The sequence below is a fragment of the Chiloscyllium plagiosum genome, unplaced genomic scaffold (genome assembly GCF_037043375.1).
Source record: "Chiloscyllium plagiosum isolate Xiang-an unplaced genomic scaffold, Cpla_swu_hap1 HiC_scaffold_13, whole genome shotgun sequence".
NCBI lineage: Eukaryota > Metazoa > Chordata > Chondrichthyes > Orectolobiformes > Hemiscylliidae > Chiloscyllium > Chiloscyllium plagiosum.
This window is the reverse complement of record NW_028270151.1, coordinates 26573850-26685142: the sequence shown is the minus strand read 5'-3', so window position 1 is coordinate 26685142 and position 111293 is coordinate 26573850. Positions and strand designations below refer to the sequence as shown.

At 41.0% G+C, this 111293-nt stretch overlaps 1 protein-coding gene across 1 annotated transcript; it reads left to right on the top strand.

Annotated features, from left to right (window-relative positions):
• Positions 1 to 22797: 22797 nt before the first annotated feature.
• LOC148148279 (scavenger receptor cysteine-rich type 1 protein M130-like) lies at positions 22798 to 72641 on the top strand. The gene is made up of 16 exons (XM_087993949.1): positions 22798 to 22886; positions 24428 to 24483; positions 27754 to 27816; positions 31403 to 31714; positions 34719 to 35036; positions 47234 to 47548; positions 48523 to 48837; positions 50494 to 50805; positions 55100 to 55414; positions 55772 to 56086; positions 56908 to 56952; positions 57336 to 57641; positions 59388 to 59519; positions 68395 to 68481; positions 68568 to 68651; positions 69461 to 72641. The coding sequence occupies exons 1-16, from the start codon at positions 22798 to 22800 to the stop codon at positions 69514 to 69516; spliced, it is 3120 nt and encodes a 1039-aa protein (XP_087850075.1). The 3' UTR covers positions 69517 to 72641.
• The last annotated feature ends 38652 nt before the right edge of the window (positions 72642 to 111293 follow it).

The following is a 111293-nucleotide window of genomic DNA, read 5'->3' as shown; positions in this document are numbered from 1 at the left end:
AAGGACAGATTCTTATTCATTATTCATTCCTGAAAGAAATATGTATCTTAAACATATGGGAGCTTTATTCCTTTATGGTATTTTGGGGCAAAACAAGGTTTAGTAAGGGAAATACATCAACGTCAACATGTACAATTGCAGATCATGAAGATGCAATTTAATAATTATTACGAAATGACTGAGTGAATGACAAACAAAATAAAAATTGTACTTTTACAACTGCAATTCCATCAAACAAGTGTGAGAGAACAAATTAAAGATGCAGCATACAGAGTTTGTTCAGTCAATGAACCATGGTTACTGATTTTTTAAAATATCAATGAAGTTATTACGCATGAAACTACGTTTTATCATTTTTACAGTTGTATCAATGAAAACTGTTGCATAGAAAGAGAAGGTCTTTCGAGAAAGATATAAACCTGTCCATTATAGTTTGCATCTACATTCATACTGGAATATAACAATGCAAATATATATATTTTTTTCAATTGCTCAACCAATTCAGCAATAGTAATTTAGTTGTAAGTATTCATTTTAGATTTCTGTTTCAGTTTTACCATTATGTATTGCATGCAAATTAAATAAATGATGTTTGTAGAAAATTTGGGATCCATATTAATTTGTCCATATTTTTAAATCTAATTTTTACATGTGTTATGACATACCTTTGCAACAAGTGGAACTTCAACCTTGACCTTTCTCTGACAGGAGAAGATCACAAATAATCTGCTTCTCATTGAACTGGTAGATGGATATGACCTGGCCAAATCATCATAACCCATCATAAACTTCTCACAATGTAAACAAATTCACAATATCACTCACGGAACTCTCTGTCTCTGTCACTGTCTCTCTTTGTCTCTGTCTCTTGCTGTTTTAAAACAATCATGGCTCCAGAAAAACTGAACAGTTAGTAACTAAACCCATTCACACACACAGATCAAAAGTTACACACTAATCATTCAATATGCAACCTCTAAATTTAATTCTGAGAATGTATAGTTTATTTGGGTCATCACAATTGTTATTGACATATCTGTCAAGGGAAGGAATTCCTTCTACCGATTATCATATGGGTCCATATAAGTTGATGGATATTAACCAATTTCGGAGTGGAGAAGAAATCCTGGCCTTGCACAAGATTCACATCTTATGAAAATAGAGTTATACAGGTGTACAGCATGGAAACAGACCATTCGGTCCAACTCGTCCATGCAAACCAGATATCACAACCCAATCTAGTCCCACCTGCCAGCACCTGGCCCACATCCCTCCAAACCCTTCCTGTTCATATACCCAACCAGATGCCTTTTAAATGCTCTAATTGTACCAGCGTCCACCACTTCCTTTGCACCATACATGCACCATGCTCAGCGTGAAAAGGTTGCCCCTTAGGTCTCTTTTATATATTTCCCCTCTCATCCTCAACCTATGCCCTCTAGTTCTGGACTCCCCCACCCTAGGGAAGAGACTTTGTCCATTTAGCCTATCCATGACCCTAATGATTTTATAAAGCTCTATAATGTCACCCCCAGCCTACTCAAACTATCTCTATAGCTCAAATCCTCCAACCCTGGCAACATCCTTGTAAATCTTTTTTTAACCCTTTCAAGTTTCACAACATCCTTCCAAGAGGAAGGAGACCAGAATTGCATGCAATATCCCAAAAGTGGCCTAACCAATGTCCTGTAGAGCCGCAATATGACCTCCCAACTCCTGTACTCAATACTCTGACCAACAAAGGAAAGCATACCAAACGCCTTCTTCACTATCCAATCTCCCTGCCACGCTACTTTTGAGGAGCTATGAACCTACATTCCAAGGTCTCTTTGTTCAGCAACACTCCCTTGGACCTTACCATTAAGTGTTAAAGTCCTGCTAAGATTTGCTTTCCCAAAAGTAGTGGACCCAGCACAGATCCGTGTGGCACTCCTCTGGTCGCAGGTCTCCAGTCTGAAAAGCAACCCTCCACCACCACTCTCTGTCTTCTACCTTTGAGCCAGTTCTGTATCCAAATAGTTATATCTCCCTGTATTCCATGAGATCTAAACTGGTTCACCATTCTCCCATGGGGAACCTTGTCAAACGCCTTACTGAAGTCCATATAGATAACGTCTACCACTCTGCCCTCATCAATCCTCTTTGTTACTTCTTCAAAAAACTCAATCAAGTCTTTGAGACATGATTTCCCATCCACAAAGCCCTCATCATGATTATCCCTCATCAGTCCTTGTCTTTTCAAATACATGTACATCTTGTCCCTCAGGATTGCCCACCAGTCACATCCAGCTCACCGGTCTATGGTTCCCTGGCTTGTCCTTATCACCTTTCTTAAATAGTGGCACCGCGTTAGCCAACCTGCAGTCTTCTGGCACCTCACCTGTGACTATTGATGCTACAAATATCTCAGCAAGAGGCCCAGCAATCACTTCCCTAGCTTTCCACGGAGTTCTCGGGTACACCTGAACAGGTCCTGGTAATTTATCCACTTTTAAGCATTTCAAGACATTCAGCACTTCTTCCTTTGTAATATGGACATTTTCAAGACGTCACCATCTATTTCCCCCATGCTATAACTTCCATGTCCTTTTTCACAGAACCATTCATGCAACATATTTATTTAGTATCTCACCCAACGTACGGCTCCACATAAAGAATGCCTTGCTGATTCTTGAAGGGACCTATTCTCTTCCCAGTTACCCTTTTGTCCTTCATGTATTTGTAAAAACCTTTTGGATTCTCCTTAACTCTGTTTACCAAAACTATCCAGTGAATTTCACTGTTTGTTAATTTTCCCAGATGCAATACATGAATTCAAACAGCAAAGGCAGTAACTGCACAGGTTCACTGCTGTGTCAGGGAGCAGTGTGGGTTTCTTTCTTTCTCTCTCTCTCTCTCTCTCTCCTGCACTGCCTGACCATGTGCTGCCTTTGTCTGTTTCTCTCCATTTTAGAAGTGCTGTGTTTTTTCAACAAAGTTCCAAAATAATGCAACAGCATATAGAACAGTAATTGCTGCTCCTGGAATTCCAGGAAATCACCTCCAATATCTAAAATACCTCAAAAAAGGAGCAGCCTGTTATAACCAGAAATTTTCCTGTCCACCATCTTGGATTTCATCACCTCAAGATGAACAAAAGATGGTTATGGTTTCTATGAAATATTGTTGACTTTCTATTTAATCAGCCTTAGATTTTCTTTAACCATCATGACTTACTTCTGTCTTATTGCATATGAAAGCCTTGGTTATGACCATCAGCAGTAACAGTAACTGGAAATGATAATGTTAAAAATCACACAACACCAGGTTATAGTCCAACAGGTTTAACTGGAAGCATGAGCTTTCGCAGCACTGCACCTTCATCAGGTTTTTTTTTACTTTTCAGAACTCAATTTATTTTAGTAATAACAAAGATTTTATTAGCTGTAATGTGTTTTATGAATAGCAGTTAATTTTATTTCATCGATGGAGTGAACAATTCCTCTTTATTTTGACTGAGAATTTTTAAAAAATGAATGGAACATCAATTCAAGAAAGGATAAAAGAACAGGTAGGATGGGTGACACACTGTTCTTTTATCTTAGTGCTGTCTAATTTAGTCCTTGGTCAAAGACTGGAGGGTGTGACTATGAGTGAGATGAGGAAGTGGATTCAGAATGTAGTCATGGAGGACTTACAACCTTTATGATGAGAGAGCTAGCTATAGTAAAAATAACCGAGATAGAAATTTAGAGAGACATCTTATAACTCTCAGCAGATTGTTTCCAGTTAGACATAATACCTCTTTGGAAGTGGATGCATCATGCATAGCTGTGAAAGGAATATAAGGATAGGACTGAGTTTAGTACTCAACAATTAGTTACAGTTTAGTTGCATGTAAATCAATTAAGTGAGCCAAGTATTAATAACATATTTTGCTTAAGTGTGGTTAATTCAAGAATCTGGTGTGGTTTCTTCGCATTTTCTGCGTTCTATGTTGTTAGGTAAGATGTATCATCCGATCCCAGGTTGACATAAATTTCGTTGGGAAGAAAGCCTTGTATTGTTCTATTAACAGCAAATCAAATATGAAGATGCTTTGAAATTAAAGTTTAGTTTGAAGGCACATAATTTTGTATTTTAATTGGTTTAACTTATAACTTCTGGAGCTTTGAGAAGAGGTAATAATTTAAAGCATGTAACATGCATTTATACATAAGTTTGGAATTGTGTTGTCACTCACTATAGTGATTAGTTTTAATGCTTGGAATTTGACCTCAAGATCTCAAGAGAAAAAAAAATTGTCAATATATTCATTTCTTCCAGTCATGAGCAGTTGTTGTGTTGTCAAATATTAACAAATGTTTATTTTAACTGGAATATATTGATATGTCTTTGAATAGTGCAAAACACATAGGTATATCAAAGAGACATTATCAGACAGAGAGATTAAATGTGGATCATAATTATCATGGGAGGGGGCTATAACTTCAATAAACTGATGGGGAAAAGCTGGAATCAAAAATGGATATTATCATAAGTGACTGACACCTTTGGGAGTCAGTCAGAAAATAGCAGGATATCACTATCAGATTTTGGAAGCCAACTAGTAATTGGGTATATAAGGCCTGGAAAATCTGAGAAATTGATCATGTCCTATTTATGTGTTGACAAGCCAATCAAAGCTTAGAGAAGCCATTGATCATGAACAAGGTTAGAACAAGCAGAAGTTAACATACAGTGACCCATATAAGCAGACATGCAATTAAACTTAAAGATAATTTATTTTTCATTTATCTGTACTTTTCTGAACTAAAATGGGAAAAGAGGTGCTTAAAAAAAATGCCAGGTTGCAGGATAGTTTGCTGCGATTTTTAACAGCAAGTTGCCAACATTCATTGTTAGTTCTGTTGACATCAGAGAGACCAAACATAAACTAAGTGAATGTTTAGCCAATCATCTCAGCCAGCCCATAAGGGTCACTGCCCATTTCAACTCCCCTTCCCACTCCCTCTTCATCATGTTCATCCACGGCCTCCTCCATTGCCCCAGTGTATGAGACTGCAAATTGGAGGAATGACACTTTATCATCAGCCTGGACAGCCATCAGCCCAGAGGACTCAACAGTGAGTTCTCCTATTTCAAATAATCTTGCCACCCATCGCTCGACTTCCTCTCCAGACCCACCTCCTTTCCATTCCTCCTACCGATCCTTCATTCCAACTACCAACGAGATTCATTCCTCCCAAACAGGTTGTACCTACCACCTGTATTCACCTGTCATTACCTCACCACTCTGACACCATCTGCACCCATAACCCTCCCCACTATTTATTTGCAGCTCCTCCTACACCCACCTCCATTCCTGAAGGAGGGTTATACCTGAAACTTTGACTTCTCTAGCTCCTGATGCTGGCTGGCTTGCTGTGTTCTTCCAGCCTCTTGCTTGTTTACTTTGGATTCAAGCATCTGCAGTTTCTTTATCTCTAACTTAGTATCACAGAAGCCCTACATTGTGGAAGCAGGCAATTCGGTCCATTGAGTCCACACTGCCTTTCCGAAGAGCATCTCATCTCAGTGTACCTCCTACCCTATCTTTGTAATCTTCCATTTCCCATGGCTTCTCGACCGAGCCAACGTATCCCTGGACACTATGGGCAATTTAGCATTGCCAATCCATCTAAACTGCATATCTTGCACTTTTGCTCTTGTTGCTCTCGTCCCAACTCAATTTCTGATTCTAGGAAATGATTCACATTAAACAATAACACCACGGTTTGTAATTTGGGGCAAGGCAAATAAAATAAAATATATTAATTATTGTGAATTTTAAGTTCAACTACCTCCATTTCTTGCATTAAATCTCATTCTGTTGTCGTGAGTCTGATTTCATGATTCAACAACTGCTCCGGAAGAGTTGAAATATTCTTCAGTGGGAGATATGGAATGGTTTGCACTGATTCCTGAGATAGGCAGGTGCTGCTGTCATTGAGAGGCAATTAAACTGTGGTGGCTCAGTATGGTTTCTGAAGAAGATACTATTCTTACCACAGAAATAGCACAATTTAGTAAGCAAGGGTAAATGGAGTAGGAGTAAATTATTCCTGTCAATTAGCAGCAGGAGTAAACAGGCAGGAGGCTGGAAGAACACTGCAAGCCTGGCAGCAACAGGAGGTGCAGAAGTCGATATTTTGGGTGTAACGCTTCTTCAGGACTGGCGCTGGTGTGGGGGGGGGAGCTGTGGATAAAGGGGAGGTGGGGGCTGGATGGTGAAGTGGGGATATGTGAAGATAGGTATAGGGTATGACCCTGGTTGGTCAATAGTATTTGGATATGTGTTTCATACCTCGTACTCTGCACAATATATATCAAGAGCTGGAAAATGGAATGAAGCTCATAACTGGTTTTCAGTTGACAAAAGACATAACAGAGCAAACTGCCCCCTTATGGTCATAAAATTTATTTAATTTCTATGATGATATTTTAAGAATAGGCTGTGAATTTTCAGAAAGCCTAAAGTAGGCAGAAAAATAATTTGTGATTTCTTTTGCAGGGTAATTATTTAAGTAAATCAAACTCTTTCCTTTGAAAATCAAAGAGACAATGCAGGTTGTTAATTCAAAAATAAAGCAAAGTGCTGCAGATGATGAAAATCTGAAGTAAAAACAGAAAGCGTTGATAAACTGGACAGGTCGGATAGCATTTGAGGAGAGAGAAACAGGTTACAGTTTTGATCCAGTATGAATCTCAAAGAATAATCAAATGGGATTGGAAGCATTAACTCTGTTCTTCTGTTCACAGCTGCTGCCATATGTGCAGAGTTTCTCTCAGAGACTGTAATTATTATTGGGTGATCATTTGTTGGATGTGAACATCGCGAGAGGTCTTAGCATTTATTGTCATTTTTTTTATTACCGTGGAGGTGGTGGTGGCAAGCTGCTTTCTTGAATCACTACAATCTGTGGAAGAGAATACACCAACAGTGACCTTTGGAATGTAATTCCAAGACTTTAACGCAGAATTAGTTTGGGAAAGGTGATATAGTTTCAGTTCAGAAAGATGTATGGTTTGAACTGGAACTTTCAAGTAGTCCTGTGCTCATGCAAGTGCTGCCCTTGTCTTTCTAGGAGGCATGATGCTGTCAAAGAGTCTTGGCTTGTTGTTGCAGTGCATCTTGTCCATGGTACTGCACTGTGTGTATGGTATTGGAAGTGAATGCTGGTGAATGAGTGAAGGGAGGTAGTAGATGTGGTATCACTAAAACAGGCTGCTTTCTCCTGGCATTGAGAAACTTGAGTGTTTTAGAGCTTCAGCGCTAATGGAAATTTGGGATTATTGGATCATGCTCTTCACTGATTTCTCAGTTGACTCTCAATTCTCTGTAACATCAAAAGGGTGATTTATTTTCTCTTAGAGAATGCAAAGTGCTAAGTTCACATGGTTTGCATGGAAAAGGGATGAAGATTCTCAATGTCAGATCCACCAGTCAAGCCTTTGCCTTGGTGCTTTGAGAGCATTATTGTGAGACCTAGATCTGTGCTAGCAATAGGCTTTTGCTAAATTTTAATAAGGCTTAGTTGCTTTGTAATTCCCAAAGTAAAACCATGGACTTTGTAACAGCCATGCATCTGATTGCAAAGATGATTCCATATTGACATAAAGACACAAAGAATTCTTGAGGGTGTCATGCCCTTCAGGGATGTGGGAATTGAAATTAAGAGAATAAATAGCAGGCACAGTGTTTAACACATTTGCTTCAGATTAGATTACATTACAGTGTGGAAACAGGCCCTTCGGTCCAACAAGTCCACACCGACCCGCCGAAGTGAAACCCACCTACATTTACCCCTTACCTAACACCACAGGCAATTTAGTATGGCCAATTCACCTGACCCTGCACATCTTTGGACTGTGGGAGGAAACCGGAGCACCCGGAGGAAACCCATGCAGACACGGGGAGAACGTGCAAACTCCACACAGTCAGTCGTCTGAGGCAGAAATTGAACCCAGGTCTCAGGCGCTGTGAGGCAGCAGTGCTAACCACTGTGCCACCGTGCCGCCCACAATGCAGGGGTCTGGACTCGATTCCAGACTCAGGGAATTGCCTGTATGGAGATTGCACATTTTCTGCGTGTCTGTGTGAGTTACCTCTGGGTGCTCTGTGCAAAGGTTAGATGCAATGCCCATGTTAAATTGCCCACAGTGTTGTCAAATGAGCAGAATAGGTCAGTTAGCCATGGGAAATGCAAGTTTATAGGGATAGGGTAGGGGAATGAGTCAAGGTGGGATTGTCTTTGGAGGATCATTGTCGACTTGGTGGGCCAAATGGACTGCATCCACAATGTATGGATTCTATTATACAACCATAACAAATAGGTGAGGAATGGATCATTTGGCTCCTAAATATTGCTGTGTCATTCAAAGAGATCATAGCTGATTTGGTGATCATGTCTGATAGGCAAAAATGAGGACTGCAGATGCTGGAAACCAGAGTTTAGATGAGAGTGCTGCTGGAAAAGCACAGCAGGTCAGGCAGCATCTGAGGAGCAGGAAAACCGATGTTTCGGGCAAAAGCCCTTCATCAGGAAGGTGTTTCTCCTGCCCTTTCCTCAAAACCATTGCTTATTTTTACTGATGAAGAATCTACCTATCTCAGCCTTAAACATACACAAGGTCTCTGCCTCCATGGCTGTCTGTCTCAAGGGGTTCCGAAGACTCATAATCTTCTGAGAGAATAAATTCCTCCTCATCTTCGTCATAAATTGACACTGCTTTTTCTAAGGCTATGTCCACTGGTCCAAAACACTCCCATGAAATAAGACACACTCTCAGCATTTACTCTATCAAGGCTGTCAGGATCCTATATGTTTCAATGAGATTACTTCTACTTTTTTGTAAATTCCAATAACTAGGGCCCAACCTCGTAAGACAATCCCTTCATACGAGGGATCATACTGGTGAATCTTCTCTGAATTTCCACCAATGAAATAATAGTTTGCCTTAAAAAGGAGACCAAAATTGTGCACAGAAGTCCATATGTGGACTCATCAGCCCTTTGTATGTTGGCAGGCAGAGTTCACTATTCTTATACTTGAAACCCCTTGAAATAAAAGCCAACATTCCATTCGTCATCACCATTATCTGATGCAACAAAAAACTGATATTTGCCAGAAAACAATAAAGGGCGATGGAAAGCAAAAAACTGGATATTAGAGGTTTAAAATAAGGTAAAGATAACATTGTCATAGTCCAAAATGACTGCACTCTCATCAGAAAAAGAAGATAACTGATGGTGGGTTAACCTGAGTGTCACCATACCCAAGGTGAGGGGTGAAGTTCAGAAGATGGGGCCTTTATGGATAGCTCAGATAGTACAGGGCCACATTGTTGATATTTTTCTGCATTCAAAACCACCTGTCCATGCCAAATGAGCTAACTGACCCCAATTTAGACACACAGAGACAGAGATGTACAGCATGGAAATAGGCCCTTCAGTCCAACTTGTCCATGCTGACCAGATATCCTAAATTAATCTCGTCCCATTTGTCAGCACTTGACCCATATCCCTCCAACCCTTCCTACTGATATACTCATTCAAATGCCTTTGAAATGCCAATTGTACCAGGCTCCACCACTTACCCTGACAGATCACTCCAAGCATGCACGAGCCCTTGTGTGAAAACATTGCCCCTTCAGCCCTTTTTAAGCCTCTCCTCTCTCACCTTAAAGCTATGCCCTCTAGTTCTGGAGTCCCCCACCCCAGGGAAATTACCTTGTTTATTTACACTATCCATGCCCCCCATGATTTTAAAAACCTCCATAAGGTCACCCCTCACCCTTCGATACTCTAGGGAAAACAGCCCCAGACTATTCAGACTTTCCCAATAGCTCAAACCCTCCACCCCTGGTAAGATCCTTGGAAATCTTTTCTGAATCCTTTCAAGTTTCACAGCATCCTTCCTACAAAAGAGAGACCAGAATTGCACACCATATTCCAGTAGAGATGCATGTAACCTTATAGATATTACAGCAAACTTAAACAGGTGATGTTTGATCACTGAATTTCTTGGCAATGTTTGTGAAGAGATTAAGATTGATGATGCAGATGCTGATACAGACTCAGATAATTACCTTTAGGATCATACAGTAGAATCATAGAATCCCGACAGTGCAGATGCAGGCCATTTTTTCCATCGAGCCTACAATCTTTGAAAGGCAACCTTCACATTCAAATAACAGATGCATTTTAAGGTTACTCTAATTTTATTGTTGTTTAAAGTCTAACAGTCTGCTGCATAATTATACAGAGTGAGTGTCAATGAAAAAAAGATATTTGTAAGCAAGATAGGCCAATTTGAATTCCTACCACATTCCCATCCCTCCTCAGCCCATGAATTCCTTCATAGCCAAGTCATGATATTCACAATATAACTTGTTTTGTTTTTATTGTGGAGTCATATAATCAATACAAACACTATGCAAAATTTGAAATTCAACTGTTGCTGAATATTCCAACTTAATCAGGCCAACAGCAAAGTTCCAGGGACATCATACACTTTAACTGTGGCCCTGTGCTGATACCAAAACAATTTTACTTTCACACCTGTTCTTACTGTGACGGAAGACTTATATGATCTGCTGCTAGATAATGGATAATTGGTTATCCTTGGATGTAATAAACATTATGTTGAAGTTTATGTATATAACAGAATGTGCTAACATCAGGTCAGCATTTGATGAGTTATAAAGAGTTGTGTTCACCTTTTGCAGAGTGGTTATATTTACCAAATTACTCCAGAATAAAACCACTGTATTGTCAATATCATAGCCTCCACAGATCTGGACTCAATAGGAGTCAGGGAGAACTTGCCATTGGTTTGAGTTATAACTTGCACAAAGCCACATGGTTGTGGTTATTGGAGGTTAGTCATCCCAGCTCCAGAATGTCACTGCAGAAGTTCCTTAGGGGAGTATCTTAGGCTTACATGTCTTTAGCTGCTTCATCAATGATTTTATCATCAGAATAGGATTAGAAACTGGGGTGTTTGCTAAAGGTTGAACAACATTCAGCACCAATTGAAAATACTCAGTTAGGGAGATATCTAATGTAATTGTCCCTGCAATTATTTCATAGCCTTATATCTTGATCTATGCATCTAGGTCATCTACCTCGATGCAAATGCTATATGCATTTAGGTAGAGTGCCCTAGGATAGAATCTAACCACTGTCACTTGATATTCAGTGGCATTACCATTGCTGGATTTTCCCAATATTAACACCCTGGAGGCTAGCAGTGATCAGAAACAGAACTGGACTAGTTGTACACATATTGCGGCCACCAGAGCAGATTAGACACTAGTGTTCCAGCAGTGATTAGCTTACGTCCTGACTCCCCAATTCCTGTTCACAAAGCATAAGTCAGGACTGTGATAGAATACTCTCCAGTCGTCTGGGTGAATACAGCTCCAATGGCATTGAAAAAGCTGGAAACCATCCAGGATAAAACAGCCACTTAATTGTCACAATATCCACAAACATCAATGATCTGCACCATTGATATTCAGTCGCAATAGTATGTAACAGAACTACAGAAACTCATCAAAGCTTCTTCAATAAAACCTTCCAAATCCAAGACCATGGGCATCTGGAAGGACAAGGACAGAAAATACTTGTGGACACCACCATCTGAAATTTCCTCTCCAAGCTTGTTACCATCCTGAATTGGAACTATACCACCATTGCTTCAGTATGATTTTGTTAAAATTTTGGAACTCCCTCTCAACCAGTTTTGTGGTGTCCATAAATTGATAGCAGTGGTTTGACAAGGAAGTGCACCAGCACATGCTCAAGGACAATGAAAGGTAAGCAATAAATGCTGGTTCAGGCAGCAAATCATACATCTTGAGTGGAAAAGAAATTTATACCGGATGTGGTATCACTGCCAGAGCTTGTGTATGATCCTGCAATTGTGGGGTTGCTTAATCATGTGTATTGCATTCTGCCTCTGCTGCTTGGTATACAAATGTGTTGTAGCTTCATTATATTAAAACATTTTTAGGTAAACTTGCCGCTGCTCCTGAAGTATCCTCCTGAACTCCTTATTAAATCAGTATGATTCTCTGCTTAAACGATAATGATCAAGTGAGAGCTGTGCTGGGCCACGTGGTTACAAATTATGGCTGAATACAATTCTGCTGCCGGTGCTGCCCCCAACTTCTTCTGGGTGCCCAGTTTTAAATTGATTGTTTTGTTCATAAATCTTTTATTTTAACAGGGTTCTGGAACAACTAAACATGGTGGAGAATATTCTCAACATCACAAGGGATCGGCAAATATGATGCTTACCATTATCTCTGCAGGGGTGTGCTGGGGTCACTCTCAGTAATGCTGTCCTGGACAGCTGCACGCATGACAGGTGGATTGGGGAGGATCTGGTCAAGTGAGTTTTCCCTCTGATTGTTTCCCTCACTACGGAACATTGACGTATCCTCATAGTTGCAATCTTCAGGACTGAAAGAGCTTTGTAGTCCAACTTCACTGTGGTTTAATTTGAGCCCAAGTGTTCCTTCCTAATTCTCTTTATATTGCACACTGTCAATTATTTTGAAAATGGTCTGATGCACCTTTGGATCTTTTAATACATTAGGGACGCTATATCCTTGGAAATTTATGTGAAAGCAGGGTCATGGTTTGATGCATGAGAGGAGACAGAGTTCGATAATGTTTAGGTTGTTAAAGTCTGAGACCACTTGTGGATGTCTGAGGAAATTATAAGTTCATTTTTAAAAAGTATACTGCTATTGAAATACCTGGCCTAAATCAGATAACATTTGACACTGTATGTCAACCCACTGCTCTCCAGCCTGCTTCTGCTAACTAGAGCTGGTATTGATGCTGCAAGCAGCACTTCATAAAGATCTCGGTGTCTGATTGTGCGTCAGGCTGCAGCTATAGATATTCGGATAAGCAGTTGCTGATGGCAACAGTTAGACAAACAGCTCATATGATCTGTTGGTAAAGGTTGATAACGCTATTCATAGACAACTGGTAATTTCCAAGCTGACAGCTGGGTTAAGAACCACATCTTCGATAAAAGAACTGAGAGTAGAGCAAGAAATTTTAAACGTGCAAATCAGTGTAATTTAATAGTCTGTAATAAATGGACAGCTGAGATCTGTTCCCTGGAGCTATTGCGTGTTGTAAAATCTCCAGATCCCTCTGTTCTCCTGGAAAAAAAAGTGTGGAAAGTGTTTCCATCTGCTCAAATTAAACCTCAGACTTTCTGAGTTTGAGATTTCGGAAGGATCTTAATTGCACGATCCTTCATGATGTTAGGAAGGGACAAGATTGCAGGACTCCCTTGCAGTCTGAACATCAATGATGCTGGCGAATCCTACCAGAATGTAGCTTGAAACACATTCACGGCTCAGAGAGGAGAATAAAGTTTAGCAATGCAGTTTATTTTAAAATTATTATTTTCATGGCATGCAGCCATCATTGTTTCTCCTTGAAGTGAATGATCGTTCAGGACTTCAAAAACCAGTTAAGCATCAAACACCATTGTCTGTGCCTCGTGCAACAAGCTAAGAGATCAGGAAAGCTGATTTTTTTTTAACTTAAAGGGCATGAATGCGTGAAAGTTCTTTTACAGCAGTTGTTGACTTTCCTGGGCTTCTCCATAACTAGTCCAGTGACATTGCTAGTATACCACCATCTTCCCCAAACATTGCCATTCGGAAAATTATCCGCAGCGGACAGGCAGGGGTTTCCTCAAACATGTAGTTTGATGAGGTGCTGCTCACGATCGACAAGATGAAGGAAATCCCAAAGCAACTGGTTCCTAATACGAAGTGTCATATGGAGACGAAAAGACTGGAGTTGTAAAATACCACTTCAGTAAGTGAAAAGGATTGTCTGTGCCCCAAAGTTCAGACTGATTTTATTTCTAAAGAAAAGGAGTTTACAGAATCTTACATGGATTCATGCACTTTTTGAGCAAAATAAAATATAATTCTGCAAGTACAAATTTACCTCAGAAGCTTCTGTGGTGTGTGTGTGTGTGTGTGTGTGTGCGTTTGTGCGTGCATTTGCGTGCGTGTGTGTAGATTGCAGTGGGGTCACCTGAAGTGTGGCATGAACCCAAAGATGAATGGACACCGCACAACGATCATCAGACAAGAGTGTTCCCTCCCAGTAGAACACTTCAGCTGTCCTCTACATTTGAGTTTGGACTTTCGGTCACCATTCTCCAAGGCAAACTTCGGGATAGGCAACAATGCAAAGTGACTGAGCAGAGGCTGATATCCAAGTTCCGTACCCATGGGGATGGCCTCAATCGTGACTTTGGGTTCATATCACACTGCAGGTGACCCCACTGCACACACACACGCACAGACATACACGTATAAGTTTGTGGGGTGAATTTGCACTTGCAGAATTACATTTTATTTTGCTCAGAAAGTGCATGAATCCATGTAAGATTCTTTAAATACCTTTTTTTAGAAATAGAATAAGTCTGAACATTGGGGCGCAGACAGCTTTACACAGGACACCTCACACCTTCAATGCATTATCTGGGCTGACATGGCACCTATTGTTAAAGTTCCCTTGAGAATGTAACTTTAAAAAGTTCTGGAATTTACATATGAAAAACTGAAACCACATGGCCATTCTAAAAGATGAGAGACTTAACAAAACATCCAGGTCTTTTCCAATATATAATTTCAGTTGCATCATACTGTAAGCCTTTGCTATAAATTGTGTGTCTTATGATCTTATACCCTGACGAAAGAGCAGTGCTCTGAAAGCTAGTACTTCCAAATAAACCAGTTGGACTATAACCTGGTGTTGAGTGATTTTAACTTTGTACACACCAGTCCTACACTGGCACCTCCAAAACATGAAAGCTTGTTATTGTTTTGAGTTCTCTGACTCGGCTTGTTACCGTGCTCCAGCAAAGCTCAGCGCAATCTGGATAAACAGCAGCTCACTTTTCCACTTGGGAACTCTGCAGCCTTCTGGACTTCATTTTGCATTCAACAATTCTCGGGCTTTTGTGTCTTTCCCTATGTTTTCCCTCATCTCCACACACTAAGCCTTGTCATTACATGGGCTGTTCCCACACAGAACCCATTGTCAGTGAATAATCATCCAGATTAGCAACTAGTCATTCTCCTAGGCTCGTCTTTATCCACTCCTTTGTCTGTCCAACTGTTTTTCATTCTCTTTGGGCTGTATCTCCTTCTATCACTTACTTCTAGTCCCTCCCCACTTATCCACCCCATCTTCGGTCTAAAAACCATATTTTAACCTTTTACCATCAGTTTTGCAGAAGGATCACTTGACCTGAATTGATAACTTTGATTTCTCTCCACAGATGCTGTCAGACCTGCTGAGATTTTCCAATAATTGCTATTTTTGTTTCCCATTTTCACCCTCCATCGTTCTTTCAGTTTTTTGTCTTATGTGGAGTTTAGAGGTTCTCACCAAGGATAAGAAATGACAACAAAACTCAGTCAACTCAGTATATAGAGATTAAAATGGCCCAGAATAAAATGAAGGATAGGTTTTGATTGAAAGTTCAAGTTCTCAATTGAAGTAAGGCAAAGATTTATGGTATGAGACAGAGCTTTTCAGTAGTTGATTGGAGAAGACTGTTCGCAAGTAAAGGGATGAATGGCAAGAGGGAGGCTTTCAAATTGAGATAACAAGAGTTCAGAGGCATTATGTTCCTGATGGAGTGAAGGGTAACTCTGATAAGAGTAGGGAACAATGGATGAATTAAGATATTGAGGCTTTGGTCAAGAGGAAGAAGGAATCATAACTTTGGTATAGACAATTGGGATCAAGTGAATCTCTTTAACAGTTTAATGGATGTACTGGCATTCTTAGTAGGGACCTCAGGAAGACAAAAAGGAATTATGAGATCACCTTAGCAGATAAAGTAAAGGATAATCCAAAGAGATTCTGCAAGTACATTAAGAGCAAAAGAACAATGAAGGAGAGAATAGGGCAGCTTTAAGAATAACAAGGTAGACTATATGTGGAATCTCAGGAGATGGGAGAGACGCTAAATGAATATTTTGCATCGGTTTTTTTACTGTGGAGAAAGAAATGGAGGCTAGGACCTTGTGGAAATTGGAGACAACCAGAGGATGGCTAAAGTTGTGCTTTTATTTAAGATAGGCTGTAAGGAGAAGCCTAGCAACAAGATACCTTTGAGTTTGACATCAGCGGTGGGTAAAGTGTTGGAGGGACTGCTAAGAGATAAGTTTACATGCATTTTGGGAGACAAGGACAGATTCAGGATAGTCAGCATGGCTTTGCTCATGGGAGATCATGTCTCACAAACTTGATTGATTTGTTTTTGAAGACGTAACCAAAAGAAATGATGAGGGCAGAGCAGTAAATATCTTTTCCATGAACTTTAATAAAGCCTTTGATCTTAAAGTGGCCCTATTCTCTCCTTAGTTGCTATTTTGTTCTTAATATAATTGTAGAATCTTTTTCTTGAATAACGGCACAACTTTAGCCATCCTCCAGTCCTCTGCAACTTCCTCAAATTCCTGAAACTCCATTTCTTTCTCCACAGTAAAAACTGATGCAAAATATTCATTTAATACCTCTCCCATCTCTTGTGGTTCCACAGGAATCAGTGTTGGGTCTATAGTTTTTGTAATTTATATAAATGATTTGGATGACAAGCTTAGTTAGTAAGCTTGTGGATGACACCAAAACTGGTGTTATAGTCACCAATGAAGAAGGTTATCTAAGATGACAAGGGGATCTTGATCAAGTGGGCCAATGGCCTGAATAGTGGCAGATTGAATTTAGTTTGGATAAATGTGAGACTACATTATTTTGGGAAACTTAGTCGTCATGGAGGAGTTGGACTGAAGGATCTGCTTCTGTGCCATATGACTTGGTGATTCTATAAGCCAATGGAAAAACTCAGCCGAGCAGGACAGTAAAGAAATAAGTTAAATATAGAAACTGCATAGAAGACTGAAAACTGTAAAAAGAATAATAAAGAGTGAAAATGAAAATTTTCATTTTTGATAGACAAAGAACAGGTATTAGGCCTCAATATTATCTAGTTATAGCATTGATAACCATCACACCAGGAAATGCCATGTCAACAGTGAAGCCACAGTGCTGAGGTTAACTCAAATCAGTTGTAAATTTTCCAATTATGTCCATTTTGTGCAGACACAGTTAACTCCCTGCAGGCAAATTAATGGCCAGTGAACCCATTATAATGGTCAGCATTTTGATAGAATGTCTTCCTGGTAAAGCTTTAAATTGGTGCTTATTCATCAATAACTAAATCGTAAAGCCCTACTAAGCTCCTGTCAAATTATTCGGCTACATACTTTGCAATCTTAGTCTAAATATGGTGAAAAAATTGAATTACAGGAATGAGAACAGAGTGACTGTCCTTCACATCAGCTCACCAAGACACTTTCTACAGTTCTTCTAAAGACACAAATTTGACCACCGAGGAGAACAGGATTGTCGGTGCAATTTCCCCTATCCCCACATCACATACAATTTGGCTTGTAAATATATCTCTGTTCTTTTACTGTCACTGGAAACCTATTCCCTAACAGTTTCACCACTGGGTCTTCCACTTGGAATAAGGAGATTGAAGACCATTGTATTTGCCAGTGATGCTCTTTAATAAATCAAAAGAAAACACTTTTTAAAATGCTTTAACACATATATATATCTCAATGGCATTATAGGCCATTGTTATGAATGTTGCTTTTTGCTCAATTACAATGACTTTCAGCTTAGAGAGGATAACATTCGAAAATTTGTTGATGGTACCAATCCTGCATTGTGAGAATGCAATATATCACTTGCCAAATGACATAGATTGACTAACAGGTTGATTGAATTTAATAAACAGGAATATAAGATGATTCACTTTTTTTGAGAATGTATTTTGGAGAGTGTATGGGAGCCAATGAATGTGGATTACTTGGATCTTCAGAAGGCTTTTGATAAGATCACACATAAGAGATTAGCATGTAAAATTAAAATACATTGGCTTGGTAGTCATGCACTGAAATGAATTGAGGACTGATTGACAGACAGGAAAAGGGGTGGAATAAATTTTCTGAATGGCAGGCGATGTTCACAGTATATATTAATGATTTACTTGTGGAAACTACAATCCAAATCTCCAATTTTCCAGAGGATAAAGGCAGAGTTGGACAGTGTGGTGTGAGGAGACAGCTAATATTCAGTGCATTTTGAACAACTTAAGCAATTGGGTGAATAAATGGCAGATGTGGTATATTGTGGATAAATGTGAAGTCATCCACTTTGGTAGCTTAAACAGACAGGCAGATTATTATTTAGAATGCAATAGATTGGAAATGGGGAGACAAAATGAAACCCTGGTGTACTTTTACAGCTGTGCTGAAAGTAAGCATCTAGGTGCAGCAGATGGTGAAGAAGGCTAAATGTATGCTGGTCTTCATAGCGAGTGGATTTGAGTGCAACAGCAGGGATGCTTGCTGCAACTGTACAGAGCACTGTTAAAACCACGCCTGCAGTAATGTGTGTTGTTGTAGTTTCCTTATCTGAGGAACGTTGATCTGGCTATTGAGGGAGTGCAAAGAAGGTTTAGCAGACAGATTCCTGGAATGGCAAAACTGACATACATAGAACATAGAACACAGAACAGTACAACACAGTTCAGGCCCATCAGCCCTCGATGTTGTGTCAGCCTTTTATCTGACTCTAAAATCAGACTAACTCACATACCCCTCATTGTACTAACTTTCATGTGCTTATCCAAGAGTTGTTTAAATGTCCTGAATATATCTGACTCCAATACCACTGCTGGCAGTACATTCCATACACCAAGCACTCTGTGAGTAAAGATCCTACCTCTGATAAGGATCTGATAAACCTTCTTCCAATTACCTTAAAATTCTGCTCCCTCCGCCATGAGAAAAAGTCTCTGGCTATCTACTCTATCTATGCCTCTCAATGTCTTGCACACCTCTATCAAGTCACCTCTCATCGTTCCTCACTCCAATGAGAAAAGCCTTAGCTCTCTCAAACTTTCTTCATAAAACATGTCCTCCAGTCCAGGCGGCATCCTAGCAAATCTCCTCTGTACCCTCTCTAAGGTTTCCTCTAATGAGGCAAACAGAACTGAACACAATATTGCCAGTGTGGTCTAACCAGGACTCTATAGAACTACAACATAACTCCGTGGCTCTTAAACTCAATTCCCCAGCTAATGAAAACCAACAAGCCATAAGCCTTCTTAACAAACCTATTAACCTCGGTTGCAATTTGAGGGATCTATTGACATGGACCCCATGTTCCCTCTGTTCCTCCACACTGTCAAGAATTCTACCTTTAACCCTGTGTTTTGCATTGAAGTCAGACCTCCCCAAATGCATGACTTCACACTTTTCCAGGTTGAACTCCATCTAACATTTTCAGCCCAGTTCTGCATCCTGTCAATGACTCATTGTAGCCTATAACAGATCTCCACACTGTCCACAACTCCACCAACCTTCATGTTATCACCAAATTTACTAACCCATACTTCCACTTGCTCATTGAAATCATTTATAAAACTCACAAACAGCAGAAGTCCCAGAACCGATCCCTGTGGAACACCACTGGTCACCGAGCACCAGGCTGAATACTTGCTATCTATCATTATCCTTTGTCTTCTATGGGGTGGCCAATTCCGTATCCAGACAGACAGATTTCCCTGTCTCCCATGCCTCCTTACTTTCTGAATGAGCCCACCATGGGAAACCTGTCAAATGCCTTGCTAAAATCCATTTACACCCCATCCACTGCACTAGCTTCATGTGTTTTGTCACATCCTCAAAGAATTCAATCAGGTTTGTGAGACATGACCTGCCCCCTCAAAAAGCCATGTTGACTATATCTAGTCAAACTATGGTTTTCCAAGTAATCATAAATCCTGTCTCCCAGAATCCTCACCAATACTTTGCTCACCACTGATGTAAGATTGACTGGTCTATAATTCCCAGGATTACATGGACAGGTTTTATCAGTTAGGACCATATTCACTGGAGTTTAGAAGAATGAGGGTGTATCTCATAGAAACTGATACAATTTGAACAGGATTATACAGGGCAGATACAAGAAGGATGTTTGCAGTCATCAGGGAGTCCACAACGATGGGATACATTTTCAGGATAAGTGGAAGGCCGTTTAGGACTTAGATTAGAAGAAATTTCTTCACCTCATGTGTGGTGAGCTTCTGGAACTCTCTTCTACAGCAAACTGTTGAGACCAAAATATTGAAGACTTTCAAGAAAGATGTCGATAAAGTCCTTCGGAATAAACAGATCAAAGGATATGGAGAGAAGATGGCAACATGACACAAAATTTGATGATTAGCCAGACTCAAAGGGATGAATGACCCACTCCTGCTCCTATTTCCTAGGTTTTGAAGGGGTGGGATGATGATAGAGAATTAATGATACAATGTTAACAGTGTGCAGGGGATTCTAGTGCAAAAGCTGTTGAAAAATTGGTTTAAAATGCCCATTGGATCCAGGACCTCATAACTAGTTGGTTCGAATACAAAAGGAGGGCAATTATGCTGCCAGAAACTAAATGGAAAATGCAGAAGAAACTCAGAAGATCTGGCAGCATCTATTATGGTGCACCTTTTCAAAACCGATCATGACCAATGGTCACCACACGTTTCAAAAGATGTAGAGTCCTTAGGTGCATGCAAAGCAGGTCAACCAGACTGGTCCCAGACACAAGGGTTTTAAATTAGCAGCTTGGGCTGGCAAGGCTCACATTATAACACTTGGTCAAAAGGGCATTGAGGGGAGATTATATAACAGGCAATCAAACTATGACATATCTGATAGTACAAGAACAAGGTGACATAGATTAAACATTTTGGGCATGACATGCAGGTGGAGTGTGGAAAAGAACTGCTTTAGGCAGCCAGTGTTTGATTTAAATGGAGGGGTTTTCTTATGAGGATAGTTGGACCTGTGGTCATTGGAGTTGAGAGGAATGAGAGGTGATCTTAGTGAAATGTACAAGTTTCTTAGTGGGCTCAGCAAGATAGATGTGAGAGAGTATAAGTTCAAAGAATGTAGTCTCAGTGTAAGAGTTTGTATATTTAAAACAGAGATGAGGAGGACTTTCTATTCTCAGATCTCAGAGCACAGTGAATCCGTGGGATGCTTTTCAGTAGAGTGCTGTCAAGGGTGGATCATTAAATACATTCAAGATTGAGATAGTCTTTTTTTAAGTCATTATAGGAATGAGAGTGACGGGGAAATGTCAGGAAAATAGACTCTCAGATCAGCCATAATCTCAGTGAATGGAGGAACCGACTGGACGGGCTAAACGGCCTACTTCTTGTGCCACCTCTTACGGTCTCTACTTAGACCTCACTGAACATGAAGGTGGTGGAAGCGTAAAGAATGATTTTGAAAGTGAGAGGGTGGGGATTTGAAAAAAAAGCTACAAGAATTTAGAAGGGAACTGCAACTCAATGATTTGCTCCGGGAGCAGCCAGTGAGGAGTAAAATGATGGAATAGCCCCCTTCTGTGTCGTAAGTGATCCTACGAAAAACCAGGATTCTTTAGTTTTCCTAGATGACCTAGAAAGATACAGGTTTGAAATAGTCACAACATGTCAATGTGAGATTGCTGCCAGATCACAGAAAGACCGCATATGTTCTCAAATTGCGAGGAGGATAAGACTTGCAATTGGAGTCGAGTCAGCCTTACATCGGCGGTGGGGAAACCTTTAGATGAAATGAGCATGAAGACATGTTTGTCTTTCAGAACATTTTAGTCGAAGAAACGAACTTCAACAAAAGCAAATCTTTGGTGATTAATTTGAACTATTTGCTCAGACCAGAGCAATTCAGGAAAGACTAATAAGCATTGAGAACAGCAACAGACTTCATCAGACATCGATGGGTTGGGAAAATGTAGAGACACAACCTCATGGTTACATTGCGGTTGGAAGAATGCGGCTTTGCGATTTGAACCAAATGGCGTAATTGCAAAATGACCGCAAGCATAGAGAGACCTGCGGAGGTATTGCATAAATCTTTGTCACAGGAGAAGATGAGGAGAGGCATTTTAGATCGGTTGGCATCATAAACAGAGAAACGCATTTAAAGGAAACCAAGAATGTATGCTCCAGCAGCTTAGAGCCGTGGCTCAGCCTCGGCGGCATTATTACGTTTATTATGCCAAACCTATGGCGAGTTTACACATGAAAGGGCGTCGGATTTTAATAATGCGGCGACTCTGGGTGATATCATTGTGCAGAGACATTGATAAGGGTGTAAGGCGTCATTGCTGAGTTTGGTAGAGTTCATAAGGAGAACATCTTTCCCGTGACAGAAAACGCCATGGCGACAGAATAGTAACGATTTGCGAAGAATCAGATGCAAAACGTGCAATACGTTTTTGTAGAGATTTATTAGTAATGCCGAACTGCCTACCTGAAAAGTCATTCACTGGTATTACTCAAAATAAGTCTGTTAATTCCTTTAATGAAATAAATGCAGGGCGGCGAGAAAGTGTTTGAGAATGGAATTAACTGTATTTTTCCATTTCCACACAAAAAGAAATCAGCCCGGAAAGAATGAGCTGAATGCTATTAATAAAATATATCCTTCTGCGCTTTGCTGATTCGAAATTACTGGCCATGCCTCCGTGGAATTTAACTTCTATAAGATGACTTCTTTCACAGGCAACTAGCAAATAAACCACATTGCTGAGGAAAGTGTCCCAGGAAAGCACAAAATCCGAACAAAAATACAATGACTCAATATGAGAGGCAGGTCGAAGCGGACAGCAAGTCCAATGAGGCAGAAATTGGGCGACAAATCGGCTCTGGAATTAAAGATCGGTTAGAACGATATCAACACAGGTGGAAACAAACAGAAAATTCTGATAGACGCAGAAATTCGGCTGGTCAGATCTTTCTTTCTTTCTTTCGCTCTCTCTTTCTCGCTTTCTCGCTTTCTATCTCTCTCTAACTAAAGAAGATGTCATGATTTATTGTACCTTACAGAACTGTAGATTAAAACGGATTATGGATCCTCGCCGCTATAATTCTCTTTCTCGCTCACTGGGCACGAAGTTCTGACATTGACGGGAGGCTGCTGGTCACATGCCCCGAAGTATTCTTTACCTGCGGGGCATTGTCTTTTCTGTTATATGTAATTCTATATAAAGGCAGGGAAAGTTCAATAGGCGTTAATGAAATTAAATATTATTAACTCCCCTTCATAGCTGATAAATTTGAATTCTAATCAGAAACCTGTCGGGCAACTTCGAGGTCACAGAACCCCGCCCCCTCTCACGCTTTTAACTTTAGTTTTGCCTAAATTGGTAATAACATCGGTTATTGGTTCGTCGATTCCAGTCGTCTGTGCCGTTGAAAACAAACATTGCCAGGCCCAAATTTAACAACGTCTTTCTGCTGAACAAATAGATCCGCTGGTTAATGAACCCCACATCATCTTTTGACTGAATTTAGGTGCAGTTTTGCACAGATCACTGATCAGGTTCTCCTGCCTATCTCTGTAATACATTGGCGGAAATGCAGCGCTTGGGGATGTCTTTGCTGATTCTATACATTTCAGTGGGTAAGTTGGTCGCAATCGCGCTTTCCTGAAATCTGGAGATGTACTTTATCTCGGAGTGGTTTATTATTTTCCAGACATTCGCTATTTACTGGAGGATGTCCTTTTTAATAATTCTTTTTCTCATTTTACACAGCTCCCCAATGTTATTGTTGATTGTTTCACAAATTCCTATTCCGCAAAGACCAGAAAGAGACAAAAGTATAGGAAAGTAAATTCCCATTTGCTGATAAATGTTTCTTGAGTAGGTGTCGTTTTCTATTTCCTGTTCTGTGCACTGATTATGGAATACAGGTTTCTGGATTTGCTTGCTACCATGGAATTAGTCTCAATCCTTGTCTTATTTAAACACAAGATGCGGCGAGTGAATATTTTGCTGCGTGAGCTGGTGGACATTTAAATGTATTTATTAATTATATAATGTGACATGATAAAACACAATGTATTAGGTTAAATTAAATAAAATGATTTTAATAGGTAGCCGATACTGCTTCATCCACCGAATGAATTCCGAACTAAAACATCAAAACATTGTCATTCCCGGTTAGTGTGAATGTGGTTTTGATTTATGAGTTAATATTTCAAGCCACCTAAGGATAACATCGATTAAAATCCGTGAAATTATTTCTTTTGTGTGATTACAGTGAGTTTCCCGTTTTGATCTTGTCCACATTTGGAATAATGATTTAATTTCATTAATCCACGTCACTTCCCACAACGGGGACGTTTCTCAGTCTGATAAATTGGAACCCAGTGGCAAGCAGAGTGTAGACGATTTTCGACTTTTGTTATGCTCCTGCAGAAAGCAAGGTGTTAAACAAGACGACAAGAAGACGAATCAACAATTCCGGCGTTTCAGTAGCGAATAATTTATGGTTTCAGTTTGTGCAACACCATTGTTGTTCTACAGGTTATCAAATTATCCTAATATACCCGACAGAGACAAAAAAAAATCCACAAGAATGACATCTTCCCCCTTTCGCAAGAGTTCCTACGAGCACAATTTCAGCAAATGTACATTATTCTGAAAAAAAGGCACTGTAACATTTAACTTCTCAGGTGGATGTCTAAAGACTTGGTGAGAAACTCTCCTAATGTGCGCCAGATTGATGTTAACCAACTCTTTGTTTGTTCCTGTGTGCCGTGGGGTGATTGATGGCGGTGTTTAAAAAGTTCTGCAAAATAAAACACCAGAAAAATGCCAGATCCAGCCACACTCATTCTCACCCGAGCGAATTAACTGATCTTCTGATCATGTCCTATTATAACGATGGCTTGTGTGGCGGTTTCATTCCGTCCAGTTGTAACTTCTTTGATCAGATCCTCGACTTGATGAGAGTGGTGCTGGAAAAGCACAGCAGGTCAGGCAGCATCCCACGAGCAGGAAAATCGACGTTTCGGGCAAACGCCCTTCATCAGGAAGGACTGATGAAGGGCTTTTGACCGAAACGTCGATTTTCCTGCTCCTGGGATGCTGCCTGACCTGCTGTGCTTTTCCAGTACCACTCTCATCTTGACTCTAATCTCCAGCATCTGCAATACCCACTTTCACCTCGATCCGAGTGTTAATGAAAGGAAAGTCAGGCGCGTTTGTTTTTGCGGAGGCACACTGATGCCATTTTTATAATAAAGCAGGAAAACTCAGTAGTTTCAAACTTTGAAATGGATAAAGAAACAGGCGATATCAGAACTGCGCCACATTATCTCTCTCATCCTATAGAAAACAATATCCACACAATAAATAAAATGGGCTGCAAAATCGCTTTGATTTGAGCCCTCTATTAGAGTTAATCATTCCAGCACCATTTAAAAGAATACCGTGCTGGTTTGGGAAAGGACGTCACGAGTAAACTAAATTTCAGAAGCTCTGATATTCCACTTTGTAAACATAACGCTCTTTCGTTTTTTGAACACTCTTCCACGTACTACCACACTGTCTCGGGTTGGTGCCGTACGAAAATAATTCCTTTACTCTGCGTCAAATTCTACCTGGTTACGCTGCCGTGAAGCAAATTTCGGCATTTTATGACGTGATGCAATTGTTTTATTGTGACTGTTACAGAACTATTAACATTATTCACGGTGATCTAAAATGTCAGAATTGACACACGTGAAAATCTGAATTCTATTTTAACGTAACGAACAGACTGAGACAGAAACAGTCCCTTCCATCGAGTCTCACAACGAGCTGTTTTAGAGATCCCTTGTTCCTCACTGGGAGACAAGTTTAAATACCGAGCAGGTCAAAGCCTCGTTAGCGGCGGGCTCACAAATTCACAGCTAGAGCTGCTAGCAGATGCAATGGTGGAAGTGTTGTTCAGCGTGTAGATCGGTGAATGTAGCAGGAAGATTTATAACAATCCAAAACCTATACCAGCCGTTAGGTGGCTGAAAGAAATGGCTGTCGCTAAATGCTGGTTCATATGCGACACAGCAGAAAGATGTATCGCAATTGTCTCTTTAGTAAGGATTCTGCTCCTAGATACTTTTAATTAACCTGTTATTATTAATCAATTTATGATTCTAACCTGTTCAGAAGTGTCATGGTACTCCATTGAGACGGGTGGGACTTAACCTTCTACTCCAGGGGTCGGTATACTACTGTAGCACCACAAGAGCCCAGGATATTGTTCACAGATATTTTGTATCAAATCTGCTCAGCGGTGTTATTGCACACCTCTAGAGCAGTCGGAGACTAGTACAGGACCATTCTGGTCTCAGAGATAGGGACACTGTCACTGCATGAAAAGAGCCAAAGGGCTTTTATAAATTATGCGTAACTTTCATTTCTGTACGTAGGAAGGTGTAAAAATATTTAATCAGCCTGTGTAGGGATATTATGTGTCACCTCTGGAGTAGGTAAGACCTGGACCTGGGCTTTTCTGACCACTGTTGCTGTGGGTCAAGTTTCTGATAATTCCTTCCTTTCAGCATTGTGGTTATAGCTACACCACATGAATGGCAATCGTTCAAGAAAGCAGCCAAACAGTACTTTATCATGACCGAATAGTAATGGTTAATAAATATCAAGCCAAGCCATATCAGAATTGTTACAATGCAGAAAGAAACCATTCAGTCCTTCACATCTGTGAAAATATAAACATAGTTCAAATTCCCAATCTGTTTCTCATAACTTTGCAGATTGCATCTATTTCAATAGTCACCGAATGCCACCTTTAATGCCTCAATTTAACTTGCTCCTACCGCACTTTCAGGTAGTGCATTCCGGATACTAATACCCAGAGGGTAGGAAAATTGCTTCTCATTTTAAATTTGCTTCCTTTGCGAAGCAGTTGAAACTGAATCTTCTGATCCTCAATCAATTGAGGAGTGAGGAAGGGTTCTTTTAAGCCACTCTGTTCAGAGCCTTCATGATTTTCAAAACTTCTGCCAAATCATACAACATCCAGATAAAGTCTAAAGAATAATAACACATTTTCTTTGAAAAGCTTCCTTGGACTTTTGTTGTTAAATTTTAATGTGAAGCTGGAATAAACGAACTACTTGCAAGGTTTCCATTTATGCAAAACGGCCATAAACTGCACTGTTAGTAAAACTGGAAACCATGTTGAATTTATTCACAAATAGCATATCTGAATAAGTGCCAGGTATGATTAATGAAGCACAGAGAGTGTTATTTCTCTGACTAATGGTGTGATGGGATAAGTGATGTTAAATTGAGAATGTTTTTCTCATTGCTACATTGCTGAAATTCTGTGTACTTCCATGACTGGTGAGTCGACAGTAAATAGAATTTTTAGGATACATTTCAGTCATTCTTCTGTTTCTCATTATTACTGCTGATTTACATTGCGAGGTTACTCAACGATCAGTTTCAAATTTTGAGGGAAAATTGGGAAAGAGCTGAGGAGAAGATCTAACTAGATTTAACTTCAAAAGAGATAACCTGGCCTCAGTGGACAGAATAACATCCCAAATTGGTAAATTCTTTGCTTTTCTGATTCTAATCTTCTGACAGAACATGATGTCAGGCATTATGCAATAAATATAGAATGTTAAGAGGTAAGAATTGGATATGGGATTACTTAGGTTCAGTTCCATTAATGCTACTAAACAGTCTCTGTTCTTAAATTTTTGCTTCTTAGAATTCACCTTCTTATTTTTCAGTTTCAACAATTGGTTCCTCTGTGCAACCTTCCAGTGAAGATACTACAGTTGAACCAGGCAAAGGTAACTATTCTATCCAATTGGAGTTTAATATTTTGTAAAATATTAATTTTCATAATAAGATAATCTGGTGCGCTGATGTAATAACACTTGCTTGGAAGATAAGCGTCATGCATTTAGTTTTATGAACAAATACTTTATATGAATGATTTGGATGCAAATATTGGAGGTGTGGTAAGTACATTTGCAAAATAGGTGGTGTATTGGACAGTGAAGAAGATTATCTTAGAGTACAAAGGGACCTCAATCAGGTGGGCCAACAGGCCAAAATATGAGGTGTGAGGTGTTGCATTTTGGTAAGGCAAACCAGGGCAGTACTTATACAATAAAAGGTAGGGTTGTGGGGAGTGTTGCTGAACAAAAAGACCAAGAGGTGCAGGTGCGTGGTTCCTTGAAAGTGGAGTCACAGGCGGACCGAATAGTGAATAAGGCATTTGACACAATTGCCTTCATTGGTCTCAACATTGAGTATAGGAGCTGGGATGTCATGTTGCGGCTCTACAGGGTATTGGTGACGCCACTTTGGGAATACAATTGGTGTAAAATTCCGGTCCATTTTCTGCAGGAAGGACGTTGTTAAACGTGATAGGGTACAGAAGAGATTTGCAAGGATGTCGCCGGGAGTGGAAGGTTTGAGCGACAGGGAAAGGCTGAATAGATGGAACATTTCCCCCCAAGTACCAGAGATTGAAGGGTGACCTCAAAGAGGTTCATAAAATCATGAGGGTCATGGACAGGATGAATAGTTAAGGTCTTTTTCCTCGGGGGTGACAGGGGAGTCCAAAACTACAGGATATATGTTTAAGATGAAAGGAGAAAGAGAAAAATGGACCTGAGGGGTAACTTTGTCGCACCGAGAATAATGCATGTCTGCAATGAGCTGCCAGAGGAAGTAGTGGAGGTCAATGCAATTACAACATTTAAAGTGCATCTGGATGGGTATACAAATAGGAAGGGTTGAGCAGTCTCTGGGCAAGATACCAGCAAATGGGACTAGGTCAGATTTAGATGTCTGGTCAGCATGGATTAATTGGACCAAAGGGTTAGTTTCCATGCTGTATTACTCTCTGACCTTTTGGAAATATACTGGGACTCAGGGCCAGTAATCTGCTTTGCTCATTTGACAATGCTAAAAGGCATGCTCATAAGATGGTTTTGCTTGGATATGTGATTTCTTGTTTTAACAATAGTTAAATTCAATTAACCTAGCAGAATGATCCGAAGTTTGCTAAAATATATCCTGCCATCATGTTTTAGGTACTGCACTTTCTTTCAATATTTCCAATATTTCTATATTGTGTGGATATTGAAGGGAAGGACATGGTTTCATTTTTGAATTTTGAGAGTTGTTTTGAAATGCGTTTGCTTGTATTTAAATGCAGTTTCTTAAAAAAAAAACAAAAAGTCCTTGAGGTGAATAGTTCCAACTTCAGAAAGCAAAGCAGAGAAAAACATTGGGCTCTTGAGTCAGAAAAATGTTTCAGAATGATAGAAGGAGACAGAGGTATAAAACATTTGTTTTAGAAAGACGGCACCATCCATAATCCGGTGAGTATGGAGGATCCTACCAGGCACAGTTTGCAGGTTTCTCTCAGAGAGAACAGCTGTGTGACAGCAAAGGGATTGTGAGCTTAGCAGTCTCCAAATCAGTTTTGCTACAAAGCCCACATGCGTGGTTTATTATCAGTTTAGATAGAAGGCTAGAAACAGAAGATTCTGGAAGAAGAATTTTAGATGCCCATGAAATGGAATAAGTTAGCTGTGTTAGTTCATTTAAGAGTCTCACAAAGAGATGTCAATGAAAGCTAACGTTGAGTGAATCCAGAAGTTGGCAGGAAGAAATTGATTACAGTTATGCCAACTAAAGAAGGGATTTTAAAGTCAAAACAGGATTACGCTTCACTGAAGTTTGAGTGTCTAGAAGGTTGTTGAGGATAAAAAGGTTGAGTCATTATTTCTCATCTTTGTATTGTGACTATTTCCATGAATTCTTGTATTGTGCAAAATCGTATGTTTTGCTTTGTTTTCATGTGAGTAACATCGATGTTGTTTTAATGGTAAGTGGATTGTCAGCCTTTTGTCAATATGTTCAGTGACTGACCACTAAGATAAATAAATTACAAAAATAAACCTTATTATCTACCAATCCAGGGTTCACTCTGGGAAATACTTGTCCAGAATTATCATCAGCTGGAATGGGAACACTTGCAAGTGATAACCACTAGGTCATAGTCAAACTCAATAGTGATCCTAAAGAAATTAGAAAACGTTTTGCAGCAGAAAATAAACAGAAATTGTGAGAAACCTACATCCAGTTGTTGTGCTTTGTTTGTCCTGCAGTGTGACAACATTGCCTCACACAACGGACCTGAAAATCTCTTGCACAATTCCCTTGGAAGTTAAGACCTATAAGGTCTTATTAACTCCTTTGCATCTTGAATAATGCCTACAACTTTTACTTCTTCTACACGTTGTAAGCTCAAGTTGTGTCAATGGCCTCCAAATTACTAAGAGAACAAATAATTTCAAACACTACGCCAATACGTCAGTGATTGGAGCAAGGTCCCTTTACTAATTTCAGTACAAAAATGAAACAAAATCTGAAAATGTCACTTATTATAACTTATTTCCTCGCCTTATAACAAAAAAACTTAGAATGTTACTCAACATTTACCAGCGGCAGGTCCCATTGATTGTGATTAGAGACCAATCGAAAGCACAAAACACAAATATCACACCTTTTTTTGTCCATTCGTGGTATAAAGTTTCAAAGCTAAAAGTAATGCAACATGGAACAGTGAATCAATGCATACATATGCACTTGAATAGTAATTGGTGTACAGTAAATAGTGGTAGATTGAAATCCAACGAACTGAATTTTGCACAATTTGAATTTCTCGCCGATTAGTATTGAATTTAACATGCTGATAGATTTTCACTGATCTTAGTACTGCAATTTAGAACTATTTGGTCATGTAGGTAATACAATAAATAATTGCTAAAAATACGATTTTGCTTGTTTTTGCTCTGGATCGGTGGTACGTAATCTCAGTAATTGGCAATGCAGCCTTACAGCGGTTCAATTCCATCCTCGGGTGACTGCCCATGTGGAGTTTGCGTATTCTCCCCGTGTCTGCCATGGGTTACCTCCGGGTGCTCCGGTTTCGCACACAGTTTAAAGACGTGCTGGTTCGCTAGATTGGCCCGGGGTTTGGTGGGGGTTGGGTCTGTGCGCGATGCAGTTCGGAGGGCTCGATAGGCCTAAATGGCCTGCTTCCACACTCAAAGGATTCTATAATTCTGTGGACGTGTACAACACTGGCAGTATCTCGTATAATTTACGTTTCGTACCATCTCAGTTGACCTTGAATAATTCTGAATATATAATACATTGTTTCAAAGTCTGTAAGTTACATAAATAAAACATAAACGTGGATCAAAGGTAGCAAAAGAAAATTTCGACATGGATGCAAGTTAACTATCAAATAATTTTAAACCTTTAATTTAAAGTTAACGATTCCAGGATGACAATGTTACATCAGTCTGGGTGGTTTGCAATAATTAATGTCTCTGCTTGAATGTTTCACAGATTTGAGCGAATTGAGATTGGTGAGTCTGGAGGGGGCATGTGCTGGACAACTGCAGGTTCGTTACCGAGGTCAGTGGGGCTCCGTCTGTAGTAGCCTGTGGGATTCAACAGCTGGAGAAGTCGTCTGCAGACAGATTGGTTGCAACGCCTATCACACAGCAATGTTTCTACCCAACTCAGAAGAAACGGGACCTGTTTTGTTGGAGAAAGTTCAATGCAATGGAACTGAGTCATCACTGTCGGAATGCTCATTCAGTGCTTCAGACCAGCCGAGCTGTGAAACTGGGATGATTGTAGGCTTCTTATGTAAAGGTATTTGCGTCGTTGGCGTTTAATATTGGATACGCTTTTTTCACATACCTTGATTGTTTGCATGTAGCATGTCCAAGAAAATATATGGCATTCCCCAAAGTGATCGTACATTGGCTATGCAGACACTAGAAGACACCTGCAAGGGGGACACGGAAAAATTCTGTAGAACGACAAACTGGTTAAAATATACTTACTTATACTGATAATCTACGTGTTTCCTTCAAAGTGACATGTGCAGATGCGAAAACTAATTTCAACATTTAAAACTGGGACACCCAGTTTTCCCTCACTTGTCTCAACCTGGCTACTTTGCTCAAGTTATCAAACTATATATCCAGTGCCCTGGGCTGGATAGAGAGAGGTTTGAAGTCAAGGTCTTCCCCCCCCCTGCCACCAAATCCACTGTCCAGTTACAGTTCCAACTCTGCCCAGAAATTGACTAAGCCGAAGCCTGGACATTTCATATATAGCTCCAAACTGCCCACATAGTGGACTAATTTTAACTCTGTAACATCATCCAGAAGCGGTCTGTTTAGCTCCTATGGCTCCCAATTCAACTCCGCGGTCTTTTAAATACCTTGACTTCCATATCAGTAATTTCTTGGTTTTTAAACTCTTGATCCTGGCATTTAAGTCTCACCATTCCCTAGCCTCGCAACATATCTGCAAAAGTTCCAGGTCTACATTGTATTAAAGTCCCTATTTCCGACATATTATAACATGCTTGGGTAGGTGCGTCTTAAATCCCTATCACAAGGCACCACACTGCCACTGTACCATTTGAACCTTTACTCAAGTGCTGCAAGATAGATATTTTTTAATCAACCTGCTCTGGGATATCATCACAAATGTTTGAGGCAGGTGGCACTTGAACCCGGTCCTCTTGGTCTCAGGTAAGGAGACTACCACAAACACAAGAGCGCTTCAAATTATATGAGCTTTCCTCACTTCTTTATTTCTGGTCACCTGAGCAACAACACTTTTATCATTAATGGGGATGCCTACAGCTCCTTGGTCTCTGAACGTTGAAATTCCTTATCTAACTGGCTATGTCTCATTATCTTGCTTTACTCATTTCAGACACTCCTCAGTCCTAACTGATTATCTTCGTTAATTTTTCGCCATGTGGCAAGGTATCTTGCTTCTTTTATAGTACTTCTGTGAAGCAAGTTGTGACATTTTATACCCTTAAAAGCACGATGTTATTTTAAAATTGCATTGATTTATTGCCGGACCAAAACGTCTGAATGTACACCTAATCTGACATCATGGAGCTCAACATCTGGCATTGTTTATATATGGAGAAAGTGATGCTGGAGAGTCAGAGTTGAAAGGTGCAGTGCTGGAAAAGCACAGCAGGTCATGCAGCATCCGAAGAGCAGCAGAGTTGACGTTACGGGCGTAACTCTACTAAGAAAAGATGTTTTCTGTAGTTCCATTCCTGGATGTCCGTTGTCATTTGTGCCTCTGCTTCTCTGGTGATATCTTTCAGAATTCATAGTTTAAGAAAATCAATTGTGATAGTTGCAGTCAACCAAATTCAGCTGCTAACTACTAAACACTTTGTGTTCCTAACTAAAATTGTTCATACTTATTTCGAGCAAAGTCAAATGAGAATATTTGTTGCCTTCTATATCGCTAACATCTACTTTTCCAAAAAACTCTTTAACCATGTGTAGCTTTGACTAGTTAAGTTGTCCAATGGAAAAACATGATTGATCATAGCATGAGACATAATTTGCGGATACTTTGATGTCTTAGTCTCAATCAGTAAATAAGATACTAGGAAGATCAAAATGAATCTTGCTTATTCAGGCACATTGGTAGAATCCCTGCCTCTGGCCTATGATACCAAGTTTCAAGACCCACCTAACCCAACGGTGTGCAATAACAGGTGCAACCAGGTTGATTCAAGGTTCTTATAAAATTTGAAGCAATCCCAGACCACATCCTCTACCCCCCCCCCCCCCCCCCCCACTACTTCAAAAACAGAGGGTTAACACTTAGCTTGCTCTTTTTTTTGTGGGTGGGTGTTCACGATTGGCTAATGGATAAAGTTGCGTAACATACAAATGCACCCACCTCAACTTCATGACTGCCGCACTTTTTTTTATCCTCAAAGTTGCTCCTGTCCTCTACATTCAACCATGGCTGAGTTACATTGTCTCAAAACAGTGAGGTGCAACCAACCTTCTTTTATGGCAGGCTGTAATTTTTGAAAGAAAGTTGCGTAAAATTTGATGTTGAAAACTAACTTATGCCAAAGTGAACATTCAAACAGTAATGCCAAATTATCGGGTGATGGATATTGCGTAAGAGTGCTCAAAGAATGAGGTGAAGGCATTATTAGTTTGTGTTTTGGCTAGGAAACTCAAGTACGTTTAAGTAGTCTCATATCAGAAAACAAAATGCGCATAATCAACTGTCTCACATCAAGAGACACTTGAGACAAATGAATGAGATAATTAGTTTGGTTTTACCAGCTCGATGTTACTGGAATCAGGGAAAAATATGACATCGTTGTAATGTTAGTGGACCAGTTTTTAGCACTGATTGACGGTAGAATGGTCTATCAGTGTTGCAACTGCAGGATAATTCTGTTGCTTTTATAAACTAAAACAATAATCTCCACTCCAGCTGATTTCTAATCTTTGTACTTCCTTTTGCACTGTCCACAATTCCAAATTAGATTTTTATCCATTCTGTCTGTTTTTTTTTTATTCATAGTAATAATTACTAATGATCTATGACTTCTATTAAAACATCGCATGTTAAAAGATTGCTCTCTTGCTTCTATTGACCAACAGCTTTTATTTCTTCTTCTTCTCTGTAATGGTAAAGCTAACCTCTTGCTTGATAGACTTATATCAATTGAATGCTTTCAAATAGGAAGGATGGCCATAATATCTGTCGCGAGGTGATTTTAAACTGACGGCTTATTGCCTTTTGTTAAATTGGTGCATGAAAGCTAATGTGAATAATCTCAAATGTTCTTCCCTGACAGTCAGGCAAGTAGCTGCGCTGAAGGATGGAGGCAGCCCTTGTGCTGGAAGAGTTGAGGCTACTAGCTTTTCAGCAACTCGTATCCTCTGTGGCCGAATGTGGGATATGAATGAAGCTCATGCTTTCTGCAAATTCCTGAGCTGTGGTAACGCTGTATCTGCATCAGCAAATTCTCAGTTTGGGGCTGGTCATGCCCCGATGCTGAACATTGAACTTTACTGCAAAGGCACTGAGGATGATCCCTGGAAATGTGAGGTGAAACCTTTGACTCACAGAAACTGCTCGGCAGAGAAAGAAGCAGCTGGTGTTGTTTGTTCAGGTAACTTCTCTGCGTATATTATTTCAGATAATAAAATGCCATTGGCACTATTGTATTCCAAAACACTGACCAAATTGTGCAATCATGAAAAGTATGGCGTGTGTGCATTTATTGCCCATCCCAGTTGCCAAAGAGAGCTTGGTAGTGATTTGCTGTTGAACTACATACAATGTTGTTAAGTATCAATTTCCAGGATTTTCCCAGTGGCACTGAATGGATGGTAAATATTTCCAAGTCAAGATCATGAGTGGCGTGGAGATTAGTTTGCAGATGGCGGTATTCTCATGTACCTGCTGCCCTTGTCCTTCTACATGGTGGTGGTCATAGGGTTGAAAAGTGCTGTCCAACTTTGTGAATTTCTATAAGCCATCTTGTAAATGGTACACATTGCTGCTACTGAACATCAGTGACGGAGAGAGTGAATATGTTTGGTAACAAAGCAGTCAACTGTTTTGCTCTGGATTGTTCTGGGTGGTGACTGTGAGTGTTGTTGGAGCTGGATCATAAAGGAGATTATTCCATCACGTTTCTGATTCGTGCCTCTGACTCATAGACAAGACTCCGGAGAGTCAGGAGTTCAATTATGTGCTCCAGAATATTGTACTGCTGACCTGCCCTTGCAAGCAAAATACTTATATGACCTACAAGGATTGAACATGTTGCAAAGCTTTATACATTATGCAGTTCTTACTTTGGTAATCTCTTCTTGCAGTTGCTAATTTTTGGCGAGGATTAGAAATTACAGGGAAGCCTGTCTCTGGTTCGAACTAAAATGTTGCTTCAGCTGTGAAAAAGGTGCTGAGGGATAGATGGTATTAATTTACTCGCACGCTACAGCAGGCTGTCCAAATTGCAAGGAATAGAACTTGCTATAGGTTAGAGGGTGATAATAAAATGTAAGACACAGGAACATAAATAGACTATTTGTCTCATTAATACTGCTGCATCAAATTAGTTTATGACAAATTCATTTTTTATTTCACACATGGGATGTGGCATCATTTTCTCGGCCAGCATTTATTTCATTCCTTCATTGCTGTGGAACTGAATGGCTTGCTAGGTCATTTCAGAAAGTAGTTAAGAGTCAATCACAAAAAATGAAACTGCTGAAGAAGCTCAGCCGGTCTGACAGCGTCTGTGGAAAGAAAAGCAGGGTTAATTTTTCGAGTCCACAGAATCTTTGTAGGAATACTGCCATCAGTTTGAGATACACATGTAAACCAGAGCAGGTACAGATGACAGTTTCTTTCTGTAAAGGACATGAGTGATCCAAATGGATGTTTTATGACAATGGTTTAATGGTCATCATTAGAATCTTAATTCCAGCGTTTTATTGAATTTAATTTGCACCATCTGCTAGAGTGGGATTCGAATGTAGGGCCACAGAACATTACATGGGTATCTGAAATCCATTTGATAATCCGCAATTCCACTACCCCGCGTTTACCCACTATCACGTGACTTGTTCCTTTATAAAGAAATATTGCACCCTATATATTCTGAATGACATAACCTTGACAGCTTTCTGCTGTAAAGAACCCCACAGATTCACTATCCAACCATCTAAGAGAAGACATTTAAATTCATCTCTGTCTTGGAATGACAACACCTTATTCTGAAATAACTCCCGCTGGTCAAAGTCTCTCTATGCTAGCGAATACAGGAATAAGCAAATAGAAAAGATAAATGTGTGGCTGAAAAATTGGAACAGGAGAGAGCGCTTTAGGTTCCAGGACCAGAATCAAATTCATTTCAGGGCAAAGTTTGAGTAGTTCAAGTCTGACAGTTTGCACCGGAACTGAACATACTGAACATACAAGGGTGTTCGGTCGTAAAGGTGGTGGACATTTAAACTAATTTGCCTGGTGATAGAATACAGATTGGATGGACAGTAGAGGATCATCGACAGACAAATAGAGAAGAACCAAGTCCGTCTAGAAGACAGTTCAAATATAGTCAAGTTAATACACAAGGGATCTTGGCAAGTCTGAATGGCATTATTTTAATGCATGAAGTAACGCAGATGAATTAACAGTGTTGTTTACGCAAGAGAATGCATAAAATTGCTGTCATAGAGACATGATTGAGGGAGGGACAGAAGTGAAAGCTCAATATTCCAGAGTGCAGTCACTTTAGGCAAGGTAATGAGGTGTGTAGAAGAGGAGGTGGTATCACAGTGGAGAACAATTTGTCAAGTACTGCAGCAAGGAAGGATGACATCCTGGAAGGTTCCATGAATTAGACCATATGAATAGAACTCCAAAACAAAGTGAGGGCAGTCACTTTGCTGGGTGCACTATAAATACCCAAACAGTTAGAGGGAGGCAGCAAGATAGACATGTAGGCAACTTCGAAGTGAAAATCTAATAGGATAACGATATTAGGTGATTTAACTTTCCCAATATTAATTGGAAAATACAATGTGTGAAAGGCTGAGAGGGATGGAATTCTTAAAATGTTCCCAGGATAATTTATTAAGCCACATTGCAGAAACTCCTTCAAGAGAAGGGGTGCAGCTGGATTGAATTTAAGGGCACTAAGCCATGCAAATGGGATGATTTGGTAAACGTAGCTATGATTCAATAAGATTTAACGTTATAATGGATAAGGTTAAAGCTATTCTGGAAATAAAGTTTTTATATTGAATGAATGTCAATTTTACTGAGATAAAACAGGATCGGACTAAAGTGGACTTGCAGGAAAATCTACGTCAAAGCAGTCAGAGACATTCAAAAGGGTAATAAACAAAATGCAGAGCCGTAAAGGATTAAATATATGAAGCGCATGAGAATAACCAAGGAAAGAAGAAGACCAATTAGGAACCAAAGTGGCAATCTGTATGCAGAACACAAAGACATTGTTGAAGTTTTAAATGAGCACTTTGCAACCATATTAATTGCAGAGAAGGACAAGAAACCAGGGATAAGAATTTGACGTGCTTGAATGAATTAGCACTGAGATATTAGTATTAGCATTCATAGTTTTAGCAGGCTCAACAGTGGAAAAATCCCCCACGCCCAGAAGACATGTATCTCAACCTGCTGTGGAAGGCAAGATAGGAGATTCCATAGGCTTTAAAATTAATTTCAAATCTTCACTGGCCACTGGAGGGATGCCGGATGACTGGAGAAGAGGTAATGTGATATTATTATTCAAGAGTGACAGGGATAAGCAATGAAACTAACAAGGAACAGAATTAATCTGTCTACAGGAGTAGTGCCAGAAGATTGGAGGCTAGCAAATGTGGTTTCCTTGTTCAAGAAGGGGAGTAGGGATAACCCTAGTAACTATAGGCCGGTGAGTCTCACTTCTGTTGTGGGCAAAGTCTTAGAGAGAATTGTAAGGGATGGGATTTATGAACATCTGGATAGGAATAATGTGATCAAAGATAGTCAGCATGGTTTTGTGAAGGGCAGGTCGTGCCTCACAAACCTTATTGAATTCTTTGAGAAGGTGACTAAGGAGGTGGACGAGGGGAAAGCAGTAGATGTGGTGTATATGGATTTTAGTAAGGTGTTTGATAAGGTTCCCCATGGTAGACTACTGCAAAAAATATGGAGGTATGGCATTGAGGGTGAGTTGGAGGTTTGGATTAGGAGTTGGCTGGCTGGAAGAAGACAGAGGGTAGTAGTTGATGGCAAAGGTTCATCTTGGAGTGCCGTCACTAGCGGTGTTCCGCAAGGATCTGTTTTGGGACCATTGCTGTTTGTCATTTTTATAAATGACCTGGAGGAGGGGTTAGAAGGTTGGGTGAGCAAGTTTGTGGATGATACGAAAGTCGGAGGAGTTGTAGACAGTGAGGAAGGATGTGGCAGGTTACAGCGGGATATAGATAAGCTGCAGAGCTGGGCAGAAAGGTGGCAAATGGAGTTCAATGTAGGTGATTCAAAGTGTGAGGTGATTCACTTTGGTAAGAGTAACAAAAAGATGGGGTACTGGGCTAATGATCGGATACTTGGTAGTGTGGATGAGCAGAGGGATCTTGGTGTCCATGTACACAGATCTTTGAAAGTTGCCACCCAGGTAAATAGTGCGGTGAAGAAGGCATTATGGCATACTGGCTTTTATTGGTAGAGGAATTGAGTTCCGTAGTCCTGAGATCATGTTGCAGTTGTATAAGACTCTGGTGCGGCCACATCTGGAGTATTGTGTGCAGTTTTGGTTGCCATACTATAGGAAGGATGTGGAGGCACTGGAATGGGTGCAAAGGAGGTTTACCAGGATGTTGCCTGGTATGGTAGGAAGATCGTATGAGGAAAGGCTGAGGCACTTGGGGTTGTTTTCATTGGAGAAAAGAAGGTTTGGGGGTGACTTGATAGAGGTGTACAAGATGATTAGGGGTTTAGATAGGGTTGACAGTGAGAATCTTTTTCCACATATGGAGTCAGCTATTACAAGGGGGCATAGCTTTAAATTAAGGGGTGGTAGGTATAGGACAGATGTTAGGGGTAGGTTCTTTACTCAGCGAGTCGTGAGTTCATGGAATGCCCTGCCAGTAGCAGTGGTGGACTCTCCCTCATTATGGGCATTTAAGCGGGCATTGGATAGGCATATGGAGGATAGTGGGCTAGTGTAGGTTAGGTGGGCTTGGATCGGCGCAACATCGAGGGCCGAAGGGCCTGTACTGTGCTGTATTCTTCTATGTTCTATGTTCTATGGATTGACAGCGATTAATCAATGCTAGTCAACATGGCTTTGTAAGGGGAAATTATGTCTCAGAAAAATGTGTGAATTTTTCAAGATTTGGAGATGCCAGTGTTGGACTGGGGTGTACAAAGTTAAAAATCACACAACACCAGGTTGTAGTCCAACAGGTTTAATTGGAAGCACACTAGCTTTCAGAGCGACACTCCTTCATCAGGTGATAGTGGAGGGCTCGATCGTAACACAGAATTTATAGCAAAAATTTGCAGTGTCATGTAACTGAAATTATACATTGAAAAATTGATTGTCTATTAAGCCTTTCATCTGTTAGAATACAGTGATAGTTTCACTTCTTTGATGTGTAAATCACAAAATCTTTTTTTAAAAGTTGCATTCTCGGGTTAGCTGTTAACAATGGTGATAGCTAGACAATATGTTGAAGGTGTTAGCCCCCTGTGTTCTCTGAGGAGAAAGTGAGGTCTGCAGATGCTGGAGATCAGAGATGGAAATGTGTTGCTGGAAAAGCGCAGCAGGTCAGGCAGCATCTAGGGAACAGGAGAATCGACATTTCGGGCATTAGCCCTTCTTCAGGAACCTGTGTTCTCTATGACCTGATGTTTAGATTGATTCTAATCTAAAAAGTGAGATAACAGAGTTTTACATAAATTCATGCAGTTTTTGAGCTCAGAGTTCTTCATGAATGTATGCAGTTTTTGAGCAAAGTGTAATGTAACTCTGAAAGTACAAATTCACCCCACAAAATATATGTGTGCTTGTGGGTCTTTGTCTGTCTGTGTGTGTGTCTGTCTGGGGTGGGGGTTGTGAGTGTGAGAAAGTGTGTGTGTGTGTGTGTGTGTGTGTAGTGAGTGCAGAATGTCTTAAGTCTGTGAGGGGTGCATGTGCGAGTGTGGGAGTGTGTGTGTCTATAAGGGAGTGTGTGTGTGTCTGTGTGCGCATCTGTGTGTACCTGTGTCCGTGTGTATGTGAGAGTGTATATGTGTGTAGGAATATCTGTGTGTGTGTGTAGTGCAATGGTGATCACCTGTAATGTAACATGAACCCAAGGTCCCGGTTGAGGCCCTCCCTATGGGTACTGAACTTAGCTATCAGCCTCTGCTCGGCCACTTTCCTCTGCTGCCTGTCCGGAAGTCCACCATGGAGGATGGTTACCCCAAGGTCCAAGGCTGAATGTCCTGGACCACTGAAGTATTCCCCAACTGGGAGGGAACCCTCCTGTCTGTTTATTGTTGTGCAATGCCCATTCATCCGTTGTCGTAGCCTTTGCTCGGTTTCCCCAATGTACCATGCCTCTGCAATGTATAAGATAGACAACATTGGCTGAGTCACATGAGTACCTGCCATGTACAAGGTGGGAGGTGTTCCCATGCGTAATGGTAGTATCTATGCCCACAATCTGACACATCTTGCAGCGTCCACCGTGACAGGGTTGTATGGAGTTGTATGGTTGTATGGAGTCACCCCGGACAGACACACACACACACAGACAGACAAAGACCCACATGCACACATATAATTTGTGGGGTGAATTTGTACTTGCAGAGTTACATTACATTTTGCTCAAAAACTGCATACATTCATGTAGAACTCTGAGCTCAAAAACTGCATGAAATTATGTAAAACTCTGTTATCTCACTTTTTAGATTAGAATCAATCTAAACATCAGGTCATAGACAGAGAACACAGGGGGCTAACACCTTCAACATATTGTCTAGCTATCACCATTGTTAACAGCTAACCCGAGAATGCAACTTTTAAAAAAAGGTTTTTTGATTTACACATGAAAGAAGTGAAACTATCACTGTATTCTAACAGATGAAAGGCTTAACAGACAATCAATTTTTCAATGTATAATTTCAGTTACATGACACTGCAAATTTGTGTTACGATTGAGCCCTTCACTATCACCTGATGAAGGAGTGTCGCTCTGAAAGCAAGTGTGCTTCCAATTAAACCTGTTGGACTACAACCTGGTGTTGTGTGACTTTTGAATTTTTCAAGGAGGCGACAATGTGTATGGATGCTGCTAATGAGCTTGATATGGTTTACGTTGACTTCAGTAAGGCTTTTGACAAGGTCTCACTTCGCAGATGATACATTGAAATCTGGCAAATTAGTTTAGTCACAGGAAGCAAAGAGTGATGGTCAAACAATGCCATGTGCCTGTAAGCTTGAGTCCAGTGGTGTACCATAAGGTTCAATGTTGGCTGTTTTGTGTACATTAATGGCTGAGCATGAATGCAGGTAGTATGATCATAATTTTGCAGATGCCATTAACATTAGTGCCTGATAAATACAAAGAAGAATGTCGTAGACTACACATTGATGTAGCTAGATTTATCATATGGGCAGAACAGTTGCAAATGGAATACAAACCTGAAAAGAATGAGGTAATGATTTTCTGAGGGATTATCAAGGCAAGAGAGTACACATTGCATGGTAACAGCTTTGGAAGTACAGAGGATCTGAGGGATCTTGGTACCTATGTTCAAGACCCTGGAAGGTAACAGGGTGGAAAGATAAAATGGTTCAGAAGGCATAAGGAATATTTAAGGAGAAAGTGAGGACTGCAGATGCTGGAGATCAGAGCTGAAAATGTGTTGCTGGAAAAGCGCAGCAGGTCAGGCAGCATCCAAGGAACAGGAGAATCGACGTTTCGGGCATAAGCCCTTCTTCAGGATTCCTGTAAGTAATGTGCATTTCTGGTCATCACACTATGAGAAGCATGTGATTGTATTAGAGAAAGTGCAGAATAGCTTCATGAAGATGTTGCCTGGTCTGAAGTGATTCAGCTTTAAAGAGATTATATAGGCTGGGGCTGTTTTCCTGCAAACAGATAAGGCTGCAGAGTATCTGATTGAAGTGTGGAAAAACCCTTTGTTCCATCTGGCCCATGCCGACCAGAAATCTGAACCCAATCTAGTCCCACCTGCCCACACCTGGCCCACATCCCTGCAAACCCTTCCTAATCATATACCCCTCCAGATGCCTTTTAAATGTTGCAATTGTACTAACCTCCATCACTTCCTCTGGCAGCTCATTCCATACATGTACCACCCTCCACGACAAAGTTGCCCCTTACGTCTCTTTCATATCTTTCCCCTCTCACGCTCAACCAATGCCTCTGGTTATGGACTCCCTGACCCCAGGGAAGAGACTTTGTTCATTTATTCTATTCATGCCCCTCATGATTTTATAAACCTCTATAAGGTCACCCCTCAGCCTCTGGCACTCCAGGAAAAACAGCCATAACCTATTCAACCTCTCCCTATGGCTTTAATCCTCCAACCCTGGCAACATCTTTGTAAATCTTTTCTGAACTATCTCAAGTTTCACAACATCCTTCTGATAGGAAGGAGACCTGAATTGCATGCAATATTTCAAAAGTGGCCCGACCAATGTCCTCTACAGCTGCAACATGACCTCCCAATATCTGTACTCAATACTCTGACCAATAAAGGAAAGCATACAACCACCTTCTTCACTAGCCTATCTCCCTGCGACTCTACTTTCAAGGAGCTATGAAACTTGAACTATGACTCTAAGGCCTCTTTGTTCAGTAACACTAGGACCTAGATTTGCTTTCCCAAAATGCAGCACATCTCATTTATCTAAATTAAACTCCATCTGCCACTTCTCAGCCCATTAGCCCATTTGATCAAGATCCTGTTGTAATCTGAGGTAACCATCTTCGCTGTCCACTCCACCTCCAATTTTGGTGTCATCTGCAAACTTACTAACTATATCTCTTGCTCACATCCAAGTCATTTATATAAAAGTAGTGGACCCAGCACCAATCTTTGTGGCACTCCATTGGTCACAGGCCTCCAGTCTGCAAAGCTACCCTTCACCATCACCCTCTGTCTTCTACCTTTGAGTCAGTTCTGTATCAAAATGGCTAGTTCTCCCTATATTCCATGAGATCTAACCTTGCTAATCAGTCTCCCATGGGAAACCCTGTCGAATGTCTTACTGAAGACCATATAGACCACATCCACTGCTCTGCCTTCATCAATCCTCTATGTTACTTCTTCAAAAAACTCAATCAAGTATGTGAGACATGATTTCCCACACACAAAGCCATGCTGACTATCCATAATCAGTCCTTGCCTTTCCAAATACATTTACATCCTGCCCCTCAAGATTCCCTCCAATAACTTGCTCACCACCGATGTCAAGATCACTGGTCTATAGTTCCCTGGCTTGTCCTTACCAGGCTTCTTAAACAGTGGCACTACATTAGCCAACCTCCAGCCTTCCAGCACTTCACTTGTTACTCTCAATGATACAAATATCTCAGCAAGGAGCCCAGCAATCACTTCACAAGATTCCCAAAGAGTTCGAGGGTGCACCTGATCAGGTCCTGGCGATTTATCCACTTTTAAGCATTTTGAGACATCCAGCACTTCCTCCTCTATAATATGGACATTTTTTCAAGATGACACCAACTATTTCCCCACATTCTATATCTTCCATGTCCTTTTCCACAGCAAACACTGACGCAAAGCACTTTTTTATTATCTCTCCCATCTCTTGCGGTTCCACACAAAGGCTGCCTTGCTGATCTTTAAAGTGCCCTATTCTCTCCTTAGTTACCCTTTTGTCCTTAATGTATTTATAAAACCCCTTTGGATTCTCCTTAACTCTATTTGCTAAATCTATCTCATGTCTCCTTTTTGCCCTCTTGATTTCCCACTTAAGTATACTCCTACTGCCTTTATACTCTCCTAAAGTTTCACTTTGTCTTTCCCTGACATTTGCTTCCTTCTTTTTCTTAACCGAAGCCTCAATTTCTTTCGTCATCCAGCATTCCCTACACCTACCAGCCTTTCCTTTCACACTAACAGAAATATACCGTCTCTTGACTCTCGTTATCTCATTTCTGAAGGCTTACTATTTTCCAGCCGTCCATTTACCTGCGAACATCTGCCCCCAATCAGCCTTTGAGGGTTCTTGCCTAATACTGTCAAAATTAGCCTTCCTCCAATTTAGAATTTCAACATTTGGATCTAGTCTATCATTTTCCATTACTATCTTGAAACTAATATAATTATGGTCACTGGCCCCAAACTGCTCCCCCACTTACACCTCAGTCACCTGCCCTGCCTTATTTCCCAAGAGTAGGTCAGGTTTTCAGTTTCTCTAGCAGGTACATCCTCATATAGAATAAGAAAATTTTCTGGTACACACTTAACAAATTTGTCTCCATCTAAACCCTTAACACTATGACAGTCCCAGTCTATGTTTGGAAAGTTAAAATCTTTTACCATAACCACCCTATTTTTCTTACAGATAGCTGAGATCTCCTTACAAGCTTGTTTCTCAATTTCCCTCTGACTATTAGGGCATCTATAATACAATCCCAATCAGGTGATCATCCCTTTCTTATTTCTCAGTTCCACCCAAATAACCTTCCTGGAGGTATTTCCAGGAATACTCTCCCTCAGTACAGATGTAATGCTATCTCTTGTCAAAAACATCAATTCCTTCCTCTCTTGCCTCCCTTTCTGTCCTTCCTGTAGTATTTGTTTCCTAGAACATTAAGCTGCCAGTCCTGTCCAACCCTGTGCCACATTTCTGTAATTGCTAAGATATCCAGGTCCCATGTTCCTAATTATGACCTGAGTTCATCTGCCTTCCCTGTTAGGCCTCTTGCATTGAAATAATTGCTCTTTAATTTATCAGTCCTCCCTTTTTCTATGTTTTGTCTCTGCCTGCCCTGACTGTTTGACTCACTTCTTTCCTCAACTGTACCAGTCTCAGATTGATCTCTTTCCTCACTATCTCCCTGGGTCCCATCCCAACCTTACTAGTTTACATCCTTCCGAGCAGCTCCAGCAAATCTCCCTGCAAGTATATTAGTCCCCATCCAATTCAGGTGCAATCTATCCTTCTTGTACAGGTCACTTCTACCCCAGAAGAGATTCCATGTACCAGCTCCTCAGCCATGCATTCATCTGCGCTACCCTCCTATTCCTACCCTCACTAGTTCTCAGGGCCAGGAGTAATCCAAATATTACTACTCTCAAAGATCTCCAGAATCTCATTCTTTTTCCTTCCTATGTTGTTGGTTCCAATGTGTAAAATGACCTCCTGCTGGTACCTCGCCCCCTTAAGAACATTCTGCATCTTCTCTGAGACATCCTTGATCCTGGCACCAATGCATCATTCTGATTTTTCCTTGCTGGCCACAGAAACGTCTGTCTGTGCCTCGGACTAGAGTCACCCAAAACAGAATTGATCTCTTGGAACCCGATCTATCCCTTCTTGCATTAGAGCCAGTCTCCACACCAGAAACTTTACTCACATTAAGTGTGGGAAGTAAATTACAATTTCTGTGTTTCTCATAATACAGACTCCAGGTGTGACTAACTAGTGATGCATGGAATCATATCTTTTATTGCTATTTCATGATGCTGATATATGTGGTAATTCTTAAATGAAAAGAATGTTGGGTCATCATTCTTTTGGATACCAAATAACCTTGATAATAAAAATAATGTAGTTATGTACTTCATAAATAGCATTGCTAAGGTGAGGATTTATTTGATTGATTCCATCACCCGATTTAGATATGAGCTAGACTAACATTTACTGCCCGCCCTTAATTGCATACAGGAAAGTGGTGATCAGACATCTCTTCAACCCAAGAGTCCTTGTGGCATAGATAGAATCATAATGCCGTTAGGAAGGGATTTCTAGAATTTTACCACCTGGCAGAGGAATGGCAATATATTTTTAAGTCAGAATGATTATGATTTTGAAGGGAGCTTGCAAGTGTTGGTGTTTCATGTATTTGCTGCCTTTGATCTTCCTTTAGTGAGCAGTAGCAGTTGTGGAGAAGCCTTGCCAAGTTGCTGCTGCCCATATAGGAGAGGACACACAGTTGTCGCATTTCCTTTTTGTTCCCTCACAAAACAGTTAACATACTCAACTGTGTTAATTTCCACCTTTTTCATGTGGTAAGAACACTTGTAAAACCTTTTATAACTGTCAATAACAATTAATAATTGTGACATTTTGATGATAGAGAATTGTGGAATGGATAAAGATTTAGGAAAGCTATTTATTACCTATTACAGACGCATTTTACGACTTGATAACACTTTATTCCAAACGTATAGCTTGAAGGTTCAAATTGTAAAAATAAAATTCTGAGTTTGTATCAGTTGTGTGAACTATTTGAAATCCAACTTTGCATCGCAATGCTTTCAGGCCAATTCCTCATTTTATGTTTTTTTTTCACTGAGACTTAAAAATTAAAATGACAAGGTAAAATACAAATGAAAGCTCAAGTGTGATCCAGAAGCTCATGTTGAACTGTACCATGTGAGTCACTAAAAAATTGTAAAACAAAATATTATTTACTATTTGTAAGAAATAAAATGTGAGGAAAGGTCAATCAAATTTCATCATGAATTACCATTTCATCATTTGAACAATGCTAATCCCTGTTCGAAATAATGTTTTTGTTTTATGTTGTGGATTCAAGCTAATTATGTTGAAGATTTTATCCAATCTGTTTAAAACAACAGAACACAGAGAGCCAAGACTGGTTGGTGGAACGGATGGATGCTCTGGAAGATTGGAGATACAGAAAGGGAATACTTGGGGCACAGTGTGTGATTCACATTGGGATTCACAAGACGCTCGTGTGGTTTGTGCTTCCTTAAAATGTGGCGAAGTGATAGCAGTGCTCAGAGAGGCTCAGTTTGGAGAGGGCAGTGGTCCTGTGTGGCAGGATATCTATGAATGCCAGGGGAATGAGACCATTTTCTGGGACTGCCCGATGAGACCAAACAATCAAAAGAATTGCACACACAGACATGACGTCAGTATCATTTGCTCTGGTAAGCGTTTTGTAACTTCCTACTCCTAGATTCGAGTGGAATGCGAAGTTTAAAGTTCGTGCTATTTTCCTGTAGATTCGACATTTTTTTCAGCTTATGCGTCCGTCACTGATGTGAGAAACGTGGTTGATTTCAACATTTGGCCCAGATTGCTGTTCGCGTTTCAACGTGAGGATTCGAAGTGACGCTAGGGGATTCCTTTCAATGTTTACGATCAAATTGATTTAATCGCCGTTTTCAAGGAGAAAGTTCGTTTGTGGTTCAAATTGAGCTAAAGAATCTTGTCCCAAAAAAGCAGCAGACAATGAAAAGGTTGGGAAACAAAGCTCAGAAGCTAATACGAGAGCCGCTTCAACCCATGTTTCACAAAACCCCTCGGATTTCAATAGATTTTGTTCTCACCTGATAAACATGCAGTCAGAACAATAAATGCCCAATAGCTTCCACATGGTTCAGTCAATTTTATTCCGTGTTGCCACTTCGACATTTTATGAAATGGAAAGAATATCGTATCCGTTGCTTAGTTTCCACATTTTTTTGCACCAGAATCTCCAATAAATAAGCATCTTCCTGAACTATAATTCTATTTCGTTATTCTGTTTCACAATAATCTGGTGAATTTAACGTGAAAGCCTCCCTTCAGATGATTACTTCTGTTTGGCTTCCTTTCATTCACAGAATGTTGGTGTCACCCCTAATATTGAATTTCATCTTGACAATCAATATGTGTCCTACCTGTTGTATCTCCACAGCTCCTTCCACTTCATCTATCCGTTATTACAGCGACATTTTGCTGTTGTCAAAGCTTCTTTGTCTCATAAAATTGTGGCACTGCAGACTCAATCTTTACTGAAACATCGAGGTTTCCTTGCTCAAACAATCGCTTCTATATGCACTGTAGAGATGTACATTAGAGACATTTTTTCATTAGAATATGAATACAGCTTATGAACATGTATTGTTTCTGCACCAAGGTCAAAAGGGACCACGTTTAGTTGGTGGTAATGATACCTGCTCAGGACGACTGGAGATACTGCTGGGTGACACCTGGGGCACAGTCTGCGATACCGACTGGGATTTACAGGATGCAGCTGTTGTCTGCAATCAACTCGGTTGTGGAGCCGCAATAGCAGCACCAGGAGGTGCATATTTTGGAGAGGGAACTGGGCAGATATGGAACGATATCTACGAATGTATCGGCAATGAAATGCACTTGCGTGACTGCCCGGTTTCATCCTCGGGACACCAAAAGTGCTCACACGGCAATGGTGCTGGGGTCATCTGTTCTGGTAGATGTTTCATTCAGATTCACGTATTCGTTATTATCTAGCTGTATCTATTTTAATGTAAGATTTCTTGAGCGCATTGTATATCACGGTCCGTTGTCAGTGCGAAAGTCCGAATTCTTCTGCTTTGTAATAATTCCGCAAATTTGGATTGTGATAATTTCAGAGACGTGGGATGCAGCAGAGTGAGGGGTTCCTGAGAGCAGGATACCAGAGTTATTTACTTCCTAGCTTCAATGCATCTCCTTTGTCAGAAGAGATTGATATTAATCAGATTTTACACTTCCTATGAGGAATATGCGCAGCACTAAAATATATAACCACAGGATGCCGAAAATTGTAAACAAGAACAGAAATTCCTGGAGGAACTCCGCAAGTCAGGCAGCACCTGTGGAGAGAGAAAGAGTTAATGTTTCGAGTCGAGGTCTGAAGCAGGGTCAGTGGGCTCTAAACGGTAACTTTGCTTTCTATCCCTAGATCCTGGCAGATTTGCTGAGCTTCTCCTGCAATTTCTGTTTTAGTTATAAATTTTCACATTCTCTACAAGTGCACAATTATGACACTCAGTAGAAACTAAAACCCCAAAATCTGTTGGAAATTCTGTTCCAAATGAGAGATATAATTTGGCACTAATGTGAGTACGAGAGTGTGGTGCTGGAAAAGCACAGCATCCGAGAAGCGGGAGAATCGACGTCTCGTGCATAAGTCCTTCATCAAGAAGCATCTGCAGTCCTCACTTTCTCCATCAATGTGAGTACCTCAGTCTCAATATTGGCTTCCTAGTCTTTAGTGTAATTCTAACATTTATTTGGCACAAGAGGATCTCAGCAGTTCTGGCAGATATCCACAACTTAAGGATAGAGTTCTGAATAAATGTCACACTCAAAATGTTAACTCTGCTTCTTGCACTACATGCTACCAGACAAGTTGAGTTCCTCCAGAATTCTGTGTTCATTTTAACATGAGGATGGACCTGGTAGCTCAAAGGAGCACTATTGCAACTCACCAAAACTCTCTTCCAGCACATTTCATTCCCAAGAAATCTACTACCTCTGAAAGCAAAGGCATGAAGCATAGAGTAATGTCACCCGTTCCAAGGCACCCTTCAGTTCACAGGCCGCCATGACTTGGAAACATATTGCCATTTCATCATCATTCCTGAGGCAACATATTGTACCTCCGTCCCTCATCTGTGGCTGTAGGAACAGCATACAATCTGCTGTGGGATCAAAGGTAAACTCTGGCCTTTCCAACGCTATCGACATGTTCCGAAATACGAAAACAAAATGGCACTTCTATTTTTATTCATTCATGGAATGTGAGTATATTTTGGCGCACACAAACCGCACTTAAACTGAATGCTTTGGAAGGCCAGATGAAAAGGCGCTTCGGAGAAGACAATTGCTATGGGCTTGTGGCCACATCAGACGAAATGAGGAAATGCATTGTCCTTCTGATCAAAAATGTTCTGACTGAGGCTTCTCTTGAAACCTGAATCCCTTATCTAACTTGTTGATAACCTTTACAAAATGGATTTGTAATGCATGCCCCTTAAATTAATTGCATAATGGTAAACAGAATAACAATTTTTATAATTGATGTGCACATTTCAACTCTAAAATGCTCATTAACGTGGATTATCAAATTGCATTTGTACAGGTGAAGATTGGCAGATACGACTGGCCAATGGGGAGACCATTTGTGATGGCCGAGTCGAGGTTTATTATCGCGGCACTTGGGGGAGAGTGACTGACACTCAGTGGAATTTCAAGGATGCAGCTGTGGTTTGCAGACAACTGAATTGTGGCACTGCAATTAACATTTACAACCACTCGAAGTTTGGCAAAGGCACAGGTCCATCCTTGATCAACAATGTCAAATGCAATGGCAATGAACCCTTCCTATGGAATTGCAGTTTTACACAAATGAAACAGTTGTCTGTTGCTGATGACGTGGGTGTGGTTTGCACTGGTAAGCGCTTCTTTAATTATGTAGGTTAAACTGTGCATAATTTTGCATAAAAATGAATATAAGCAGTCCGGGATAGTTTTTTTGAGCTTGTATTAGTTGAGCTTGACCATTTCATGCAGCTTTTACGTTACGTTCACCGAAGTAAGTTAACAAAGTCAAAATGCCATTTTGTACGAATATAGAAGTCAAAGAAGCTAAGAAGCTGTTAGTTTAAAAAAAAATGCACAGCTATGTATCCCAAAGAACTTATTCAAAAATTAATTGGTGTTTGGTCTAAACCTCAATTAAGTTTACTTGAAGAAAAATAAATGAATCCAGTAGTTACCATGACTGGGCTTCATCGATTATGCATTGACAATTAAAATTACACTGCAAGTAATCAAAAATTTTAACTACATTGCTAATGGCATTTTGGAGAAGGAAATACTTAGTCACCTATATATAATCTTCCAACCCCTTGGCCAACTACAGCAGTGTCTATAACGAACAGAAGACTGTTGAATTTTAGATAAAGAAATTCTCATGTCATTACGTTCTGTGCTGTGAGGGTATGGGAGCAAATGACCACAACTTACGAAATTGATCCAGCAGCAATAAGTGCTCAATATGATAAGTACAATAGGTTCAATTCATCATTAAGTAATGCCATTCTGGGGTAAAAAAAATGAATTGTGTCAAAAACATCTTCAGTGTATACTGCAGTTGAAAGTGTGGGACGAACCTTTTCTACCCTTGCATTAAATATTCTTCACAAACCCACCTCCAGTTCCCTCTGTGGTAAAGACATTTATAGAAAAAGTACTGCGAGAGATGAAATTCCTTTCCATTCCTCCCTTAAGTGGGTGTCATTTGTACTGAAATGATGCTGTTTACTTCTGGATTCTGCCACAAGAGAAAACAATCTCTCAGCATTCACCCTTCCAAATCCCTTAAGATTGTTATGTTTAAATAAGTGCAATAGCCAGTTCTGAAGAAGGGTCTCTCAAACTGAAACGTTCCTCTTGTCATTCTTCTGAATTCCTATCAGTACAAACCAAGTCAAGTCAACCTCTCCTGATATGAAAATCCTTCCATCCCAAGACTAACATGGTGAACTCTCACTGGTTTGCTTCTAATTCCAGTAGATATTTCCTTTAATAAGGTGAACAAACTGTTCACATTATCACAAATGTAGTCTGATTTTTGCCTTGTACAGCACAAAAAAGTGTGCCAAGTTTTTTTGCTCCCTCACTTAATCTGTCCTCACAGTTGGACTCCCTGTGTCATTCCTCACTATTTGCCTTCCCACCATTTTTTGTGTCATTTGAAAACTTGACAACTCATTTTCATCATCCAAACCACTAATAATTCTTGTTCCAGCACTGATTACAGTAGCACTCCTTTAGTTACAATTTGGCATCCAAAATATGTGCATTCTATCCCAATTCAGTCCTCAATTAATAAGTCTTCTATCCATGCTAAATTATTGCCCCAAATCCATAGATCCATGCTTTATTAAGCAGCTTAAAAGTGTGGCACCTTATCAAATTCCTTTTGTTCATCCAAATATATTACATCTAATGTTCTAATGTTCCTCTTCATCTATCTTCTTTTTTTAATCTCTTCAAATGTTAAGAATACAATAATGCTTTTCAGGCATGATTTCCCCTTCATGCAGAGTGACTCTGATAGAATTAGTGTGTGCTTCTAAATGCTTTGCTATCAAATCATAATACAGTAAAGTCAAAAATTTTCAAAATGACAGGTGTTAAGCTAACTGGCCGATAGTTACACGCTCTGTTTTAAATCTCCCTCACTTTTTGACCAAGAAACCTGTGGGCAGCTCCCAATTCTCTAAGACCTTTTCAGTTTGCAAGGTTTATTGAAAGAAGACATTTATTTACTGTCTCTGTAGCTACTTCCTTTTAAATCCTCAGGTTCAACCCATCAGGCACAGAACTTTATCAGACTTTAGCGCATTATTTTTCCTAATACTTCTTATCTAGTGATAGTTATTGTGTTCAATTTCTTTTCACTTTGCCCCTTGATTATTTAGGCTTTTTTGTATTGTTACTTGTGTCCTCTAACACGAAGTTTGCTATAAAGTATTTGTTCAACCCCTCTGCCAATTCTTGGCTCCTGTTATTATTTACTCTGCCCCATTCTTTAAGAAGCTAATCTTAATTATGGCCTCTCTCTTTTCCTTTTAACGTATTTAAAGAAGCTCTTATAGTCTATTTTTATGGCATTTACTAGTTTGTTTTCATAGTTTATTTTCTCCCTCTTATTATTTATTAATCATTTTCAGTTGGTTTTTAAAACATTCACAATTCCCTGATTTCCCACTAACTTTTGCCATAGCATTTTTTTTTTCAATTTATACTTTCCATTATTCCCCTGGATAATCATGTTTGATTGAACCCCTTCTTAGATTTTTTTTCTAACTGGACATGTCTTTAAGCAATTAATTGGTAGCATCATAACAGATTGTGGATTATGGATATTTCAACCAGAATTCCTGAAGAAGCGCCTTAGGGAAATAACATATCAAAATCGGTAATAGACAGGTTTATGCATTTTTTATACAACATGCTGATTGTCAAAATAAATTCAATCAGATCAAAACTCAAACTTTATATCATAAATATTCAAGAAAATAATGAATCATTTGGGAATAAAATCATTCACATAGCCAGTTTATTATCCACAATCCAAAGGAGCATTATTAGTAATACATCAATCCTTAAAGCTCATATTGAAGGGAATTTGTCAGGAATGACGCAGTGTTTCAGATGAATACATTTCCTTGTTACTGTTTATCATTACGGATGTCCTCAGTGAATCCACAGGAGTCAATACTGTTGAACAATACATAGATATTAGTACCCAAAAATTGATTAAGCAAAATGTTGAACCTAAGGCTCAGGGACAAGATTTTTTGCCTTTGTTAGATTTCGAAGAAAAAGCAAACTCAGTGTGAGTTGGCCAAAGAAAAAACGAAGCTCTCAACAAACAACAAAACCAGATTAACAAAGTCATACAACTCAGAAACAGACCCTTCAATCCACCTCGTGTGCATTGAACAGACATCTCGATCTGGCCGAGTTCCATTTGCCATTATTTGGCCCATATCTCTGTAAAATGTTCCTGTTTGCATATACATCCAGATGCCTTTTAAATGTCTTCATTTTACTAGCCTCCACCACTTCTTTTGGCAGCGCATTCCATACACTTAGTATCCTCTGCATCAAAACATTACCCTTCCGGCCCATCTCACCTTAAAACTATATTCTGTAGTTTTGGACACCCCATCCTAGGAAAATGACGTTGGCTATTCACTTTATCCATGGCTCTCATGATTCGATAAACTTCTAGAAGACTCAGCCTATTAAGCCTCTCCCTATAATTCAAATAGAAGAGACCTTAATTCGACATGTTGCTGGAGCGAATCTATTAACATTGACACCTGTCTTTGGGGAACAATTAAAATATCTGTTGCTCTTGGATATTTGACTTGTCTGGTATCGCCATCACCTGGCATTGTAAAAATATTTTTCTTGTGTTTTACCTGATTGAGCCCTTTCAATTCCAGTGGTGTGACGGGTTACTGAGAAACCAAAGAGTCAAATTCCTAAAGATAAACTGAATTAAATCTAAATTTACAGGATTTGCCTCTTAAATTGCTGTACTTTCAATTACCATAACTTTTCTCGTATCACTGGATTAAAACCAAAAAAATATTAATAGCAAATACAAAAAAATTTATAGAATCTTAGTCAGAATTTATATATTCAGTCTTTATTGCCACGTTATTTCTTGCCCAATGACCCCTCGAACTATGCTGTTTACAACGGAAAATGCTGCAAATAACAATATCATGCAAATAGATTTCACGATCAACGTGACAAAAGAACTAATAATGGAGAAAAATGTCGTCATTGTTGTGCGGAACCATAACAACAAATCGTTGTAAGAGAAATCAACAGTTAGAACAATTTTAGAGTTAAGAATATTAAGATAAAGCTGGACCATAGTGCTGCTCTCTCATTAGAGAGAGATGACTGTGGCGGTTTGACCTGAAGGTCACCACACCTTAGGCGAGGGCAGGTGTTGAGAGAGTGTTCATGTTAATCTCAGTCTATATGAGAATTAAAGTCACACTGACGGCATCACTTTGCATCACAAATCAGTGGTCCGCCTATGGAGGTACCGACGCCATGTTACGAGTTTGGGAATATATTTTGAGAATTGTAAATCATGCAGGTACCGTTCCCAGGAGCAGAAACTGTTTGATTTAATGATCCCTGTCCTGCAGATCATATTCAGATAAGATTGATGGATGGTGGAAGTCGCTGTGCTGGAAGGGTGGAGCTTTATTTCAGTGGAACCTGGGGAACTGTGTGTGATGACTCCTGGGATTTAGCAGATGCCCAAGTTGTCTGTAACCAGCTGAAGTGCGGACAGGCTTTAAATGCAACGATTTCCGGTTGGTTTGGTCCAAGCTTGGGGCCTATTTGGTTAGACAATGTGAAGTGTGGAGCGAATGATTCTCTCCTGTGGGAATGTCTGCCAGGCCGTTGGAGTGAGAACGACTGCAACCATAAAGAGGATGCTGGAGTTATCTGCTCAGGTGAGATTACTTTCAAAATTCAGCACTGCCAACGATACCTTTAATAAACCTAGAATCTGGATAATTGATTATTAGACTTGGTAATAATTGAATTTGACACTTTTAGCCTATTGCTCTTGCTGACAGTGAAAATTCTGTCAACCTAATCGCACGCCAACACTACGGAGTATGAGATATTAAGATGCAGTCTGGCACATTCTTTATGAAATTCTTTGAAATAATTGTCTACCGAGTGTTCTGCGAAAAGGAAAATCATCAAAGTAATTTAGTTACGGATCCGCTTGATGTTGTTTTATGCTCATTGTTTGTGGGTGGGCTGGAAACGAACAGAAGATTAATCTGGGCTTTGTTCTACAGAGCACAGGGCTCTGAGGCTGCAGGATGGAGCGAATCCCTGTCAGGGCAGAGTCGAGATTTTCTATAATGGAACCTGGGGGAGTGTTTGTTCCGATTCCTTTGGAATAAAGGAAGCGGACGTTGTTTGTCAACAGCTCGGATGTGGCTCTGCCCAAGCTGTGGATCGTGATGTTACATTTGGAAGTGGTTCTGGACAGATCTGGCTCGACGATGTGAGCTGTCGTTCGTCTGACACAGTCCTGTGGGAATGTCTATCTTCACCATGGGGTGAAAATAACTGTAATCACCAGGAGGATGTCGGAGTTATTTGTTCAGGTGAGAACTGTCAACGGAGCCCGTTCGTCTTGAAATATTTCGCTAATGTTTAAACATTTCTATCACTCATAAACGTGAGATCACCCACAGCTCTGTTTAAGTCTAATAAGCCGAGTCCCATCGCAACTGTCCTCGATGGCCTACATGCGCTGAGTGTCTGGCATTACTGGCTACGCCGGTATTGTCCAACCTTAATTGCCCGAGAGGAGGTGGTGGTGAGTCAGCCTCTTGAACGGTGATATTCCATGTACAATAGTGTAGTAACATTCAAAGTGCTTATATGAAGAGATTTCCAGGAATTGAACGCGGCGTCAGTGAAGGGCGATATACTTCCAAGGCAGGATGGTGAGTTCCTTGGAGCACAACTTCAGGCGGCAGTGTACCCTGTAATTGATGTTCTAGGTGGCCATTTCGGGATTTTGAAATAAATTCTCATCCTCCTTTACAATTATCTACACAATTTTATCTATCCCTTTATCCGTGAACATCTCCAGTCCCACAACTCTCTGATATATTTGCCTCGCGTTAATTCTGACCCAATTTTCATGGTTAAGTTCAATAGCTCCACTATTCGTGACAATGCCTTCGGTTGTCTCTGTTCAAAGCCCTCTATTTCGCTTCTATAATCTCTCTATTTCTCTACATCCCTTCCCCCTTTTAACACACACCTTACAGCCTGCATCTTTGACCACGTTTACTGTCATCTATTTTCATATCTCCTTCTACGCCTCGGTTTCATACGTTAGTTTTTAAATGTTCTCGTTGAAAGCGCTGACTAAAATAGCGACTGTTTTTTGAAGTAATCGATTATTCACTTTCAGAACTAAATCCTGGGAAAATGCACAATGATATGGACAGGAGGAAAAGTAACATGGAACCACTTTTGGAAGATTTTGGTAATTATTTTTAAAGATCCAATTCGTGATTAATAATAAAACAAATACAATCTATAAATGTCGTCACTTAATATTAATACAGCCAAGAGTGGGCAATTATCTTCCGCTGTGCACGCTGGTCAACTAGTTTAATTTTATATAACGCTACACAATGATCGGGAAAGGAGAACACATTTGCTTTTGACATCGACGAGCAGAGTACCCCGATCAGTGAGAGACCCAGGATCTTTAATAATGGTGCAGTCAAAGTAACTTCGTGGTTTGGAATTTGGAGCAGGGCAAATAAAGTAAGTGCCTAATTTCAAGTTGAGGTACCCTCTGGTTTCTTAGGAAATCTTTGTTTTTCTCTGCAGAGCTGCGGCTGGCTGCGGGATCGAACAACTGTTCGGGAAGAGTTGAAATATTTTTCAGTGGGACATGGGGAACGGTTTGTGATGATTCCTGGGACAGGCATGATGCCGCTGTTGTTTGCAGACAATTAAATTGCGGCGAGCCGGTCTGGGCTGTGGGAGAGAAGCTATTGGACCAAGCAAACGGCACAATTTGGATGGACGAGGTTCAGTGCAAGGGAAGTGAACTCTTCCTGTGGGACTGCCAATTGTCAGCAATGGGAGATCATGACTGTGACCATAAGGAGGACGTCAACGTGATCTGTTCTGGTACACAATTTTAACTTTAGCTTTTACTTTATCATTTTCAACTTTGCCTTCAAATCTACGGATAATGTTGTCCTTCGTACTGCAACCAACTCCCTCCCGAGAACTCACCAATTCTGGTCTTCTGCTCATCACTGCATCTTTTCACCGCTGTCATCGCCTCTTCTCCTCTCCAGAAACTAAACACTGAGATTCCACACCCAAACACACTTCATCACTTTGTCTTACCCTATGTTTTACATTCAGCGTGAAAACGTACTTCTTTGTCCAAATTTTCGGTCACCTAATCTAATAGATGTGAATCTGTGTCAAGTGTTCCCTCCTAATGTTCTGGAGGACAGTTAGTGGATTTAAATCTCACTATGGACGCTGCATAAATGCAAGGTGAGTGTGTAATCAATGTGTGGGAAAGAGATTCAAGGAACATGAGGAAATGTGTTAATTTGGGAGGAGTAATTAAAAATCCTTTACCGCTATATGTACACACTGACCTTTTATATTGTTGTCCATATGTTTCTTTTATGCAAAATGCATTAATTTGTTTTCTAATAGCACCAATCGACTGGGCTGTGCTTACTTTTAATACCAGGACTTTTAGGACACAAGATTCCTGTACAGGATATCACCGTATGTACAGAACCTGTAACTGCTGATGGAAAACTCCAGAGTTTATATAGCCCACTCTCATAACAGTCCCAAATGCTACACTGTTGAAGATAAACATGCTGTTCTGCATTTAGGTGCCACCTCATTACATTTTTGCACCGTTCACAAGTTTTCAATGATACAGGTACTGGAACTTGTACTTATCCATTACAACCCTAGTGTGTTCATTTTCATGAATTACCAAATAATCTGATCTATCAATCTTGGAACCAAAGTGTACCACCTCACATTTCACTGCATTCAGCTCTATCAACTTTATGCCAAACTGATTAATCTATGAATCTGCAAGTTCTGCTCATGACTATAGTATGCATTTTTCCAACTATCTTGGCACCACCATGAAACTCGAATAATGGTTTCTTGCTTCAATTATAAAGTCATGTTTTACATTTATTTTCCAGCACCTGAACAGAATGGAACCACTTTTACAGTCAGTGCAAACAATGGTTAATACCAGTGTGAGATTGAAAAATGTCCAAACTTTCAAACGTTGGATTCATTTTGCATTCCTCAACTAAACTTCAATTAAATTTTGCCTTGAGTAATCGATATTATAATGCAATAACAATGTGTTCAACTGTAGGGTTAACCAGAAAAGATTTACAAGTGTGTTGCTGGGATGACCGGGTTTGAGCAATCAAGAGAGGCTTTTTTCCCAGATGTGTCAGAGGCTTATAAACCTTATAGAGGTTTATAAAATCGCAAAGGGCATGGATAGCGTGAGTAGTCAAGGTCTTTTTCCCAGGGTAGGGGAGTCTTAAACTCAAGGGCATATGGTTATGGTGAGAGGGGAAAGATTCAAGAGGGACCTGAGGGGCAATCTTTTTACAGAGTGTAGTGCACATATGGAATGAGTGGAGGAACTGGTGGAGGCTGGTACATTTACAGCATTTAAAATAATCCAGATGCGCACAAGAACAGGAAGGGTTCACAGGGATATGGGGCAAATTCTGGCAAATAAGACAAGATCAGTTTAGGATAATTGGTCAACATGGGCGAGTTGGACTGCAGTTCTGTTTCCATGCTGTATAACTCTATCACTCTAAACTTTTCACTGTCTTTATTACATATTTTTCATTACAGGCCATCAGAAACACAGAGCACTCTTCAACCAGGAGAGACCCTCTATTTTCATTATCCCTTGTATATTTGTTGTCCTTTTGATTGCTGTTTCACTTGCTTTGGCTGCAGAATTGCAGAGAAGCTTCCAGAAAGGTTGGTCAATTTTAAATTAAATTCCCTGACCCAGACGTAGCAAGCCTAATTCCTGATCATCTCCTTGTTCTGCAACTCCTACTGCATTCACAATCTGAGTGAGTGCTTTGCAGGAAGTTGGGCATCAAAAGAGAGAGGTTGTAAATGTAATCAACTAAAATGTTACACAGATTGAGAATTTTAAATATGAAAACATGTTGCGTTGGTTGGAGTTGTTTTCTGTCATACACAAGAGGACAAAATGTAGAGTAGTGGTGGGGGGAGGGGTGGTATATATGATAACGAAGCATTTCGACAGACCATATAGGGCAGAATGATCTTCCTTCACTTGGAGGCCTGGACCTGAGGTTTAAAGCAATTGGTAAAAGGCTGAGTGTGATTTGCTTTCATGTAGAAGGGACTGAGAGAGTGAAAAGTTGGTGAGAATATTCAAATTGTAGTTAGCTGCATACCTGAAGTCCCAAACTGTGTGCTACAGCCCCACATTGGAAAATGGGCTGCAATGGTGGTGCAGTGATACTGGGATTGGTGACTAACCCACAAGGCATTGGATCAAATCCTACTGTGGTGAAGGTGGTGAAGTTTGACTTCAGGTAAAAACCTGAGATTTGAAGCTAGCATTAGAGATTTTTAAAAATACCTGTTTTACTAATATCCTTTTGGGAAGGAATTCTGCCATTACCCAATCTAGTCTACATTTGACTTCAGACCCATAACAATGTAATTGCCATTGCTCCATTAGGAAGAGGCAATACATGCGAGTGCAGCCAGTGAAACTCACTTCCTGTTGATGATTAAAAGAAATTGTTGTGCAGCTGACTTTCAGTTGGGACAGACAGTATGAGTCAAATCATCATATTAAATTTCTATAATTTCAACGGCTTCTCTGATTTAATAACATCCTCTACATTAGAATCATAAAGTCATAGAGATATACAGCATGGAAACAGACCCTTCAGTCCAACTCGTCCATGCTGACCAGATATACCAACGTAATCTAGTCACATTTGTCAGCAGTTGGCCTATTTCTCTCTAAACCCTTCCTATTCATATATCCATCCAGATGCCTTTTAAATGTTGCAATTGTACCAGCCTCCACCGCTTCCTCTGGCAGCTCATTTCCATACACACGCCACCTTCTGCCTGAAAACGTTGCCCCTTAGCTCCCTTTTATATCTTTCTCTTCTCACCCTAAACCTATGCCCTATAGTTCTGGACTCATCTACCACAGGGAAAATACTTTGTCTATTTCTCCTATCCATGCCCTCATGATTTTCTAAAGTTCTATTAGGTCATTACTCCAAGTCTTCTGTTTTTGGGACTAACCTGGAGATTCCCTGACACTCAACATGTGCAAGAAAATATAACTAAGGCAAATAATTTTGCACTGATATGCTGTTGGATAATCATAATAACATAGGAGCAGGAATAGGCTATTCAACCTATTGAGCCTGCTCTGCAATTCACTATGAACAATACCAATCAATAACTTCAATACAGGATAGCCAGAAGGGAGCTGAAGAAAGGGATTAGGAGAGCTAAGAGAGGGCATGAAAAGTCTTTGGCAGATAGGATCAAGGATAACCCCAAGGCATTTTATGCGTATGTGCGAAACATGAGAATGACGAGAATGAGGGTAGGTCCGATCAAGGACAGTAGTGGGAGACTGTGTATTGAGTCGGAAGAGATAGGAGAGGTCTTGAATGAGTACTTTTCTTCAGTATTTACAAATGAGAGGGACCGTATTGTTGAAGAGGAGAGTGTGAAACGGACTGGTAAGCTAGAGGAGATACTTGTTAGGAAGGAAGATGTGTTGGGTATTTTGAAAAACTTGAGGATAGACAAGTCCCCCGGGCCTGACGGGATATATGCTAGAATTCTGTGGGAAGCAAGAGAGGAAATTGCAGTACCGTTGGCAATGATCTTTTCATCTTCACTGTCAACGGGGGTGGTACCAGGGGACTGGAGAGTGGTGAATGTTGTGCCCCTGTTCAAAAAAGGGAATAGGGATAATCCCAGGAATTACAGACCAGTTAGTCTTACTTCGGTGGTAGGCAAAGTAATGGAAAGGGTACTGAGGGATAGGATTTGAGTATCTGGAAAGACACTGCTTGATTAAGGACAGCCAGCACGGATTTGTGAAGGGTAGGTCTTGCCTTACAAGTCTTATTGAATTATTTGAGGAGGTGACCAAGCATGTGGATGAGGGTAGAGCAGTGGATGTAGTGTACATGGATTTTAGTAAGGCATTTGATAAGGTTCCCCATGGTAGGCTTATGCGGAAAGTCAGGAGGCATGGAATAGAGGGAAATTTGGACAGTTGGATAGAAAACTAGCTAACCGGTCAAAGTCAGAGAGTGGTGGTAGATGGTAAATATTCAGCCTGGAGCCCAGTTACAAGTGGAGTTCCGCAGGGATCAGTTCTGGGACCTCTACTGTTTGTAATTTTTATTAATGACTTGGAAGAGGGAGTCGAAGGGTGGGTCAGTAAATTTGCAGATGATATGAAGATTGGTGGAGTTGTGGATAGTGAGGAGGGCTGTTGTCAGCTGCAAAGAGACTTAGATATGATGCAGAGCTGGGCTGAGTGGCGGCAGATGGAGTTCAACCCTGTCAAGTGTGAGGTTGTCCATTTTGGAAAGACAAATAAGAATGCAGAATACAGGGTTAACGGTAGGGTTCTTAGTAAGGTGGAGGAGCAGAGGGATCTTGGGGTCTATGTTCATAGATCTTTGAAAGTTGCCACTCAGGTGGATAGAGCTTGTAAGAAGGCCTATGGTGTATTAGCGTTCATTAGCAGAGGGATTGAATTCAAGAGTCGTGAAGTGATGTTGCAGCTGTACAGGACCTTGGTTAGGCCACATTTGGAGTACTGTGTGCAGTTCTGGTCGCCTCACTTTAGGAAAGATGTGGAAGCTTTGGAGAGGGTACAGAGAAGATTTACCAGGGTGTTGCCTGGAATGGAGAATAGGTCGTACGAGGATAGGTTGAGAGTGCTAGGCCTTTCCTCATTGGAACGGCGAAGAATGAGGGGTGACTTGATAGAGGTTTATAAGATGATCAGAGGAATAGATAGAGTAGCAGTCAGAAACATTTTCCCCGGGTGCAACAGAGTGTTACAAGGGGACATAAATTTAAGGTGAAGGTTGGAAGGTATGGGGGGGATGTCAGGGGAGGTTCTTTACCCAGGGAGTGGTGGGGGCATGGAATGCGCTGCCTGTGGGAGTGGCAGAGTCAGAATCATTGGTGACCTTAAAGCGGCAATTGGATAGGTACATGGATGGGTGCTTAAGCTAGGACAAATGTTCGGCACAACATCGTGGGCTGAAGGGCCTGTTCTGTGCTGTATTGTTCTATGTTTTATGTTCAATGCCTCTGACTCACAATATTCTGCTAACCCTACACAACAGTGGGAATCAACCATCGATTAAATTCTATTTTAGACAAACTAAATATTCAGCTTCCTTGGCTCAATGGAGTACACAATTCTAAAGATTCTTCATTGTACGACCTGCTTAAGATAATTAATGGTACTGTAATTTTATGTAAGCCCTGATGGTGTGCAATATTAAAGGGATGACTCATTTCATTTACCACATGAGAAATTTTCAGATTTGCCTGAAATGGAAAAGGGGTAATAATCTTTAAAGTTATGTCCCCCCCAGACAAACCATTACAACACCACTTCCACAATGTTTTGTGAATGGATAGAACTTGGATCCAGCAATTGCTTTTGGTTTATTTGTTTTATCATGGAAATAAGCAGTGAAGGACCTGTCAGGACCCTCTAAGCACAAAACAATCTCATTATGGTGAGGGTGCTGTCGTAGTCATGAAGAGGTCAAATAAATCATTGTGAAGTACATTGATTCATTGGTGTGGACGGCCTTCATTGTTTGGGATACAAATATCCTAGTTTTGGTCTTGAACCTGGGCCCAAAGTGGGACAGAACAAGTCAGTGGTTTATCAAGCCTTTTTGTATATGAATCTGTATTGTAAGGTTTGTGTCCTTTTTATTTCTGAGTTATTTTTGTTAATAGTGAACTGAAATGAAAATGAACAAGTTTCAAATGTTGAAACTATGGTTGCAGTTTGGATGTTCAGTTAACCTGGCACCCATTAAAAACATCATGCAAACAATCATTTGAACAGACAGTAATTGAAGGTTGAGTTGCAGACTATTTGGTTTGGAGAGGTTGTGTAGTTGGAGATTTGCAGGAACAAGAAGGTAATTTGGGTTTTAGATAGTTAACCTGAGTGGGGTGAGGAGGGACAATGTTCAGTTGCATGGAAATTAGGAAATCAAAGGTAAAAGACAATAATTCATGACTCTCAGCAATACTGCATCCCATAAAGAAAGAAAGATTCTGAGAGAGGGATAAACCAAACATGACTGACTAACAAAGTCAAGGACATTGTGAAGTTGAAAAAAAAAGCACATAATGATTGACTAGTGATTGACTAGAACACTAGGATAAATTCTCCATGGAAGGAGAACTAACAATAAAAAAAATAGTTTCTCTATTTTAGCAAACAAGTGAGGATTATAAAAGCTGACAATAAGAACTTATTTAAAAATATAAGAATTCTATCTGAGATTAGATTAGTGATGGCCTTGATTGTTACCAGAAAATAAAAAGACTGGGCCGGAATTTGTGAATGGGACATTGTGTCAAGGATCCTTGATAACAAAACAAACTTAAATGCTTTGGAACAAGGTAGATGAACTGAGGATGCAAATTGTAGGAATTGAGGATGATCTCATATCCATTACACAAAAATGGTAACTAGGAGTTCAATATTGGGAAGTTAACTTACAGGGATTTTGATAGTTTGGTCAGACAGGAAGGATGGAAAAGATGGTCGGGGTAGCCCTGTTAACAAGAAACAAAAAAGAAAGATGTGAGGAATGAACTCAACTCTGTTTTTTTGGTTGGAGGGTAAATAATCAAACTACAAAGGAAAGAAGGCATTAGTGAGTATTGTATAGATCCCCAAATGATAGCAACTCTTTTGGAAAGGCTATACATCAACAAGTAATTTGAACATGTTAAAGAATAGATCAATAATTGTAGGTGACTTTACTCTTGATGTTGATTGAGTTAATCAAAATGCAAAGGGTAGCTATGAAAATGACTTTAGTGCATTAGGGATAGTTTCCTAGAGCAACATGCCATACTGTCAACCAAAGAGCATTCTACATTGATCCAATAAGAGGAAATGCAGCAGGTTTAAGAAATGATCTCAAGTAAAATATCCCCTTAGAATTAGTGATCATAACATGACTGAATTTAATATTCAGTCCAAGAATGAGAATCTTGGATCAGAAACAACTGTGATTAACTTAAATAAAGGAATTTCAATGAAATGATGACAGAGTTAGCTGGAGTGAACTAGATGGATAGATTAGTAGGAATGACAGAATGTCAGCAGTGACAGACTTTTAATGAGCTAATTCATGACTGTCATGAAAGCGGCATCCAAATAAGAAAGAAAGATTCTGCGGGTCTGAAGTCACATGTCAGCCAGACCAGATAAAGATGGCAATATCCATCCCTAACTGACAGTGAACGAGATGGGTTTTTCTGACAATTGACAATGGTTTCATGGTCGTCATTAGACTTTTAATTGTGAGCAAATATGAGGTCTTGGACTTTGGAAAAAAGCATGGACTATTTTCTAAATGATGAGAAAATTCATAAAGCCAGAGTACAAAGGAATCTGCAAGTGTGAGTCCAGGATTCTCTAAAGGTTGACTTGCAGGTTGATTCCGTGGTTAAGAAAGCAAATGTAATGTTGTCATTTATTTCGAGTGTTGGAATGTAAAAGCAGCAATGTGCTACTGAGACTTTATAAAGCTCTGGTGAGGCCCCATTTAGAATACTGTGTCCAGCTTTGGGCTCCACACGTCAGGAAGAACATACTGGCATTGGACTGTATCCATTGGAGATTCGCACGGATGATCCCTGGAATGGTAGGCCTAACATATATGAATGGCTGAGGATCCTGGGATTGTATTCATTAGAGTTTAGAAGGTTGAGGGAGATCTAATAGAAGCTTACAAGATAATGCATCGCTTAGAAAGGGTGGATACTGGGAATTTGTTTCTGTCAGGTGGGCATACTAGGACCCGTAGGCACAACCTTAGAATTAGAGGGAGTCAACTTAGAACAGAAATGAGGAGAATTTCTTCAGCCAGAAAGTGGTGGGCCTGTGGAATTTATTGCCACGGAGAGCAGTGGAGGCTGCCACATTAAAGGTCTTTAAGGCAGAGATGGATAGATTCTTAACCTCGCAAGGAATTAAGGGATACGGGGAGAGTGCGGGTAAGTGGCGTTGAAATGCCCATCAGCCATGATTGAATGGCGGAGTGGATTCGATGTGCTGAATGGCCTTACTTCCACTCCTATACTTTATGGTCTCATGGTCTTAATTCCAGATTCTTATTGACTTCAAATTCCACCATCTGCTGTGCTGGTCCTTGTCTGCAAGTTAACAAGAGTACCTAGGTAGATAAAGCAAGCAAGTAGGAAGGAAAATGGTATGTTGTCCTTGAGTATAAGATGGTTTTAGTTAAAAAGTAGGAATATCTTACTGCACTCGTATGGAGCCTTGCTGGGACTATAAATGGAGTATTACAGAAGTGCAGCTTTGGAATCCCTACCTAAAAGAAGGCAATTGGGGAGTTCAGTGGAGGTTCTTTAGGCTGATATTGGATTGTCAGGGCTCTCCTATGAGGAGAGATTTGTTTGGCTGAGCCTGCTTTTACTCAAGTTCAGGAGGATGAGAGGGGACCTGTTGAAATGTATTAAATTCTGACAGATTGGACAGACTTAATGCAGGGTGAATGCTTTCCTTGAATAGGGGGTCTAGAATTAGGAACAGCAGTCTCAGGATATTGGTAAACAATTTAGGACTAGGATGAGCAAATATTTCTTCACTCAATGACTAGTGAATGTGTGGAATTCTGTACCCCAGACTGCTGTAGAGGTCAAGTCACTGAACTAGTCAAGGAAGGGATGGCTAAATTTCCAGACTTTAAAGGCCTTAAAGTCTGTGGGGCAAAAGCAGGAACATCAAATTGAAATAGAACCTCAGTCACGATCTGACTAAGCAGTGAAGCAGTGTGGAAGGGCTAAATCATCTAGTCCCGCTCCTCCTTTCTCTGTTTTTACACTGCACTTCTCTTTGCTGCCAATCAGTTTCTGGCTTTTGCCGGTTTAAGTAAATACTTTTGTAACATTCATAAACATATAACTTTCTCTGAGAAACAAGCAACATCAGTGCTTATTAGCCAGGGTGTTATGGTACGTAAATAATCCCAGTTTTTACCTTGTCAAGTCCACTTCGGGAATTTTGGATTATTTTACCAGTTTGAACCAGAAAAATACATTTACATAAGCCTTAACTAGCTAAGTACCAATCACTAAGTTGCCAATTATATAGTTCTTCAGTCATTGCTGCCTACCACTCTCCACTCACCTTCATATATCCCCTCAACATGGTGCTATCAACAATTGAGTATGCAATGACAAAGCAGTGACAAAACTCATATAAAAAGTAGCATGCTATTTATGAAGATTACAAGTTACTCATATTGACAAGTATTGTTGGTAGTGTGGATGTGCGAGGGATTTTGGAGTCCATGTACATAGATCCCTGAAAGTTGCCACTCATGTTGATAGTGCTGTTAAGAAGGCATACAGTGTGTTAGGTTTCAGTGGTAGAGGGATTGAGTTCCAGAGCCCCTTGGAATATTGTGTACAGTTCTGGTTGCCACATTACAGGAAGTGTGGAAGCATTGGAAAAGGTACAGAGGAGATTTACCAGGATGTTGCCAGGCCTGGAGGGAAGGTCATATGAGGAAAGGCTGAGACTGGGTCTGTTCTCATTGGAAAGAAGAAGGCTAAGAGGGGATTTGATAGAGCTGAAAATGTGTAGCTGGAAAAGCACAGCAGGTCAGGCAGCATCCAAGGAACAGGAGAATCGACGTTTCGGGCATAAGCCCTTCTTCAGGAAGGGCTTCTTCAGGCTTATGCCCGAAACATCGATTCTCCTGTTCCTTGGATGCTGCCTGACCTGCGCTTTTCCAGCAACACATTTTCAGCTCTGATCTCCAGCATCTCCAGTCCTCACTTTCTCCGAGGGGATTTGATAGAGACATACAAGATGATCAGAGGATTAGATAGAGTAGACAGTGAAAGTCTTTTTTCTAGGACGATGATGTCAGCTTGTACAAGGGGACGTAACTACAAATTAAAGGGTGATAGGTTTAAGACAGATGTCAGAGGTAGGTTCTTTGCTAAGAGAATGGTAAGGGTGTGGAATACCCTGCCTGCCAATATAGTTAACTCAGCCACACTAGGGAGATTTAAACAATCCTTTGATAAGCACATGGATGATGATAGGATAGTGTAGGGGGACAAGCTGAGAATAGTTCACAGGTTGGTGCAACATTGAGGGCCGAAGGGTGTGTTCTGCGCTATATTGTTCTATATTCTATTAACACCAAGGCTGGAGATTCAAAATATATAGAAAGAGTAATCGTTGATCATAATTCTTGCATTGGCTTCTTCAAAATAAGCCTCATATGAACTCGAACAGTGACAGAATACCTAGGCACTGTTAGGATCATCCCAAGATCCCACGCTTCTCCTACAATGCTCTCAAGCTACCCGAGTCAAAATATTCAGCCATAGAGAGGTCAGAAAGATATTCAGGATTTAGGGCTCCTTGGGAGCAGGAAATTGGTAATCAAATTAGTGTTAGTTTCCAGGCAGCATATTGAGAGATCAAATGAGGAACATGGGTATAAGGGATGTGCGTATTTCTTGCTGGTTAACCATCTATGATGTGGCATTCTTTGTTCTTCAGCTAACAGAAACAGACAATATCATACCACTGGATTTCCTGATCCCATTTATGAAGAGATTGAGGTTCAGGAGCTTGGAACAAGCACAGGTAATTATCTTTCAGATTTACACATTTGACATTTTTCAACCTAAATTAAGTTTTTATTTTATAATTATAATGTATTTCTTTACTAGGTTTGAACTCTATCAGTTCACTAAACAAATTGGAATATTATACAGACAATGAGTTACATGAATATGAAGCTGCAAATATGGAAGGTAAGCTAATTTGACATCGTGTCACATGCTTTGCTTCACAATTGCCCAATGAAGAGCGAAACTAACAAACTATCACCCTCATAGTCAGTCTAGGATAGTTTATAAATGCACAATGATCGAGAAATAGTGACTTTTAGTGTAAAATCGGTTCAGAAATGCAATTACAATCCAAAACATTGTCATTGTATCTTTCAACTCAAGCACGCTGACTGCATTGCTCCAAAGATATATAATTATTTAATTGTGTTCATAAGACGTAATTAGAAGGATTTTATTTAGATACCCATATGCACGGGGATGAAAAACCTATGAGTACACCGGGAGATAATTGGTCATTGTTGAAAACCTAAATATTGGAGTCAAAGTCTAAAAAGTAAAACCACAACATTGTGTCAATATAAGTCTCAATACTCTAAATTCCCTTTGCATTTGGCAGTTAGGAGATGCATAAATTATGCACCTGTACATGATACACAATATAACCATTAAAAATGTAAACAATGGAAAGCATGGAATTGGTAAGGTGTCTTTAACACTCCTCCCTCAATGCATGTTTCAATAAATCATACCCATGTTTATTTGAAAAAAAATATTATTCTGATGTATTTAGTGTGCTTCAGTGGAGTCAGCAAAAAAAAAGTAGATCACTCAAATAAAGTAATTTCAGGCATTTGTCATGGGGGTGATAGTTGAATAGATAAACAGAAAGATCACATGGTTTGACACTGACATGCTAAAACATGTATGCATTAGTTTGTGGCTATCTTGACTAATGTAAGCTAAATATAACTAAATGGTTTCCTTTTTAGATTCACTTACTCTTTATGATATTGAACTTGGAAGACAACATGATGATGTTCAATAATTTGAGATGGAGTATGAACAATGACCAGCACTTCAGCTTCTTCCCAAATGTTTCATGTAAACCCTAATGTCTTCATTATTTACGATTTGCTATTCATTTTAATCAAATTGTGATCATGGAAATGAAAAATTTAAATGTTGCTTATTTAGAAATAAGCAATGAAGGAAAAGTTGCAGGCAAAATTTCAATGAAATTAAATGGGCTATAATTTGCTGTGTGGAAATGATAAATTTACATTTGTTTAGGAGTCAGTCACCAAATTGAAGTTAAAAAGATTTAGATCATTGAACAGTACAGAACAGTACAGTCCCTTCAGCCCTTGATGTTGTGCTAACCTTTTATCCTACTCTAAGATCAAACTAAGTTACATACCCTTCAGTTTACTATCTTCTATGTACCCACCAAGAGTCACTTAAATGTCCCTAATGTATCTGATTCTATTACCACCACACTGTGTGAAGAACTGACCTCTGGCATCTCCCCTAAATCTTCCTCCAATTATGCCTTATAATTATGCCCCCTTGAGATGGCCATTTCTGCCCTGGGAAAAAGTCTCTGACTATTCACTCTATCTATGCCTCTCATCATCTTGTACACCTCTATCAAGTCACCTCTCATCCTTCTTCATTCAAATAATAAAAGCCTTAGCTCCCTTAACCTTTCTTCATAAGACATGCCCTGCAGTCCAGGCGACATCCTGGCAAATCTCCTCTGTACTCTCTCTAAAGCTTTCACATCCTTCCGGTAATGAGGCGACCAGAACTGAACACAATATTCCAAATGTGGTCTATAGAGTTGCAGCATACCTCACATCTCTTCAACTCAATCCCCTTGCTAATGAAAGCCAACACACTATCCACTTCCTTAACAACCCTATCAACTTGGATGGCAGCTTGAAGGGGTCTATGGACCTTAATCCAAGATCCGTCTGTTCATTCACACTGCCAAGAATCCTGTTTTTAACCCTGTATTTTGTATTCAAATTTGACCTTCCAAAATGAATCACTTCACATGTTTCCAGGTTGAACTCCATCTGCCTCTTATCAGCCCAGTTCTGCATCCTTTCAATGTCCCGTTTCAACATTCAACAGCCTTCTGCACTATCCACCGCTCCACCAACTTTCGTGTCATTGGCAAACTTACTAACCCACCCTTCCACTTCCTCTTTCAAGTTTTTGTAAAAATCAAAAAGAGCAGAGGTCCCAGAACAGATCCCTGCAGAACACCATTGGCTACTGAGCACCAGACTAAATATTTTCCATCTAACACCCTCTGTCTTCTATGGCCAGCCAATTCTGTATCCAGACAGCCAACTTTCCCTGTATCCCATGCCTCCTTACTTTCTGAATGAGCCTACCATGGGGAACCTGATCAAATGCCTTGATGAAATCCATGTACACCACATCCGCTGCTCTACTTCACCAATGTGTTTTGCCACATCCTCAAAGAATTCAATAAGATTTGTAAGGCATGACCTGCCCCTCACAAAACCATGCTGACTATGTCTAATCAAACTAGTTTTCCAAATAATCATAAATCCTGTGTCCCAGAATCATCTGCAATAATTTGCCCACCACAGACGTAAGAATGACCTGGTCTATAATTCCCAGCATTATCTCTATTCCCTTTCTTTAACAAGGGAGTAACATTTGCCACCCTCCAATCATCTGGCACTACTCCAATGGACAGTGAAGACGCAAAGATCATCACCAAAGGTGCAGCAATCTCTTCCCTTACTTCTGGTAGTAACCTTGGGTAAAACCCGTCTGGCTCAGGGGACTTATCTATCCTGCTGTTTTTCAAAGTTTTAAGCACATCTTGCTCCTTAACATCAACCTTTTCAAGCATATCAGCCTGTTTCACCCTCTCCTCACAAACATCAAGGTTCCTCTCAGTAGTGAACACTGAAGCAACGTATTCATTAAGGACCTCCCCTACCTCCTCTGACTCCAGGCACAAGTTCCCTCCAGTATCCCTGATTGAACCTACTCTCACTATGGCCATCCTCTTGTCCTCCCACCAGTGTAGAATGCCTTAGGGTTTTCCTTAATCCTACCCACTAAAGCTTTTACATGTCCCTTGCTATTTCTCTTAAGTCCATTCTTCAGTTCCTTCCTGGCTACCTTGTAACCCCCTTGAGCCCTGTTTGATCCTTGCCTCCTCAACCTTAAGTAAGCTTCCTTCTTTCTCTTGACTAGATGTTCCACATCCCTTGTTACCCAAGGTTCCTTCACTCTACCATCCATTCCTTGACTCAGTGAGACAAACCTATACAGCATTATCAGCAAGTGCTCCTCCATGTTTCTCAGAGAACATCTTTTCCCAATTTAGGTGCGCCAGTTCCTGCCTAATATCATTGTAATTCCCCCTCCCCCAATTAAATACTTTCCCATACTCTCTGCTCATATCCGTCTCCATGTCTATAGGAAAAGCCAGAGAGCTGTGATCACTATCACCAATATGCTCTCCCACCGAGAGATCTGACAGCTGGTCTGGTTCATTGCCAAGCAATAAATTCAATATCGCCTCCCCTCTCGTCAGCCTATATACATATTGAATCAAGAATGCTTCCTGGACACACCTGACAAAACCTTCTCCATCCAAACTATTTGAACTGAGGAGGTTCCAGTCAATATTAGGGAAGTTAAAGTCACCCATGACAAAAGTCACCTTTCCAAAATCTGCCTCCCAATCTGCTCCTCTGTGTCTATGTTGCTATTGGGGAGGAGGTTGTGAGGCGGGGGCAGGGAGGTGGTGCTGTCTGAAGAAAACTCCCAATAAAGTGACTGTTTCTTTCTTGTTTCTGACTTCCACCCATATCAACTCTGTGGACAAACTCTCCTCAATGACCTCCCTTTTTGCAGCTGTGATATTACCCCTGATTAGCAATGCCGCTTCCTCTTGACTCTTTTTGATGGGATTAATTTTGCTGTGGTAGAATTTTGCATGTTGCACTTGTTGCACTGTTTGAGCATTTATCTCGCAATTTTGTAATCATAATCATCTGGTATTTTTCTTATTCTAGCTGCTGTGCTTTGAATTAGTTGTCCTTAGATATTGTTTTCCATGACAATGATTGTCCTGATGTTATTTTACAAACAGTGAAACAAAAAGTGGGATGACCTATGTGTTAGTGGTGTAATACATGCAGAGTGTTTTAAAATAAATTAAGCTGGATTGATAAATGCACTGTTGTCCTCAGTACTGAACTATGTACATCACTTGTATGATGTACATCCGTTTTCACTTTCAATAATGCGCACATCTGACTCATTTATTTGCCAAAAAGATAAGAAAACTAAACTCCGAAAGTTTAAAAATGGATTTTCTTTTTCATAATTCATTCCTCAAATAAATTCATTTCTAATAGATCCGGTAGTTGTATTCAAATAATGACACATTCAGACAAAGCAAATTTTAATACGGCAAACATCAGTTTGTACATCCACTTCATTTAGTTGTGTCAATGTAGATATTGCGTTTTGTTTAATTTAGTTGATTAGATGGCGGTTTAACATGCAGAGTGGGTTCAATTCCTGCACTGGCTGAGGTGACCATGAAGAATTGACTTTCTGAACTTCTGTTCTTGTCTGAGGCATAGTGAGGAAAAAAAAACTTCAAAGATTTTTTGGACATGGAAATACAAATGACAAAACAGTATTCTATCTTTGATTGATAACCTTGCAACCTTTTTGGCTAAGTTGAACGCAAAAGGACTCGCATATGTTTGGCTCTATCCAGTCTGTCAAGTCATCACATTTGGCTCATTACCAAGAAACAACGGCTTACTTGTATTTTCCTAATGCCATTACTGACCTCAGGGTTTCCCAAAGTGCTTTCTGCCCAGATAAGCACCATTTATTTGAGTTATTTTTGCATTGTTGATAATGCAGGAAGGGGTAGTTTGACGCAGTATGATCTTTCAAATAACAACGCGGGAGATCAACCTAAAATCTGCTTTGGCTTTTGATTGTGGTATAAGAATATCGTCCAGGTCATAGATTGATATGATATCATATTCCATGGGAGATTTGACTCCTAAGCAGTCAGCTATGAATGCAGTGTAAATCATATCCCAAAGACCTCACAATCTATAGTACACCACTTCTTACATGGTGATTAAAAAAAAACACTGTAGAGGCTAGAAATCTGAAACAAACACAGGGAATACATTTTCTACATTGTGCACAGATGTGTGAAATTAGACCTTGGGCTTGAATCCTGGTCTGGGCCCGCAATCCTGAAATGTATAATCCAGCAACACACCTTGAACTTATGAGCCAGTCTAGTTCATGAACAGTTGTCTTCAGTCACCCTAACAGACAACATAAAGACATGAGCAGTTGAAAACTCAGCTTCTCAATGATCCATTTCTGAACATAAATGTTGGGAGTAGAATTTGTAATACTTCATTAAAGTGCTGAATTATCAATATCTTTTTAAAAATTATGCATATTTCATAATTGAATGGACTGAAAGCAAAGGTAATTTCAGTGAGAGGGAGGGAACTGAAGGAAATCACTATTAGTAGGGAATTTGTTTTGGGGGAAAAGTGAGTCGAATGGTCAATAAATCCCCAGGCTCAGATAATCTACAACACAAATTCAGGAAGTTGCCGTAGAAATACTGGATCATCTTCCAAGCTTCCATATAGTCAGGTACAGTTTCTATAGACTCAAGGGTAGCTAACATTACCTCTTTTTTTTTTTGTAAATATATTTATTAGCAAATTTTTTTATCTTTACAAACATATAAAATTATTGAAAAAAAACAATAACAAATATCAGTATAATAAAAAGAAAACATAAATTACAATACAACTACTATCTACTAACTACTAACCTACCTTCTAATTCAAAGCAAACTCTAACACTTTTCAAAGCAACATCAAAAAAAAAGAAAAGCAAACAAAAACAAAAAGAAAACACAAAATACCGAAGAGATCTATGCTCAGCGCAAAGCTCCCAAACAAAGGAATGGGAGCATTGCATTAACTCAAGAGACCCCCTCCAGGGCCCAGGGCTTGACAAATTTAATCATCCTGGTTAAACAAACACCCTAGTTAAGATAACTGACAAATCTATATCCAAATAACTCAAGTAGGGCTGCCATGTCTTATAAAAATTATCTCTTGTGTGATGCACCATGTTTGTAAAAAATCCAAGGGTATGTGCTCCATAATTAATTTCTGCCATCCCAGCAAGCCCGGTGGGTTCTCAGACACCCAATTCATCAGAATATTCTTCCGTGCACAGTATGTAAGAACATTAAATAGTTTCTTCCCATGCCCGTCTAAAGATGGTAAATTCGGTAGACCTAAGAGGAGAGATATCGGGTCTACTTTGACTTCAGTCCTCAATACCCTCCCTATCTCTCCCGCCACAATGCTCCAATAAACATGAAGCCTATGGCATGTCCAGAAGCATGTCCAGAAGCTTATTTTACATTTGGGGCATAGTGAAGATGCCCCTTTTTGAAACTTCGCCAGACGGTCTGGTGCCAGATGAGCCCTGTGCAGAACTTTTAACTGCATAGCGCATGTCCTATTACAGATTGAGATCTTTCGAGTATTCTCCCATATGTTCTCCCATGTTTCAGAAGAGATCTCCACTCCCAGCTCTTGCTCCCAGACCTCACATAACCAGTTAATATCCTGCCAGGCCCTGCCACCCACCAGGCGATAGAGGACACTAACCGAAAGGGTGCTTGTGGAGCGTAGCAACAACCTCTCTGTATTGAGATTATAGGGCTTAGTGAGAAGCGTAGTCTTCTTCTAGATGAAATCCCTAACCTGAAAAAAACGGATAAAATCTCTGCTGGGTAACCCGTATTTGCGGGTCAGTTGCTCAAAAGACATCATAATCTCACCCTCAAACAAGTCTCTGTAATTAGAAACTCCTCTCAATGCCCATAGTTTGAACCCTGAGTCCATCTTCCCTGGTCGGAACCCTGACATGCTGACTATAGGTGTAAGTGGCGAAGTCTTGGATAAACAACCCTCACTCTGACGCATTGCCCTCCATGCCTTGACTGTACTAATGACAATGGAGTTCTGGCAGTGGTCCATAGCTGTCCTCATCTTATCCATGAACAACAGGTTAATAAGAGGGCACTTTGCTTGGGAGGTCTCAATATCCAGCCATATTGAGTTTGGATCGTTACCTACCCAACTGCAGATAAAGGACAGCAGGGAACTCAATTGATACCTTCTGATATCTGGGAAATCAACTCCTCCCCCTCCTTGAGGCAACTGCAATTTAGTAAGTTTGATGAGGGGCTGCCCACGACACCAGACAAAGGAACCAAACCATCCCATAAGCTTCTGCAGCGTTGACCTGGGAAACATTATAGGGAGCATACGCATGGGATAAAGCAAACGAGGAAGAACATTCATCTTTAGGAGAGATATTTGGCCCAGTCATGAAATTGGAAGAGCCTCCCATCTCTGGAGATCTTGCCTAATATTGTCGAACAAGTGAGCAAAGGTAGTCCGAAATAACAGATCAAACTTGGGGGTAATAAAAATGCCTAGGTACCGCAACCCTGCCAGTGACCACTTAAAAGGGAACTTCGGGCCACCTTCAACTTCTGGCACAACCTTAAGGTTCCCCAAAGGTATAGCCTCCGATTTTGCAAAGTTAATCTTACATCCTGAAATAGCCCCAAATGAATTGATACATTGTATCAAATGGGGTATGGAGGTCATCGGGTTCGATAAAAACAGAAGGACATCATACGCGTACAGTGTAATGTTGTGTGCCCTCGATCCCACTTCCGGAGCGGTTATGTGGATGTTCTGACGAATGGCTTCTGCCATCGGCTCTATCACCAATGTCAACAACATCGGTGAGAGGAGGCAGGCTTGCCGACTACCCCTACCAATCGTAAAATTCGCAGTCTTGGTGATGACCATGGCCAGAGGGTAGCAATATAAAACCTCCACCCACCTACCAAAGACTCCACCTAACCCAAACTGTTCTAAGACATAAAAAAGATATGACCATTCCACCCGGTCAAATGTTTTCTCTTCATCTAAGGAAATCACCAACCCCTGAATCGATCATTGCTGACAAACTTGGAACACATTCAGCAACCTTCTAATATTATTAGAGGACCTACGGCCCCTTATAAAGCCTGTCTGGTCCTCTTTAATAATATGGGGCAACACCTTTTCCAATTTCAGCGCCAGGATCTTGGACAGAATCTTGAAATCTGAACTTAATCGAGATATGGGCCTGTATGAGGCACAATCCTCAGGAACCTTCCCCTTCTTAAGAATTAAGGAAATATTAGCTTCTCTCAAAGATGGTAGTCGGCATTCATGCATATAGGGAATGATTGTACATCTCCAAATTGGCCCTGACAGAATTCCTATAAACTCCTTATAAAACTCACCTGGAAGACCATCAGGGCCAGGCGCTTTCCCACTCTGAAGTTGCCTAGCTGCCTTCTGTATTTCCTGAACAGTCAAGGGGGCATTAAGGAGAGAGACCTGTTCCAAGGTTACCCGTGGGAGGTCCAGGTTCCTAAAAAAGGTCTCCATTTTAGCCCACCTGTCTTTGCAACCTTCAGACTGATACAATTCAGAGTAAAAGCTCTGAAAAGCCTCATTAATCTCCTTAGCACCGTATGTAAGGACCCCGGCGCTGTCTCTGATTGCAGTAATGGATTGGGGAGCACGCTTTTTCCGAGTCAGGTATGTTAAATACTTGGTAAAAACAATGACTGCAGATGCTGGAAACCAGATTCTGGATCAGTGGTGCTGGAAGAGCACAGCAATTCAGGCAGCATCCGATGAGCAGCAAAATCGACGTTTCGGGCAAAAGCCCTTCATCAGGGATAAAGGCAGAGAGCCTGAAGCGTGGAGAGATAAGCTAGAGGAGGGTGGGGGTGGGGTAGCTCTATGCTACTTTCTCCCCACCTCCACCCTCCTCTAGCTTATCTCTCCACGCTTCAGGCTCTCTGCCTTTATTCCTGATGAAGGGCTTTTGCCCGAAACGTCGATTTTGCTGCTCGTCGGATGCTGCCTGAATTGCTGTGCTCTTCCAGCACCACTGATCCAGAATATGTTAATACTTCCCTGGCCTATCCCCATATTCGAACAGCCCCTGTCAAGCAAAAGCAAGTTCTTTCTTTGCGTTTTGTGTCAGTATTGAATTCAAGGCAGCCTGAAGGGCCATCATCCGCTGTAGCTTAGTCACCGAAGGCCGCGCAAAATGTGCTGCCTCCGCGCCTTTCAACCGCGTCTCAAGTAGACGCTGCTGTTCTTCCTTATGTCGTTTCCGGCTAGCTGAATAGGAAATAGCTAATTCCCTAGCAAAGGCCTTAGCAGTCTCCCACAGCATGGACGGATTACTAGCCATACCTGATTTGATAGTCAAGAATTCCTGAAACTCCTTCAAAAAGTATTCCACAAATTTGGAATCCTTCAGGAGAAAGAGGTCGAAACACCAGTGTCGCAAACCTAGCCCTTCACCCTTTGCCTTAACCTCCAAATATACTGCCACGTGATCAAAGATAGCTATTTTCCCAATTTTACAACTCATAATTGAATCCAGAAGGGCTGAGGGAGCCAGCAAGAGGTCAATCCTTGTGTGACATTTATGTGAATTTGAAAAAAAAGGTGAAATCCCTGCCGGTAGGGTGAAGACATCTCCAAATATCCACCAGCCCCAACTCCTCGCATAGGTCCTCTCTTTTTTCACAGCAGAGAGCGGCGCGAGATGGGCGGAAGTGAGGTTGGAGCGCAGAGCTGGTCGGGAAGGTAAGTGATTGAGAGATAAAGAACTTACCTCGATGCCAACGGTCTTTTCACAGCAGAGAACGGCGCGAGCTGGGCGGAAGTGAGGTTGGAGCGCAGAGCTGGTCGGGAAGGTAAGTGATTGATATTTGAGTGGGTGTGTCTAGACCCCAGGCCCTACGTAGTAGGGCCTCCCTCCCATCCTCCTCCTCTAACCTAATTTTAAAGTACACCGGTTAGCTACTCAGTGTTCTTGTTTTCGGAGACGAGGTGTAGAGTAATGGCAGCGCAGGCAGTGGAATGTTCCTCCTGCAGGATGTTCGAGATAGGGGTGACCACCGATACTCCTGCCGACTTCATCTGCAGGAAATGCAGTCAGATCCTGCTCCTCACAGAACGAGTTAGGGAACTGGAACTGGAGTTGGATGAACTGAGGATCATTCGAGAGGCTGAGAGGGTGATAGATGAAAGCTACAGGAACATAGCTACTCCAGAGAACAGAGGTAGCTGGGTAACAGTTAGAGGTGGGAAGGGGAGGAAGCAGGCAGTGCAGGGATCCCCTGTAGTCGTTCCCCTAAGCAATAAGTATACCACTTTGGATACTGTTGGGGTAGCAGGGGTAAGCTGCAGTGACCGGGTCTGTGGCGCGAGGTCTGGCTCTGAGACTCAGAAGGGAAAGGGGGAGAGGAGGAGAGCGCTAGTTATAAGAGACTCTCTAGTTAGAGGGACGGACAGGTGGTTCTGTGGACATGGGCAAGACTCTCGGATGGTTTGTTGCCTCCCGGGTGCCAGGGTCCGAGACGTCTCGGACCGTGTCTTCAGAATCCTTAAGGGGGAGGGTGTGCAGCCAGAAGTCGTGGTGCATGTTGGCACCAATGACATAGGTAGGAAGAGGGGTGGGGAGGTCATTCAAGAGCTCAGGGAGTTAGGCTGGAAGCTAAAAGCTAGGACAGACAGAGTCGTCATCTCTGGGTTGTTGCCGGTGCAACGTGACAGTGAGGCAAGGAATAGGGAGAGAGTGCAGTTGAACACGTGGCTGCAAGGATGGTGTAGGAGGGAGGGCTTCAGGTATTTGGACAATTGGACTGCATTCTGGGGAAGGTGGGACCTGTACAAGCAGGATGGGTTGCACCTGAACCAGAAGGGCACCAATATCCTGGGGGGTAGGTTTGCTAGCACTCTTCGGGGGGGGTTTAAACTAATTTGGCAGGGGGATGGGATCCGGACTTGTAGTCCAGCAAGTAGGCTAGCTGTTGGTCAGGATGTCCAAGAATGTTGGGAGGCTGTGAAGAAGGTAGCACTGACAGGGAATACTTGCGGACACAGAGATGGGTTCAAGTGCGTATACTTCAACGCAAGGAGTATCAGAAATAAGGTGGGTGAACTTAAGGCGTGGATCGGTACCTGGGACTACGATGTTGTGGCCATCACGGAAACATGGATAGAAGAGGGACAGGAATGGTTGTTGGAGATTCCTGGTTACAGATGTTTCAGTAAGATTAGGGAGGGTGGTAAAAAAGGAGGGGGGGGGTGGCGTTGCTAATTAGAAATGGTATAACGGCTGCAGAAAGGCAGTTCGAGGGGGATCTGCCTTTGGAGGTAGTATGGGCTGAAGTCAGAAATAGGAAAGGTGCAGTCACCTTGTTGGGTGTTTACTATAGGCCCCCCAATAGCAGCAGATATTGGGAAACAGATTTTGGAAAGGTGCAGAAGCCACAGGGTAGTAGTCATGGGCGATTTCAACTTCCCAAATATTGATTGGAAGCTCTTTAGATCAAGTAGATTGGATGGGGCGGTGTTTGCGCAGTGTGTCCAGGAAACTTTTCTAACTCAGTATGTAGATTGTCCGACCAGAGGGGAGGCCATATTGGATTTGGTACTCGGTAATGAACCGGGACAAGTGATGGGCTTGTTAGTGGGTGAACATTTTGGTGATGGTGACCACAATTCTGTGACTTTCACCTTGGTTATGGAGAGAGATAGGTGCGTGCAACAGGGTAGGCTTTACAATTGGGGGAAAGGGTAATTACGATGCTGTAAGACAGGATCTGAGGAGCATAAGTTGGGAGCATAGGATGTCAGGAAAGGATGTCGTGGAAATGTGGAACTTTTTCAAGGAACACGTACGACATGTCCTTGATATGTATGTACCTGTCAGGCAGGAAAGAAATGGTCGTGTGAGGGAACTTTGGTTGACGAGGGAGGTTGAATGTCTTGTAAAGAGGAAGAAGGAGGCTTACATAAGGTTGAGGAAACAGGGTTCAGACAGAGCAGTGGAGGGATACAGGATAGCCAGAAGGGACCTGAAGAAAGGGATTAGGAGAGCTAAGAGAGGGCATGAAAAATCTTTGGCGGATAGGATCAAGGATAACCCAAAGGCATTTTATGTGTATGTGAGAAACACGAGAATGACGAGAACGAGGGTAGGTCCGATCAAGTGGGAGACTGTGTATTGAGTCGGAAGAGATAGGAGAGGTCTTGAATGAGTACTTTTCTTCAGTATTTACGAACGAGAGGGACCGTATTGTTGAAGAGGAGAGTGTGAAATGGACTGGTAAGCTAGAGGAGATACTTGTTAGGAAGGAAGATGTGTTGGACATTTTGAACAACTTGAGGATAGACAAGTCCCCCGGGCCTGACGGGATATATCCTAGGACTATGTGGGAAGCAAGAGAAGAAATTGCAGTACCGTTGGCAATGATCTTTTCGTCTTCACTGTCAACGGGAGTGGTACCAGGGGACTGGAGAGTGGCGAATGTTGTGCCCCTGTTCAAAAAAGGGAATAGGGATAACACCGGGAATTACAGGCCAGTTAGTCTTATTTCGGTGGTAGGCAAAGTAATGGAAAGGGTACTGAGGGATGGGATTTATGAGTATCTGGAAAGACACTGCTTGATTAGGGACAGCCAGCACGGATTTGTGAAGGGTAGGTCTTGCCTTACAAGTCTTATTGAATTCTTTGAGGAGGTGACCAAGCATGTGGATGAGGGTAGAGCAGTGGATGTAGTATACATGGATTTTAGTAAGGCATTTGATAAGGTTCCCCATGGTAGGCTTATGCGGAAAGTCAGGAGGCATGGGATAGAGAGAAATTTGGCCAATTGGATAGAAAACTGCTAACCGGTCAAAGTCAGAGAGTGGTGGTAGATGGCAAATATTCAGCCTGGAGCCCAGTTACAAGTGGACTTCCGCAAGGATCAGTTCTGGGTCCTCTGCTGTTTGTAATGTTTATTAATGACTTGGATGAGGGAGTCGAAGGGTGGGTCAGTAAATTTGCAGATGATACGAAGATTGGTGGAGTTGTGGATAGTGAGGAGGGCTGTTGTCAGCTGCAAAGAGACTTAGATATGATGCAGAGCTGGGCTGAGGAGTGGCAGATGGAGTTCAACCCTGCCAAGTGTGAGGTTGTCCATTTTGGAAAGACAAATAAGAATGCGGAATACAGGGTTAACGGTAGGGTTCTTAGTGAGGTGGAGGAACAGAGGGATCTTGGGGTCTATGTTCATAGATCTTTGAAAGTTGCCAATCAGGTGGATAGAGCTTGTAAGAAGGCCTATGGTGTACTAGCGTTCATTAGCAGAGGGATTGAATTCAAGAGTCATGAAGTAATGTTGCAACTGTACAGGACTTTGATTAGGCCACATTTGGAGTACTGTGTGCAGTTCTGGTCGCCTCACTTTAGGAAAGATGTGGAAGCTTTGGAGATGGTGCAGAGAAGATTTACCAGGGTGTTGCCTGGAATGGAGAATAGGTCGTACGAGGATAGGTTGAGAGTGCTAGGCCTTTTCTCGTTGGAACGGCGAAGGATGAGGGGTGACTTGATAGAGGTTTATAAGATGATCAGAGGAATAGATAGAGTAGACAGTCAGAAACTTTTTCCCCGGGTGCAACAGAGTGTTACAAGGGGACATAAATTTAAGGTGAAGGGTGGAAGGTATAGGGGAGATGTCAGGGGTGGGTTATTTACCCAGAGAGTGGTGGGGGCATGGAATGCACTGCCTGTGGGAGTGGTAGAGTCAGAATCTTTGGTGACCTTTAAGCGGCAATTGGATAGGTACATGGATGAGTGCTTAAGCTAGGACATATGTTCGGCACAACATCGTGGGCCGAAGGGCCTGTTCTGTGCTGTATTGTTCTATGTTCTATGTTCTATGTTCTAAGTCAACCACCTGCTTGGCCTACGAAGAAATAGTTGGGGGTCCACAAGGCAATCCTGTCCACTGTCGGATCCAAAAGATAATTAAAATCCCCCCCCCTATAATAATGTGCCGTGTTCCAAAAGCACTCAACTTAGAGAAAGCACGACTCAAAAATTTGAGGGGATGCGCTGGAGGACAGTAGATGTTTAAAATGCCATATTCCTCCCCATGTATCAGGGCTTTAATTATCACAAACCGTCCTTGCTCATCTTTCACCTGCTATACTAATGTGAACTGAAGATTTTTCTGGATAAGTACCGCCACTCCCCTACTTTTAGTAGTAAAGGATGAAAAGAATACCTGGTCATAACCTCCCTGTTGTAATTTCAGGTGTTCCCCATCATCAAGATGGGTTTCCTGCAACAAAGCGATATCAACCCTTTCCCGCTTAAGGCTAGAAAGCACTTTTTTTTCTGTTTAACAGGCGAATGACTTCCCTTAATGTTCCAGATGCACCATTTAATAAGACACTTAGCCATATCCCCTTTCAGACACCTTTGAACCCCTCGGAGGGAGAACCCTGCTTACAAAGCACCGAGTATAAGACTCATAGAATCGAAAAACTACATATACAAAAACTACTCTCTCATAACTATAAACAGCTGTTACTACCAAAAATCTACAAAGAAAACCAACTATAAAACCTTGAATGGGAGACTCATCCCCCTGCCCATAGGGGGCACTCACCCTACCCATCCCCTCCTTCACAGCTCCTTCAAACCTGGACTGTGCCCCAGCCTTCGGCCAGAAAAAAAAAGATGATCCTTAAATCAACAGAAAAAAAGACAAAGTCAGGATGAGTACTCCACCCATCCCTGACTTCATGTCACCCCTACTTGTTATCAAAAGAGAAGCAGAACAAACAAAACACAAAGGGAGACAGACAACAAAGAATATCCACAAAATTTCCCATCAGAAAATCCAGTTATTTAAAAAAAAGGAACAACTTATTCCAAAGTCTTTTCCTCCCTTTCCAAAAAGGAAATTATTAGGGAGAAAGAAAGGAATAAAAAAAGGAAGGGAAAACAGGAAAGATAGAAAAGAGAGCAAACATTAACCATATTCTTCAAGCCAATCTGTCTATTTTAAAGTGTCCACAAAGTTTTTAGCCTTATCCGCCGAGTCAAATGTATAAACTGAGTCATTGTGGCTGAAACGAAGCACTGCGGGGTATCTCATGGAGTACTGGATGCCTAGGTTCCTCAGCCTCTTTTTAACTTCATCGAAGGACTTTCTCTTTTGAATTACAGCTGCAGAGAAATCTTGGAAAAACATGATTTTTGACCCCTTGTACAACAGTGTCTGCGGATCTTTTCCCAGAGATGTGGAAGCTTCTATGACTTTTTGTTTGTCCTTATATGAGTGGAAGAGCAGTAGGACCGAGCGGGGGTGCTGCACTGGGCCTGACCTGTGCACAGTCACCCGATACGCCCTTTCAATCTGCAACCTGCTGGACTGATGTGAAGGCCCAAAAACTTCGGCAGCTAGCTTTCAAAGAAGCTGACTGGCTGCTCACCTTCAGGGAGCCCGACAATTCAGAGATTTATCCTCTGACTTCAATTTTTGAGGTCGTCGATATGGTTTTGCAAGGCCCGCACCTCTCACTCCAGCACCTGGATCCGACTGGATGAGGACTCCATTGCAGCTTCTGAGGCCTTAGTTTGACCCTCCACCCTCTCCCCGAAGCCCTGGATCTCCTGCCCATGCTTCTGTAGCATGGATGCGATAGGTTGGACCTGGGCACGAATCTCCCCACGAATTTCCTCAACTGCAGCCGCAACTTGCAAGGTAAGTCTCTCTATCGCCGCAGCCAATTCCTGTGAGTCTGTCAGGTCCCCAAGGGGTTCAGGAGAGGCTGTTGCTCCTGCTGCAGTCGCTGGTGTTGTAGTTGCTGCAGGGGAGTGTCCTTCCTGCTGCTGTTTGCTTGCTCCTTTTCCCTTTGGCATCCTTCCCACTCCCAAATATTAACAAATACGTGTTCTGTAAGGTTTTAAACTAATAATTCCACCATATAATTTGGCCAGGGATGGCAAAAAACACCGATATGCCTTGGCTGTTAGGCAGAGAGAAAATCAGGAATTATAGGCAGGTCAGACTACTTTGGTAGAGTGGCAGGATCAGATAGAGTCGATACGGATGCATGAAAGAATAATCATGCGTTACAAGTCGAATGGAAATCTTCAACGATGTAATTCATAGAGTTGATGACAGGGAGCCAGTGAATCTGACTTCTTTGGAGTTTCAGAAGAATTTTGACAAAGATCCACATCAAAGATTAGTGTGACAAATTAAAACACATGAGCTTGGGGATAATGTGTTGAGACGGACAAAAAACTGGTTAACAGGCACAAAATAAAGTGTAGGAATAATTTTTTTAAAGAGCACCAAGTAACTCATAGTGTATCATAAGGATTGGTGCTAGGATCTCAGCTAATCACAATATATATATTTATGATTTGATGAGTGAACTAAATTTAATATCTCTAAATTTGCAGATGACAAAAACTAGAAGGAAGAAGCAGAGATGCAGTTTGGACAAGTTCAGTGAGCAGACAAATGCATGGCAAATGCAATAGAATTCAGATTTAAATTTAGATTTTATTGTCAAGTGCACTCTAGTATAAGAGTACATGAGTACAGTGAAGAGTTTTCAACATTGCCACGCATAGCACAATCTTTGGCACAAACATCTAGGCACAAAGTCAAACGGTAAACATTGCAGTCACTCTTAGTATGGTGTAAAAAGAAAGAAACAAAGTGAGAAGTTAATTGTGTTATTCCTTCTTAGTATTATGTCAAAAACTAAACAAATAAAACCAAATGTTCAACTAGAACAGTCTTTCATAAGTGCTAGGCCTACTGGGGTGCACTTTCTACAAATGAAGGTCTCAATCTCCTTTTTTTAGTTTTTCCCCACGCTGGCTCAGTCTCCCCTGCTCTCATCTTCACTGCAGATATCAGGGAAGCCTCCATCACCACGCTGGGCTCGATCCTGGGCTTTCAGACTGTCTATGTCTCGATTCAGGCCTTCAGCAGCTGTCACACACCAGACCGCCAAAGCTCTTATCAGGCGTCGTCTGCGCTGGGTCTTGGCCTTACCTTTGGTCTCTGTGTCAATGCTCAGTTTCACCTTCATGCGCAGACAACGGGAACTCATCAAAAATCCCAGGTCGACCCCCACCGTTGCCTCACATAGGACATGCAGCCGATCTCCAAACTTAAGGAGCCTGATACCATCACTACCACTGCCTGTCTCCAGAAGATGTAGAGAGAATGCAGGGAAGGCCTACGGACTGATTTCAGGGATGGTGGGATTGAAGTATAATGAAGCATTGCATCAATTACGATTATATTTGCTGCAGCTTCGAACATGGGAGATCTCATTGCAGCCTAGAAAATCTTCACAGGGTTAGACAGGGTAGATGCTTAAAGGATGTTCTCAATGGCCCAGGAGTCCAGAACAAATGGTTACAAACTAAGGAGTGACTGACAGGACTGACAGGAGGAAAAGGTTATTTATCCAGAGAAAAGAGTCAGGCGAAAGTATTGCATGATTTCAGGAAGGACTTCAAGTTAGATTAGATTAGATTACTTACAGTGTGGAAACAGGCCCTTCGGCCCAACAAGTCCACACCGACCCGCCGAAGCGCAACCCACCCATACCCCTCCAACCTAACACTACGGGCAATTTAGCACGGCCAATTCACCTGACCCGCACATCTTTGGACTGTGGGAGGAAACCGGAGCACCCGGAGGAAACCCACGCAGACACGGGGAGAATGTGCAAACTCCACACAGTCAGTCGCCTGAGTCGGGAATTGAACCCGGGTCTCTGGCGCTGTTAGGCAGCAGTGCTAACCACTGTGCCACCGTGCCGCCCACACGGCTTGGGTCTATGGAGAACTAAAGATATTGAAGGAAAGCAAGAACCGATATTGTGTTAAATGATCAATCATGATCATATTGAATGGCAGATCAGAGTTGAAGGACTGAATTGCCTGCAACAGTATCCACTTTATTTCAATTTAATATTCACTTTAGTATGCAAGAATGATGTGCGTGGGACAAGATGTGTGTGGGAATGGATCTCATAGCAATCTATAACAATGCTATACAGAGTGAATGCAGGAATCATGCTCCCAGTGACTGGGAAGTTTAGTGCCAGCCACAATCTAAGGATGTAGACTACCATTTTGACCTGAGATGAGAAGATTTTTTTCACCGAAGAGTGGTAATTTTTGTGGAAATCTGTCACAGAATATCATTGAGACCAACATTATGAATGTTTATTAGAAGGAGTTAGATATAGTTAGATATAGGTTTCAAATGATGTGAGGAGAAAATGGAAGCAGGATGCTGAGTTGGAAGATTAACCATGATCATATTGAATGGCGGACAATGTTTGAAGAGCTGAATGGTCTGCTCCTGCCCTAATTTTCTCTATCTCTGGATTAGGGTGCATGTTGCTTTCTGAAGTTGTAGATCAAAAAATAATTAGGGGAGAATTAATACCATTGTTTAATAAGATATGGAACTTTGATAGTAGAAAGAGAGAACCTGTTTCCACACCCAAGCTGATTGGCCACCAGAGGACCCAGCTTTTACAAAAATTGGTAAGAAAGTATATGGAGAGCACCACAATTATTTTCACATGGGCCATTGTCATGCTTTGGAATGCATTTTCTAATGCAAAGATCTTGGAAGCATTTTCTCTGATTGCTTTCAAAACTAATTTGAATCTTTCCTTGAGTCTTAAAACATATCAGGAATCTGGGAAAAGGCAAAAGTGAAATTAATTGGTAGCACTTTCACAGACTTGGATTAAACACAATGGACTTTTGATCTGTAAGATTCTAAATTCTGCATCACATTTTTGGCATACACAGCAGGATCAATGCTTGGAATATCAGGTAGTCCCCAGCTCCAATGAATTACTACTCCATCACAAGTATATCTGTATTAATGGGCTCTCAACTGGCAAGAACACAGGCTTTTTAGCTGTGCAATGAGATTGTTTAATTTTTTGCTGTCTTTTTAATTGTGATCTTCTTTATTTTTGTAGTGGACAGATAATGAAGCCTCGGTCATAAATCATAAAAAGAAAAATACTTCTGATGCTGAAAGTAAAGTAAAATGTGCTAAGGGTGAGATATATTGTACACGGAACATTAATGATTTTTTCTGTCCACAGCTGCTGCCACGCCATCTGTATTTCTCCAGCACTTTTTATTTTCTATTTCATTTTGGTCTTGTTTTAAGTTTTTATTTTATTGCTGGATCTTTTCCAGATATATTCATCTTGAAGAAGCTCTGCTCTTTTCTCAGATGGGATTTCCACATTACCTTTCAGGTTCTGAAGTCCTTACCAGACTCAAAATGTTAACTTTGTTTCACTCACCACAAATACTTCCAGACCTGCTGAGCTTCCCCAGCATGTTACATTTTTGCAAAGTCAATCAGATAACACTGCAACCACACATTTTGCCTTGCGACCAGCTGGCACTCAGTACAGCTTGTAATGCTGCTTCAAGTGTTACTTCAGAAAGATAGAAGTGATTAAGTGTGTATTCAAATTTAATAAAAGATATTTAAATAAGCTAAAGTAATGGTAACGACTTCGCAGTTGAGATAATTTGTGAAGGTTGGGAACATAATTCATAAGCATGAGGGGAATTCCAGTGTATCATCTCTGTGCATAACCTCAAATATCAGAAAGGAAAAGAAATTCAATCACATACTTTAGAATGCTACTGATGAAGAGATGTTCAGCAACTCCAAGAGACTGCATTCCAGAAGAGCTCAAAGGTCAGATATAAATCAAATAAAGCTCTGCACTTTATTGGAACACATTTTATAAGCACTTTCCGGCCCAAAATGTTTCAGATTCAGCCAGGATATATATACTGCCAAATATTTCAACTGAATTGAAGCAATACTCATCCTGTAGTTTGCAATCCAATTAAATGACAAATGTCACAAGATATATTTCCCAATATCTTTCTTTGGCTTCTAAAGCATTGCCCTATATCATCCCAGGCCGCGTCAGCATATTAATTGGATACTTTTTCTTTCTATTCAGCTGTCAGTCTTCAATGATATATGATTTATTCTAGGAGCACAAGTCTGACCTCACCTTTTGTAAGGGCTTAAGATGTTAGAGCAGAAGCAAGCCATTCAGCCTATCGTGTTTGCTCCACCATTCAATGAAATCTATCTTCAACTGTACATGCCTCCTTTTCCTCTGACCCTTTATTACCTGAGTGTTCCCTTAGCCCTCAACAGAATTAATGTACTAACCTCCAGAACAACTGCACCAACATGTACCCAGTCAGGGAAGAAATTATTTTCCATATCTGTTTGGCCACTGAGTCTGAGATTGTGCTTTCTGGTCCAAATCTGCCTCACAAGACACAAAAGACTTTCCATATCTACCCAGTTAGGTCCATGAAAAATCGCATATGTTTCAGTAAATTTATCTCTCATTCTTTTAAACTCCAATAAATACTGGTCCAGCTGCTCAAATGCTGTCTATAAGATATTCCCTCCATACCGAGGATTAACTTAGAGAACACTCTCTGTCTGCCTCCAATGGTAGTATATTGTTCCTTAGTTAAGAGAACCAAAATAGTTCTCAGTATTCTAGCTATGGTCTGACTAGTGCCTTGGATACTTTTCAGCAAAACCTTTCCTTTATTATACTCCATTCCCTAAGAAATAAAAATGTACATTCTATTTAATGAACTTGCATGCTAGCTAGCATTTTGTGATTCATGGATGAGGAATCCCAAATCCCTTGTACTGTAGCTTTCTGCCGTCTTTCTCCCTTTAAATAATATTTAATTCCTGGATTCTTCCAGCAAAAGTGCATAATTCCAAATTTTCTCACATTATACTCAATCTGACAAGATTTTGCCCAGTCACTTAACCTGTCTGTATCCATTCTGCAGGTTGTTTGATTCATCCTGAGTAAATGCCTTCCCACCTATATTTGATTAACATGCAAACTTGGCTATAATACACTCATCATCCTCATCCAAATTATTACTATGCATTGTAAATAATTGTGGCTGCAGCACTGAACCCTGTGTCACTGTTAGTTACAGTTTGTCATCCTGAAAGTGGTCTCATTTTCTTTACTGTCGGTCTTGTATTGATTAGCCAATGTCATATCTACGCTGATATACAACTCCCAACATCATGGACTCATATCTTATCATGTACCTTAACCCTTTATACCTTATGAAACACCTTCTTGAAATCCATTTACATTACATTAACAGATCCCCCTTTGATAGTGTTTTAAGACTATTTGCACAATGTTAATGTTGTTGTAAAAAGAGATTGTTGTCATGATCATAACCTGCATTTTGACAACGTTCTCCAGGTCAAGGTAAAGATTTTCTGTAGTTCTTTGTATATATAACAAAGTAGTTTAGTTTCGCTGTACAAACACATGCATCCAGAAAGCATTAAAGTTTATTTATTTGAGTTGTCCTCACATCATCCTCAAGGTTTGGTATGCTTTCCTTTATTGGTCAAAGTATTGAGTACAGGAGTTGGGAGGTCATGTTGTGGCTGTACAGGACATTCGTTAGGCCACTGTTGGAATATTGCATGCAATTCTAGTCTCCTCCCTATCGGAAAGATGTTGTGAAACGTGAAAGAGTTCAGAAAATATTTATAAGGATGTTGCCAGGATTGGAGGATTTGAGCTATCGGAAGAAATTGAATAGGCTAGGGCTGTTTTCCCTGGAGCATCGGAGGCTGATGGGTGACCTTATAGAGCTTTATAAAATCATGAGGAACATGGATAGGATAAATAGACAAGGTGTTTTCCCTGGGGTGGAGGAGTCCAGAACTAGAGGGCAAAGGTTTAGGGTAAGAAGGGCAAGATATAAAAGAGACCTAAGAGGCAACTTTTTCACTCAGAGGGTACTGCATGTATGGAATGAGCTGCCAGCGGAAGTAGTGGAGGCTAGTACAAATGCAACATTTAAAAGACATCTGAATGGGTATATGAATAGGAGGGGTTTGGAGACATGTAGGCCAGGAGCTGGTAGGTGGGACTAGATTGGGTTGGGATATCTGGTCAGATGGACTAGTTGGATGGAAGGCTCTGTTTCCATGCTATACGTCTCTATGACTCTATGACACTTTCCTGAGATGCTTACTACCCCGAAATGGTGATCTTGACCAGGTTGCCACCTGCTGTAGAGAAGCTTGAATTTCCAGCATCAGCACAATGTGTAGATTTGACACCATTCAACCTGTTCCTCTTGACTGGAATAAATGGAGCGAAGACTGTACGAATCAAATTCACGTTTTTGTTTACAATAATACACTAGTTTTTAGTCATTTATGTAATATAGAATATGAGTATTGCAAAAAACTATCACGTTCATTGAAACGTTTTGTGTGGCAGTCATCAAGACATTTCACAAGAATATTAATACCAATTTGCCAATCCATCGGCTCTCCGTATAAATGTTGGTTCTCCCTGACATTGGTATTTCAAGCGAATTATTCTGATTAGTACAAAATGAAAAGTTTTAACCAATTTTGTAACCGCAATTTTTCAGTCACTTTACAAACTGGACTCATAAGTCCCCCGGCTAATTCCAAATTCGAATCTTCTTATTATTTAGAAAACATTTACACTGATCTCTGTCAGCTCATTATGTTATGGTCTGTGTGCCTTTACACATTCTCCCCGTGTCTGTGTGGGTTTCCTCTGGGTGCTGCAGTTTCCTCCCACAATCAACAGACGTGCAGGTTAGGAGAATTGGTCATGCTAAATTCGAACAGTGTTCAGGGATGTGTAGGTTTAGGTGCATTATTCAGCGGTGAATGAAGAGGAATACGGGAATGGGTGGGACACTCTTCGGAGGTTCGGTGTGGACTTGCTGGGCTGAAGGGCCTGTTTCCGCATTGTTCGGATTTTATGAACTCTATGCAGATTAATTCATTGTAAATGCTCATGGCTTTATTGAAATTATGAAACTTCTTAAAAGTTTGTTTATTAGATTGTTTCCCCTCCCTAGAGAATTGTTCAGTAGACTGAAAAATCCTGGCGGGGTAAAAACAATGACTGCAGATGCTGGAAACCAGATTCTGGATTAGTGGTGCTGGAAGAGCACAGCAGTTCAGGCAGCATCCAAGGAGCAGCAAAATCAACGTTTCAGGCAAAAGCCCTTCATCAGGAATAAAGGCAGAGAGCCTGAAGCGTGGAGAGATAAGCTAGAGGAGGGTGGGGATGGGGAGAAAGTAGCATAGAGTACAATAGGTGAGTGGGGGAGGGGATGGAGGAGAGGGTGGAATGGATAGGTGGAAAAGGAGATAGGCAGGTAGGACAAGTTTGGACAAGTCATGGGGACAGTGCTGAGCTGGAAGTTTGGAACTAGAGTGGGGTGGGGGAAGGGGAAATGAGGAAACTGTTGAAGTCCATATTGATGCCCTGGGGTTGAAGTATTCCGAGGCGGAAAATGAGGCATTCTTCCTCCAGGCGTCTGGTGGTGAGGGAGTGGCCATGAAGGAGGCCCAGGACCTCCATGCCCTCGGCAGAGTGGGAGGGGGAGTTGAAATGTTGGGTCACGGGACGGTGTGGTTGATTGGTGCAGGTGTCCCGGAGATGTTCCCTAAAGCGCTCTGCTAGGAAGCACCCAGTCTCCCCAATGTAGAGGAGACCGCATCGGGAGCAACGGATACAATAAATGATATTAGTGGATGTGCAGGTCGCAAAGAGCCAGTGGTTGAAACATAAAAATGCTATTTACCGAATCAATTGTTATGAACTCAAATGCTTCAAAGGACAGTGCCAAAACCAAGTCCAATGGTAACATTAAAAGGGAACAGTGACTTAACTGAAAAAAAGTCATTGCCGTTTTGCAGGGAACAAGTAGGCCCATATGCCTATCCTGTGGCTGTCGATGAACCAGCACAGGCATGAGTAACATCCACTTTGCTTTATGAATGTTATTCCACAAAAAAATGCTAGATTTGGGATAAGGATAATATATGACATTTTGAGCCTAGAAGAAAGAGCAGAGTTTGTTCTTGAAGTATCAATAGCTGCTGGATGCACAATGTTCTGAATTCAATACATAATTCACTATCACGGTTACCAATGAGCTGCCAATCTTTTTTGAACTTGCTATGAAGCACCTTGCAACTTCCCACGACTTTAAAGATTATGCATAAATGAAAACTTTTTGTGTGAACAGGTTTATCATTTCGCCAAGACAGTTGACCAAGGCAGGAATCAAACCCAGTTCCCTGGTGCGGTGAGGCAACAGTGCTAACCACTGAGCCACCATACCCCAGGCCATCGAAAACATAGGCAAAATAAATGTTAGCACTTTGTACTTTAACTCTACCCAATGCTCTGCAGACTGCTTCACTCGACCTTGTATTGCTGCTGCAAAATCACTTCAGAAAGATTTTAGTGCTCGATTGTGCAAAGATAGATAAGCAATTGCTGGTGGCAACAGTTATTCAAGCAGTTCAGATCATTTGGGGAAAGCTTGGTAGCATAAACCAATGGTAATTTCCTAACTCACAGTTGTTTTAGAACCACAAATGTGCTGAAAAATCAAAACACTAAACCACAAACTCTAAATATGTGAGCAACAAGTGTAACAAGTTCGAACTATTTTTTTCATAAAGTTGTTATACAACTAAGTTCTATGCCGGCTATTCTTGTATGATGCTAAATCACGAGGATAGGCTGGTGGTCTGAACAAAGTAATTCCAAAATTGTCTCCGCTTCCTCGAATTACAGTTCAGAGAGCATTTTATTTTAATTTGAGGAGTGCCTCAAGTCATTGATGCTCTGAGGACTTCATGTGAACTCGGAGACGTTACATCCCAGGCGATGGTCACACTGTAGCTCGTTAGTTTTGGAAGACCATGAGTGGGTGTTCCTTCGGTCTGTTAGGGGACAGTCAGCGCTGGAATTTTCCAAAACTATGCCAGACTTGGAAAACCAATTAGATTGCTGAATCTTGAACTGATACAGTGTAGCAGTAGTCTTAAGTCCTTCGTCATGCCTTGTCTCACTACTAATGAGGTTAAAATATGTCTCTGAGGGAGTTCTGCATGTGAATTACCGATAGACCCAGTTATATAGAAAGGGAAATGATTGAAATTTTACAGCTAACAGTTCAGAAACCAAGAGGGAAAATCAAAAGCAGAAACTCGGAAGGTAAAAGTCCCTGGATAGTCCAATTATAGGCACAGGGGTGCATAAGAATGATATGTTACAATAGTTTAACACCTGGCTGTATAAAAAGCGTAGGGCGGCCCTAACTCACAAGATCAATTTTGCAACTTGGAGGGACTTTTAATGTGCACGTGCATTAACCAGGCTGAGTTTAATGTCCTCACTGAATGGGAGGACTATAATACAATTTATCAGGCATGTGGGCACTGGCATGAAATGGTAGTCGGGGATAGGAGTCGCAGAGTGGACTTGGAGAAAAAAACGGCACGTACATTATAACGCGCTAGTAGCAGGAGGGTTTCAAAATGTATCTCGCAGGAAATGGCTGATGAGTAGGGCGAAGGTCATTTCCTTCATAGAGTTTGGCCAATAGATGAGCGACCGGTAAATATATGAGAACGTTTCAGACTATTATCTAGTGTCTGCAGCAGAGGTTTGAAACAGGTAAGTTGTGGTCCTTAAGTTTCCATCCTGCAACACATTCAGGTCAAATATGGAAGTGAAAATTTTGTTACAGTGAGAATGGTTGTGAAATAAGCCATTATACAACGGGAGAGGGAGTACTTAGCTGAGAGACCAAAAATATAGTCCAACTGGAATTAAAGAATAAAAATAGGATTGCTAAACTACTAGGATAACCTATATAGACCACCAAATAATATGGAGGAGCAAAATTTAAGCTACCATGAATAAACATCAAGAACCAGCTAGTAGTGGCAATGGATGACTATAGTGAATCTATATATCAGACTGGAATATTGAGGTGGAAAATAAATTAAATTCCTGTGATATTTATGAGAGGCATTTCTTGCATGGTGTGCTGTTTTCCCATTGAAGAAATAAGAAAATTAGATCAATAATCTGGAATGAATTCATCTGTGAAACATGTTTACTGGGGAAAATCTTGTTGATAATAATTAGCACAATTAGAAGTATACAGTGAAGGAAATAGAAAAGTAATGAAGAGGATTGATAAGACCATAGGGGTGGAAGTAAGGCCATTCGGCCCATCGAGTCCACTCCGCCATTCAATCATGGCTGATGGGCATTTCAACTCCACAAGCGGTGAACATGATCTATATGGACTTCAGTAAGGCGTTCGACAAGGTTCCCCATGGGAGATTAGTTAGCAAGGTTAGATCCCATGCAATATAGGGAGAACGAGCCATTTGGATACAGAACTGGCTTGAAGGTAGAAGATATAGGGTGGTGTTGGAGGGTTGCTTTTCAGACTGGATGCCTGTGACCAGTGGTGTGCCACAAGGATCGGTGCTGGTTCCACTGCTTTTTGTAATTTATATAAATGATTTGGATGTGAGCATAATGGATATAGTTAGTAAGTTTGCAGATGACAACAAAATTGGAGGAGTAGTGGACAGAGAAGAAGATTACCTCAGATTACAACGGGATCTTGATCAGATGGGCCAATGGGTTGAAGAATGGCAGATAGAGTTTAATTTAGATAAATGTGAGGTGCTACATTTTTGAAAAGCAAATCAGAGCAGGATTTATACACTTAATGGTAAGGTCCTGGGGAGTGAGTTCAGGTTTATAGTTCCTTGAAAGTGGAGTCACAGATGGATAGGATAATGAAGAAGGCGTTTGGTATGCTTTCCTTTATTGAGTACAGGAGTTGGGAGGTCATGTTGTGGCTGTACAGGACATTGGTTAGGCCACTTTTGGAATATTTGTGCTATTCTGGTCTCCTTTCTATCGGAAAGATGTTGTGAAACTTGAAAGGGTTCATTAAAGATTTACAAGGATGTTGCCCGGGTTGGAGGATTTGAGCTATAGGGACAGGCTGAACAGACTGAGACTGTTTTCCCTGGAGCGTCGGAGGCTGAGGGGTGACCTTATAGAGGTTTATAAAATCATGAAGGGCATGGATAGGAAAAATAGACAAAGTCTTTTCCCTGGGGTCGGGGAGTCCAGCACAGAACAGGCCCTTTCGCCCACGATGTTTTGCCGAGGTTTAATCCTAATGTAAAATATAATAACTTAGCCTACACACCCCTCAACTCACTGCTCTCCATGTGCCTGTCCAGCAGTTACTTAAATGTCCCTAATGACTCTGCTTCCATCACCACCACTGGCAATGCATTCCATGCATTCACAACTCTGCGTAAAGAACCTACCTCTGACATCTCCTCTTTACCTTTTCCCTAATATCTTAAAACTATGACGCCTCGTACCCGTCAACACTGCCCTGGGGAAAAGTCTCTGGCTATTGACTCTATCTATTCTCCTCATTATCTTGTATACCTCGATCAGGTCTCCTCTCTTCCTCCTTCTCTCCAGAGAGAAATGTCCAAGCTTTTTCAACCTCTCTTCATAAGGCAAGCCCTCCAGTCCAGGCAGCATCATGGTAAACCTTCTTTGCACCATCTCCAAAGCCTCTGCATCTTTCCTATAGTAGGGCAACCAGAACTATACACAGTATTCCAAGCGTGGTCTCATCAGGGATTTGTAGAGCTGTAGCAAAACCTCGTGGCTCTTAAACTCGATCCCCCTGTTAATGAAAGCCAAAACAAGATATGCTTTCTTAACAACCCTATCCACGTGGGGGACAACTTTGACTAATCTATGTAGTTGCACACCCAGATCCCTCTGTTCCTCCAAACTACCAAGAATCCTGTCTTTAATCCTATATTCAGCATTCAAGTTTGACCTTCCAAAATGCATCCCTTTGTATTTATCCAGGTTGAACTCCATCTGCCACTTTTCAGCCCAGCTCTGCATCCTGTCTATGTTGCACTGTAGCCTGCAATAGCCCTTGATACTATCAATGACACCTCTAACCTTTGTGTCATCTGCAAATTTACTAACTCATCCCTCAACCTCCTCATCCAAGTCATTTATAAAAGCTACGAAGAGCAGAGGCCCAAGAACAGAACCTTGTGGGACTCCACTCAACAGTGAAGGCAGAATAATTTCCATCTACAACCACTCTCTGCCTTCTGTCAGCCAGCCAATTCTGAATCCAGATGGCCAAATCTCCCTGTATCCATACTTCCTGACTTTATGAATGAGCCTATCAAGGGGAACCCTATCAAATGCCTTGCTGAAGTCCATATACACCTCTTCAAAGAACTCAATAAGGTCTGTGAGGCATGACCTGCCCCTCACAAAGCCATGCTGACTGCCTTTAATCACACTATGCTTTGCCAAATAGTCATAGATCTTATCCCTCATAATTCTTTCCAAAACTTTGCTGACCACAGACGTAAGATTGACTGGTCTGTAATTGCTAGGGATTTCCCTATTACCCTTCTTGAAAAGAGGAACAACATTTGCCTCCTTCCAATCCTGCGGTACGACTCCTCTGGAGACTGAGGAGGCCAAGATCTTCGCCAGCGGCTTAGCAACCTCCTTTCTCACTTCCTGGAGCAGCCTAGGATAAATCTGGTCTGGCCCTGGGAACTTATCAATCTTAATGTTTTCCAAAATTTGCAGCACATCAACTTCATCAATCTTCAACTGGTCAAGCCTGTATCCCAGCTCCTCAAAGTTCTCATTCACAACAAGGTCTCTTTCCTTAGAGAAAACTGAAGCAAAATACTCATTTAGGGCTTCCCCTATCTGCTCAGGCTCCACGCACAAGTTCCCTATGCTATCCCTGACCAGTCCTACCTTCTCCCTGATCATTCTCTTATTCCTCACATATGAGTAAAATGCCTTTGGGTTCTCCCTGATCCTATTTGCCAAGCCTTTTTCATGCCTCCTCCTGGCTCTCCTCAGTCCAATTCGGAGCTCCTTTCTAGCAAGCCTGTAATCTTCTAAAGCTGTGCTAGATCCTTGCTTCCTCCACCTAACATAAGCTGCCTTCTTCCTTTTGACGAGAAGCTCCTCTGTTCTCGTCATCCTAGGATCCTTAATCTTACGCCTTCTTTCCTGTCTCAGAGGAATAAATGCCTTCATCACTTGCAACACTGCTCCTTAAACAGTCTCCACATATCTGCTGTGCCCTTTCTGTGGAACAATTGCTCCCAGTCTGTTCTTCCCAAATACTGGGAAAAGCACAGCAGGTCAGGCGACTCTTTGGTACCTTCTCCCCAGCAACTCCCCTCCCCCCTCCAATTTATCTCTCCACCCTGGAGGCTCCCTGCCTCTATTCCAGATGAAGGGCTTTTGCATGAAACGTCGATTTTCCTGTGCCTCGGATGCTGCCTGACCTGCTGTGCTTTTCCAGCACCACTCTAATCTAACCTCTGGTTTCAAGCATCTGCAGTCCTCACTTTTACCTACTTCCCAAATCCTGTCTGATAGTGTCATAATTTCCTTTTCCCCAATTAAATATCTTCCCTCCGTAAATGCTCCTTTCCCTAACTAAGCCTACGTTAAATGTTAGGCAGTTGTGATCACTGTCACCAAAGTGTTCTCCCACCACCAGATCTGACACCTGTCCTGGCTCATTGCAGAGCACCAAGTCCATAATGGCCTCTCCACTCATCCGTCTGTCTAGATACTGAGTAAGGAAGCCCTCCTGAACACACCTGACAAAAATGGTTCCATCCAAACCATCTGCACTTAGGAGGTTCCAGTCGATATTGGGAAAGTTGAAATCACCCATAACTACAACCCTGCTACCTCTGCATTTTTCCAAAATCTGCCTGCCTATGCATTCTTCAATCTCTCTACTGCTGTTAGGTGGTCTGTAGAAAACCCCCAGTGAGATGGCTGCTCCCTTGCTGTTCCTGATTTCCACCCATATTGATTCAGCAGACAGACCTTCCTCAACAACTTTTGTTTCTGCAGCTGTGATGCACTCTCTGATTAGCAATGCTACACCCCCTCCTCGTTTCCACCCCCCCCTGTTCTTTTTTAAATGTTCTAAACCCTGGAACATTAAGCAACCATTCCTGCCCCTGTGAAACCCACATCTCCTTTATGGCCACAACATCATTTTCCCCAAGTACTGATCCATGCTCTAAGTTCGTCACTCTTATTTCTGATACTCTTCACATTGAAGAAGAGACACTTTAACCAATCCCTTTGTTTCATCACATGAGAAACCTTCCCGATAGATTCACTACATCCTGTCACTGCCCCATCTGCATCTGTCCTCCTCTCAGATATGAGGCTCTGATTCCCACCCCCCTGCCAATCTAGTTTAAACCTCCCGACCTATTCAAGTATGAAGGTACTAAAGTCTGTAAATTGGAAAGAAACCAAAATGACAAGGTCCATGTGAAAGAAAAGTGAAAGGCAACTACGCTGATGATGTAGATTCCCAAGAAACTGGAAGAAAATAACATCGACTGTTCGTGCCTTCTGGCCTGAAAGTTTTGTACTGAAAGTAAGACAAAAGAGCTACAGTAATCTTAATATCATAATACAACTGAGGACTATCTTGAATACATGAAGGACTACTGACATCTAAAACAGCAATACTAATGTCCAAGAGAGAAAATGGAAATGTATTTCTGTCTCAGACATGGAAGTTTGTAAGCCTCAATAGCACCCGATGTATTGTTGAGGATATTTGCACCGGCATTAACTGGCGAGATATGTCCTGCCATACTCACACCAAAGAGGAAGAATAATTCCAATTGAACAATTCTCTTCCGATCAATCTACCTTGATCTATGAATAAATCAATAACGAATCACCAAGGCGTTATCTGGATTCTGGTAAACGCTTGGGCTTTACACTTGGAGTCATAGAGTCATACAGCACGTAGTCCCCAATCCTTCGGTCCAAGCCGTCCATGTCAACCAAGTTTTCCAAACTAAACCAGTCCCACTTGCCTGCGTTTGGCCATATCCCTCTAAACCTTTCCTATTCATATACCGGTCCAAATGTCTTTTAAATGCTGTAACTGGCCCTGTATCTGTCACTTTGTCTGGCAGTTCATTCCACATACCAACCACTCTCTGTTGCCCCTCGGGTCCCTTTTCAAACTTTCTCATCTAACTTTAAAAATATTCCCTCTGATTTTCAACTCCCCACCTTAGGAAAAAAACTTTGCTATTCACCTTATCTACGCCCTCATGATTTTATAAACTTCTATAAGGTCACCCCCTATACTTCGTATGCTCCAATGTAAGAAGGCCAATCCTCTCCAGCATCTCCTTACAATTCAAATCCTCCAGCTCAGGCAATATCATTGTAAATCTTTTCTGAACCCTCTCCAATTTAATAATATCATTCCTATAGCAAGTTTAAAATCACACAACACCAGGTTATAGTCCAACAGGTTTAATTGGAAGCACACTAGCTTTCGGAGCGACGCTCCTTCATCAGGTGACGCTCCGAAAGCTAGTGTGCTTCCAATTAAACCTGTTGGACTATAACCTGGTGTTGTGTGATTTTTAACTTTGTACACCCCAGTCCAACACCGGCATCTCCGAATCATTCCTATAGCAGGGAGACCAGAACTGTATACAGTTGTTTAAACATGGTAGAATAAATGAGATGAATTGAAAGTGATGAGCTGTGACATCAGGGCCATATTCAAGGAGCCTCTATCAATGAATCCTAATAGAATTGAAGTTTGTTGAAATTGCTGAAAAGTTTTGTTATTTGAAGCCATACCAAGCGCAAATTAAGTCGGCTTGGTATAATTGGTATAATGTACTCACTTATACACTCCCACACACATCCTCTCACAGACTTAAACACCTTTACACTCACACTCACACATACACTCACCCTCTCATAGACACTCATAACTCCAACCCCCCACCGCAACCACCCCCCTCCACACATACACACGTACACATATAAGTTTGTGGGGTGAATTTGTACTTGCAGAATTACATTTTACTTTGCTCCAAAAATGCATGAATCCATGTAAGATTCTGTAAATCCGTTTTCTTAGATTAGAATCAGTCTGACCATTGTGGCACAGACAGCCTCACAGGGAGTTAACACCTTCAATACCTTATCTGGGCCGACATGACACCAATTGTTAAAGTGCCCTTGAGAATGTAACTTTTAAAAAACGTTTTGCGATTTACATATGAAAGAAATAATCCGGGTCTTTTTCAATACATATTTTCAGTTACATCACACTGTAAACTTTTGCTATAAATTCGGTGTCGTACAATCTTATTCTCCACAATCACCTGATGAAGGAGAAGCGCTTCGAAAGCTAGTGCTTCCAAATAAACCTGATGGACTATAATCTGGTGTTGTGTGATTTTTAACTTTGTATAATTGAAGGCCAATAATCGTTGTTTCAATATCGCTGCAAGAGTTCCTTACAGTGTATCAGGCCATACATTCTTCAGTTGCTACAAAAATGATCTTCTCTACATCAGACTGTGATGCGCATTCACTGATTTAATCGTGTTAAATTCACTTCATACCGCCCAAACAGTTCAATATATTTTGTAAGCAGGAAACGTTGAGCAACACTCAACCTTTAAGCTGCACAAATACCTGACAAGAATCATCTCGCACAGCAACGAATTTGTCGAAACATTTATAATATCCCTCTTTGATATTCAACGACATCACTGTCACCGAATCTTTCACTATGAACAAACTGCGTATTACCATTCACTGGAAACTTAACTCTACTCGCCGCATGAATACTGGCGCTGTTGGAACAAGTTAGGGACTGCAAAACCAGGAGCAAGTAATTGTCCTCAAAGCCTGTTCGCCGTCGCTAAAGAATGTGAAGTAATCACGGAATATCCTCCTCTTGCGTCCACAGTCTAGAATGCCGAAACAAGAAGTTCAAATTAACTTTTTTGGATTGACAATCCACCATTACCTTTATCAACCATTATCTGCCGTGGATCACTGATACACAGTTACGCTCGTGTGTTCCATCCACCAAGGTATACTACCCTCACCTCTTCAAGGCATATTCGGCAGCGCCAACACTTGAAAAAGGTGGCAAAGAATCCGATGCAAATGGAAAACATATATTTTTGCAATGAGTTCTTGCAATGTTCGATGTTATGCCTCAAATTCCATTTCGGAAATTCAGTCAACCTGAAATCTGGCGGGTCCTTCTAGATATATCCGTTAAGCGCCACTGCCTTAAGCGCTCCTTAAAAGGTAGGCAGCACGATGTCTCCCAATCCAGGGACCCGGATTCGATTCCTGCCTTGGGTGACTGTCCGTATAGAGTTTGCACATTCTCCCTGCGTCTGCGTGGGTTTCCTCCCACAGTCCAAAGATGTGCAGATCAGGTGGATTGGCCGTGCTAAATTACCCAGTGTTGCATTGGTCAGAGGGAAGTGGGCTACTCTTTGCAGGGTCGGTGTGAACTTGTTGGGACGAAGAGCCTGTTTCCACACTGTAGGGAATCTAATCTCATTTGTTAATTCGAAGCGCATGGCCGAGGGATTTGTGATATTTTCGACAAAAGTATTGACCAGACCTTAATGGTCCGGTCATCCAACTTCGGTCAATTTATGTTTTGGTCCGGTCATCCAACTTCGGTCAATTTATGTTTTGATGATTCTAAGTTTGTGAAAATATCTCAATGAAGCGTGTTAACAACTGAAAGCTTGTCTGACTAACAACTTTTCATCAAGCAAACGCACAAGGAAACAGCCACACTGATGATAAATAAACAACAGAAAATAGGGTGGGCCATTGAGGGAAACAGGCGGAGAGAGAAAACAGGTTTGTTCAGTAAAGGGAGCCAAACTGGGAGCCAAATAAGCTCTGAAAATAAATTAGGACAGAGATATAACGATACATAGTTAATAGGACACAAACCAATAGATCTGAATGTCGAGAAAGTAAGATAATGCTGATATAAACATGGTTCAAGAATTCGATGAGGTGTGCACCTCTTTCAAAGGGTAAAAAGCGTGTAACATGCAAAATTAGATGAATTCAACAGGCCAATTTTTTTGGTTAATTGAAACATCTGCCCAGGATCCGCAATTGGAACATATTTTAGACTTCAAAAACACTTTCAATCAACAGACTCATAACACCTTAGGACATACTTTCGAGAAACTCGTGCGTCTGGCCCAGGGACGTATACGATTACTGGGTCTTATAAATTTGCTTTGATTGCTGAATTATTCGGATTTGGAATAACATGATTAACACCTGGTTGCGTTGCCACATTGTTTAAATCTGTCTGGTTGTTTTTACCGAAACATTTGTACCAGCGGATAATCAGATTCCAAAGAACTTGCTGAGGCCGCAATTCCTGAGCAGATCTTAAAATGTAAATTAAACAAGATAGTGCCTGAACTTAGTTGTTTCAACACGCATATTAAACGACAGCTTTCTGGATCCCACCAGTCATTCCCCTCTGAGACACTACCTCTATTTTTGCACTTTTCACAAATAGTAAACTGTACAATCCTTCCTTTCTTCCTTCTTTTCTCTCTTTCTTTCTTTCTCATAAATGATTGTACCTGACAGGATCATGGGATGGAACATAATATGCATCTTAGCATGACCTCTTTCTCTGGCTGGGCGCAAACGTCCTTCATAGAATGGAGGTGATTGATTTAATTCTTCGCCATGTTCTACGTAACTTTGTATGAATCATAGAACATTGAAGAGACCGTTAATGAACATAATTATATCTAATCCTCCGATGGTTTTCAAATTTGAATCGTGGTCCGAAAACTGTCGAATTATTTCGAGCTCACCTATACACCTCCTCTCCTCCCCACCCCCATCCCCAATCCACGCCCATTGCTATCGTTTTGCCTAATTTGGTTAAAAGCATAGACAATTCGTGCATCAATTCCAGTACCCTCGCTGAAACAGAAACTGAGGAAGTGGAATGAATAACCTATTTCCTCTGGATAAGTAGAACGGCTGCCGGGCGAGAGCCACACGATCGTTTCACCGAGTTGAGCTGCAGCTATTCGCTGTTCTTTGATCAGATGTTTCTTCATGTCTCTGGAGTACTCTTGCCATGAAATGCAGCACCTGGGGATATTCGTGCTGATTCTACACGTTTCTTTGGGTAAGTAGATCACAATAGTACTGTCCCGAAATCTGGAAATGGTGCTTTACCTCGGCGTGGTTTGATGCATTCCAATCATTCGCATACAACTCGTCATTGTTTGTTAAAATAAGGTTCAATTTAACGGTGGATATTTAAAAATTCCCAACATTGCACTGCCCAAGACAGAGGCGGACAGAGAGATATCATCCAAATTTAACAGTATATATTTCCGCAATAAGGGGTTTTGGTGATTGCGAATTTCCTGCACTGATCACTCGAAAAGTTTCCAGAAACTCTTCACCTGAGATAGGATTAAGACATTTCAATAAATGTCTTAATCAAACCGCAATTCCGCTCTGGTGGCTGAACGTGCGGAGAGTTTACTAACCATATTTATAATTATATTGTAAATTGAGATTCCAGCCAGTTGATTAAATCAATTAAACGTTAGAGGATTCTCATTTAGTGATTGTTCACTGATATAGAGAATAAATGAACAGCAAAAAAATAACGTTTATCCATGCTGTTGTTACTGCAGTTTTATGTCGTGAATTTGTTTTTTAATTTATTAATGCAAACCACAGAGTATACGAGAAATAGATATCAGTAAAAACCATATTTAGTCTCATGGTTTTGAAAGAACCCTCCACTTGTAAATATAATTTCATTATATTAACCTGCGTTGACGGCAACAAGCAAGAAACTTGTTAAAGTTAAAGCACAGTGGTATGTTTAACTCAGAAAATGATGAATATTCGCTCCGTTCAGTTTTCCTCCGATAATGAGACTTCAAGCAGCACAATACGTTCAATAATTTGGATGAATTGAATGTTGCGACGATTCCGCTGGGAATATTTTGTAGTTTTGACTGCCGGGACGAGAGCGTCTCGTCGTTTTTTTGGATCCGCGGGAATTTGACAGCTGCCAAGTTACTTAAAAAAGTGTAGTAAAAACTTTTTCTGCATATGTATTTTTAAGAACGCCAAGGTGAACATAAATCCCTTTCACGGGGAAGCAGGACATCGCAGAGGGACTGAACTTTTTTTTCTGAGTCAGTCTTCACTGTAGAGAATATTAGTAGACTTTTCAAAAATATGAAATAATCAAGGGGCAAAAGATTGCGGGAGGAAATAAACACAACAGCTATCACTCCAGAAAAAGTACGAGCGACACGAATGAGTGTAAAGGTGGATAGGTCCCTGGACTTGATAGATTGCAGGCTAGACATTAAATTAAGTACCCACCAAGACTATGAATGCACTGGTAGAATATTCCAATAATGCCTGGAATCTGAAAAAAGTCCTAAAATGATTGGAAATTTATTTCTACAACACCCTTATTCAAAAAGGGAAACCAGAACTGGGAATTATAGGCCAGATAGCTGAACTTCTGTCATTGGGATAACATTCTAGGCTATTACAGAAACAGGTAATGTGTGTATAAATACATAACCCAATCAAACAGATTCAATATGGTTTCATGAAGGAGAAATAATGGCGGACAAATTTACCATAATTCGCTGAGGAGATAAAAAGCAGGATAGATGACGGGGAACCAGCAAACAAAACATATTTGGATTTCCAAAAGATGTTCAACAAGGGATCACACATCCTAATAGGATAATGCCCATGGTTTGGGGGTAATATATCAGAATAAAAAGAAAAAAAACTAATAAAAGACAGAAGGCCTGGACAAAGGCAGGTATTTTCAAGACCAAGTGTCGTGGCACAGAGATAGTGCAGGAGCTACAATTAACAAAGACGTGGATGCTGGAGTTAATGTACTATCATTAACTTTGCAGATGCGGCTGTACAGGACATTAGTTACACCACTTTTGGAACAATGTATGCAATTCTGGTCTCCCTTCTGTCGGAGGGCTGTTGGTAAACATGAAAACGTTCAGAAAACACTTACAAGAATGTTGCCAGGATTGGAGGAATTAAGCTATAGGGAGAGGCTGAATAGGCTAGGGCCGTTTTCTCTGGAGCGTCGGAAGCTGAGCGGTGACCTTACAGAGGGGCATGGATAGGATAAATAGACAAAGTCTTTCCCCCAGGGAGGGGGAATCCAGAACTAGAGGGCATAGGTTTAGGCTGAGAGGGGAAAGATGTAAAAGGGACCTAAGGGACAACTTTTTCACGCAGAGGGTGGTGCGTGTTTGAAATGAGCTGTCAGAGGAACTGGTGGAGGCTGGTACAATGACAACGTTCAAAAGGCATCTGGATGGGCACATGAATAGGAAGCGTTTAAAGGGAAATGGGCGAAGTGCTGGCTAATGGGATTAGATTAATTTAGAATACCTGGTCGGCATGGACAAGTTGGACATACGGGTCTTGTTTCCCTGCTGTACGCTCTGTAACTCTATGACATAGAAAATGAAATTGAGGAGTATTTGTTCAGCAATAATCTTGTTACGGAGCAAAGTCATTGGGTCGAATATTTCTCCTATTATCTTTCATGACCTTCTATGCTGTTGCAGTTTGTCCACTTGTACCAATTTTGTTCTGATCTTCAATTTGTGCAAAGAGTAATGACCATTATGGAATTGAAAAGCAAGCGCATTCATGGGGCGTGCGGGTTCAGGTAAGGGCGCAGGACGCATGGAAGGGACCGCGTTCCACAGACTACAATGTTCCAGAAAAATAGGCTGGCGGTCTATTTTCGATCTTTAAAGTAGAGTACCAGAGGACATCAGATAGGTGGACCGTCACATACCATCATTTCCAAAGGAACACAATATTCCACACTATGTAACTTCGCCTGCAAATTTAATATTTTCAAATTGCTTCGTAACTCAATACTTACTTTATTCAATCTCTGAGCCAACCGTCCATCTTTTAAAAGTGATGAGGTAGTTTATTTTTCTGGTAACCAACAGAAATATTTCAAACGCATTGATGGTTAAGTTGGATTTTGGGCGGCCTAGAAAATTGCCTGTTCTCGGAAAGAACACACACAAACAAAAACAGGCGAAATCGAAAGGAGCATTCAGCACGCGATCACGGTAATTACGATGACATTTGGGGTGAATTTGAGACTTGGCGGGGCCTTTGCCCTTTTTCCTACTTCGAGTTGCTTTTTTTTAATCTTTGAGCAAGCACTTGACGAGTTTTAACTGGAATCATGATCGAGCGAAGCACAAAGACACGCTGAATAGCAATTTACGAAGAGTTTGAGGTGAGTGCTTGAAAGAGAAAACGGTGTGAGATGTGGGAAAGGGTGTCAGAGTGGGACCAACTGAATGCTCTCCAAAGCAGATTTAATGCATCGAATGGCTTTCTGTATTAAAAGATATTTGGAATCTGTCCAAGAAATCTAGGCGGCACGTTGGCGCAGTGGACAGCACTGCAGCCTCCCAGGGACCCAGTTTTAGTGCCAGACAATGTAGAGTTCATATGTTCAACCCGTGTCGACATGGGTTTCTGCTGGGTGCTCCGGTTTCCTCCCACAGTCTGACAATGTGCAGGTTCGACAGATTGACCATGATTAATGTGAACTGAAGTGAACTGGGTGGGATGCTCGAGGTTCGGAGAATTGATTGGGCCGAATAGCCTCTTTCTGTACTGCAGGGATTCCATGAAATTAAAATATGACGTCAGAAACTCCTCTAACACCGAGAGAGTGAACCTTGTATATTTTTGTGGTATTAGGAGACATGATTATAAGCTAATGAAATGTTTAAATTCATTGTTAAACCGGAAGAGATTCTATTAAAAATGGCCTGTGGTAAAAAAAATAAAGCCACACTGTGAGAGGCCATAGAAGAATTCGCCTTAAACAGAGAGAGTGGAAACCAACCAGAAGTGAAGAGGAAAATAACTTGAGGGAAAGTAAGTGAAACAGTTACAGATACAACGGAGAAGAGATGCACCTGGTGTAATATGTGCGGGCGAGAGATAACGTATAAAACATAATTTAAAAAAAACTGCAGCCTGCACAGTAAGTAGTGGTTAGTGCAACCCTATTAGGGAAATCTGTCGCTGCAGGCAATCAGTGCGTTTGGCAACAATCCAACTGGATCCCTGCTGTTTTCTTTATCGTTAGTTTAGATAGATAAGGAAAATCCAAAAGGATTAAAAGCCTCTTCAAATTCACGATGACCCTTTTTTTCGACTGGATTATAAAAGATAACTCTTCGCCCGACGGCGCTACATATTGGAAACCAAAACAGAAATTGCTGGAAAAAACTTAGCAGCTCTGGTAGCATCTGTGGAGAGAAATCAGAATTAATGTTTTGGGTCCAGTGACCCTTCAGAATCTTCTTCAGGTTTCCAGCATCCGCAGTTCTCTAGGTTTTATTTTTTGTTTGGCGCTAGATATTGTGTGGCTGTACTTGAGCATCGTACTATAGATATCAAATCCAAACAGGTTTATTCTCACAATTTTCGGTTCGAGATAAATTTCATCTGGGACATAGCCTTCGTGATACCATTGTGGAGAGCAGATTATGGACCTTTAAGTAGGTTCAAGGAGGACAAATAAAGCAAAATATTTATGAGGCTGGTTTTGGACTTGAAAGATATTCAAGCTCATTGATTCTAAAGCAAGCAGTTAATTTCCTACGTATCACACAAAACTGAGAATACACGTACCCTCAGAATCCTACCACACCATCTTTTGAAAATTTCACTGTACTTCTATTTGTTTTATTGGCAAAAAATAGGGATTGCTTACAAATTACCGTGGTGTTGTAACCATAAGGTGTCATATTGTTAAAATGACAAGACTTATTCTGGACAGCAGAAAAAATTACCAGTTACGGTTTTTGAAAATAAATGTATATTTAACTTCCTGACTTGGTTCGATGTGATAAGTTGTGTTTCGGAAGGAATGTGTTCGGATCGCCTTTATTTGCGCAGTCCTAGAATTCCTGCGGACTCACAGCCCTCTGTCTATAACTGACTAGCGAGGCCGCAAAGGACACTCCAGTTTAAGTAATTATTTATAGTTTAGCACGGGCCTCACTGACATTATGACGGGACGTTATGGTATCTGCTTCAGATTTCGACCAAGATGGAAAAATGCGAAAAAGTACTAACTGAACAACTCATAAAGTTCGAACGCAGACTCAATCAACAGAATTCTCTCCCACATTCTAATATTCTACAATTCTATTGCGTATATGGAACATTTATCGAAAATTTAGGGCTTGAGAAACTACACAGCTAAAAAGTGCATTTCTTGATGCTATACTGATCATATTCAAACATTTAACACCTCTAACCAATCGCTATGAATTTTCACTATCTATTTCTTACATTTCAGCCTCGACAGTTCGATCCACGGTACAACCTTCCAATCAAAATGCTACAGTTGATGCACAGAATGAAAAAGGTAGACTTTTCCAATGTTTAGAGCTAAATGCAAAAGTACCACGTACTGGAAAAAGAACGGATCGTTAGTACTGATTTGACAATTACTGCTGACAAGACATACATCACCCAACTCATTCCTTAAGCAAGCATTCGATATTCACGTATGCTGACAGCTTAATCTTAAACTGAATTTATTGCTTCGATATAATTTAGTCATTAAGCAATATTTTAATTCGTGGTGGTTCTGAAACGTATCCTCTCATTAAATCATAGTGAGCTCCTGATACACGTATTCAGAGTCTAACCTAAGGGTCACTACGCCTCAGGCGAAGGGGCGAGGTTGAGAACGCAGGACCGAAATAATGATACCTGCCGTTCATCCAACTGAGACAGCCTACACCTTTAACCCTTATCTCTATCGAACCTTACCTTTATACACTGCGCGTTATTTTTAACCAAGATTTGGGGCAAGAAGTCAAGATGTTTATAATTGTAAGACCCGATGATCATCAGGGACGCATGACAGACTCCAGTTTCTGTGTGATTACGTTGCAGAAGTATCATAATAAAATGCAGTGCCAGATGAAATTTATTACTAGAGCCAGCTATTATCTATTAATATTCAAACTATTCGGTTGGAAAACTAAAATGATTAATTACACCGTGTATGCAGCTTTGAAGTTTGCCGACTGATGCTCAGATATATGCAGATAGCTACACATAAACTTCACAATGATAGAAAATATATATTACGTTATTTTGCAATAGAGATTATTTTTTGGAGTACAAAAGGCAAGATGACTGACGTGTACCATTCCTTGAGTTTTGGAACTTTATCGAGTCGACGCCCAAAGAACCCTTGCTGAGGTCCTTTAAATACCGCGAGAATTCGGTTTAATCTCTGCCTCTTCCGCGGGATTTATGAATGAGCTTTCTCATGTGAAGAATTGGGATGCTGGTGACACAGCGCCCGTGTCTGTCCTTCAGTGTGGTCCAAAAGACTGTCACAGTTCGCTTAAATAACCATTTCCTAAATCTCAAAGACAACATGTCCTGCATATTTGGTGTGCCCTCATAGCAAGCCTGGATGAATTTCTTTCATCTTCTTGCTAATATGCTATTTACATTGGAATCTAAAGAGCGGTCTCAAATCTGTTATTTTTTTTTAATCAATACACTGATGACAAAACAATACAATAATATCAGGAAATGCTCACGATTCTTCGACGTTTAATGTGTTCACCATGAACTCTCAAACGGACATCACAGAGTGCAGGAAATCCTCAAGGACGAAGGTGCAGAGCCAGAGGTGGTGGTACATGTCGGCACAAATAATGTCGGGAAGAAGAGGAAGAACATACTACAGCGGGACTTCGGAGAACTAGGAAGAAGGCTGAAAAGCAGGACGTCCAGGGTGGTTATCTCCGGTTGGCTTCCAGTTCCTCGGGCTGATGAGGCCAGAAACAGGGAGATAATGGACTTGAACGTGTAGCTGGGGAACTGGTGCAGGAAGTAAGGATTTAAATTCTTGGATCACTGGAGTATGTTTTGTGGTAAGCATAAATTATTCAAGAGAGACAGTTTGCACCTTAATAGGTTGGGGACCAGCATTCTGGCAGGCAGGTTTGCTACTGCTGAAACTTTATTGCTGGAACAGCACAGCAGGTCAGGCAGCATCCAGGGAACAGGAGATTCGACGTTTCGGGCACAGGCCCTTCTTCAGGAATGAGCAGAGAGTGTTCAGCAGGAGAAGATAAAAGGTAGGGAGGAGGGACTTGGAGGAGGGCCTGTGCCCAAAACGTCGAATCTCCTGTTCCCTGGATGCTGCCTGACCTGCTGTGCTGTTCCAGCAATAAAGTTTCAACTTTGATCTCCAGCATCTGCAGACCTCACTTTCTCCTCGAAGATTTCAACCTACTGCGAATCCTCTTACAAGGATGCCTTCCTTGAAGAAGCTCTCTGCCTCTCTCTACAAAGATTTCCCCTCCTCCAAGTCCCTCCTCCCTACCTTTTATCTTCTCCTGCTGAACACTCTCTGCTCATTCCTGAAGAAGGGCCTGTGCCCGAAACGTCGAATCTCCTGTTCCCTGGATGCTGCCTGACCTGCTGTGCTGTTCCAGCAATAAAGTTTCAACTTTGATCTCCAGCATCTGCAGACCTCACTTTCTCCAGGTTTGCTACTGCAACACAGCTGCGTTTAAACTAAGTAGGGGGGGGGGGGGCAGGCGACAAACTGGATGTTTAAGAAGGAAATTGAAGGGAAAGTTAGAACAAGGGAAGTCAATAAAGACAACTATATCAATGAAGCAGAAAACTCAAAAAGGGATCATGCTGTAAGGTTGAGTGAAATAGTAGTTGATGGGAAGGGTGAAGACAGTAACAAATTAAAAATACTATATATGAATGCACGAAGCATTAGAAATAA

Bases quoted from the DNA above. Each gene is read 5' to 3' on its own strand.
- LOC148148279 (XM_087993949.1), top strand. From the start codon at position 22,798: ATGACTCAATATGAGAGGCAGGTCGAAGCGGACAGCAAGTCCAATGAG. The intron at 24,484-27,753 runs GTAGCGAATAAT...CTTATTTTTCAG, and splicing joins TCAACAATTCCGGCGTTTCA to TTTCAACAATTGGTTCCTCT. The intron at 57,642-59,387 runs GTACACAATTTT...TTTTCATTACAG, and splicing joins CGTCAACGTGATCTGTTCTG to GCCATCAGAAACACAGAGCA.